At 39.3% G+C, this 144,179-nt stretch overlaps 7 protein-coding genes across 9 annotated transcripts; 1 reads left to right on the top strand and 6 right to left on the bottom strand.

Annotated features, from left to right (window-relative positions):
- Nucleotides 1-14,917: 14,917 nt before the first annotated feature.
- arcn1b (archain 1b) lies at nt 14,918-27,674 on the bottom strand. Its single transcript, XM_053320599.1, has 10 exons — nt 27,507-27,674; nt 26,050-26,313; nt 24,720-24,899; nt 23,360-23,565; nt 23,085-23,246; nt 21,409-21,574; nt 19,805-19,952; nt 18,627-18,735; nt 17,504-17,708; nt 14,918-16,697 (listed from the first exon to the last, which is right to left on the bottom strand). The coding sequence occupies exons 1-10, from the start codon at nt 27,507-27,509 to the stop codon at nt 16,608-16,610; spliced, it is 1,533 nt and encodes a 510-aa protein (XP_053176574.1). The 5' UTR covers nt 27,510-27,674; the 3' UTR covers nt 14,918-16,607.
- Nucleotides 27,675-30,869: 3,195 nt separating this feature from the next.
- LOC128360218 (porphobilinogen deaminase-like) lies at nt 30,870-38,084 on the top strand. 2 transcript variants are annotated; one of them, XM_053320602.1, is made up of 14 exons: nt 30,870-31,028; nt 32,951-33,004; nt 33,336-33,408; nt 33,861-33,910; nt 34,049-34,104; nt 34,416-34,493; nt 35,136-35,213; nt 35,302-35,377; nt 35,473-35,586; nt 35,668-35,706; nt 35,796-35,915; nt 36,035-36,088; nt 37,317-37,403; nt 37,524-38,084. In XM_053320602.1, the coding sequence occupies exons 1-14, from the start codon at nt 31,005-31,007 to the stop codon at nt 37,695-37,697; spliced, it is 1,077 nt and encodes a 358-aa protein (XP_053176577.1). In that variant the 5' UTR covers nt 30,870-31,004; the 3' UTR covers nt 37,698-38,084. The 2 variants fall into 2 exon arrangements, with proteins under 2 accessions (XP_053176577.1, XP_053176576.1); XM_053320601.1 differs by having other exon boundaries at nt 36,035-36,097.
- Nucleotides 38,085-59,249: 21,165 nt separating this feature from the next.
- On the bottom strand, nt 59,250-103,042 carry ubash3bb (ubiquitin associated and SH3 domain containing Bb). Its single transcript, XM_053320597.1, has 14 exons — nt 102,881-103,042; nt 67,906-67,959; nt 66,922-67,108; nt 66,621-66,819; nt 65,932-66,101; nt 65,566-65,774; nt 64,062-64,206; nt 63,846-63,972; nt 63,606-63,725; nt 63,399-63,491; nt 63,072-63,216; nt 61,419-61,525; nt 61,185-61,294; nt 59,250-60,172 (listed from the first exon to the last, which is right to left on the bottom strand). Exons 1-14 carry the CDS (start codon nt 103,006-103,008, stop codon nt 60,035-60,037), a joined length of 1,932 nt encoding a protein of 643 aa, XP_053176572.1. The 5' UTR covers nt 103,009-103,042; the 3' UTR covers nt 59,250-60,034.
- A 350-nt stretch (nt 103,043-103,392) lies between these two features.
- gkup (glucuronokinase with putative uridyl pyrophosphorylase) lies at nt 103,393-113,612 on the bottom strand. Its single transcript, XM_053320598.1, has 23 exons — nt 113,468-113,612; nt 112,526-112,632; nt 112,342-112,386; nt 112,099-112,252; nt 111,914-111,985; nt 111,648-111,736; nt 111,373-111,529; nt 110,626-110,703; nt 110,094-110,185; nt 109,824-109,929; nt 109,634-109,713; nt 109,477-109,545; nt 107,941-108,001; nt 107,827-107,843; nt 107,657-107,714; nt 107,354-107,446; nt 107,172-107,232; nt 106,970-107,083; nt 106,524-106,581; nt 106,228-106,296; nt 104,882-104,945; nt 104,677-104,748; nt 103,393-103,961 (listed from the first exon to the last, which is right to left on the bottom strand). The coding sequence occupies exons 1-23, from the start codon at nt 113,522-113,524 to the stop codon at nt 103,866-103,868; spliced, it is 1,869 nt and encodes a 622-aa protein (XP_053176573.1). The 5' UTR covers nt 113,525-113,612; the 3' UTR covers nt 103,393-103,865.
- Nucleotides 113,613-114,188: 576 nt separating this feature from the next.
- LOC128360219 (upstream stimulatory factor 1-like) lies at nt 114,189-121,463 on the bottom strand. Of its 2 annotated transcripts, none has more exons than XM_053320603.1 (11): nt 121,417-121,463; nt 120,718-120,779; nt 120,540-120,589; nt 120,164-120,276; nt 118,935-119,048; nt 116,604-116,757; nt 115,826-115,913; nt 115,658-115,716; nt 115,471-115,565; nt 115,214-115,342; nt 114,189-114,957 (listed from the first exon to the last, which is right to left on the bottom strand). In XM_053320603.1, exons 2-11 carry the CDS (start codon nt 120,723-120,725, stop codon nt 114,868-114,870), a joined length of 900 nt encoding a protein of 299 aa, XP_053176578.1. In that variant the 5' UTR covers nt 120,726-120,779; nt 121,417-121,463; the 3' UTR covers nt 114,189-114,867. The 2 variants fall into 2 exon arrangements, with proteins under 2 accessions (XP_053176578.1, XP_053176579.1); XM_053320604.1 differs by having other exon boundaries at nt 116,604-116,742.
- Nucleotides 121,464-122,682: 1,219 nt separating this feature from the next.
- On the bottom strand, nt 122,683-126,747 carry LOC128359794 (uncharacterized protein K02A2.6-like). The gene has a single exon (XM_053320117.1). The coding sequence runs from the start codon at nt 126,745-126,747 to the stop codon at nt 122,683-122,685; it is 4,065 nt and encodes a 1,354-aa protein (XP_053176092.1).
- Nucleotides 126,748-129,566: 2,819 nt separating this feature from the next.
- On the bottom strand, nt 129,567-140,501 carry LOC128360205 (myosin heavy chain, fast skeletal muscle-like). The gene is made up of 39 exons (XM_053320580.1): nt 140,295-140,501; nt 139,992-140,135; nt 139,745-139,901; nt 139,607-139,634; nt 139,415-139,526; nt 139,235-139,327; nt 139,091-139,154; nt 138,870-138,968; nt 138,683-138,786; nt 138,450-138,588; nt 138,225-138,343; nt 137,975-138,124; nt 137,730-137,900; nt 137,353-137,647; nt 136,868-136,944; nt 136,696-136,783; nt 136,492-136,609; nt 136,263-136,386; nt 136,030-136,166; nt 135,663-135,918; nt 135,263-135,505; nt 134,966-135,142; nt 134,700-134,845; nt 134,522-134,612; nt 134,014-134,403; nt 133,737-133,863; nt 133,535-133,653; nt 132,540-132,736; nt 132,248-132,431; nt 131,994-132,159; nt 131,710-131,834; nt 131,274-131,582; nt 130,990-131,193; nt 130,781-130,906; nt 130,537-130,707; nt 130,299-130,403; nt 130,111-130,206; nt 129,851-129,982; nt 129,567-129,697 (listed from the first exon to the last, which is right to left on the bottom strand). The coding sequence occupies exons 1-39, from the start codon at nt 140,499-140,501 to the stop codon at nt 129,680-129,682; spliced, it is 5,808 nt and encodes a 1,935-aa protein (XP_053176555.1). The 3' UTR covers nt 129,567-129,679.
- Between the last annotated feature and the right edge of the window lie 3,678 nt (nt 140,502-144,179).

Here is a 144,179-nt window from a genome sequence, read left to right as displayed (position 1 = left end):
TTCCTTTGTAATCAACATTTTGTAATCAACTAGGCTAACTCTAATTTAATTACACATTTTTTCTCAGCAACTGTAAATATTACAGTTACTCCCCAACACTACAGCCTATATTGCTGAGCCACTTTTCCAATTTTCCCAAGTAACTGTGAAAAGTACCACCAGGCAGAAGCAGGTACTGATTTTCATCTTGACATTTAAGCAGTAGAAGAATTAATTTCAAGCTCTCAATGCTAATTATTTACTCTTTCACATGATCATTCACTGATATGATCATTCACATTGTTTTCTGAGTTTTAGATCGTTTTTTAAAATATGTGTTTACACATTCACAACTCCCCACGCACATTTGGAAATGATAATGCAATAATATTGTTCTGAAGATATTGCAGCGCTGACAGGAAATGAAGAAAGAGAGATGAGGGATAGCATGCAACGAATGTCCCGGGCCGAATTAAAGTCCAACTGAAATCACATTGAGTCATCCCTCTTTCCAGTCAAAAATAATGTCAACATCCTTATTAAATATATTTTAATAGTCTAGTATTATTATGATGAAGAAAGAGGAGAAATATCAGGGCTGCAGTGGCATGTCTGTGTCTGTATTTGACTGGCATTAGCTGGCAGGGCATGGAGACAAGGTAAACAAACATCTGTAGCTACAAGTAATGGACAGAGTGGGTTGCTAACAGGGATTTTGAAGGGCAACGACCAAACTTGTACCTAACAGGCTCTCTAATGTGCAGGACAAGGCATGTGTTCATGTTTGTAAGTTAGATAAATGAGAGATTTTAGCAGGAAAGTTAATGTGGGTTGTTGTTCAGAGTCTGTGGCTCTTGTGTTGTGTATCAGGATACTGTCAGGCTCAGTGTGACTTTCTGCTCTGAATATGATAGAACACCATGTTATTGCATTATGCAGCATTTGATTATAAATTGATCTATGCAAGTGTTTAATCGAAATAAATGTAAATCTTGGGGACGTCATCATGAAATCAAAGAGTTTAACCTTCTTGTTGTCCTCGGGTCAATTTTGACCTGGGAGGACAACAGGCGTTAACTCAAAAATGAGGTATACTTTCATTTAAATTAGGTGTATTGACCATCATTTCCAAACATTATGGTAATAAGTTAGAATGAAGTTGGTTAAAAAGTTCTAACACGTGTGTTGAGGCTATAGTCCTCGCTGCAGGCGATCCCAGTTTGAATCCCGCGCCGAGCAGTCCTATCCTGCGTGTCATTCCCCCTCTCTCTGCCTCCTGTTTCCTGTCTATCTCTACTGTCCTGTACATTAAAGGCAAAAAAGCCTGAAAAAATATACTTAAAAAAAAAAAAAAAAGTTCTAACACAGGATTGAGTGGTAAATTATACCCTTATGCTTTATAAACAGTCAAACCAGACCTGGTCAATTTTGACAAAAGTTGCATGGTCGACAGGAAGACAACAGAAGGGTTAATATATAAATTTCATCCTTTTAGTTTCTGATTTTTTCCTCATAGAAATCAGAAAATTGATGAATTTCTGATTTCCATTGCAGATATGTATGCTATAGTAGACAAGAAAAGGCTATTTAATTTCAGTTGAACTTTAAAGAAGAGAACATTGCAGTAATATGATCAGTGCCTTTAACCCCTCGGCACTAAGATGCACCTCCTGGTTTGTAGTTGGAGTAAGTAAAGAGCAGTAAACTATATTTATTGTTTAATATTCAACGGGACCCTCACAGTGACTCCTTAGGTGTGTACTTATCTACAGGCCCTACAGAAGCTCCAACATTTCCAGGTTCAGTCATGCAGGTAAGATGGTCTTTACATCATTCACACATACAGATAAGTGGCATGTAAAAAGAAAAAAAAGTGTCTAAGTAAGGAGTTGCTCCACCACTAACCACCACCTCAATGCTTCTCCTCCCAGTCTGTGGAATTACAGCCACAGCGGAGCGCTAGCAGACATTTTACTGAGCAATACTCTTGAAAAAAATGGGTTCTGGTTCTTGTTTCCACATATCACTGACTGATAAAACTGCCATGACACTAGCTGTGTAGCTTTTAGATGTTGTTCTATTGGGTCCTGGCTGCCTTTCATGACAACATTAGCTCCAAGCTAGAGAGAATCAACAAAAACTGAATTCATATGTCCAGACTGAGTGGCAAACAAGACTGAGGTCACACAAACATGGACATGAACACCAAAAATGTATAACTAAACCACAATATATTCTACATCCCTAAGCCTGATTCATGTAGCTTAAATGAGAGTAAACATAATGTTGTGTTCTGTTTTTCTAACTGCAGTAATGTGCGTATCTGTGGAGAGCAGAGCCGCTGCAGGCTGTCATCAACCCGGTGTAGCTGGTGCGTCCTCTCTGACCAAACTAGTTATTTGGACCTCTCTGGCCTCTCCACAGTGATATAACCAAGCCCAGCTGGAACCACTGCACGCATTTATGTGTGTACTGCTCTGCACATTCACGGCCATCCTGATACGACAAACCACACATGCCTAACATTCCTTTAAGACTGAGTGTGATTTATCATGATTTATATGTAATACATTCATCTGTCTGCTTAAATCACACAGCTGGATTGTTAAAGAGAAAAACATCCCAACCAAACTAACTGAGATGCAACACATTCAACGTGTTGCATCTCAGTTAGTTTGGTTGGGATGTCTAACTGGAACTCTTGACAGTGGTTATGGCAGCTAGTGAGAAATCTTCTCTGCAGACATTTATATGACACACATATGACTGCTGTAATAGATCAACGTGGGGTTGATAGGATTATTAATCACTACGAAGATGGTTGGCTCTCTAAACTCAAAGCATGCCTCCTACCACGACCACCTACTCACATTTTTAAATATCCCATGACTGCCTATTCTCAAATTTGATTGCTGTTGTTCCTCCTGTAGAATGAGCTTGTGTTTGGTCTAGACATTTTTATATTGGTTGTTATTAGCTAGTTCAAACTTCTCTGTTGTGAAATATGATTTTTGTTTTTTACAGGTCTCTTTAAACTGTGGTAGTGCTTATGGAGTGTCATCTTTTTCACTCATAGATGTCACATGTGTTGTTTGGCCTCTGGGGATCAGTAGAGCTGCAATTAGTTGCTAAGTCAATTAGTTGACAACTATTCAATTAGTAACCAATCAATTACTTGTTTGCAGTCTACTTTTTTCTTCTTTTTTTTTTAAAGAAAATAATGTCCAAATTCCTCAGAATCTTGTGGTTTCTTTCTATTCTATGACAATAAACTGAATATCTTTGGGTTGTGGCCTGCTTGTTGGGACAAAACTAAAAATCTTAAGAATGAAACAATGAAAAATAGAATCATTAGGCTGTTCTAAAGTTCTCTAAACTTGAAAATCACACACTATTATGGGTCGTGTTACAGCTAATGTGCAAATAATTACCTTTTTTTATTTTTACACATTCAGTAACATTTGCGTTCACTTGGAGTCATGTTTTTATGTTGTCTCTCATTTTACTGTAGTTCTGTATTCCTACTGGAAGCAAGGTTGATATAAGAGACTGAACCATAACTACAGTAAATTTGCAGCCACTGAACCAAAACAATGAGCATAAAGGGCGTTAGAAAGTTAGCAGAACATAGTAGGTAATAATCATCTGTGGCATATTACATACGATAGACCTATATTAATTTAAATTGTGGTCTAAGTGAGACAGTCTAACTTTTGAAAGATACTGCTGTATTTCTTGTTCAATTCAATACACTGAATAGTTTTGCTGCTACAGTTTTATATTGTGTCTCAAATCACATACTTCTGTTAGTACACTGTGTACTTACTTGTGTAGTGCGGTTAGTCACAGACTGCTTAATTAACCCAATAAACCTACTGATGGCTTATATCTGACAACATTATAGTGGTGCTTAGTGCAAAAAACACATATATAATGCATTTGTATAGTTACTTACAATGCACCATTTCCTGTTTGAAAAGTGGTCCCTCCCCTTCTGCTATGTAGCCAAGATGGCAACCGTTGAGGGCGCAAAGTGTCCGTAGTTACACACTCAACTTTTGACTGTTTTAATTGTACCATCCAGGTACTTACAGTGCACTGCATTGTTCCATACTTTTCAGTGTGAACGCACTTATGCACTCAAAATATTAAGTTTAAGTACAGAAGTACAAGATTTGAGACACAGCATTAGTCTGTTATCATGAGGTAGCTTATGTTGGCTAATGTTAGCTAATGATAGCAATGTTTAGATTGGCGGTATACAGTGTAGGGTGTAATGCGTTACAGTGTCCACATTCAATCACATTACATTTACTAAACAAACAAATATGTCATTACATAAGTTCTTCAATTATTATGCTAATTATTAAGCTAATAACGAGACACTCCCGGACCCCGACCAAGCAGCCAAAGCTTGTACGTTGCTCATTTGTACAGTGCAATCTCCATCTTTCAGAAACAGCTCAGCAAAGTACCGATAATAGTAAACAGACTGTATGCTATAATATACAATATAATAGATAACAGTGAATGCAGGGCTGCCATCAGACAGGAAAACTTTGGTGAGCTATCTGGACCGGTGTAATGCCAGGATGGAAACGCCGTTTAGTGAGCCCATGTAGAGGCTCTTTAGCTCTGCCAGTCTTGTGCTGACTCCGAGGAGAAACAGGTTGTCTATATATTATTTTGAGGCTGTTATTATTTGTACAACATGGTGTTATGATGGTTAAGACTCATTTTATTTGATGATATATTATCTTTACATGACATTGCAGGCGTTGCTAAGGAGAAACGCAAAAGTAACGCAATGAGTAATTGATTACGAGTAATGAAGTAAAGTAACGCATTACCTTTTTTGAGTAACGACCCCAACACTGGTGGTAGAACAACCTAAATTACTCCTCAGTGCACCATATTTAATAATACCATTATTAAGTAATATTGAATTGAGACAACAGTGAATAGTGTACAGAAAAACTGAAATATTCTTACTTTTATGTAGGGAATATTGAGTAGTGGAGCTGGTGAACACAAGCATGGAAGCTACAGCGTACGGACATCCTATTATGGGATTTTGTAAAGACTGAAGCTCGGATTGAAAACAAAATACATTTCTCTTTCTCTGCCTGCCTTGAGCAGCTTTAAAATGAATGCAGTGACTAAACAAAGAGAAGCGACAGGTGATTTGTAAGACTGTAATTTGTCTTTTTACATTTCCCTTTTAGCGTCTGTCTGGATGAATAGATGCCAACATGACGTGGCACCGAGCCTCACACTCTCAATGCAGGAAAAAAAAGCATCCGATGAGCGGATGAGCCTCCAGGTAACCACAAATCACTGCAGGGGTCAAAGGTAAATTTCTCTTTTTAATTGTGTGCACATACACACACACACACACACACACACACACACACACACACACACACACACACTCGCACACTTAACATAAACAGACGGCTGAGACAGTAAAAAAGCTCCCTCTCCTTTCATCTTTAATGAAAAGCATATTTGGTTCTGCTCCCCTCCCCTCCCCCTCGCCACCGCACCACACCAGCACCCACGCACCCATTCAAATCCTAACGCCTTTATAGAAACATACAGTGCAGTGCTGCGGGGCTGAGCCGAGGGAAGCGCTCATTATGAACATCAAAGGCCTAGATGGGCGCTGACTTGATCCTTTGAGATGATTGGAGTATCTCACTCAGCGAACAAAAAGCTTGGACATCTCTGCGCGCCTCTGATACCGTCGACTGGGATGGAAATTCAATTATCAAGTGATTGAGGGCCCGGGCAGAGGAGGAGGAATGTAAAGATTTGAAGGAAATGGGTCATCATTTTTTTGCCAGGATGTGTTTGCAGTTGATGGGTAGTGGTTGGATCAGACTCCCACATGTTGCCCCTGCAGCCGGGGGCCATACTGCAGGAAGCGGGGAAGCAGGGAGCTGTGTTTGTGGGCCTACAATGTACCACCGGAGAAATGTTTTATTGAACACTATCGCTCACTGACTTAGTATTCCTACAATGACTCCCATGTCAATCTTCATGTCATGCTCCGTCTCTCAACTGTGAAATGTTGTTCCTGTTTTGTTTTGTTTTTGACAATGGCCGGCAGTGCTTTCATTTAGACAAACAGCTGGGAGTGCTGCTGTTCTGAAGGATTACTGACAGAGAAGCAGGGGAAACAGCAGCAGAGCACTACTGCCATCAGGTGGTGCTGATAGGAACTGCAGTATTGCTGCTGACAAGACAAATGAGTGTTTATAATAAGGGAAGACATTTACAGCTGTTATTATTAATGATGGATATGATGAAGTCTTTTGGTAAAATCAGGCTACTTGTTAAGAGACTTTCATTAAGTCACCCAATGTCAACTGAGATTGGTTCCAGCCTCCCATGACCATCAGAGGATTAGTAGTATAGAACATGGATGGACAGATGGATGGATGGATGGATGGATGGATGGATGGATCTTTTTCTTATATTCTCCTGGACTGATTGACTAAGACAGTGTACAATCTGTCAGTTACATGAAATCTTTGAGCACTGAGTGTGATGCAAAGCCAGGTACATTATGATCAAAATTAGAGCTCAACCAATAAATCAGCCATCCTGATATATTGGCCAGTTAGATTATCACAGAAATATGTTTCAGGTACAGTAGGTTAGAGACTCATCATCAGATTATTTTAAACTAACAAATATCAATATCTGTAGTGTTCTCAAAAAGTCCAGTATTGGTTAGGCTAATAGAATAGTGTAACATTTTAGGAAGTACACTTATTCACTTTGTCACCAAGAGTAGTATCGATCTTCTCATCTAACTCTCAACATATTTCCCTCTTCCTTTCTTTTTTAACCTAGTTTTAGTCCAGCGTTTATTAAACTTCATCCCTTACCTAGTTTTGACCTATTTTTAATAAACCCTTTCTCTTTTCTCTCTTATTTGACTTATTTATTTAAATATTTTATTTATCTATTTATTTTTTTACTTATTTTATTTAAATTTTTGGACATTTTTTGTCATTCTTATTTTCTCTTGCGTGCATTGGTCTTAATTTTTGTCTTTTAATTTGTTCTTTGTTTTTTATTCATTTTCTTTATGTCGTCACTTGTTCTGTCTTATTATCAGCTTGTCAATCATCTAACTGTAAAGCACACCAGTCTACTGTATATTAAAGGTGCTATATAAATAAAGTTGAATTGATTGATAGAAAAGAATAGTATTAGTTTTTACCCCTGAGTTGCAGGTTTAAAAGAAAACAGAATTTCCTTCTTGATGATTTAAAAATTGTCCTTAAAATATATATTTATGGCCTGCATTTCTTCTTTGGAAGGTGATGTTGTGTATTGTAAAGTGAAGAGCTGATGTAGTAGCAGAAGCACTGAATTCTACATTTTTATGACTTGAAAAAATATTTGCAGTAACTAAGTATATTTGCATAAAATGATTAAAAAACATTATTATTAGTGACACTAAGTAAAGAAGAGACAAAGACTGCACAGAATAGTGTCAACAAACTGACAGCAGTCAATCCCCTTCAACATGATCACCTGTTATGAAGTGAGGGGAGTGTGGATGTCAGAGAGGTGCAGATGTTCAGGAGATGGATGGCACACAGAATGTAGCAGCGTTGTGTGAGGACAGAGCCAAACACAAAGCTGCTGAGGACAGTGTGATGCTCAGCTGACCTGCTGCTGTTTGAACACTCACACTGAGGAAATTCCACATACACACACAACATTTAATATATACTGTCTGTGTATCCAGCAGGTCTATTTCTCTGGCATTCTTTTCTCTTCATACAAATAATGTTGAATGTACAACACAGTGGAGCCTTTCCAAAGAGGCTTTTTCAAATGTATGGATATACTACATGGGCATGCTGAGAAAGTGCCCAGAGGCCCTTGAGCAGAAAGGGGCCCTCAGTGTTTTGAAGTGCACCTTTTTTTGTCAGGCTCCACAGAAATATGACAAAAAGCTTGACCCATACTTTTAATATTGATAGTTATGGTCACTGTCAGAAACCTAGTATGTTCAAAATGAAATGTGGAGTTAAAAGGTTTCCACCTGACAGCAGCATTATCCAATCAGAAACAAATAAAAGTTGGTTCCATGAAAAAACTGCTCAGTAATTATAAGTTTATGTTCACTTGTAACTTCCTGAGACATTATACTGCTTTAAATGAGCCATTAAAGAAGCCTCCACTTCCTTCTGTTTACTTGGCCTGTTCCACTCTCACTCACAGAGTACCTGCCCCTCTTCCTCACGCTGCCGGGAAAAGTGTCACCTCTCAGTGGATGACAGGAACAGCTGGTAGTAACAGGTGAGAGTGTGAATGACATAAACTAACATGTTCTGTGTGTCCACTGCCTCCTGAGAACACTGAGCTCATCGCACACTGTAAAACTTACACTACATCTGTTGTTAACGTCCTTCTTTTAGTTGTGACGATGATGACATCATCACTAGATCATGATGGCTGCTGCTTTAACAATAATAAATCACTTTCAGTCACTCTCACACACCCCTGCTGTGCCCCCCTCCCCCTTGGGTTGTTCCTAAACCCAACTGCTGCCACACAAACCACACTGACTCACAGAATAATGCTTTCCCACTTCATCTTTTCTATCTGTGCAAAATATTAAATACATATACATTTCTTACACAGCAAAGAACAAGCTTGACAAGTTTTGGAAAATGTGCAATGTTTTCTGTAATTCCTTGTCTGTTCCTTGAGAACGACAATATTGAAGTAGACAGATGGGATGATGAGCTGAACTAAGCTGAACTGAGCTGCACCCCCCGCCCCCCTACTCCTCCTCCCTTTATTAGGGTACAGCTATGATGTTTGTAGTGTATACTAGGTGTTATAATATAAATATTTTCATTGCTGTATGTGTATTATACATATGAAAACGTATGTGTTTAAAGTGATATGATGACATCATTTTATGGTGTTAGAATGCTGACTATTTTTTCCATATGTGCCTTCTTGTTCTGTGTTGTTCGCAAATTTAATTTAAATTACTGTATATTTCGAAGTTCAAAGTCAACTTTATTGTCAATCCTGCTACATGTGCTCAATGCTCATTTCCTAACATTACGGATGACTAGTTACTCTATTTAAAATGTAATAAGCAATTTAACTATTTCAATGACTTTATCAAAGTAACATAAGTTATTACGTTTGATTGCTTTTTGATGACTTTTCTAATTTTGATGATGTGTATAATATTCAGTGTGTACCAAGCCGTGATGCATTCACTATCTTCACCTGTCTTATACTGTAAATCTATAAAGTTTGGTTCAGCCACATCTACTCCTGTTCCTGTTCCTGTTCCTGTCCCCTGAGCTGTAATTATCGCCTCAGTGTCACCACAGCTTCTCACTTTGAACTGCAGGCAAGCAGGCAGGGGCCAAGTAACGAAGAGCCAACAGAGGGCCGGCCCCGACACTGCTTTGTTCAGCCACATTCACAGGTTTACTGAAGACACACAGCTTGTGGATTACAGAGATAATTAGACTTTATGTAGATGTGATGTGGTGTTTTTCCTGCTACGCTCATTACAAATCTGAGTATGTTGTAGGTTTCTGTCTACTGCATTCTTTCTTTCTTTCATCTGTTCACTTGTGATGGTTCTGATACATTTACTGATCTGTTCTGTGTATCTGACACCTCTACATAACTCCTTCCTGTCTTAATCACAATAAAACCAGATTATAACCATAAAAACATGAGCTCTCCTACCTTGAATCGCACCTTCTTCAGCATCATCTTTGAATCCAGTGTGTGAGCGTAGAGTGACACAGATGGGATTTTTATAAAACTTCTCCAACTCCAACTGTCTCCATTCAGGTGAAACCCTCCTTCAGTCAAACTCCAGTCCAACAGCGCTGCGCCTGATCCTCTACTCAGTCAAAACATCCAGTGTGATTCAGCTGCCCCCTCCAGTCGCTGCTCTGAGAGTCTGAAGAGTCTGAAGAGTCTGACGCCAAAGACAACAGCGGCCCCCTGCTCTCCCCTCTCCCTCTCCCTCCTGCGAGACCCTTCCCTAAAAAGCTTATCAGTCTGCTCATTCATTCGTAAATACAGACACACCCTCTTTTTATGACTGGAAGGCTGCTATTAACACATACCCCTCCTCCTCCTCCTCCTCCTCCTCCTCCTCCTCCTCTAACAACACCCCACAGTCCAAATATGGGAGCTGGTAAGCTCTGTTGAACTCACCCCTTTGACCTTTTTAAAGCCTTGTCACCCCCCCCTCCCACCCCTCCTCCAGCCCCCTCACATTGCTCCTCATCTCCCAGCATTTACCCATCTGTTGGGTCACAGCGTCTCAGCTGAACATCTGACTCGGCTCGGCGTCTCAGCTCTTCATCTTCCTCTGTCATTCGGACCATCTGTATGTTGACAATGTGAACCCCTGCCTCCAGACAGACGCACGGGTTTCAAAATAAAAGTCACAGTTGTTTCCACTGGAGAATGTTTTTATATTCCTGTAAAAGACACACAAAAAAGATGATGACAACCTGGAGTTAAACTAAGTGTAGTGAACATGACATGACAGTCAATGTGAACTGATGCGACTAAAGAAACAAGAGAGGGATTGTTCAGACACTGAAAGAAGTGTTTGTTTGACCTTTGACCCCACGCTCTCCATGAACAAAAACCCATCAGTTCATCTATGGTATTCAAGTATTAGTCAAATAAAATTAAGAGAAAGAAACAAACACTTTTAGGTTAAACTGCTCACAACTCTTTGATATAACAACCGGTGACAATTAAGGGGAAGCAGATTTTAAGAGGATCCTCGACCAAAAAGGGAGCCACAGTTCAAAAGGACTTTATAGGTACAATAAAAACACAGCCATGAGTCACGCATGTGGAAGTCCAACCTGTAGCTGGCGGCTCTGTGTTTAGTCTGGCTTGTGTGGCCCTCTGTGTTCATGCTAATGAGTGAGGTCTAGCATGACGGACAGGATGAGTCATTGTGAGAGGAGCTTTAAAGTGACTGTGTTAGTCACACATGATGATGAGACAAAACAAACTGAAACCTCTCTCATTCACAGGAGTCAAATCAGAACATATATATTTTGTATAGGGCTTTAATGTTGAAATGAAGTCAGATTGACTTACTTTAGCTTTTATCTTACCACAGTGTATCAGAGATTCTTGATTTCATAAATCTTTCATTTAGAATCACTTAGCTCTGTTTGAATGTCTTTTTTATAAGACTCTTCCTTTCTCAGTGTGTTCTCTAGACACATGGAGGTATTTCAAGTCATTTAATGAGAAGTGCATGAATGACTTTTTCATTAGAACACTTGTGTGTATTTCTCTTCAGTCATTAATTGTTCATTCTCTTTCTAATCATTTCTATTTGGCTTTGGTTAGCCTCCTGTGCTGCAGTCAGTTAAGCTCTAAGTTCTCTCCTGTTCTGCAGAGCTCTGATTGTCTCATGCTGCTTTTTTCATTTCCATTTCAGTTTAATGGAGCTTAACCTATGTTAGACTGATCTTTCTCATTTTCTTTGCAATTCAAGAGCTTTTTTTATGTTCTTTGAATGTTTTTTTACATTTCTGATTTAAAAGTTTACTCTCCTCTTTCTCCGACTGATGGATCAATTTCTTTTTTTTCTCCTTAGACTGATATTAGTCTGTCTGTTCTTTAAATATCCTGTTTTTCTTGTCTTAATAAAGTCCCAATCTCTTGTGGAAGTTCACTGTCTTCAACCTGTTCAGTCAGTCCTTTGCTAGTTTTCTCATTGTGTTCCTATAAAACACCTGATTTGACTATTATCAGCCTATTGACTAGTCATTATCATCACAATTTTGTACCAGACATAAATAAAAAAAATACTGAGGTTTAATATTACTGTCCTTTTCTGAAAGCAGACAGCTCATATAAAACATGATGGAGCTGTCACTTTGACTGACAGGCCAACTAAATGTGAGTTTAACTACCAAAGCCCACGATTCAAATCAGAGTTCATATGATGATGATTTGTATTGAGTAAATCATGGCTTTCCGCTGTTATTTTAGTGGTAGTAGGTGCTAACAGGCTAAGCTAAAAGTGTCACCATATGTGTGGGTCTACTGTGCTGTGGATGTTCCGGCAGTTTTGGCTATAATATGTGAAATAAACCAACATTTTCAGCTTTTATTAACACATATCTACAAACAGTGTAATTAATGGTATGGCTGAACTAAATATTTGACACAGTCAGTTGCTATATCTTTTTACAACTCTATTTACAACCTTAAACTGGAAGAACTACAACTGTGCTGCTTGTATCAAGCTGCGTGACACAGCTCTGGGAATTGTAGTTTTTATCAAAAATTGTAAATACCGAATTGTAAGTACACCAGGAGTTTATTAAAATAACACTTACCTAATAGCTTGTACTCTGCTAATCCTGCTAATGCTGTAAACATCGTAGAAATCCCGCACTAATTTCTTCTGGCAATAAATGTGCTCTGTGCGGGATCTCGCGCGACCACATGGCATTTCAGTTATCCCGAGACTTCAAGCTTTAGCAGGATCAGCAGAGTAAAAGCCATCAGATAAGTGTTTATTTTAATAAACTCCTGGTGTACTTACAAACTTTCCAATGCATCAATTTATGAGTAAAGACCCTATTTGTACTACTGTAGAAGTTTGATAACAATCCAGGCATTATTAGTGGGGTCATTTATGAGATACACTGGTGGTTCCATTAGCGCCTGTACTAAGGCATTCGGGTGGTGGCTCTAACTCCCATAGACCATATAAAAGAACTAACTCCACTAATTTGCGACCAAGGGGAAAAAAAGGGTGAGGCGGTGTTTAGGTAAACGTAGTGGTGCATATGATGCTAGGTCGAAATTACGCCGAACCATCGCTTTTAGGGGATGGAAAGCACATTTATGTAATCAAACTTGAAATATCTAAACGGTAAAAGGGTGAATTTGAAGCATATTTAACCCATATTTGACAGTTGACTATACTTACATGATAGCTGAGGTCAAGAGCTCTCTAGAACAGTTGGTCCCATAGACATATATACGTAGACGATGCATTGACTGCGGAGAGGCGTGCCTAAAGTGCCGCCATCGTGGTACAGGGCTAGCAGAGGCAGTAGTGCATGTATATCTATGGAGGTAAGAGGTGCTCCACAGTCTCAAAGTAGAATTATTCACTGAAATCTCGACCAACTTCCAAACGGTTTGATTTGTTAAAAACGTGTCTATCTGTCTGTCTGTCTGTCTGTCTGACAAACAACCCGTGTGAATATATGTTGACAATTGAGCACTTTTATTTATTTATATATTTTTATTATAATTGAGCGTTGTATGATCACTTTTTAATAGTGCAAACATGTCATTCCTCTATAGACGTAATGCGCTGCAGGAGTGAGTGGCCCTGTACCAAGATGGCCGCTGTGTAGGCACGTCACTCCAATCTGCAGCAGCAGTCAATGCAGCGTCTACGTATATATGTCTATGGTTGGTCCCATGCACTGAGGTTAAGGGTCAAAGGTCTATGTAGAGTCTTCATACTGACATGTTGCCCTCCAGGTTGACATATTTGAATGTATTTGGTGTGAATGTTCTCATTGAATGGACAGAGAGCAGAGTTTCAGAGAGCACTTTGATGACCAAATATATCAAATGAAGGTTCTGTTTTTTGAAGAGGTCTAGGGACCAAAATGAGTCAATTTCACAGATACAATACTGCTGGAAAAAGCAACACCTTCTCATTCATGCATAGGCAACTATTTACACAAAGCTGGAGATTTTTTATTGATTTATTTTGTATGTAAGATGTTTGGCTTTGGGATTTTCTGTAGCACATTCAATCAGAATCTGTTTTCCTAGCTAAAGCAAGCATATAAAGAATGTATCTTGGTGTTTGCTCCCAAAAAATGCAACACAGAAGAATAAAAAAAGACAAAAGTGAGGTCATATTAATAATAATGAAATAAGTAATATTACAATCCAAGTGAACATTTTAAATCTATAGTACTCATAGTTTTGTGAGATATAAAACCTGAAATGAAATAAGGAAACAGACTGTGCTGTGGACTCATTAAATGAAGTGTAAACGAAAGTGATAAGAGCAACAATTAAATGTGACGTGTATAAATGAATACATTATGAAACAGCTGATGTTGAATGCAGTGCACCATGAATGAAGGTGACAAGTGCAGGGATTTAATGAAGGATGTGACATGTTGAGTCCAGTATGATAACCCTGGTTTCATCCATTTAGGAACATATGAAATAGTACATCACACACACACACACACACACACACACAATGTTGGAGTGCTTCATTAGATGAGGTTGCTCCATATTAATGGATTGGTCTCTTTTTAAGAAAAATAGAAGAGAATGATTTCATATTAAACATCCCAATAGTTTCCAACTACATCTGTTTAAAGTTGTACTGAGTGTCACAAAATAATTGAAAACTGGCGTCAATGTACATGAATCCAGATTCAGTTTCGTGATTAGGTCACAAGCTGCTGTGAGACTGAGCTAAACGTCCATAGCAAGCCTTGGTAGGAACTATAAAAGTAACTATAAAACTTATCATATATATGCACTTAATGCACTTAATTAAGATTATGAAAGTAAACATTTCCACTAAGAGTACAATGAATGTGCAGCTTGCAGAAAGAATCTTTACAGCATGTGCCTGATAACAGGTCTTCAGGGCTATATGAGTGATGATTACAGACTCCTAAACCTACTAGTAGACCCCTAAAGGTAGTTCCATATATTTGGGACAAATGTGTGATGATGACACCTGTTCAGTAAAATGATAACAGTCAAACATTAATCCAAACTCACTATTTAAATACTAATTCATTCAAGCTGATTAAGAGCGTAATCAACACAAAAACCCAAGTCAGACTTACATTTTCAATAATACATTTTATTCCATTAAAGATTCTTTTTTTTTTCTTTTCTAATTGTACACTGGAATGTTAAGATTCCCCCTTCAGTAATTTAGTTAAAAACGCTCAATCTAGTCATTTTCAACCCCACATCCACACAACCATTACTAAATAGAAATTTGGGGAGTACAAATGAAAAATAAAAATAAAACAAAATAAAACATGAAAGACAAATGTTATATATCTGAATAATGTTGGATGTAGTATGAGAATGTAAGTTAAAGGATGACTGGGTAGAGTTGAAGTGCGAGGGGCTTCGGAAGTTGCTCTGCTTACCTTCCTGCTTCCAGGATGTGGATCGAATATCAGGGTGGTAGTCTCTGATCCCTGCTCTCTGTGTGTGTGTGTGTGTGTGTGTGTGAGAGAGTGTGTGTGTGAATGGGTGTGTATTTCCACTATCATGCCAACATCCACCCACTCCCATCAGAGATCTAGAAAAGCTCTTATGGGATGTCACATTAGAGGCTCCAATGTTGTTTCTGGATTGCGATCAAAGTACGTTTTTTCCTTTTGCCGTTATCTTATCACGAGACATAAACGGACCAGAGTGAAACGTGGCGTCTCTTTTTTTTTTCTTTCTCTCGAAATAGTGAGGAGTGGTTGCAATGGTGTTACAACAAAAAACAAAATTAAAAAAAAGGTCGACAGATGCAATAGTCAAATGTGTTTACTAGTAGATTAGGTTTGCTCTGCGGCTGAGAATCCCTTACAAAGTCCTGCTCTTCACTGTCAAAATCCCATTATCCAGATTAGTGGTAAACAATGACAGAAATGATACAGCAAACAGTAAAAAATATTAAAAATAAAAAGGACACAATATTGCTGATGATAAACTGTAGACAGTAAAGACAATATATTGAGCACAGAGCCGTAATTGGCTTCTTTTTTTTTTACCTCTACAGAAAAAAAAAAAAACCTCAAACAAGTGTCCTTACAAGAAAGAAAGAAAAAAGAAAACCCAATCATCTGAAAGTGAGATATCAACAGAGCAAATCACAATAGTTTAACGATTAGAGTGACAGGCTTATAAATGATTGAGACAGCTACGACTCTGCAGTTATCACCGATGAGAAAAAAATGTGAAAAGAAAGCGAGGACCCCTCCGATCGAAAGCGGCTTAATCGAACCATTGTGTGAGGAAGCTAAAACTACCAGCGCTCACTCTCTAGTGGAGAATCAGTGGCCTCAGGTCTCTCTTTTCTTCTCTCCCCTCCTCCCTCTCTCTCTCTCTCTCTCTCTCTCTCTCCTCCCCACAGTCATCCTCTATTTAGTCTGAAGTCCTTACAGTTCTGCTGGGCCAACACGACAGCATCAGTGTAGTTTTTAAACTTCTTTTGTGTGTGTGTGTGTGTGTTTGTGTATATGCATGTGTTTGTTGGTTTTTTTCCTGTTCCATTAACTCTATATATAGATGATCCTCTCTCATACAAACATATAAATACACCACCGCTGCTCTGCTCCACCACAGGAAAGAGGCTTTGCCAGAGGGGCTGACGTAGTCCTGTCGATGTACACAGTCTCTGAAATAGTATACAGGGTGGGCAGGCAAGAAATCTTCAATTTCTTCAACTCTGAAGCATAGATTTGGACTTTTTTTTGTTTTTTTGTAGGTGATTTTTTTTGTTGATTTTGTTGTTTTCTTTGAATTTTTTTCTCTCTCTCTTTTTTCTTTTTTTTTTTTTTTTACAGGATTTCGTATTTGTCAACAACAAAGGAGGTTTCTGAAGAGAATCTAACAGGGCCGTCTCCGTCTACGTGAGTCGCTTTGGTAACCTGGAGGAAAGAAGAAAGAGAGATGATTACTCATTCTACTATAGATAGCATTTTTTCAGAGCATTCATTTCTTAGCACAGAAAGAAAACGTCCCTGACTACCTTCAACTGTTTTTAATCAGCAGTAAAGCAAATCTTTTTGCAAATGTGGCAGACGGAGCTTTTCTATTGTTTAAAACGCTAGCATTGAATTTGAATATGAACCACAACATCTCTGCTTCTCATCCAGTTGTGACTTTTGTTGCATTTCCTGTCATCTGTCTGCTATCTGATAAAAAGGCATAAACTGCCTCCAAAAAATATTATTAAAAAAAAATAAAAAACTACATTCAGTTTGTCACATATTGTATTTCTCTTCATTAAAGCTGTCAGTAATACAACTCAATGATGAGTTCAACAAGTTTAAATGAGATTTAAAAAATATTCATATTCACACACACTGTTTGAAAGGTCATTTTTTAGACTACATGTACCACAAAGACATCTACAAAATTAAATCCCGACTGATATATCGATCAGCTGATACTGGCCTATCACAGATATATCGGTATCAGTGACGCTGTCCTATATGTGCTGATATTTTTAATTCTTTAAATTTATATAGGCAACATGTTATGTATTTATGATCTTTTCTCTTAACTCAAGTTTAATATATATGTATAAGTGTTTTTTTGTTCTGTCTATTAATGATTTACTCTCATCATCTTCACAAATGAGGATCTTTGTCGCTAAACAGCTACTTTATGACTTTCTACTGAGGCTACACTAAAAAAGCCTGACAGGTGACCCTGGTGCTCATCAACCTACCTGGATGTCGCAGTAGTTGCGTTTGGACACAAAGGACACATTGACAGGGAAGAAGTCATTGGGCTGGCCGGCGATGCTGAACTCCAGGCTGCCCGTCTTGTTGTTGGCATCGATGACAGGTAGGCACCACTCCAGGATGTTTCGCCTGCTGTCGTGTTTGTACTCTCCGTCCAGGTCGCCGATCACGGGGGCGCCAACGCCAGACCTGGAGCACGACAACACAAACATGTCAGTCACTTAAGACACACGCTCATATTTAACTGCACCAGACAAGTTTCACTATTTATGACCCTTAATTATTCAGGGAACTGTGATTGTGATCATAACATCTGTTTCAGGAGGTTAAAGACCGTGTAAAGTGAATTCAGACATTTTCTTCTCAACACATTAAATAGGTCATAAATGTATTTCTAAAAACTGTTTAAAAAGCATTTCAACCATTTAGATTTGAATTGTGGAGCTAGGCTTCACAAACTGTGTTTCAACATTTCTGTGTTCAGGATTTAGTGATTAGCATAAACCCGCCCCTGCTGCTGTAGAGGTATAAATACATTCAGCACACACTACTACTACTACAGTCTACAGTTAGCCAGTTAGCTGAGTTAGCTGCCGAGCTAGCAGCCGAGTTAGCCACCAAGCTAGCAGCTGAGTTAGTAGCAGAAAGCTCTCAGACATAGCATCCATGTTTCTGGTAGATGTGGTGACTTTGATTGACAGGTGACACTTGGTAGGGGGCGGGGTTTCAGCGGACTTCGTGGACACGCCCACAGCATTTGGGAGCAGAGAAAGAGACTGATTTTTACACAACTTTGAAACCTATTTTCATATATTTGGCGATTTTTTTAATCATCCAAATTTGGCAGGGTGGTTAACAACACACTTTTCTGTGATATGTCAAACTCAGAACACATATTTATTCTGACTTTAAATACCTGATTTACATTACAGTCTTAGACTATTTCACACACTTTTCCACAAGAACAGTGTTGTGCAAATAATTTTGACATCATGTGTTTTGTTGTAAAAGATGAGCAGATGTTAGACCAGAGGACACTGAGTATATAAACTATTACCAGGTGTCACTATCAATACACAAACAGCCTTAGACACAAACTGTACTTACGGTACAGGGATGCTGATGACCACGTCGTTGAGCTCGAGGCTCTCCTCCTGCAGCTCGTATTCAATGTTGACATCACAGCCAGTTCCACTCTCAGAGGGCCAGCAGTTTACTGCAGGGGAGACAGACACACACACACACACACACACACACACACACACACACACACACACACACACACACACACACACACACACACACACACACACACACACACACACACACACACACACACACACACACACACACACACACACACACACACACACACACACACACAGACAGACACACACACAGGGAACTGAAACTCTGCTTTTGTAATGCATGCAGCATGAAAACCACTACACTGGATTGTGTTTAGAACAAACAAGTTTGCTGCAGTGTGTGTTGGTCAGCTGCTTCAATTAGTTCATGCTGGACTTCATCGCTCCACCCTGATATCATCAGGGCATTTCTGTGACTGTTTCTGCTTGTCTTATTTCCTCCCTGCATTATTTTTAGCTCAACAAAGAACTCCGATAAATATGTCAACCTGTTTTTTTAGGGCCACTAACCTGCTGATTTACTATGAATTCTTCACAACAAAAAGTCTTCCATTATTTAATCAACATGACTCTGATATGTCTGAAAGTTGAGTTGGAAATGAGGTGAAGCTTCTCTAGTGGAGTCCTAGAATAAAAATGTAGAGCTGGAAATGAGCACAAGTAGGTCTCCTTTGACTGGTTGCTATGACAATGTTGGCCACACTAACTTTTTTCAGATTTTGTCAAGTGTCAAACGGTGACAGTAAATTAGGGATGCATGATATTACAGATACTGATATATATGCACTTTCTGTACTAAGTATGACCACGACAGACTACATTAGAGGGAAGAATTGAAGAGGACTTGAGTTCAGGAGCTCAGCATTAAAACATGAATGAACCTGCCAGGTGGATGAAGCAGTACAGTTATCTTTGAGTGTGTCAGACAGCCAGGATTAATGTGTAGGATTTCATCTGTGATCCGTGCTTTGAAGCAGAGGGTGCTAGTAATCCAGCTAATACACTTTGTTGCCAGCTGCTGTTATAAAGCTAAAAAATAAGTCTTTTCAAACAGAGTGGTACATCTTTTCAGAAGAGGTCTTTCCTATCTCTTCCACGAGGTAGTCCTTATCTAATGAAATGACTATCAGGACTTACTGGTTAGAGGTATTAGGGACTCGTCTGTGGTCTGTAGTCTCCACTTCAGCACGCCCACATCGTTGTTGAGAGGGAAAGACTTCTCTGGGTTCTTCAGGCCAATCACTGAGTCAGCTGTGAACAACTTCTTGTCCACGTTGGGATGTGTCTGAGGAGAGAAGGTAGACGTTATTCATTAGTGACAGTCAGAGGAAGCCCTTAATGCATGCAAACATGTTAAATAGTGAAAATGGAAGGGCAAGCGGGGTAAGAAATTTAAAAAAAAAAGGGGCTCAGGACAAAAAGCCCCTCAAAAATGCCTCACAAAATAAACAATGGCATCATATGTTTCATGAAGCATGCCTGCCACACATCCAGCTGAGTCACAATCAGTAGGAAATGAAAGATTAGAAATGTGGACAGTTGTTGAGCCTCTCTCTGTCTGCACTGTGTCTAAAAAAGCTACTGAAACTGTCAAAGGATGTTCTATAAACCACAGAGTGTCACACATAACACACACAACCAGCAATGTTAAACTGTGACGCTATGTGATGGTGTGTATATCGTTTATACTTTGCACACTGAGTTGCCCCAAAATACTCACATATCTGTAAGTGGGATTATAACTCAAGTGTGAGCATTTTTACCTATTTAATGTTCTTGAATTATAAGTTCAGCTTCTCTTCACTAGTAGTGAAGTAGGTATTGGTACTAGAACTAAATGGATACCAAGTATTATGGAAACAACTTCAATCAAACAATACCAGCAATCCAACATATGACTATTTGTATGGACTTGCTCACAGCCAATCAACACAAGCATTAAATATTAATCATTTGAACGTGAGATTTTATCCAATGTAATGCTTCTATTCACATGATGAGTATCAAATGAAATACTCAGTTGGTATTAGTATCACTTAAAGGGAACTTGAATGGGTACTAGTATCATGACTTTTAAAACGATACCCAGCCCTACCATTTACTTTTAAATAAGAGTCATTGAATATTGTTTTGTCATGCAACACAGAACTTTGGTATTTCCCATCATTTGAAAAAGAATTCCTTGAAAATGATCCAAAATGCAGCTGAAATATAAGTCATGATGGTAAAAAGACAACCGTTTTTAAGGGTGGCTGATTATTTTATATGCTTCGTGTTGCTTTGTGAGAGAAAGAACACGCCACTTTCTACTCATGGTATTCTTCTTCTCCACCTTGTCTGGTTTTATTTGCCATTTACTTTAGTGTGATACATTGACGAGCTACACAATTCAAAACATCTTAATAAGAATTCATGACGATCAAAACAAAAATGTTCTGTTGAGTCAAACTGATGTTTGTGTTTAATTCATCCTGAAATTCATCAATCATTTGCAGAAAATATATCTTTAAGTTCTTCAGCTTTGGGTAAATTTAGGTAAAGATCCTGACTACGTTGTCTCATTAAAAGTATAGATAGAAAAAGTATGAAGAGATACTGAATGATAATACTGAATTATTTTACGACCCTAGTTCCAAAATGAGAAATATATACATATGCAAGAGATCTAAAAGCATTAAAGGTGATATACACCATGATAGAGTGTTCTGTGTCATAATGCTGAGGATGTGTGTCAGACGTACTTGCAGCTGCAGTCCTTTGTTGTCGTTGTTGTTGATGATGAGGCGGATGCGTCCGTTCTTGTCGTCTGAGACTCGCAGCGTCACCATGCCCAGCACCTCCATGTTCTGTAGGCCGCCGTCACGACCGCAAGTCAGCGAGATCTTCTCCTCCACGCGCAGGTGTACACTGCAGAGGAAACATCCAGAATAATCAGCTGATGGCACAGTGAAAACAGAAAATACTTGAGGAATATCAATGTGTGGTACATGTTGGGGGGAGATCACTGAGATGCTACATGCTACACACAGATCTATAAAGAGCTACTGCACAATCCAACCTGTTTTTTGAGCTGTGAACTAAATTATAAGACTGTACTATGATGACACACATCAATGCTGGTGCTAATATTATCACAAACATTTTAAAAATCAGCATCTTATTGGTTGGAAATGGCTCGATTTGGCATCAGCTGTTCAAAAATCAGCCCTGGAAAGGTGAAGCCATGTGGGATTTGTCTACATCATGACATTTACATAAATTATAGACTAACGCCCACCTCTCCCAGCCCCGCACTGCTGCTGACTGAGAGGCAGGTTTAGCTTCAGGTGCTAACAGCAGCTACAGTGGTGATCTCTACATCTGGGACTGTAGGAGGAAGAGCTGCTGGCACCAGAAATCCTCCTCACATCTCACCCTGCAGCTGTTGAACTCTGCCTGTCTCTTCCTGCAGTTATCAGCTGATTCAATCTTTTTTTTTTTTTTTTTTTTAAAACATAAGATCGCAGTGCAAGTCATCCACTCTGTCGAAACTGTCTGTTTAGATTGAGCCGTCCGTATGAAGTTGTGTGCGGCGGAGCGGAGCTGTGGTCAGACAGGTTCAGTAATGGCTCCTGTTACACCATGACTTAAAGTTTTAACAAGAGGTTTCACCAGCTGATAGCTGCAGGAACAGACAGCCAGAGAGAGAAGAAACACTCGATGACTTCTGGCCTGTTTAAATGTCTTCCTGTGGTTATTACAAGTCTCTGCTGAGCAACATCTGCCCTCTCTCCTCTCTTCTCCTCCACTTTTTTTTTTAACATTTATCATAATGATGCTGTGGGTGGAGTTAGGCTCAGACCTGGGGGTGCAGTTACACTTTAAATGGAAGAGCCAAGTGACATACTAAATTCAACCCATTTATTCTATGTTTCATCTTGTGAGAAGTGCACATAAATGCTAGCTACTACATTAGCCATGGAGTGGTGACAGTTTCCAGTTGGTCTGTAGATATCATGCTGATGTTTTGTCAAGCAACACAAACAGCAGCGGATCAATGATTGAACTGCTGCTGTTTGTGTAGAACTGCTTTATCTGTGCTGCTCCGACTGATTATTAAACTTGGAAGCTCCACTTAGCTGAAGTCACTAGTAATGACAGTCCACAGCTGTGTGTGGGATAAACTGTATTTTATGTATAATTATGGTTTTCACATTCTTACTCAACTGTGATGCTTCAATCCTGCATTTTGTTTGAGGGGGAAAAATCATGAATCAAGCTTTAAAAACAGACCAACAACAAAAAAAAGTAAGATTGTATGTTTTGGCCATACTGTTCAGCCCAGAGTCAGAGCTTCAAACCTTCAATCCTAAAATCTAATGATCCCAGAGGATAAAGACACTTAGAATAAAAGCAGATGTTGATGATGTGTCTCTACCTCTCCACGTTGACTGGTGGTGGTAGAGCTTTAGATACGTCTGAGCCTCTCTTTCCTGAGGTAGGCATGATGGTTTCACCCTCAGATTTGAGTTTGTCCACAAAGTTGTCCACCTCTTTCCCTTTAGCGCCCAGTTTCAGAGCCTTACTGGGTCCACTTGGTCTGGAAAGGAAAAAAAAAAACAAACACCATGAACCCTGCCATTCAAAACTGGCCAAAACCAGTAAAACAATGGTACCAAGCCATGTTCATTGGTGTGCTTCTCATCGCTGTACCTGACTGCAGCTGGTGTGATCTTGGGCTTCTCGGGCTCGACGATGGTGTCTGTGATGATGGACCCTGAGGAGACGCTGGTCATGCCGCCGCTGCCGAAGCCTCCGAAAGCTGGCACCTTCTTTCCGGAGCGTTCGGCGTCCCGTCTGGCCTGCTGAAGCTCCTTGGCCTTCCTCCTCATCTCTGCCTTAGCCTCCCTTTCCTGGGTCTGCACATCAACAACAACAACAAAAACACATGATTTAAAACACATTGTAATAACACACTGAGAGAATGACATCATATTCACTGAAGTTAATGAATAGCTGCAAACTAAAAACAGTCATAAGTCATTTTACACAATTACAGTTAATAGGATGAAAGTGTTGTACAGTTTATTTCTACACATCTGGATTTTTTTATGTAGATACAGTATATACAGTAAAGTAGCGTTATCTATCATGTGATACAATTATAAGATATGATAGGACTGTGATCCTGCCAGGAAAAACAAAACACAAAAACCCACAATCAAATTTGAATACATATTTTTAAATTATTATTATTATTATTATTATTATTATTGACTGAAAGGGAACATAGACAATGGAACAATTCTTTCTGAGCTCTTTTGGACTTTTACAAAGACTGATGAAAACTTGAGAGCTTGAGAGTACCAGTGACTGAATACACTACACATCCTCTCTATTATTGACTGTATTTCTCACTTCCATATATGTGAATTAGATTTATTTGTATGTTTATTTCTGATTATTGAATATTCCTCTTTTCCATACACCATGTTTCACAATGTCTATGCCAAAACCAGCATCTGTATCACAAATCCTGCATCCATGGAAGTTCCTGTTATCATTAAAAAAAAATCTATACAAATGTAAATGACCCAAAAACAATAAATATATATATGATTTTATTTTTACAATCAAATCTCTGTTTGTTCTGCAGTTCCATTATATAGTCAAATTTGGAGTATTTGTTGACAGGCTTAATATGAAGCTATTAAACCAGCTCCATATTACTGCAGAATTAATATTACTTCTTTACTTCAACTTGTGTAGGATTTTGAATTTAGGATTTAGTTACTTATAAATGAGTAGTTGTATATTGTAATAGTACTTTTACTCAAGTTGAGGATCTGAGTACTACTTCCATTATTGATAATTAGTAAATTCAAACATTTTTAGTAGTTTTTATTGCATTATTCTTTGTATCTGTGTGACCTGCTGCTCTTAACTCTGCACATTATCACAACACTACATCTCCTCTATAATATCCCATTATTTCCTAACAAAGATCAATAACATTATACTTACACTGCTGCTCTGTGTGTGTGTGTGTGTGTGTGTGTGTGTGTGTGTTCACCTCTCTGACGGCGCGGAACACCTTCTCCTCGTGAGAGTCCATCTCTGTGAAGGTTCGGATCTGAGCCAGGTTGACGTTCTCTCTGTAGCCCAGCGCCACGATCTCGTCGAAGGCGAAGATCAGGTCGAAACAATGCTCTGATATTTCACTCTCCTCCAGCACGCGACAGTATTCTGGGATCTGGACAGGCGGGGAGAAGGAGGAGACAAGAAAATTAATCGGAGCAAACATTTCAATAAAAGAAGGAAAAGGAAATAGAAAATAGATAGAAAAACGACTTCTACATGACAGTCAAAGATAAAAGCATGTGACCCAAGATAAAAATACTACTGAACACTGCTTGCTACTGTGGGATTATTTAGACAGCGGTTCATTTTGCTGAGCTTTATCAACACTGTTCGTTTACTGATCATTTTAAATGCACCTTTCACCCATTTACAACAAATATCGACTTAAGCGTAAAAAAAATGACAGAATTAAAATCAAAGTCATTTCTAATTACAACTTTTGGATGGTAGATGTAACCAGAGCCCATTTCAATGCTGGTATTTCTTCCAAAAAGTTAGCAGTTGGTTGAAGTAGCTGACTAAATGCGTTTTATGTTTTCAAACTGTCTCTGTCTAAAGGGGAAAAAAGAGAGAGAAGTGAAAGTCTTAGTAAAGCAGCATATGCCAACTTCATAGAGTTAAATACTAAATGTAGCCACACTGCTGTATCTGATGCTTCACTATGAGTTAATACGTTTGATTAAAAAAAGCTTCCAATTCAACATACTGTCACTTTTGATTTCCAGATATAAACAGTTAAATGTTGAGCATTGCTTTCCCTCCACACATGATCATAGTTTGTTTTAATTGTTCTTTTTCCTCCATGTTGACAGTTGAGATTGAGGATTACTTTGTCAGGGCAGGTATGGTTGTGTACACTGTGGGACGACGTCACGCTCAATAGATGTCAAGTGAAGAAACGTTACTCATAAATGGGTGTGTCTATTTCAGCAGCAGCATCTGTCTAGCCACTTTATGCTTAACATGCTCATCAATCCAACATTACATGATCATTACATTAATAAATGATCATTACATTAATACACCGCGTGATGCATCTTACAGTAACTCAAGGGAGACACCAAGAGTCTGGTAAAAGCTGTTGGCAGGTTATAGTAGCAAGTGGGAGACACATTGATCTTCCTGTACACTGATATGTAAGAGATAAGTATGGATGGCTTAAAAATGAGGAAGTGACCACAGCAGTTCCTGTGCAATGCGACAATGCCCATTCGCCATCATTCACACAAGCAGAAGAAGAAACAGCCTCCATGATGTCTTACCACACGAGAGAAGAGTCTGAGCGTCTCCAGGTCCTCCAGGATGTTGCTGTTCTTGGTGGTGATGAGGACCATGTAGAGTTTCTCCAGAGGCTGGTACACATAGCGTACACTGTCCGTTTCCACAAAGGTGTGCTGCTTGCCCGTGTTCATCAGTTTAGGGAACGCGGCCAGGAGACCCTCGATACGTGTCCGGGTCATTTCCACAAACTGCCGCGATACGATGGCCTTGCCGGCCTTGGTGCACACCGCCGCTGCCAACAGCACCTGAAGGAAAAGTGAGTTTATTATTGAGCCTTGGTATTGACACAGCATACGTTCATTATTTCTTCTAGCGGAAAAGTTATTAAAAGACAATTTGAAGCATTTGAATGGGCTAAATGAAGTTAACAATTTACAAATAGCATTGGCAGTTCCCCTTCATGTTTTAACGTTGGAGTCATTCTGGTGACAGCATGTGGTGCCAAGTTAAACATCATCCAGTTTAATATTGTTATAAGGCAACCTTGTGGAAATGTAACTTGAGGCCTTTACTAAATACTAACAGTGTTCACGTGTAGCTAGAAAACACATAACCAGCTAAGCTAGTATTATTAACTTGTATTATCAGTTCACACTGCACCACTCAGGTCACCTACTATGCTGACTTTAGATGAAGGGGACTGTAGGAGTATGAGGCAAAACAGTTATAAAAGTGATATGACTGAAAAAACTGATACATTTTAAAAGGGTAACATATATGCCGAATTTGACTACGGTGAAGAACAATTGAGAATATGTGTTTAAGTCATGTTTATGAGCTGTGTGTTTGTGGTAATAAGCGAAACCAACTCTGAATGACGAACATTTTGAATGGAGTTTGGTTGGACGGACCCCTCGTAGGTTTACATTACAGTAAAGCATAACTAGCATACAACTCTTAATTCCATTGAGACGTAGCTTATTAGTGTTTAGTGTATGGAAACGTGAATAACATTAATTCCACGTTGACAATGGCTGAAGTGAGCAATGAAAGACTGCAACGGCTATGAACTTGATACAGACACCATACACATTGACACTTCAGACTGTAAGTTGTCAGAGCTGGTTAATAACAGTTATGTAAAGGCTCTGTATGGTTACGTTGTATTAATGGAGCAACTTTGTATGCGGACGGTGTGACAGCAGGTAACGTTAGCTAGGATCCGGCTAGTGACAGGAGCTAAAGCTAACGCTAGCATGCAAAGCTAGCTGACCGTCTTGCACTCCCTTGCACCGCTTATTCACATGAAATGTCACTCTATATAATGAAACCTCCATTTATTTCTTAATTCATTTCCACCACTAAATATAACTTCAGCGCTGTCAGAACTCATGGAAATAAATGTTTGCTTTTCCGCTGCCATGTTAGCCAGTGTTATGATCATTGCTAGGCCCGATCAAAAGCAGGAATATATCTGGATTTTTTGACAGTCACTCACCATTTTTGGTCTCTCTCTATGCAACGACGATCTTCAGTCCCTCGTGTTTGTTGCTTTGGTGAATTGTAGTCACTGTGAAATAGCAAGATACAAGCGTCCAGCTGACCACAGGTTGTGTGATTGTTAGCTGGTTAGAGAGTTAATATGGCAGCGGTACAGAGCCACGTCTCCACCGGAAGAGCAGCGCCGGATCAGCCCACCGTCAAACCAGTGACGTGGGACCCGAAATGTTGGCTGTTTTCTTGCATAAGTTATAGTCGCAACACGAACTGATCGTACTTGACTTATAACTCATCCACACTTTCACTGGTGTTTTCTATCGTGTCTATTCATGTTAACTCTTATTTACACTTCTCAGCTGAGCTCCTGTTGTCTGTCTTTCATTTGACTTTCATGCGCTGAATAAGCGATGTCTGTCACAGGTGATGATGTGGCTGTAAATACCTCATCTGCAACATCTACCATTAGTGTGTCTGTCTGTTCTGTTAGAAATAACGCTTGTCAACACAAATGACATTTATTTTAAAGAGAACTTCCGCTTTATTCGATTTAATGGACATGAATAATAATAAATATTAATGTCTTTTCTTTGGCTTTAGACACCATGTACGTTGTTGATTGAATGTGTATACATGCATATTTGTATTATTTTATTGCCTTTGTCTTTCTATTGTGTACTTTATCTTTTTATTGTGCTTCTGTTGTTTTTATCTATTCATTGTGTTTTATCTTGTTGTGCAGCACTTTGGAAAACTTTGTGTTTGTTAAAATCGTGCTATATAAATAAAGTGGACTGGATTATAGAGTTTGACAAGAAGTTTAAGACGCCCCCCCCCCCCAACAAATAACAGTGAAGTTGATGTCTAGCCTACACTCAAAACTGTCATCTGTAAATATCATCTGACTTTATTCTGTTTTGGAATTCAGCACATTAACAGATTTTAAGGTAACTTGTTTTTTGTTTGGGTTTTTTTGTTGTTATTGTTTTGGGTTTTTATTTTATTTTATTTAACAAAGACAAACACAGAAAACTATGTTGGTAGCTATTCATTAGTTTGGAGCCAAATATAACTAAGGCTAAGCTGAAACTGCCAATTTAAGTAAACTTGACCTTCATTTTTTTTAAAGACAAGAAATCAATTAAAGAAAATGCTCTGGATGAGACAATTTCAAAGTCTGTATACTTAAAATCAAAATGACTCCACTGGGGTAAGACGCCTCTTTAGCTTATTTTTTTTGTATTTGCTATAATAACTATATTTTTAACAACATATTTATTAAGATCCCCCTCCACACACACACAAAAAAAGTGCAATACAATCAATCTAAACAGCATCAAACATCAGATCAACCCTCCCCCCTTCCAGAATGTCCAAAAGCCATATTTGCATACATGAAGGAGAACCAGTTTAACACAGACACCAGGATTTAAATATGTTACACAAGGTGAAAGTGAACATCAATTATAACGCTATGTTCCCTTATTATAGTTTATTTTTGTCATGCTGTAATAATTTCAGACTGTTTCCACTGACATACACTGTTACTCAGAAATAAACACCAGTTTTATAGTAAGATATATTTTGCAAAGACAAAAACCAATGCTCAGATTTACTCAGTTTCTGGGAACTACTGCATATTTCATTAATCCAAATGTTAAAAATTAAGAAATTGAACATTTGTCCTTTGTCCCAATAGTCTCCTGATGTGTCTTCATGTGACCTTGTGTCACCCTTATCAAGGCTGGATTACTACAAGAACTCAAACTGTGCTGTGTTAGAACTAGTTTGTGCTAACTTTACTGAAAGTTCATTTGGCAATATGAGCTTTTTATAAAGCACAACATCAACTGACCTGACTGACATAATGAAGGCCTATAGGCTGCTTAACGGCCTGATATGAGGCTCCGTCTTGGGTCTGTGAGTCCAAATCTAATTATAAGAGCTTTGTTATTTCAGTGTTGCATTCATATGTTGCACCTTCTTAAAATAATTTGTTCAATTAAATGACCCCACAATAAATTTGTGGACATTCAACTAAAATGTACAGTATATCACCATAACCATGAGAATTCATAGTGTTGTAATAACTTATTTTGGCCACTGGATGTCACCATTAGGTTGGAAGCACACTGACACTTATATTTACCTGCAAAGTGGAGCTTTTAACACATTGTCCAAAAACAAACCTATAATCTATAGAAACTGTTTGTTAGGATCCCCATTAGCTGTGACCTAAAGCACAACTCTTCCTGGCATCCTCATCTTAAAACATTACAGTAAGTCATTAAACATTATACAGTCAACACAATGGTATCAACTTTGTATCTCATTTGTTGATGATGGACATGTGCATAACTACAAACCATTTGTGATGACTTATAACTTCCCTGTCACATATAAAGAATTTGCTGTGTTGATAAGTCTATTCCATATGAACTGTCTCACTTAATGAAAAACCACATTATGTATGAAGAGATTAAAAAGCAACCATTTATCAGAGGTCCGAATGTCACAGATTCTGAATACAATAATCAACATTTTAGAAACAAAGAAATATCCAAGAGGAAAGTTCTTTTGGAATTACTTAACTGTGGATATTGAATGCTAAACTTGGGTATTACTGTATAACTGATGCATTTAATAAAACACTAAAGTTTTTCTTTCATGTTTTGCCAATGTTAACATTCTGTTGGTGTTGACCCATTTTTGATGGGATTTCCAACGTTATACACATCATTTACACTTAATGTTAAAGATGTAATAAATACTATATTTTGAATGTAAAGACCCAAGACAGATTTTATTGTAAATATCATGAATATACTGGGAATTTACTTTTATTTACAAATGGTTTTCTATTAGCTATATTTTTTCTATTCCTTCAATAAACATTCTTACATTTTTTCATTCTCAGTGAATAACATTTGGATTGTTTTGAAGTTTCCTGTTCATTTTCCTAATAAATCAAAAAGAAATACTCACACCTCCTCTATTGAGATTATATGAACCTTTCATATTGTAAACATTTTCTCATGGATGTAAGCTATAGCTACATATACAGTAAGTTAATACTGGTAGTATTTATTAAGGCCACATCATCAGGTCATATCTCAGGAGAGCAAACACTATAGAGCTCAAACTGTTGCCTCTAATGACAAAGTAATCAGGATTTTGACAGTAAATTGCTGCCAGTTACCTGCTACATTCTGACTCTTATCACTGCCAGACATTCATAAAATATGAAACACATATTAGACCCATGTTGCTATTTCAACACGACAGCGGTTGGCGGTTGGCGGACGGCAGCAGGCTTCCCGTAGGAGAGACGGAACAAGGAAACGACCTCTAGCCGGCGCACTGCTGTCAGAGGGAAGGTGTGTGTTATATGAGCGTCCGGACTATCTACTAGGACTCCATGTGTTTCTAAGGACTCTACGTGAACCAAACATGCGCTGCTGACTCGTGAAACATCGGCAGAGTGAACCGTATCACCGACATGTCTGAGGAAGCTACTTCTTCGGTAGGTTTTGAATGAATTGATTCTCACCGGCGGGGTCTGGACCACGCATGATATTCAGTACACGCCGTGGAGGGGCGAGCGCCATTTCTGTCCCTTCGGAGCGCAGTGATTGGCTAATGTTTTACGTCCGTCTTTGTATTCTGTTCTCCATTGGATGTCGAGAGGAGAGGGGGCGTTGACAGATATCAGCAAGAAAAAGCAATGGAGCCGGTTGATTTGTATAGTTTATACTATTTTCACCTTGGTGAATGACATGGTTGGCTAAAACTGGGATAATATACAGTAGCCAACTAACCTACACTGATAACATTAACCCTTAACATAATATCAAGTCAAAACAGCGTCTCTTTGTAACGCTTACACAAAATGTTAGTTAACGTCATCTCACAACATATCAACACTGATGATTTTAAAACGTCACGTTTGTCCTTCATTGATGCTGAAGGATGTCTGCTTACTACTAGCGTCAGTGTTTTTATAATGTAGTTATGACCATATTTAGAGAATACATTGGTACATATTGAGTCTATGTGGACACTAGAGAACTAATAAAAATTCAGCTTCAATGGCAGAATGTTGGTATTTACTTAAACGTAACATGGTTTAGTTTCTGTTTCATCAGAGCTCTTTGGTATGTTTGTCAGTGACACTTTTTTCTCATGTCAGTGTCACTTTTCAGGACAGTATAGTTGTCACCAGCTCCTGCCTTTAAGCTTAAGATTTAAAGGACCAGTGTGCACAATTTACAGTAACCAATGAACCTAAATTGCACATTGGTATGATTCTCAATATGAATGGTTGCCTCAGCTGTCTCTATAATCTCTAATATATGTTAGTCCTGTGATTGACTGGTGACCTGTCTCGAGTGTACCCGCCTCTCTCTCTCTCTGGCTCTGTCAGCTGAGATTGGCTCCAACTCCCCCACAACCCATGTGAAAGACCCTCTCTAGACCAAGTGTTCGGTTTGTCCTTTCTGGGCTACTGTAGAAACATGGCAGGCTCCCTCCATATTAAGATAAAAGGGCTCAGTCTAAAGTAACAAAAACACTATGATTCTTATTTTTTATTAGGCTATTCCATTTCTGCTGAGGCCGTTCTGCTAGATGCCACTTAATTCTACACACTGCACCTTTAAACTCATCACAATACACCTCTAACTTGGCCTAAATAGTGTCCATTGACATTTTTGATGGGTTTTTTTTTAATCTTATTTCAACAATATAGCTTGGAACATGGGGATAATACACAAAGTCTCAGTTTTTGAAGATTATGCATTTGTATCTGTTAGCTCAGTTTGCTCACAGTTAGATATGTTCTTTGATATTTCAGTGTGGTTTGCATTAAAGAAAGTGAGAAATATGCTTTAGTGTAAATGTCCATTTGTCATGTGTTATTCTGTCTTAATCTAACAGCTTCTTGGTAGCTGATGATTCAGAAACAAAGAGTTTCAGATGAGAAATGTTTCAAAAACCCTGTGACCACACCTCATACCAAAGACCCTCCTTAGTGTCCCGCCCTGCCTTTTATAACGGACTCAATGATTTGGCACACTTATCTTTTGGAACCAGAGATATCTTGGGGTGGAGGTCCTGAAAAGGAGGAGTGGGGGGGGGGGGGTGTCCGGTAAAAAAGACCACTGTTCAGTATCTTGAGGCTATATGACCTCAGCACAGCTCCTTACTAAGACACAGCAGCCAGTCTCAGACACACAGCGGACACAATAGCCTCTACAGAGTGAGGACACACAGGATTATGGAGGAAGGACCTTACAAGTACATCAGGGTGAGGCAAGCAGAGACAGTGGTACAAATGAGTTAGAAATGAGCTGGACAGACAGAAGGACATCAGTAAGAATATATTGAAGAGGTTTTGCAGAAAGTCAGTTTAAACTCTTTTGGCTGACTTCTTTTTTATCATTGCAGGATGGGAATGGCAAAGTCAGTCGGGTCATCCGGATTGGAACCCGCAAGAGCCAGGTACAGTACTACATCTACTGGATTGTAAATTATGCTTGTTAACTTTTTTAGCATTTCAGAGACTGAGGCCATTAAAATGTCTGTATTTTGTTAGCTTGAAGCTATATTGAAATGTGACAGAGTGTGTGTGCTAGCAAGTCAGTTGAATGAATCTTATCTGATACAGCAGAGCGAGATGTCTGGAGCTCTTCTCGTAGAGATAACTTAATCCTGTCTCAACGACGTCCTCGTACAATAACTGCTTCTTCCTTCAGTCTGCCATACTGATTTGATGGTTTTTAACTAACAATTACAATTGAACTAAAGTCTTTCTTGGTTTATTTTGTCCCAGCTGGCTCGCATTCAGACTGACAGCGTGGCGGCCAAGTTGAAAGACCTGTACCCCGAAATCAACGTGGAAATAAGTGAGAATCATCCCAGCTTTCATTTGCTGTCAGAGAGTCCTATAAAAGCATTACAGCTAATATATCCAATTAGCTGGCTCCTACATGGAAGTCTTTTAATTTGATTAATTGATTAACCAAGTGGACACTATGGTCAGAGACTCGGGACCTGTAAAATATGGTGGACTTCACCTTTAAACATGTCAGAAAATATCTACTATCTGATGTGAATGCTCATTGTAAAAAGAGATAGCCAGTAGTCTGATTTGGCACAAAGCCTGTGTTCAGGTTTAAATGCAGCATATTACTTACACTTATCTGACTTCAGAACCACTGGTTTTGTGAAGTCAGATAAGGTTGGTGTAAGAGGTTTCACTGCAGATCTGTGTCTTAAATATCATGTTATTGGTGTTTTTGCTATTTATTATTTACTAATCATATCAATAAAATGATATTTACTCGTTCTTTTCCAGTCGGCATGTCAACAACAGGAGACAAAATCCTTGACACAGCTTTATCAAAGGTGAGGCCAATTCACACTCTACTCATTGTAGGATTACTGTATGATGTTATGCTTGATGATATACAGTACACGCAGTTAGTATTGTGACTCTGTGACTTGTTGTAACAGAAAGTCTCCTTTTTTTTTTCTTGAACGCAGATCGGAGAGAAGAGTTTGTTCACCAAAGAGTTGGAGAATGCTCTGGAGAGGAATGAGTGAGTGTTACCGGTGTCGTCTGTGGCTGACACCACGCCGGCTTCACAGCTTTGTTTCACCAACCATTCACTTAAAAGGTTTCACTGACAGGAGAACACTGCTACTTCTGTGCTGTAGCTGTTGGTGACATATATTTGGAGGCGTTACTCAAACCCTTTCATCCCCCCCACAGTCTCAGATGTAGCAGGTGTCCATGTTCTGTCGCCACCTTTTTAAAGCTGTGAAACATACACACTACTGAATGGCTGTACTATAACAGGAGACATGAATAGAGCATGTATATGTGACTGTGTTTCTCTGTGACTTACAGGGTTGATCTGGTTGTCCATTCACTGAAAGACCTTCCCACCACTCTTCCTCCAGGATTCACCATCGGAGCTGTGCTGAAGTGAGTAGGGAGTCTGTATGAAGTGAACATGTTGAGGGTTTAAACAGTTAAACAGCTTTAGAAAATAGCTGCTCCTTTGATGTTAAAGTCAAAATTACAAGATGACATACATGAGATGAGAAATGAATGCTTAAAATTCTGTTATGTGCACCGCTACAATCTGCAGTTTGAATCAATTCACTTCCTTTCTGGGTCTTTTTTTAATACAATTCTGCAACTGTGGTATCAAGTTTTTTATGCTGAGTAATATCAGAGATATTAAAAGGAAAAATAGGAGTGAGAATTCAAAGTGGGAGAAAGTTAATGCCAAATGTTGGTGTAGTGGCAGCACTCTTTATTGCAGGATCATGTGAAAGATGCTGGCCCCAAAATCATTATAGAAGGAATGGCTGTAAAATGATGACTACATTATTCTGAGCATCACAAGCAACCTGAAATTACTGTGTTTAATTAGACTTTGTTCTGTTAAGTAAGGTATATATGCACTAAATGCAATTTTCTGCCACTAGGTGTCACTAAATCAAAATATAATCTATATAAAAAATATAAAGATCTCCGTAGTACTTACCATGTCATCTTTTGGCGGGAATCATCTAACCCATTGTTACCACTTCCTTTTCCTTTGCTTCCTGCTGCTTCCAGGAGAGAAAGCCCCCATGATGCAGTGGTCCTACATCCAAAACACGTAGGGAAGACTCTCGACACTCTGCCAGAAAACAGGTACGGCCCATAATTCCACTAGTTGTGTTTGCTTCTCACTCGTATCACAGCTGTAGATGATTTGACTTAACTCTGTGTGTTTGCACAGTGTGATCGGCACCAGCTCCCTGCGCCGCGCCGCTCAGCTGAAGAAGAGATTCCCCCACCTGGACTTCAAAGATATTGTATCCTTTTTAGAAGATGATCAGTGAGTTTTTAAGGTTTGAGGATCATTTTGTGAGATCGGATGTTTGTGTTTTTCCTGAGCTGTCGTCTTCAGCGTGGGAACTTGAACACACGGCTGAAGAAGCTGGATGAGAAGGACGACTTTGCCGCCATCATCCTGGCTGCTGCAGGCCTCAGGAGGATGGGCTGGGATAACCGCATCAGCCATGTACTGTATATGATCATATTCACATTGTGAAGTCCTGAAGGGTAATTTCTCTCATCTTACAGTTAATCTCTCTATTTGTAGATTCTGGGCCCTGAAGACTGCATGTATGCTGTTGGACAGGTGGGGAAATTATTCTAAAATCAGTTCATGTGAACTCTCTGCTTGTGTGTAAAGTTCCTGTAATAAAAAGTGAACATGTGTGTCATCAGGGAGCTCTGGCAGTAGAGGTTCGGGCCAGAGATACAGACATCCTGGAGATGGTGTCTGTCTTTCATGATCCTGACACTGTGCTGCGCTGCATAGCTGAGAGAGCCTTCCTCAGACAACTGGTACGCCACACACACACACACACACACACACACACACACATACATATATCCTTCAATTCATTTCTACATTGTATGAGCATTGAAATCCTGTCATGTTAAATTGAGCTCTTATTTTGTAGGAGGGTGGATGCAGCGTTCCAGTGGCTGTAAACACTGAAGTGAAAGATGCCCAGGTAAGAATGGTAGGTAGAGGCAGGCATATGATCAGTTTCACACTAATGTTTGAATCTTCATCCCTTTATCATGAATAATGACAAAAATAACTGCATTCTAACTTTTTTCAAAATGACACTGAGTGAGGCAACAGGAAGCTAAAATGTCATGTTATTAGGAAATATTTTAAACAACACTAAAAACCACAACCACAGTTTACATGCACTTTAATAACAAGGTTACAGTTGGCTTTCTGCAGGAACCTCATTTTTAAACACTTATACAAGAAACTGTTTCTGTAATTTGTATGGAAGTTTAAAATTCAGACATGTGTGCTGGAAGGAAAAGCTGTGCACACACAAACAGGAAGTTGTATTTTGCACCACTAACAAGTTAAATAAAGTTATAAGATCAGGAGAGATCTGCTGACTGACGTGCTGAATGTGTATGTGGATGTAAAATTACCTGGTTACTATAGTTACTTGTATAACATGAGTAAGCTGGTTTCTTGAGTGTAAACATTGAATGTGACATAGTGGTTTACATGTACAGATCTCACTCCCACTAAAATGTTATCCTCAATGTAAACCTAGTTTCAGTCTGTGCCTCATCATGACCGCTACATATGGCTGTTATAATAATAATTATAATTATTATTATTATTATTATCGTCATTAGAAATTGTTGATTTAGCAAGCCTGCTTATCATTTAGTTTTACTTCTTTCATTCAGCCTAAAATCATGTTCATGTTTGCCAAATTCTGTTTAGGAGGAGAGCTTACTTTAGTTTAGTTTTGGCTTAAACAATAAAAAAAAAGTAAAGTAGTTAACTTTGCTGTTTTTCACAATGAATGAAGAAATTAGATAGAATAGAGTTCATGAGTTGTTATTTCTGTAAGCTGTCTTACAGAAATAACAACCTGTACTTATTAGTTTTTTGCAGTTTTCTGACACAGCTAGGTATCTAACAAGCTGTGCAGGAAAATGAGGTTGAAGACTGTTTATCAAATCAAAAAAAACACTTTAGTGGTATTGATGTATATGGATATGGTGCCACCACTCAGCCTTCCTGCCAATTAGTGCCACTTGTGGCCACTAATGGTATTGCAACAAATAAAAAATCCCCTGCAGCCTAAAAAACATTGGAACATGGCTAACATGAAGCAGACAGGAAAGATGACATACATATTTATTTTCTCTATAAAAGTATAAAAAATGAAGGATGTGTTTGATGTCGTGTTTTCACAGCTTTACCTGACGGGGGCGGTGTACAGCCTGGATGGATCCGACAGTCTGAAAGAAACCATGCAGACGAGCATCGCTGATGTTGACAAGGTAACACTCATCACGTCAGCTACACTTAAAGATTATATTTGTTTGACTTTAGTGAGTGTGAAGTTGTGTTTTTCGTATGTGTTCGCCCACAAATCGTGATAATTTGTGTGTGTGTAATAGACCCTCGAAGAGGTGGATGAGCGGGTCCAACGAGTGGGAGTCACTGCCTGCAAGATCAGCGGCGGAGCCCAGGACAATGCTGAGAAGCTGGGCATCGACCTGGCCAACTTACTGCTGAGTAAAGGAGCCAAGGAGATCCTGACGGTGGCCAGGCAGCTCAACGACGCCAGATAATCCTGGGAGGGCAGGGCTCGGGAGGTGAACAGGTTCTTGAGTGCAGTCAGTCATGGCCTTGTGTCGATTAAAACTTGAATTTCTTTCCTTTTTTTTTTTAACCATTGAGCAATAATGCTTGGAACAAAGTTGTGGACAGTGTGGTGCAACGTCTTGGTTCCGGTTGCGGCCTGTTCTTACGTACCTCAAGGAACCAGCTCCTAAACTGTGTAGAAAACGCCTCACTGGTTGTTAGAAAGAAACACAAAATGGCCTTCAAACATTGTGATCATCACTTACAATAGCGCATGATTAAACCCTTCATTGTTTTTTAAAGTGTATTAGTATAATAAATGAAATGCAATTAAAATCTGTATCCATTATTGTTTCTCACGAGCAGGAAAAAGAAGTTCCACTCAAAACTCTGCTGCATAGACTTTTGATAGCACCAAAGATGAGTTTCCAAGTTCTGTATGTCAGCACATTTATTTCTATATATATTTCTATATATATTCAGCCAACACTGCAGTTATATGGAGCTCATTTAGGTGCAAAAGTTGAGAAAATGCTCATTCATACACATTCTTTATTGAACTTGTTAAATACTTGATCAGAGCTTCTGTATAACCATAGCACAACATTTCCAGCTGAGGTTTACTGCTTTTTAAGAGTGCTCGCTACCTCTGTTAATACACATAAGTTTGAGGAAGCATTGTGTTAGCTACTGGTGCTGAGGTGCACCTTTGTATTCAAGTACAGTTTCACTACATGACTGGAGCTCTAAGCCCACAGTAATCCCTACATTTGTTTTCAGTTTTCTGCTCTGATTTTAAAATATGCACTGGACTTTGTAACCTGTTTATACTTCATCTCCTTAGATCTTCTATTTATGACTTCTGTATTTCATGATTATAACACAGTCTCATAATTACAAGATTCAAAGTGCTTTATCTTGTAATTGCAAGGGCTCGTGTACTCTGAGACGAGATAGAGCAGAATCTCATAAATATTAAACCTTTTCATATAATTATGAGATCTGTATCTCACGAGATTTAGATGTCATAATAAAGAATTGATTTTGAGATATTTAATTATGAGATGCTAAGCCATAACTATGAGAATATATACTTTGGTGAATGCAATGCACATCTGCACAGTTCATCCATAGTTATTTAAAATTTTAGCAGGTTATGTGTTTTGTTTTTTGTATACATGAAGTGAATGAAATAACAGAAGATTTCTGTTCACTGTCATGTTATCCTGTAAGATGCTGTACTCCACACATCAAAACTGAAGCAATACATTTTCTGACTTCCTCAATGACAGCCATTGTTATCATTTGTAGAGTTTCTATCAAAGTGCCATCTCAGTAAATGCATCATTTCTGCCTCAGCAAGTTACATATCTGCCTTGCATACGTCTGTGTTTTCATTTATAAATCACACATTCAGCATCATTGTATCCACTGTACAGTTAGTGTGATACCATATTGTATTTCTATATTTTATAGCTCTATATTGAATTATATTAAGTTAAACCTCCTGAGATACACTGAGGTAGCATTAGCCATATTTTTTTTTTTTTTTTTCAGCTTTAATTTGTGTATTAATTCATGTAGAATGTTTCTGTATTTAGATTCTTTATCAAAGCATCAATTTGTTCATAGCAAAACTTTACAAGCCTCAAGTGTCTTTGTTTTTGCTACTGCTGTGAACATTACATCATCAAACCACTTATGTTGAGAAATAAATGCCTATACAGCTGTGTGTGTATTATACCTGTCTACTTGTATGTTTTTATTCATCATATATATGAGAAGACAGCTCAGACACTTATTGCAGATTTACACCTTAGACTAATGTGTTTGTTACAATGTTAGCTGTGTTGCAAAATAAAATGTCATTGAGTAGCATGTAATGTCAGGTATTTTTTAATAAACCAAATTATTGGACAAATTAAAAATTGGACGCGTGAGAATGAAGGTGTGTTAAATCTCATTGCAATCCCTCCAATAGTTGTAAGACATTTCACTTAAAGCCTTGAATGTGAACCTTGTCGTGGTCAGTTGGAGGAAAAGTCAGGAGATGAAATAAGTCAGTAGGATTCCTCACCTAGGAAGATTGTCAGTATGAAACTTAATCAGTGGTCCAAGTCATGAGGATACAATGTCTAAGAAGCATGCAGTATGTTTATGTCAATTATGTTTAAATATTTTACTAGACAATGGATAATCATGTCCTGTAGGTGGCAGTAAAGCTAAATCATTACATTACTATATAACATAACCATAATATAGACAGAAATAATGCATGGAAGCTTATTTTATTGTCCGACCGAATGACTCAACTCATCTGCACCTTTGTGAGCAGAATCCTTGGTCTGAACCGAGGACACCAAGAGCAGCTTTTCCTCCTCGTCTCCCCTCATCCAATCAAACTGCAGCTTTCCGTACTGAGCCTTTCCACAGGGTTTCAAGGTGAAGAAGTTGTGTTGGGAGGCCAGTGGGATCACGTGCTGGAAGTCGTGGGACTCCAGTTCTTGGGCGTCTGTCATTTGAATCTTCTGCAACACCCTCTGATGCACGGCTGCCAGGCTGGGCTGCAGCGTTGGGACGGCTTCCAGAGTTTGTGTGGCGTTGGAAGACTTGAGCGGATGTTCTGCCGTGGCCAACCTTGCTGCCCGCGGAGAGCGGAAACCTTGGAGAGAAATAAGTTTGTACAGGCTCTTTCTCCACTCTGGCACGGGTTTGTGGCCTCTTTGGTCTTTGATAGAATGGAGAGTTTGTTCAAATTGTGTGGCGTAATCAGGACTGAGTGGAGGGCTAGGACATTCAGGATGGGTAGACCTGGGTAGCTGAGTTTCAATAGTGGACTGTTTAGGCTTGAATGCAAGAGGATGCTTCTCACTGGCGGAGAGTTTTCCACGGTGTGACGAGTTCTTGTTACTGCCTTTTAACTTCTTATAGAACTCCAACACTTTTCTATCAAGGGGAACCTGTGTTTGCTGTTCAGCGGTGTTATATTTGGCTAAAGACAGGAGATCTTTGACTGGCGGGTCTTCAGGAGGACGGCAGACTGGTCGGGGCTGTGGATCCTTTGGGGTAGGAGGGGGTGGCCTCGGGGGATGAGGAGTAAAGATTTGAGGCTCTGTAGGTGGTAGGTGTGAAGTAATCGTGGGTTCTGCAAGCATGGAAAAGTACAGTTAAATATTAATTTTTCAAATCCTAACCTGCCAAAATAAACATTGAAACCGTTTTTCTTGCTGTAATCATTCCAAGCAAAATTCAGCAAATCCACAAACTTGTTGTAAATTGCTCACTACAACCTGATGAATGAAACGCCACCTGCTTATGCACGGATGTCCAAGTTACTATATAAATCTGTTTAGTTTAATTCACAAAAAATGACCCAAAAGTAAAAAGAACATTGAACTCTAAATCTAGCAGTGTCAGTAGTCATATTAGGGTAGCCAAAAAAAACTAGAATGTTACTATAGCTGTCAACATATGTACAAAAAGTCTGGACTACTTGTGAATTTCGGTCATACCTCTGGAGAAAACTGTAAATATGGTTAAATTGGTGACTAGAGCAGGCCCAGTTAATTCACTGCTACGTGTTTGTATGTCTTGTTCTTTCAGGCCAGTGTGTACATGTGCTTGATGAATATGTAGAGTGACATTAACCTTGCTTTGAGATGAAAGCATCAGCGGAAACCACTGGAGGCTTCTTCCACTCTACAGAGATAGAGAAAAGTGTAAGACAATGAAAAATACATTTTCACATGCACGCCATAATAACTCTCTCAAATAAGTGATATCTGGATTTTAGTTTAATTATTACACTTATTTGACATCTTCAGTTACTTTTCAGATGAAGATTTGACACAACGCTAACTAACAAGCTTTTAAAAGATGAAACCAGTGACGTCTTACAAAAAGCAGTATGTAGTCAGTTGTTAACAGTTCCACCAAATAGTGATTTTTACCTCTAAACTTCTCACATGGTTTCATTATAATACTTTAACTACATCAAACTGATAATACTAATGTACTTTTACTGTAATACGATTTTTCATGCATGTCATGTACTTGTAATGGAGTATTTGTGTCTAGTATAAATGGAGTATTTCTACATGCTTTTATTAAAGTTAATGGTTATCTGAATACAAAGTCTGCTGTGCTAATGTACCTTTAGGAACACAACTGAATGGGACTCCTCTCGGTGTATTGGACACAGAAACCTTCAGGTCTTCTTTCAGCTCTGTTTCAGGTTCTTCAGGAGGCAGGTCAGGAGGCAGGTCAGGAGGCAGGAGACGGGGGGCACGTCTAGAAAAAGAAGAAGAATTAATTCACTTTCATTTTGATTATGAAATTGTGAATAGCTGTTAATTATAATTTAGTTTGAACACTTACCGTAAACCAGCGTTTCTTGAACTATATTTTGAAAAGACTTCCTCCCTCTGAGGCTCCTCATTCATTTGTTCATCAGGTGATGGTTTCAGCTGCTCAGGCTGGATGTTACTGGACTGCTTCAAGAGGACAGGCCTTCCCACCTTCTCTTCTTCTGTGTCTTTCTTTACATAACTCCATAACCCCAATCTTTTCTCATTTTTCCCACCCCCCTTTTCCTCCTTGACGTCTGTTTCATCCTCCTCTTTTTTCTTTTCCTCATCTTTTTTTCCTATGGAATTGTCTGTCTTTTCATTCTCCTCCTCCTCATCTTGGAAAAGCCACAAAATTCTTTGGATCACATCCTCCTGATCTTCTGTGATGGTCTCATCCTTTTGATGGTTATTATGAAAGACGATGTCATCCCAACAGTTTGCTTTGGCGAGTCCCTTCCCTCCCTTACTCCAGCTTCGGATCACAGAGTTAGGGATGTAGCCGTCTGGAGCGATGGGCCATCTCAGAGGCTCAGTGTTCACATCAGCATCTGTGTGACATTCTGCCCTCTCACACAGTGCAGGCTCCAGACTCTCCTACCAGCAACATAAAACAGTTAGATGTTAGATTTGAATGCAGTGAAAAAAAATCACCACCTGCAACAAAAAAACTCCATATGATTCTAGTATTTCAAAAACTCACCAGGATGAGCTTCTTGTGTGCTTCTGACCTGCACTCCTATAAGTGAGTACTTCCTGCAGGGACCTGCTATGAGCCCTGCTGCTCAGGAGAGGCCCCCCCTCTGCTCTGCTGTCATGCATCTTTTTTGAATTTAAACATTTATATTTAAATGTTAACAACCAATTAAGAATATGGAACTCACATTAAGATAGTAAAAAGGCATTGTATACTAGTATATATACAAAAATAAAATTACAAATAAAATGTAATAATTAACTGATTGTATGCATTATCTCAGTATATTCAGGTAAGAGTATAAAGTTGGATTTCTGTTTGCTAATTTGAGTTGTATACTCTATATAGAACTTTGTGCCACCTAAAAAAGTGGGAGCATCCTGTTACAACAGTCATGGTGCTGGCTTTTGTCTTCATGGACTTGAATGATCCACTTGGCTGGACAAAGAGAAGGACTTGTGTCTTGCACCAACAGCAAGACCACAAAGAAACCTCCAGGGTCCAAAGGGTTTATAAGGAAGAGTCAAGATAGGAGCCGTTCCACACTAGTGAGTGAGATCTCCATCAATATACTATCTTTGGTCACAGTCAGTATCTAGCTTCCTCTGAGCAGCAACAGGGTCACTGCACATCCTGTAAACGTTAGCAAAGGGTTACTAAAAAAATCTTGATGATGGTTCCAATTGACTGACTGGTCTATTTTATAAAGTACATTTACTAGATCACCAAATACATTTTGCAATTACACTTTCATATTCATATTATTTAAAGCAGTTTTGTTTTTTTTTTGTTCACTCAGTGGCCTCTCCTGTTTTATTGTTAACAGTTGCGATTGTCTGTTTTATATGCACTATATAGAGTCTTAATAATCTTCTGATCCAGGGTTTGAGTTATGATCTTGTAGTACTTAATCTAATCAGGTTTACAGGTCTTAATAGCCAGGGATCCTTTTAAGCCACATGCATATAAATAACAGCCATCTTACGTCGCACACTCGGTACAAAATATTTTATACTACAGGACATATCACATTATTTCCCTCTAAATAATAAATTGGCTATGTGACGTTACTATGGTAGAGCACATAGCTCTTGTCCCTTCTTACACCAAAATAGGATGATGTAAACACTTGAAAGCTGTGAACAAACACCAGATACCGAGAGCACCTGCATAGCACAGCAAGTTATGCAGGTAACATCAGCTAACGTTTGGTTGCACGTTAGCACGCTGCTAACGTTAGCTACCGTGTTAACGTCCAGAGTCACACAGCTGTAGTAACAACTCTGCGGCTACTTTACAGCTAACATCACAATAACAGCATATCTTGACAAACTAGACAGTAAGCTGAATGTCCAGACACCGGTCCGTCAGCGGCGCGGAACGGCTGCGCTACGGTTTAGCTCCGTCCTCTGCCCAGCGTCAACTCACACCGGGAGCGTTACAGCAGCGGAGCGGAGTATGCTCTGGGAGAGAAATCTACCTTTTAAAATGAAGTTGCACTGTTAATACAGCAATAAGGGCAGCCCAATCAAATCTGAACGAGTGCCTTTAGTCTACCGTACTTACTATAGTAGCAGCACAACTAAATGGCCCGATTTCTCATGTGTCAGTAGGCTACGTAGCTATATTGTGTCTTTATCTGTCTGTTTTAATCGTGTTTGTTGCTGAAATAGAGGCTGCACGGGTTGTTTTATGTTGAAAGACGGAAGTTTTATTATGCCGATTCTGTGTCTGACTTCCTGTCTGGTGCGATCTGCTCTGTTGAGCTTGTCGCGAAACAGCTCCATCAAAAACAGAAATGTTGCGGGTTGATAGCGCTGTGGCGCGGAGAGCTGCTGCTGGGACGTTGCTCACACGCTGCTGAGACGCTCACGGTGGAAACACTCTCATTGATTATAGTGGTACCATCAGCTCCGGTGACCGCGGCGCAGCTGTAACGCGCCACTGACGAACCCGGTGGAAATGTGAAGCAAAGCTAATGTTACTCACCTGTCCGCTTTCACTCTCCGGTCCGTCCGTCTGTCCCTCCGCTGGTTAGAAAACCACTGATGTGTCCGCAGGTCTTTGTCTGGTCAAACTTCTTATATTTCATTTTTTGTCCATGTAACCTTCTCCTTTCTGGATATTTTTCGGTCATTCTCTCCTTCTCCACTTTAATTGTCCGTACCACACTCACAGTTTCTCGCTCTGGCCTCCATTTGACCCGCGCACAAGCATGAACGCTCCCTTTCTCTAATTGGTTTCATGGCTATCCTTCTTCCTGTATTACCCAATACCTGGACACCAGCTAAGAAGTCATGTGATATTGTTAAGGAAGTCCTGCCTTGATGAGAAAACTGACAGATTGCATTCTCAATTAGAATTTTGGTGCAGATAACGTATTTCATTGTGTTGTAATGACCTAAGAATTTATTTTCTCAATTAAGTTTTATTGAAAATTTTAACCTAAGAAAATACAAAGTGATGCGAGGATTGCATTACAGGTGTAGCGCCGAAAAGAGACCGAAAAACTGCCGAAAAACGACTGCCCTTGACGGGAACGCGCATCAGTTCAGAGGAAGTGAGCGTAGGTAGATATAGTGTACGGATAAGCTGGCAGTATGTTTTTTTTACTGTGTAATAGAAATGTCCTGTAGCCCAAGTGAAGAGGCTACGGAAAAAGAACGGCGCAGATAAAACAAAAAGTAACCTGATGTTTCCATAATGTAGGCTAGTTGTCTGTCAATCTGTCGCAGCAACTTCTCTTTGGGTCAACAATTGATGAGGGTAGATGTTTTACTTTGCCACTTTCATTGTTGTTGTTGTTATCGTTGTTGCAATGTGATTTTATGAAGATTAGGAATTAAATGCAGAAAAGGGTGCAGTTGTTGTGCCCTTAAACAGGGAAAATAGTGAGGGAAGAGGGATGAATGAACACACTCTGCTCTTGCCTTCACTCGTTTGTATTGAGTTTCAATTATATACAGAACTTGTTACAGTAATAAAACAACAATAGCATCTTACAGCAAATACCACAGTAACAAGCTCAAATATAGAAGATGACGGAACAGTCAGGCGCGAAAGCGGGACAATGACAGTAGCTAGCATACACAGTGACGGAGTTAGCCAGAAACTCTTTAAAAACATAAAAGTATAAAATTCACTTCTTCCTTTCACAATTAGCAACCATGACAACATAACAATTATTAACAACGTGTGTCACTACATTTACGGTGCTTTGTATAGGTAATTACCTTAAACAGGGAAAATAGTGAGGGAAGAGGGATGAATGAACACACTCTGCTCTTGCCTTCACTCGTTTGTATTGAGTGAGGAAGTAGCGCGAATCCCCCTACTGCAGCCCTGAGGCATTACTAGTAGATTGACGCATAATCAACCCAGACAAAGAACATACATTACCTATCTATTATTTACACTCTGGCTGCATTTTCTCCAAGAACCTTAGCAATTTAGTTGAAACAAACAATGAAATTATATGTGAAGAAAGTGGAACACTAGGCATAACGCTGAAAAGGAAATCAAATTATTTTTAAATTCTTAACTACCACATACTCCCCCTCAAAATAGATGTTGTCCCCAACATCCTGACATTTGACCTTTAGTGCATATAAGGGGTTAAACTACATATCATCTATAAACATTCACTGCAACATTACATACTATTACTGTTGCTACAACTTGTCTTATACTCTACACATGTCATTTTACAGGCTGCAACTCTTTTCATACATTCTTCCATATGGGTTAATACCGAGAGTCCATTTACTTACACACAGCTAATATAGTCCATTGCTGGCTTGTAACAGAGTCCTGCTATTGCAGCATGTCCAAAGCAACTACACTCTCCTTTGATAAAGGTCCATGAGAGTGATATGATTGACTGCAATCATGTGATGTACTTGAGATGTGTGTGGTGAGCTGTAATCACAGTTTATATGTGTACCAATTGTTCAACAGTCCCTTTTAATGAAAATTCTATGCTGAACAGTCCATTTGTTTTGTCTAGAGTGTAATGTTTATGCATTTACTCAGTTCAGTGATCTGTGGTGTGTGTGATCACAATGTTTCTACCGCCCATGTCCATAGAGTTGCTGGTAGTAGTATGGCTGCACAATGTGTGTCCATGGCACCTTAAGGTGTGTATGATGTGGTAGTGCTCTCAGATTGTAGCAAGCTGGTGAGCCAAGTCGATCATATGTGAAAACCTTAGGTCGCCTGTGCTGTCGTCTAGGCCGCTGAGACCTCTGCTCAATGGTCCTGTTGTGCTCGCTTGGGACAGGTGAAGGGACAGCCTCTTCCACAGGTAGGTGTTCGACATAACTGTCTTCTTGGTCCGGTAAGTGCTCAGGTTGGTTTATCACTCCATGTTCTGTCTCTGACTCAGGTGACGCATTTTCCTCCAACTGTATTTGTTCCGCAGGTTTATCTGTCCTCTCAGCATTCAATGTCTGAGGTCGACATGGCTGAAATGGCACTGGGTAGTATTCATCGTCCTCTTCTTCCTCTGACTGCTCCACTCCCTCAGTTGTCTCTACAGTTCTTTTCTTTGCTCGTGGCTGGACAGGCGTTTCGAGTGGCAGATGGTCACACGGTAGGAGAAGATTGCGGTGTAATATCCTTGATCTCCCTTTTTCCTTCTCAGGTCTGAGCTCGTAGACAGGGATGTTTTCACTGACTTGACGGACAACTGTATGGACCGCATCTTCCCAGTGGTTTCTCAGCTTGCCCGGACCACCACGAGGTGTCATATTCCTGATTAAAACACGATCACCGGGCTGTAATACTGAGCTTTTCACCTTACTGTCATAATGCCTTTTGCTCCTCATGGCTGCTTTGTGAGCATTCTCTCTTGTGATCTGGTATGCTTCTTCCATGCCCTGTTTCCACTTTTCCATGTAGTGATGATGATTACTGTCGCCTTGTTCTGGGGTCAAGTTGAACAGCATGTCAACTGGCAAGCGTGGAGAGCGCCCATGTAGCAAGTAAAAGGGAGAGAAACCAGTCACCTCGCTACGAGTACAATTGTACGCATAGATCAGTTTGTTCAGTGAGTCTTTCCAGTTGGTCTTTTGTCTTTCTGTGAGTGTCTTTAACATTTGGAGCAGTGTTCGATTAAAGCGCTCTACCTGTCCATTCCCTTGGGGGTGGTAGGGAGTAGTTCTCGACCCAGCAACTCCACAGTAGTTTTTCAGTTGCGCAAACAGCTGATTTTCAAATTCACCACCCTGATCATGGTGTATTCTGCTTGGGAAGCCGAATCGTAGAGCATAGTCATTAAAGATTTTCTCTGCAGCTGTTTTGCCTGATTTGGAAGTCGTGGCGTACGCCTGGGCGAAGCGTGTAAAATGGTCAATGATGACAAGAATATATTCATAACCACCCTTGCACCTATCAAGGTGGAGAAAATCAACAGCAACAAGCTCAAACGGGTGAGTCGTGACAATGTTAGTCAGTGGTGCTCTTGTCTCACGGCACGGCTTCTTGTGTTTAAGACACACACATCTCCTCATGACGTAATCCTCTATCTCCCGTTGCATATAGGGCCAGTAAAACCGGTCCCGTATCAGTGACGTCGTCCTATCCACACCTTGATGGCCCATTTTATCGTGGAGTTCCCTCAACACTGTACTTTTGTGTTTTTCTGGTAGGACCAGCTGTTTTCTGCTAGCTGTTTTCCTGTACAATACTCCAGTCTCACTAATCTCTAATTTGTCCCATTCTCTCAGAAGACAATTGATCTGTGAGCTAAGTTGTTTCAGTTGTGGACCTGATGGCTTTTGCTCTGATAGTTTATACTGAATCATAGGTCCAGTAGTCGGATCACTCCTCTGATCCTGTTTGATCTGTTCTGTTGTCAGGGGAATGATGGGTGTGTCTGTAGTTATGGTTGCACACTTGGCTGAGATACCCATGGACCAAGACACACTGGATTCATCCTGATTTTCCACTGCCTGTGAAGTTGCTCCAATCACATCGTATGACATTTCCTCTGAGCACCCTTTCATGAACATCTCCATATCTATAGGCATCCTAGACAGACTATCTGCGTCAATATTATCCTTACCAGGGCGATACTTGATCGTGAAATGGAAATCTGCCAATTCCGCTACCCATCGGCACCCTGTTGCATTCAATTTGGCAGTAGACAGTACATAGGTAAGTGGATTATTGTCACTATAGACTGTGAAGAAAGGCGCATAGTAGAGGTAATCACGAAACTTTTCTGTGATCGCCCACTTGAGGGCTAGAAACTCTAACTTGCCTGAATGCAAATGATAATTCTTCTCAGCTGCAGTCAAAGTACGAGAGCCATAAGCGATCACACGCAGTTTTCCATCCTGCTTTTGGTACAATACTGCACCTAGTCCCTGATTTGATGCATCAGTATGGAGAATAAATGGCTGTGAGAATTCTGGGAAGCCTAGAACAGGAGGCTGAGCTAGACAGTCGATCAATTGCTCTAATACTGACTGATGCATGTCGGTCCATTGAATAGGTGTACTCGATGGAACCCTACTGTTTTGTCTTGTTTGCCATTTTCTCCTTTTGTTTTGCAGGGTTTCAGTTTCCACAGGTCCTTTAAGCAGGTCATACAGAGGGCTGGCAATCCGTGAGAAATCCTTAATATACTGTCTGTAATAACTCAACAGTCCCAACACTGCTCTTAACTCACCAACAGTACCTGGCTGTTTGTTTTTCAGAGCTATTACTGCAGCAGTGTCGGCGGGGTCTATCCTGTTTCCCTCTGCAGACACAATCCTGCCAAGGTACCGTACTTCAGCTTTAAAGAGGTCACACTTCCTGGGTTTTAGTTTTATTCCATGCTCCCTCAGCCGTCGCCGGACCATCTTGACATCATTAACATGATCCTCAAATGTCCTGCTAAACACTAGGACATCGTCCAGATAAGGCACACATACTTTATCCCTTAATCCCTCTAAGCACTCTTCCATGCAGCGCTGGAATGCTGCAGGCGCGTTCATGAGTCCAAATGGGATTCGGACCCATTCATATAGGCCCCCGGGGGTCACGAAGGCTGTTAGATGTTTACTGTCCTTGCCCATGAACCCCTGGTGATATGCCTTACCCTGGTCCAGCAATGAAAACAGGGTGTTTCCACCAAGATTGTCCATGATGTCCTGTACTCTGGGGATGGGGTGGCGATCTGGGTGAGTTTTCTTGTTGAGCTCCCTGTAGTCGATACATAAGCGCAGAGTACCATCTTTTTTTCTCACACAGACTACTGGGGAGGAGTAGGACGAAGTGGATTTTTCCACCCACCCCTGTGCTATCAGATCCTGTAAGTAGTCTTTCATCTCCTGGTACAAGGGCTTTGGGACAGACAGATATGTCCGCGACACTGGTTCATTATCTTTTAGTGAAATGTTCATCTGCAGATTTTCCACACAGCCTATGTCATCATCAGACCTAGAGAATGACTGTGATTCTTCTCTTAACATCTGCCTTACAACTTGTCTTTGGTGTTCAGTCAGGTGTGTCAGGTCAACAGGAGGATCCCATTGCTCATCGGTGGGTGTGTCCTGGCTGGAACTCTTAGCCTGGACTTTGTGGACTGAGGCAGTAGGTAGGCGGTCTGACTTGAATATGTTGGCAGGATAAACTGATCTAACAGACTGCACTGTTCCAATAACAGTCCTTCCTGACAATGTGATGTCATGGCCGGTAGGATTTTGTACACTGACAATGATTTTTGGGGTCATGCCTGCCTTCACTGATACAAGAGTGTCGCAACACTCAAGTCCTTCAGGCCACTGTGGGTTCTCATGAGGCTCAAAAATAAGAGTCTTATCCTCCTTGAAGGGGGGAGCCTGCACCCGACATTCAATCTGGAGGGCGCTGCGTTTAGGCACACTGACTCTCTCATTTGCTGTTCTCACATTGTGCTCACATGGCTGCCCTACGCTCACTGCCTTAATAAAAGCTTTGGCTCTATTCTTCCTGAGGTGAGGGAAAGCTATCTTTACTGTTTTCAAGAGCTTTTCTTTGTCCCTGTGCTTTGTCTGATCCAGCACACTGTTCACCACTAGGTACTCAATAACGTTAAAGCCAATGATGGGACAAGGTTGTTGATTACCTTTTAGCACTAACATGGGTATCAGTAACTCTTCATCATTAGCAGTAAGTTTAAAGCTCACCTCAAGCCAACCAATGTATGGCATTTCCGTTCCATTGGCTGCTTCAATGTGCAACGGGTCAAGTGGGTCAACTAACTCTGCTACATCTCTTAATTTTACATCAGGTAAGTGAGTCTCTTTCCAGACCTCATCTATAGCACAAATTTGCGAGCCTGTGTCCCACAGTGCCTGGATTCTCTCTTTGTGCAGAAAACACCTGATAACACATTTCTTTCCTACCAACTCCCTTACGGTAGGTGTTTTAGCTGGGTCGCTAATTTTCCTACAATTGGACTTCTCATATGCCTGTGTTTCTTGTTTCTTAATGCCTGAACATGTGTACGGCTTACAGTGTCTTTTGTGAGCCTGCCAGTGGGTCTCTTGGCATTCTTTTGAACAGTACAGTGTTGTTTTACAAACAGAACAACGGTTTAGTTCCCCATTTTCTTTCTCTTTTCCACAGCTAGCACAACCGTGGGACTTATCTGTATTGCAGGTTGCCCCATGTCCCGTAGGAGCAACCCCTCTTAGTTTAAAGGGCTCTCTCTAGCTGGTTTTATCAGTCTCTGTGCCTTACATCCTGCACGAAAATGCTCACTACTTCCGCACCTAAAGCAGTGCTGACAGTATTCCTCACCTGACTGGATACAAGCAAAACACCTAGGGCGGGGGCGTGGTGCTGAGTAATATCGTTGTGGTGCAAATCTTTGTTGGAACTGTGCTGTTTCCCTCACATGTCCAGGTCCAAGTGCTGGTTGGTACTCCTGTACCGTTGCTGGTGGCTGCTGGTGGTAAAACTGCATACCCTTGTGTTCAGCCTGAAAGGAAGAGGGTTGTGGGGTTGCAGGTGCTGACTTTTGAATGGTTTCTATAATTTGGGAGACCTCAGCTCTCAGGCCTTTCAGTAGCACCATGTCAGACCGTATTTCTTTAATTTCTGAGAGGAGGTCGGGGGGTAGAATGGCTGTATTTTGTTGGGTGTTGTTCTTCTTTTCCACTGGGGATTCACTGGACTGGACAGTGTTTACATGAGTTACTCGTGATGGAGCTGAATGTTTCTTTTTGTCCTGTCTCTCCTTTTCATATGCACATGCAACGTTCACTTTCTCCAGCAGCAGCTCATCTGATGTACTTGTTTGCAGGAGGTAAGGCTGCAGGTCACTTTTAATATTGTCATTCTGCAGACCAGTCAGGACAGTGTGCATGAAGAGACTTTGGACTAGCGCTGGGTCGTATTTGAGACTTGATTCAACTTCCTGAGAAGCGAACAGAATTTTCTGTCTCAGATCCATTGCCCTTATCAGGAAATTTTGGGGTGTCTCCTTACTACTCTGGACCTCAGAGGTGAGTTGTTTATATAGCTCTGTGGCACTTCTTTCCTGATAATGGGACCTGAGGATTCTCCTCAGGGCAGGCAACGTGAGGTTTTCTTTTCCTTCAAGGTAACTCCTCAACTGCAGGCCTGGTGTGATGGCACGGATTACAGCATCAGTGACCTCTGACTCTGGGTAGCCCTTGCTGAGCCCACTTTCAATTTGCCTAGCCAGACTAGAAAAGGTGAGTCTATCTTTTTGTCCGGGCTCCCCTATTTGGCCTGATATCTTAAAATCTTTGTGCCACATAGAGCCATTTGGCAGTGCTGGAGCCATGTTTTTTATTGGGGTGCTGGCACTTAGAGGGAGTTTCATGCTATTTTTCATCAGATCATGCATTGCACTCTCTTTTTCACTTAATGACAGCCTTAATGCCTCTACCTCCTTCCTGAGGCTTTCCTGTTCCTCGATTTGATTTTGAAGTTCACTTGTACTCTGTACTTTGTCCATTTGTATTTTGTCTATGACATCCTGAGCATTAAGGAGGTCGGACATACCTTCATCCTCTAGGCTGGCCGATTCTTCCCGTTCGAGGTACCTTATGACATGTGCAATTAACTGACTGCGTGTCTTACCAGTCACATGCTCTTTTCCTGGTCCTGAGATTTGAAGTGCATCACATACTTTAATCAGCTGCTCTACAGACAGTTTATACAGTGTTCCTTTAATCTCCAGCTGCAGCTTCTCTAATTCAGATTCCATTGTATCAGAGGAGTTGGCATAGGCAGTCAAATGAGGGTTTATCTGGTTCAATTGGTTTTTCGCTGCTCCCTAGTGGTCACGTTGCTCACTTCAGGATACAAACCACCAATTTTTGTCTGAAAAACCACCTCCACTGCTTTGCTGAGCTCCTTTCTGATGCCTGGGTAGTTTGGGGGGATGATCGACGAGAGGATTTCTCTTACAGGTTAGGGATGGTCCTAAAGCCGAACATCCCAGCGGTGCCTCCAAATGTTGTGCCCTTAAACAGGGAAAATAGTGAGGGAAGAGGGATGAATGAACACACTCTGCTCTTGCCTTCACTCGTTTGTATTGAGTTTCAATTATATACAGAACTTGTTACAGTAATAAAACAACAATAGCATCTTACAGCAAATACCACAGTAACAAGCTCAAATATAGAAGATGACGGAACAGTCAGGCGCGAAAGCGGGACAATGACAGTAGCTAGCATACACAGTGACGGAGTTAGCCAGAAACTCTTTAAAAATATAAAAGTATAAAATTCACTTCTTCCTTTCACAATTAGCAACCATGACAACATAACAATTATTAACAACGTGTGTCACTACATTTACGGTGCTTTGTATAGGTAATTACCTTAAACAGGGAAAATAGTGAGGGAAGAGGGATGAATGAACACACTCTGCTCTTGCCTTCACTCGTTTGTATTGAGTGAGGAAGTAGCGCGAATCCCCCTACTGCAGCCCTGAGGCATTACTAGTAGATTGACGCATAATCAACCCAGACAAAGAACATACATTACCTATCTATTATTTACACTCTGGCTGCATTTTCTCCAAGAACCTTAGCAATTTAGTTGAAACAAACAATGAAATTATATGTGAAGAAAGTGGAACACTAGGCATAACGCTGAAAAGGAAATCAAATTATTTTTAAATTCTTAACTACCACACAGTCACTTTTCAGCAGGAGAAACCCTGCCGAAAAGTGACTACACCCTATAACTCTGGATTGGAAGGGGTTACATTCTCTGTCTTTTCAGCATGAATAGTAGAGGACACCAGGTGCACGTACAGTCAATTTGGTCAATATCACACTCTTTATTGCAAATAAAGAGTTATAGGGTGCAGTCACTTTTCGGCAGGGCCTCTCCTGCTCACTTTTCAGCTGTGAAAAAGTCAAATTCCACCCATAATTCATAACAATCTACACATCCTACAACACACCATTTCCTTTAGTGGATATTTTATAACTCCCTCCACTTATTTAAGACATTTTGCATTCTCCAAAATGTTGAGATTTTGGAATCAACATCCCTGTTTGCCTGGATGATGGATCAACTTTTCAACATGCTTGACTGTAACTGTAATTCTATGTTAAAACATTTATTGTAGATACACTCACAAAATTAAACAGGAATAGGGATGTAGACTTTTATTTGATGTGTACTCTTTTACAGCATTTGCAGCACATGTGCAAACCAAACAGATAAGCAGTAACTGTGCACACCTGCACTTATATAATGTTATTGCTATGGAGAAAATCTATGTTTTTATTTCATGTTTCGATCAGAACAAAACCAAACTGCAAATGACAAATGTCACCACATATTGAATAATACACGTTACTCTCCCTCTCGAGCCTGCAGAGTACTCCAAAATAGAAAATATTAGAACTGCTTAAAAACAACAGCTTCTTTCTATAACTCAATGCTATGAAAACAAAAGAACAGAAAACATTCAAAACTAAAATAAATGTCACATGAAGCCTCCAAACCATTTTAAATTATAAATCAATATATTTTTCAAAACAGACAACTTTAAATTAATTGTTATATATGTTTGGTGATACGTTCAGACAATAAATAAAGGATGTAGGAACAACATGGCTTCTTCTTCCTGTTTCTTTACACACACTTTTCATACACAAGGCTCTCTTCTTCTGGTGTTTCACTCTCTTTGTAGAAGCACACACTTTTTTATCAAACTCTGCTGTTCCAGTACATTCTGTGATGAAAATTTAATTTAATTTTAAAAAAGATATAGCCTTTCACATTTCTGTAGTAGCACTGCATTTCATTCCAACGCCTGCCTCATTGCCTCCATGTGTCAACAAAGTATTTACAACACAGATATGTCATTAGAGTCAACAATATAATGATGATGGCTTGTAGATCAAGGAAACAGTGGGATGTAAAAATAGTTGTTCTTGTTTAAATTGCTGTTTTCACTAGATGTATTACATTGACTTTAACCAAATTTGTAATGTCTCTGGACATCAAACGTAATTATTATGTTTTCATGAGGCATACATAGATTTTTTCCCCTGAAAAAAATCAAGTTCCTCAAAGGCAAGTGTTTACCGGTGAAGATTTAACAGTTAACGGAGTAAGAGTGTGTTCATGTGAAGTTTTTAATTTCCTGACAGCCAATCCTTCTTTAAAGGACCAGTGTGTATGATTTAATGGCATCTAGCAGTGAGGTTGCAGATTGCAACTAATTGAATACCCCTTCTCTACAAGCATGTTGGAGACCCTTTGGTGGCCACACACCAGAGCCAGGGTTTTGTTTGTCCATTCTGGGCTACTGTAGAAACATGGCAGTGTAACATGGTAGCCTCTGTGGAAGAGGACCTGCTCCTTATGTAGATATAAATTGTTAACTCTAAAGTAACAAAAACTCAACTATTCTTATTTTCAGACCTAATTAAAACCTACTCATTACTATTATATTCCATTTCTGCCATGTCCTTTCTGCTGGATATCCCTCAATGCTACACTCTGCACCTTTAACGTGAAAAAAAGTCTGATTTAAAAGTCATGTCTGTGTGTTATCTAATAAGTTAGAGCTGGGAGGCAGTCAGTCTAAAGACTGGGAACATGGGGAAACAGCTAGCCAAAACTACAATGCTCAAAAACGTGCCTACCTCCACCTCTAAATTACGCTTATCAATGCGTTGTACCTTGTTTGTTATCTTGGCCGATCAGTGTACAGATTAAAGAAACAATATACAATGTGTTGATTAGTAAAATTAAATAAAAAACTAGTTTTTGGTAGGCAGTTTTAGACTCTGGACAGAGCCAAGCTAGCTGTTTCCCACTGCTTCTAGTCTTTATGCTAAGCTAACCGCCTTCAAGCTCTAGCTCCATATTTAGCATGCAAATGACAGTGATATCGATCTTCTCTGCTAACTCAGTAGAAATAAATAATCACACACAAATGTCAAATTATTAATTCCCGTAAAATGATTGGAGTTTTTGGCAGGGCTGACCACCCACAGCAACAACAGCTGGGAAAATCCTCGGGAGAATAATTGTTGAGCAAAACTGAGCAGCCTGTTCCCATAAAACATTCCCCTGGCAGTTTCTCTAAGAAGAAAAAAGCTATGTGTAAACACAGCCTTAGCCTGACCCTGCCTCGCTCACTATGGGTTGATGCAAGTAGCAGATGCATAAAAGTTTTAACACAGAACAGTATGTGATTTATTATGGATTCACATACTGTTTGTTTCTCTCTAGCCTCTGTCTACTCATCATTTTATTTTAAAGCTGCATGAGTGTAATAGTTGAGCAAATGTGAAACACTGCAAGATTATGGATCTAATAGTCTGTGTGTCCAGGATAAAGCATTCAGTCAGTGCTATTTGGGAGATAGACGAGCTCTGTTCCATTCCTCGGGCTACCTCCTTCAAAGGATGCAACCTACAAGGAAAGCTGAATCTTTCAGAGGACTGAAGGCTCCTGGGCTGAACCTGGGTGCTGTATCCAGCATTTTAAAAATACTAAGATCATGAACTCAATTCTCTCCCAAAGTTAACCTCACTCGATATACCCAAAAGAAAAGAAAGTCTAAAAAAGTCTAAATTAAAACAAAATCTTGAGAGAAGTTGAGGTGGTTTAAACTTTTCAGCTTTCTTATGTACTCCACAGTATACCATAACATTAATGTTGAAGCTTTCTACCAGAGTGGCAGTGAAGTGCTACTTTTCAGTCTGGTATTAAGTTACTCTTTAAAGGTGCAATATACACAGTCAGCCCCACTAGATGTCGCACTAGAACTAGAATCTCACACCAAAACAAATGTGCACATTGTTTACTCGATAAAGCTCTGGAAAAAAAAGCGGCCCCTAAACCAACAGCTCACGAAACTCAGATTTAACTATCAAACTAGGCAGTGCTGATTAAATATGGATCACAATCCAAGTATTTTCAGAATAATATACTGTACCATTTAGCTGTATGATAAACTTTGTGACCCCAGCGGATGCAAGGATGATACAGGGGACTCACAGGCACTAACATGCAAGCTCACATGCACTAATATGCACATGCAGCCAGACCAGCTATTAAAACAAAGATTGGAGAAACTTGGATTACAACGCACACAGATGCAGTATGACTTCATTCACTGCTCAGGACGCCATTACTCCACTATATCTTAGCATAGGAAATAGTTGTTTGCTGATATCTAGTGGGGCTGAGTGTGGTATATTGTACCTTTGAATATCTGCCATGTGAAGTTTGTTAATGGTATAGTGTAAACGGATCATGTGTCACCATGAGATCTCAGGTCAAGCCTTACCTCATGACATATTTGGTCCTAGAATGTGTAGCTCCTAAGAGGTCAGCCATGAAATGGGACACAGCTTGTGTTTCATCATTTAGCTTTGATTTGTAACTTCTGTGAGTGAAGTGCTTTACCTAGAACAGAGAGATTCATGAATGAGGCTCTACTGGCTGAGAACTGCCTTACAATGAACAGATCAAAACGTGCAACTAGTATGATGTCTTAATAAATATGTGTGATGTGTGTCAAGTATCAGACTAAGCAAACTTTCCATTGTTGTTTCCACCTGATGAAGTTCACACCATGACATCTTCTTCTGTAGCTGTTACATAGTGGGCAGTCATTACAGTTATCATTATCAGGACATATCACTTTAATTTCTAAGAGGCACTCACAACAACACAGTAACCCCATCAATGGAACAGTTTCCAAATCTGCATATACGTATGTTTTAAATGCAGTTAACACCTGAGATACAGAGGATAAAATCTTGCATGCTGCTAAAAGTGATGATTCTCTTTTTTCAATATTTTTGCTTCTAACATCTGAAAGAAAGGTTTATAAATAAATATAAATGCAACCGGAAGACTTTTTTTCAAAATATGATTACTTAGAACTCTTAAACTACATACAACAAAAATGCACACAAAAAATGCTGCTGGACCGGAATCAATAAGCTACTGTGTGATTGTCAATAGTGCAGTTTGTGCTGTCATAGATGCGGCTGTTTCATTCTTAAATATAATAAATGAAAAGTAGAAGACACTGTAGTACTTAGTATGCTACATATGGGGGCCACATAATGTATTTAGTATTGGGAAAAGGCCCTGATGTGAAGACTTGATTCCCTCAGCCACTGAAGCAGGACAAGTGATGCCATTGCCTTTAAAACAATCATTTTTTTATCTGGTTATGAGCCCTGTGACTTAAGGTGAGCTCACAGTCAAACCTTGTCACCTGTATGATGAAGTGGAAATGCTGCTAGGTCTGTAACACTCTGTATAAATCCTCCTCAGTCTCAAAATATTTTGTGAAAGGAGCATGAATTCTCAAATGCAAATTAGATACTGTGATCACGAATTAGCTATGCAAAACATTTAGTCACACATGTTTAAAAGTAAGACTAATAATGCATGTAATGTGCATTATACACTAAAGAACCAACTTGTATAGATGAACAATATTTAGACAACTTGGTTATTAGATTTTTACCATTAGGACAGAGGCACCAGAGGAACAGTTAACATGATTTATCCATATTAACACGCTTACATGCTGAATGCTAACATTTAACATTTTAGCTTGTTATATAAGCTGAAAGCTCATAGCACTGAGCTTAAATCACTCTCTATTTACTGCCTATCCCACTATATTTACGTTTGTGCTAATGGTAGCATGTTAACACGTTTTGAATATTTGCATGCTGGCACACAAGCTAAACCAAACACAAACACTAGCATGGTTAGCTGCTAATGCTGCTAATGTAGACATGTTAGCATGTGTATATAACATCTAATGACTTAGCTGTAGCTACATCGCTAATGTAGCTTAAAACATTAGGGATTAAAAAGAAAAAAAAATTGTAACACTCAAAGGCTGTGACAGAAATCATGTTTAAGTACTTAACATATTTTTTTGGTTTTACAAATTCCTGCTCCATGGCTGGTACTGTACACAACCTGCTGCTAGCAGTTCCATTATTGAATACATGCCTAAACTGAAGTTGTGCGATACAACACCTGTTAGTGATGACACAACTCATGATGATTCATAAGTGTTGGAAAACTCAACTTACTGCTGATCATGATGAATGAGTGAATGAGTGATTTGCACACACAGCTAATGGTTAAAATGAGGTGAGTAAACCAACTTTTGTTTAGTTTTAAAATATATGTAGAACAAATATAAACTAGCTTTCTGTGTATTCAGGGAACTCAGACCTTCACTGACGAGCTAGAAACAGAACCTGAGTCATCCAAGCTGAAAGTAAAGACATCTCAACTCTACAACTTCCACACATTTGCTTTCAATGGCATTACGTCAGTGTCACGCTACTACTGTAGACCTGCTTATTCCATGAAATACTTGCATGTTGGGAAAAAATTTTTTCTTTTTTCTTACTAATCATTCACAGCAGCAGAGCAAACCATGCTAATTTCACAAAACTACCTGAGACTGGGGTGACAATAAATACACATGATCCATCTACTGGATTTCCAGTGAAAACTCTCATTGCACGAGTGAACTCCCTCACGCTTGCAAAAAAAAAGAAAAAGAAAAAAAGGTGGCTAAATTATTGTTGAAAGCAGCATCAGCGGGATGGAATCAGTTCACCAACCATTCACCAGCTCCTCAAGTTCAGACAGAGAGCTTCTTTGACTATCGCTGCGAGACAGTGAAAGGGAAAAGTTCCAGTATTTGGGGCCACTGGTCTGAAGCTTGTTACTGCAGTCTGTGGGGAGTACAGTATTATCAGGTCGGGGTAGGGGTGTGGGGGGGGGGGGGGGGGGCGGTCAGGCAGATGTCATTCTTGCAGAAGTGTCTCCCTCCAGTCAAAGGTGTGGTTTGGTCCATGTGTGAGGGGGAGGATGGGAGGGTCCACTAACTGCCACACCCCTGTGTCTCCCTGCTCCTCGCAGGAGCAGAAGCCCAGGTACGGGATCTGAGGACCAAACAGAGGAATTAATAAGAAAAAAAGGTTCAAGTTGAAGCTTTATAGTTATTGGACAGTATCTTTTGTAGAGCAGCTTTCATTTCCTGATGACATCATTGTGTTTTATATAGGTGAATGTAACTGTTGTTAAAAAAGTGTTTCAACATTTGAATATGATGATTGTTAAAGCTTTTATTTGTTGGGTTAATTTTTTTTTTTGTTGTTGTTTGTTTTGAAGAATATAGCTGAACTAGTTGGATTACAATATTAGTATCATTAATTTGAGTACTGGTTAATGCTTTTGTTTTGAAGATATTGGGCAGCTTGGAGCACAGAGGTGAGTCATTTTCTATAGTTAGGTAGGTATAGGACCAGCCTGCACTGGGAAGGGTTGATGTTTTTTTTTTACCAGGGTAAGAGAGGCAGCAGCCAGCATTGTTCTTTATCTGTTTGCTTGCAGTAAATGGTAAAATAAACCAAAAGAAACTTAATGCTTGCCTGGACAATGGACATTTTCCCCTGTGTCCTTATAGGTGCCTCTGTGGACATTTGATTTTCAGTTTATTTATTAATTTTCCTTCATTTTTTAATTTTCAAGTTAAGGACAAATCACCACTACAATGATAATTTACTACTTTTAAATATTGTCTAAGTCTAGGTTATTTATATTTGTTTGAATAGACAGATCATTTGGTCTTTTTAAAGCTGTAGGCAGGATCTGGAGCACACAGTTGTAGTGAGAACTAAAAAGCAGACTTCACTCAGCGTGTCACTCTATTGGTCAGGTGTCTAATAAAAAAACAAAAACCTTTTTTAACACTTGAACATCTTGGTTCTTCACTCTGTTCTTCAGTGTGTTTTTACATGTACGCAGAAGTTTTTTGTACCACAATGAGCATGAAGAGAGGGAGGGAGACCAGATGGAAGTAATGATGGACACACAGAGGAGTGGGATGTATGAAAAAAACAAAAAGCTAATCAGATGAACCACATCAAAAACACAGATATGCAGTGAGCAGACCTTTCGGACCACTTGGATGAAGTCCTTGGCGCTCTGTGGGCTGCGGCCCTGCAGCTGGCGTGTGCAGGCCTCTAAGGAAGAAGCGTGGGCTACAATCAGCACGTTGTTTCCTACAGAGAGTGGAAACCCAGGCAGGATGCAACATCAGCAGAAGATAAACACATGAGCACGTAAAAAAAACTTCACCTACGCAAACTCAACAACTTCTACCAGACTCCAAGGAGTGTCTCATACCAGTGTTTTTGCAGTCTGACATGATATCTTTGGTCACTTGGTAGCTCCGACTCATGTAGTTCTCATAGGATTCAGACACAGTGAGCTTGCTGATTGGGATCAGAGGTCTGTATGGAGATAAATGCCAGTTAGTGATGTTTAATGCCAGTTTGTCGCCACTTTTAGCTGTTCTTGATATCTCAGCAAAAAAGTTCAGTTCCCTTGTGTGCCATTGAAGGGTTCTGCGATTGTTTTTGTTTTATATCAGTGAATACGATCAAATTTGGCAGCACGCAACACAAGAACAACCACACAACCACAGCTGCAGGTAGTACATGTAAACTTTATACTCATATGTTCAAATTCCAACACAAGAAAACAAAACAGATAATGAGTTCAAAAAGCAAATATAATGAAAAAAACCTACAGTCAATGATCAGGGGCCTTGATCACAAAGTCAGATTAGTAGGTTAGGCCGCTTTTTCACCAAAACGTCCCAGGAATGATCGAACCAGAGGAACTTATCTGCTAGTAACTCAAAGTCCCTTTTCTGTTTCTTTAAGCAAACAACAAAGCCAGGCTTTACTTTTAATATTAACAAATAATTACAAATGTCTGCCCTTGTCTTAATATAAATACTAGCATACTGTTTAATGAATGATCAAGGCTAATGCAATCAACCAATCAGTGAGAGTCAGCCATGCAAACCCTGCCCCTAAATCTTCCTGTATCTTTGGAAAAAGATACTGATACAGTAAAACTTCCCTTGGACCGGGGACTTTTAGCATCAGGAACTACATTTCATTTACATGTTCCTCAAAATGCAGAGTTGGTGCCTTTAAGTTCCTAAAAAGGTTCTTAGTCGACTCTAAGAAATACTGTGGTGAAAATACCCTATTAGTCAGCTATATTTTGGATTACCATGGTAACCTGTTATACTGCTGACCTGCTCTGGAGCAGATTTACTTCAGAGGATCAGATCAATACCTGCCAACAGTCTAAATCACAGACCAATTGGATCACTGGAATAACTAAGTCATCAATCCTACAGGATCCTGGCAGGGACAAGACTTAACTATAAAGTAGCAAGTAATATAGAGCAATACTTTATAGATTAGTAGAATCACCTTGGCTGCCATGATAATAATGTCAGTTAATAATTGCCACACACTCTAGGTATAGAACTCGACCTGTTTAGGACAGATGAATAAATGACAATTATCTGCATTACTATCTGCACTCTGCTTTGGCAGAAGGATTAGCCTGACTTTAACAGTTATTAAGTGCATCACTTATTCATATTAGTTTGTGTGGGAGTATTTGTAGACTTGTTTTACCTTGCTGAATAGCACCCCAAATTAAGTTAAGTAAGCTTGGAGCTAGATAGAAAAATCCTGAAATAACCGAGCATGAGTAATACACAGGTCTGTAGTTCTGTAGTTAAATAATGCTTCCACTACTCCACTCAGCTTCCACTACTCCACAACAAATTTGAGCCATGACACAACATTCATGACACAGTCATTTTTAATAAAATAGTTTAAAATGTTTTTGTTTTTCATGTACTCAAACATCCAGGGATCACTGGTGATGAGACATTTTGCAGATGATAATTACATTTACATTACTAATTACTCATATTACATACAATCGATTGATGTGTGTTTGCATCACCTGTACGTTGTGTCCACACTAAAATGGGCTGCAGCCAAGTCAGCAGGAGGTATCCATGCAGGCAGGGAGCTCCCCGAAACCCATTTGGTCCATTCAAAGAGCCCCGGTTCCACTCGCACCTTCAGCTTACCTTCTTGCTGCATACCTGCTCTCACACACACACACACACACACACACACACACACACACACACACACACACACACACACAAAGCTGATTAGAGCTCACCTTAAAAGTCAAAGTCAAAGTACAGTATAATACATATTTATATATACATATACATACATATATATTTTGGTCATATTTTCCCAGAGAGACTGTTCTTACCTCTCAGTATGTTCTGTGCTGTCTGAACACATCGCAGAGAGGGAGAGCAGTACACAAAATCTAACACTGTGTTGCTTTCTGACAGGGCCTCACCTGGACAAACACATAAGTAGCACACATGTATTTCATGAACATAATACAGGGCTGTTCTTTAATTAGACACCAGTCCAAATGCATTATTTCAATCTAACGGCATTGGTGACATACCCACTAGTCGTGCCTGTGTGCATCCAGTCACAGTGATGGGAGCGTCCATGTCGTAATCTCTCTGTCCTCCCCACATCGGCAAACTGGGAGGCATGTTCAGATTGGAGCGTACATATCTACCTGTAAAAACATTTCCAAGAGAAGATTCTAGTCTAATCCCACCATACTCCATTCATTAAATTCATTTCGATAACCTTTTGATTTAAAACAAAGCTGACACGAGCTCGTCGCAGCGCTCACCTTTACTGTCTGAGCAGAGGGACAGCCAGTGTTTGCCAAAGACCACATCCATCCTCTCACCGTGCCGACACACAAAAAGCGTTCGCTTGGGCTGCCGAGAGTGACTGCCACTCATCCGCAGGACCTGCTGGAGATAAAAAAGCATCAGTAAGTCACAGGGCTTTTTGAAAAATGTGTGTATATGTTACATTTTCATTTAAAGATACACAAATCTACCTGCATTGGATGACAGATGAGACTGAGGGTAGGTGTGTCTCCAGGACTGGTGTTATCGGGGCGTCGGCTGTCCAGCAGGCCGTCAAACATCCCTCTCTCCTTGCTGGTCTTGTCAGAGGGTCCGCAGCTGAAGAATGAATGGGAGCTGTGGTGTCCAGGAGAACAGAGAGCAGGTATAAAGTACAAGTTACATAATTTCTTTCTCTTGGCAGTTGAGAAAAGCTGATTCATTGAGTAAAAACAATTTCCAGAAGTTACAAATTCTAGTTTGTCCAGGAGGTGGTGCTAGAGGGACAGTATCACCAAATTATACAATGTTGAATAAAATTAATTCATTGTGTAACTGGTTTATATCTAGTTCAAGGAAACAAGTTAGGGCTGCTTCATTATAACTAGATGATGAAGACTTCTGTTAAACTAAATACATATAATGAAAATATTTCTGGAGTCTCAAGGTTACTTTTCTTCCTTTAATGTGTGTTTGTTTCAAAAGTTTCTCAAGGTATTTAATGAGAACTTTTAATAAAATGCTTTTGTGTGAAATGTTTTTGTCTTATTGCCCTAAACTGAGAAAAATAATGATGTCCAGGCAAAAGGATACGCTGCATTGCACAGGCTTGAAATACATACAAACATTCACTTTGAGAGGTAAACTAAGTGTCCCAGAAGAAGACAGGAGAATGGAAACCATTTGATGAAAAAGATGTTTGGAATCTTTCCACATACACATGTCATGGTATTTCCCTTTTTCTCATCTTTATTTTTACATTTACATTTAAAATATGTTTAGTGCTTATTTTGTCATTTCTCTCCATGTCAGACAATGGAAGTCTTTCTTCATCTTGTTAAATGCTTGATGGACTGTGAAAACAGTAAGACCAGGAATTCATTACTCTATCTCTTAAAAAGTCTGATATGTTATATCTTTGAATATATGAATGTTGTAAATAAACCATACAACTGTGTCCTATTCTGAGAGCACTGACCTCTGCTTGTAGAGAGGCTGAAGCTCAAGAGATTCTCTCCACTCTGTTGTAAATAAACCTGAACCTAAAAATCTAAGGCAGGGGTTTGCCACATTTTGCTTGTTATATGCTGTTGGCATAGATGAGACAGAGGATGAGAGATGACATGTATGTTTGTTGATTGACATTCAACTCAAGACTGCCATCCTCTAAAAGGCATTACTGTGCTCCAAAAATCCTCATGACAATCCAATGACCTTCTGATATTTCTTGTGTACAAAGGCAAATTCTGGCCCAGTGGTTGCATTAAAAAAGGTCAAAGACACGAAAATGTTCTAAACTCAATTTCATAGTAATCTGCCCAGCATCTGTCCAACTCCAGACCAAAGTGTTGAACGCACTGACAACTGTGAAATAATGAACTGTGTATAACTGTCATGTCTCACTGACTCTTATTTATACATTTATTTATATTATATCTATATTTAGCATTTTTATCTGTTTGGGTCATCTTGTGCCAGTATGGGTGCTCTGCTCACCCGTGGAAGACCCAGGTGTCAGACTCATCAGCCAGGCTGACATAGTTCTCGGGCAGCAGGCCAGACAGCCCGGTGGCGAGCGAGGTCCCATTCACCCAGCCCTCACTGGTACTGCTCTGATCCATCGGAGACATGAAGACAAAATCACCAGGAACCAGCTCCAGCTCATCTTCATTTTGAGGCATGTAGGGGTACATCACCCGCAGAGTCTACATATGGGACACATACGGACACAGGCGTTGGCATTTAAAACAAAACTGTCAGCACCATCACTCACTAGCAAGTGTGTCGGCACGTTCTTATGCTGCTGGTAAAGAGATATATGTGACCTTGTAAGATGCAGTGTAAGCATGAATAATAGATTACCTCATGGTTTGCAAAACGAATGTCCCTGGAGAAGAGGACGGCCAGCCAATCACAGCCAAGCTTGACTTCAATGCCCTTGGCCAGTTTCTCCAGTGAGGGGAGGTGATCGGAGGGGAAGTTGTAGGCCAGAGTCACATGGAGCTGCTTCTTGTGAGGCTCAACGTGGACCTCTGGATGACACATGAGACAGAAAATTGAACACAGATTCTTCTAAAACTGCATTAAAAATATGTGCAACAAGTTGGACTGAGGTGGAGGTGGAGTAGGACTAAGGGTTCACTGAATGGACTGAGGTGAATCTACACAGGGCGAACTGAAGTCTAAAATTAAAAAACGACAAGCCTTGACATTCCACACATCACACATCACACATCACACACACTAATCGGCCTCTTAACCGTGAAGCAGACATACGACATAGCATTAGCACTGACAGCACGGCTCTAATCTGATTTGACACTCAGTTGCCCAACACACCGTTTGCCAGTCACACTCATTTTCCGCCTGCGTTTAAAAACAGTTACAGTGACAGGTTGAGTGAGCGCTTCAATAACCCGACATGACTGCCAATCAGTTACTACCACTGCTGGAAAAGAAAATTGGTCCCCACACATTTCATGGTGAATATGAGGCCACTGATGTGTATATAAGTCAGTCAAGATCCATATACAGTGTTTCCTTTATCCTACCTGCCTTCCTGGCGGCCTCTGTGGCGAAGTCGGCTGCAAACTGCTTGAGGACATCAGCCACCTGCTCCTCTACGAAAAGACCGATAAAGTTGGAGGATGTGTAGAGCTCCAGGGGCAGCGGTGTGGGAAAGCGACCCCGCCACTGCTGCACGCTGGCCTGGAGAGCCTCGCACAGAGCTTCCGCTTTGTGGTCTGCACACTGATTTAAGAAGGGTCAAAGAGTTAGACACTTTTGTAAACTTTAATCATGCCAGCCTTTATGAAAGTTCAGTCGCGGTACAGTTCAAGCCCTCCGACTCACCATGAAGAACTGGCAGAGGGTGATGTGCGGGAAAATGTTGTGGGCTTTGTTTTTGCCGCATGTGACCCGACTCTGTTGCCAGAAGTGGGAGAGCTGGTTCTGCAGCGGCCCGCTGGGTCGCAGGTAGAGAACAAACTCCCTGGGCAGAGGGTCATCCAGGAATGGGTCATCAACGTGGGAGAACAGCCTGAGGACCAATGTGAACAGAATGAAGCAAAAGTCACAGTTTACAATATTTGCTGAGCTTCATCTTCTTGTGTTTTCAACTCTTATTATACCAAATTCATGTTAATCCACTTATGGTATGAGTAAAACCTTAAGAGAGGAAATGGGTGAGACTTCAGTTGTATGATGGCAGCTCCTTTATAATTAATCATTTTAATACTTTAAAACTTTCTGGTTTGTCTGCTTGTTTGCCGATAACAGTTCTGCCTCCCGTTAATGACGGCAGCAATTCTGAATGAGCAAACTCCTGACTCTAAATTCAAAACATCTTATTTGGCCTGCAGTCATTTGGAGGAGCCACTGGTGGAAAATGCCTTCATTTACATCAGGCTTCATTTATGAGCAGTGATAAGCCTTACATTGTGTACAATTAGTGAACAGCACTGGTTTCTTGTACACACACATTTATAAATCTGAGCTTCCAATCTGATGAGAGGAGGAATTTTACATAAAAAATAAACATCCACACATTTCATCTCCAGGTTCTAAAGTATTTTTTTTTATTCACTTGGGATAATCATTTGCATTTGATCTAAGTTAAAAAACAAGCCTGATCCCAAAAAGGACAACTAATTAGGATGCTCTTCTTTTGCCAGCAGAGGGCAGTATAACATATTATCATCTCCCTGACTTGTGATGTGTGTGTGTGTGTGTGTGTGTGTGTGTGTGTGTGTGTGTGTATGTGTGTGTGTGTGTGTGTGTGTGTGTATGTGTGTGTGTGTGTGTGTACTGTAAACACATTTGTTGTTTTAAACTTACCAGTCACATGCTGCTTGCACACTCCGACCTCCTGTTGATACCAAAGCCTTCAGCCTGTAAAAGAGCAGGAGAAAGAAGAAGAAAAAAACGAATTAGGTCCCTCAACAACACAGAGAATGTTCATCACGTCGCTCATTCATACTGTGAAATGTGCACAGTTAAAAGTGTGTGAACAGTGAGCACAACACAGCGATGAGAAACCCAGAGAAGTTGGCCAAATGAGTTGAGCAGCCCTGGAAACACATTGATCTTGTTCTTCTATACAGTAGTTTTTATACTCAGGAGTTTTCTGGCAGCAGATGGGAAATAAAAGGAGAAGTGTTCTGGATCCATGCATATGTGGAAAGTGACACTCTAAAAGTTAAGAGATGCAAATAATGGCTTTAAAGCAAGAGAGGGGAGAAAACACGAAGAAGGCTAGAAGTTGTCGACTGAGCAGAGCTGCCAGTGGAGGTGACACTGGGAAAAAGGAAGACTGGTGAATTATTCAGATTTTTCCTGGTTTGACTGGCTGAAATGAATCTCTAAACAGAAATTCAGCAGCCATCGATTCAGACAGAAAAACATCACGATGTGAAATGGAAACAAGCTTCTTCTCTCACTAGTTAGAGCTAAGAGAACACTGCATCTGGCAGCGGTGCAAGAAACAAACTAGATTCGACCTCATTGCTACTGTAAGAAGCTTTTGGAATCTAAACATTTGTTGATATTAGTTATGCTTTTATTTTGATAAGTTTAGACTGATTACTTTTCTATTTTTTTTTTTACTTTGCTGGATTTCAATTTTTAATGCACAATTACATTTTACATTACATTTGTGAGAAGACTGCAAATGTAGGTAGAATTCATTTTAAAGCAGCATTAATTGATGATGGTTAATATAAGAATATTGACTTTGACGTTTTTCTATTTAAATTAAACTGAAAAAAACCCCAGAAGTTGTATGTTATTATTTTTTCAGTTTATTATCAAATTACTCTTAATACTAGAGTGGGTGATATGAGCCAAAAGCCTCAGATCTTTTAATAGTAGAAAAGCACAGACGTAATTAATAACATTAACCATAATTCCACTCCACTTTGCTGTCCCAGTTAACCAGTAAAAAAAAACAAACATATATATATACACATACAGTACACACCAAGAGCTGGAGCACACACATGTAAGTGGAGCAATTATTAATACTATGATTTTGACTTGTTTTTTAATATTTTATTTTATTTTTATTGAGTTTTCATTTCTCTTACAGCAATATATCTAAATATGGTCCATAAAAAACATCAAACTCAAGAAACAAATGCACATACACAAGCAAAAAAAAGAAAAACAACCCAAACTTTAACCCAATTACACTATTTAATCACTTTGAAAATGAGATAGATCAACAGTTAGATATATGATATATAACCAGTGATACGATTTCAACTATCTTTATGCAAATGTACTTATTTAAATTAACGTTAAAAAGAAAAAAAGAAAGTGAAAAATACACCTGTGTTAGACCAAGCATGGTGAAACATCTCAATGACTAACAGCTGGATTGCCACAATGTTTAATACTTCTTTACAGCGTGCGCCAGTTTCGTTTTCCAATAAAACGCACCTCGTTGGAGGTAACAGCACTTTCACCTAACTCTGATATATTTCAGAATTCTTTTCACCCCTGCTTTTTGATCTCAATAGTTGAGCGCAGCAGTGAGTAATTGTACGTCCATGTCACAACTGCCAGTTACCTCTAAGCCAACGTGGAAGATGATGATACTCAGCATGTGTGGGAAGACATTTAACATCAATTCCTTTCATAAGAGTAAGTGTGAACAAACCACAGAGGGGTGACTCCTTCTAACCATAACTATAGACTTCCAGTTACTTGTGAAGCAGTGAGTCATGTGTATGAATGTATATGCTGTGTTCTGCTGATCATCATCTGTTTACTATCTGCTTTTCTCCGACTGGATCGCTGAAGAAAGTGGTGGCACAGTCATGTACAGAAAGCCTAACAGGAATATTTTACAGAATACACCGACAGAGTGTGATATGAAAGCTGAAATAACTAGAGAAAGATATTCAGCTGCTGGTTTCACGGCACAAACAAGGTTTCCGCTCAATTTTATATTTACCACGGCCTTTACGCAAGTTTGAATCATCCACGGAGATCAAACACCAGTTTAAAAGAAACAAGCAAGAAAGAGAAGATGGAAATGTATCCATTCACGCCTCCGTCGTTTTCCTCAGCAACACCTGGAGGCTGGACTGATAAGAAGGAGAAGCAACGGCAGATCAGATGATTCATATTAGAGCGAAAGAATCTAATTAGCCGCCGCCCAGAAGATAAGAACGTGTGCATGTTAATGTGGTTTTCCATCTCTGGGGGTATAGCGAGCAGCCCCCTCAGCGAGCCATGAGATGAGTTGTTCCTGTGTGATGGGAGAGGTGATGGTGTTTGCGTACGCATTGACTGAATGGTGACTGTATTAGCATTTGAATACCACTGCTGATAAGCTACAGTATACTGGACTGAAGCAACGTCAGCTAATACTGTGTATTCATAGTCTATATTTATCATTTTAAAGGTGCAGTGTGTAGAATTTAGTGGCATCTAGTGGTGAGGCTGCACATTGCAACCAACTGAGTACACCTCCCACCATCCCTGACCTCCAAGCAAACTCGTAAAAAACATGACAGGAGCACATCAGGCTTGACTCATTCAATCAACTGATCTCAGTCTTCAGACAACTGATTGGTCGAATTGTGTGCTCTTGGTTGGTTGAAACAAAAACCTGCAGGCACACGGCCCTTTATAGTATAAATAGTTTAAACTATAAATAGTTTGTGATCTAAGGTAACAAAAACACATTGTTATTTTCATGGGATGACACACTGATTAAAACATACTTATGAATATTCTAAATTCATTTCTGCCAAGTACATTATACTAGATGCCACTAAACTGTCCACACTGCCCCTTTAACTATTGGCTATTTTTTATATATTCTCTTCTTTGATTTTATGTGACAATAATACTTTAAGACTCCACCTATATATATCTTTTATTTTAAAATGAGTCATGTGACCATTTCAAATGTATGAGGAGATCTACAGCCTAGTTTAGCCTCTTTTAGCTCATTGTTTTGGTTTCACAATACCCTAAATTTACTGTAATTGAGTCTCACGGCTCACAACAATCTATTTCTAGCAGAAGGCAGTTGTTTTCAGCTACTTGAGTATGTTGTGGACTCCTGTCTTATATATTCTTGTCATGTAAAAAAAATACAAACCCTAACTTTTAACACAACTCAGTAAGCAGCAGCAGTTCATCTGACCACAGCAGAGGCAGAGGCAGCCAGAGACATCAGTCAGTGTACGGCTGTCTCGGTGGCTGTTAGTATGAAGCTGCTTTGTCCCACAGGTGCAGACCTACATAAAGCCGTATACATATGTAAGAGAATCCGAAACAAGGAAGAGAGACCGAGACAAAGCGGCTGAAGGAAGCTGTTTAAGGAAGGGACTGAAACCACTTTAACATACGCCTACACACACACACATACACACACCATACACACACACACACACACACACACAAAGACATTTACAAGAGCATATCAGCAAACAGTAAACCAAGTCAAATATGAGGAACATAGAGGAAAGCTTTGCCGCATATTAACACCTGGGTTACATTTAATGTTAATGACAGTACTTTATCTGTGGCCTTTAACAACCATGACAAAGTGCTGGAAAGGAGAAGTGGGCTGTATGAGCCACACATCACTTAACTTGTCACTGCTTGTCATCAGTGTGTAAAGCAGTCGAATGTCAGATATTCTATTTAATACGACTATTTTAAACTGTTTAGATTCCAAATGAAATGAAAAATACAGACTGCCCTCCATACAGCTTAAGGGTGACTGCATGTGTTTCTTTCCTAAACTACAGTAAGAAATATTACTGCATTATGTAGATAATACGTATTAGACCCTACTAAAAAAAGGCATTGATAAATGTGGCCTTTGAAATATGCGTCACAATTCATTAGTCAACAGAGGAGAACAATTTTTTTCCCGGTTCCTTGTTTGTCATGACAAACATTCAGCTCAACAGGAAATGGGCTGCACAGGATGGGAAAAGTTATTGCGAAAGGAGTGACCTTAAAGGCCCTGAAAGCTTAGTTTCAAAGCATCAAGTCCCCTCTCCACTCAAAAATGTGTTGTTCTTGTTGTTTCACTGTGATGTTTGAGCGTGCAGAGTGTGCAGAGTTTGTCATTCATCTAAGGAAAGATGAGGAAAGTTTCACTGTGCTCAACTTAAATCCCAGTTTAACATGTATCTGCAACATCACACCTCATTTGAAGCCAGTCGTGCTCCAGTGTACAACCTTACATTTACAGTTAATAGATTCTGGAAATTTTCACTGAGGTATTTTAACAAGTTAATTGTTCTGTATTGTATTGTTATATATATTGAAACATGTCTGAAGTAAAGTTAAGTTTGGAAAAAAAACATTCTTACTTATTATTTGTTGAGATTCAAACACAAAAATTCGCTAATATATGGGTACAGATACCATTGGGGCGACAAGTCCCCCTCAACATCTGAGAAACATGAAGTTGTCCCTCCAATAAATGATTACTAAACAAATGATGTAATTGAGAATATATATTTAATAGAAATTGACTCCATTTTTGAAATAATAAACACATAAAAGGTTTTGTTCATGTTCCCCCTCTATATCCTGCTCATAGGTCTGAGCCGTTACATATAATAAACTGAGTGGGAATTTGGGAGATGAAGTTAAATGTTTGCTTCATCCTGATACATTATTTGTTATTGGATTTCCCAGGTTCCATCTCTGTAGCACATGACTTCAGTGAGTCCAGTGGCTGGTGACTGCTAAATCCATTAACTGTATACAAATATGGACGACATGACAGCTCCCCAAAAGTGAAGCCAAAATACTATGGATTGCCCCCTGGTGGCTGGCTGCAGTATAGGTCATAAATCCTGTATCTTCTAAGTTAGCAGATGGATCATGAGCCAAACTAAAAAATCCAAATGCATCAAATACATTTTTTCCAAAGATGGTCTATTTAGGTAGTCCTTATCACACTGATGTTTGTCCAATGCTCATTTTTGGGACTGAGCTTCTGCAGTGGAGTAAACAAACAAACACTCTACCAGCAGCTCTGTAAACTAGGAAAATAGGTAGAGTGATGGCCTAAAAGTGATTCATTAATATATATTTTAAACTACTATAACAGCAATGTGTTATGTAGCCTCGAAGATATCAACATGACAATGCTCATTTAAGGTGGACAGTGTTGGTGTGCTTTGGTCGGATTTGATAAACAGTGGACTGGTAATTCAAATGTTGCCAAACATTGATTGGTTGCACTTGATGTCACTTGATTCTAACAGAGCACTGCCCGCAAAAAGAAACCACAAATACAAAAATCTGTCATGTGATTCAACCAAAACTACAAACTCGGGCAGAAAACTCTCCCACAGTAAGAAACTAATAGAGAAAATAGGTTTCAGGGGCTTTAAGATACATATTTAAAGGCATTTTAAGCATCCTGTAAATCATTGACGATAATACATTTCTACTCATCTACATCTAGTCTGTTTTTTTATTCTTATGAAGCATTAGTGAGTCAACCTATTGCCATCTGGAACATTTGATGACATAAACACCCGCCGACTGCTTAATTGTTCTTAAGAAGAAGCGTCTGCCACACATGACGTCACATTGTTTCCATTTCTGGTTGGATCAGATGAACAACAAACAAATGAGACAGAGTCATCGGCGTATCATCTAACACAAATAATAACACAGTTCGTCAGACATTAGACAACCAATAGTATAATCATACCCACTGTGAACAGTTGCTTGTGTCTTATCATACCACGATCATAGGAAACTTCTCAAGAATACTTATATTCATACACATTAGTCTGAAAACAACTCCAAAACCAATACTAAAGCTCCAAGAAGTTACACAAATGTTGTCCAAAAGCAGAAGTCCATGTTTGTACAAGAGGCTCCATTTACATGTTTCCGAGAAAAATTGTGAGCAATCATCTGGGGAGACACAAGGAACTCCACCAAGAAGACTTCTCTCTCTAGCATTAATTTATGATTTCACTTTAAGAAAGACAACAATCAGCAGTAAGGCAGAAAGCATTGCTCTGTCAGACAAATATGAGGTCATATGGGTTAAAAAAAATCCACTTGATTTTCAGTATGATATTCAGTGAGATCTGGGACAATGCTTGATACATTGATGAGTCATAACTGGATTCTTGTGGCTTGCACAGCCCCTACCATGTCTGCTGTGAAAGCAAACACCGCATTCCACAGTAAGACCCTCACGTGTGGTGGTGGCAGCAATGGTGTCTTAGTGTGCAGATGCTTCTTTGCTTCAAGAACTGTATGACTGTCTATCATGTCAGAGTCTGCTGTGCGTGTTACAGAATTCTGCAGAATCGTATTGAGAGTTGTTTTGAGTTACAGCTGAAGCACAGGCTCATGTTGCAAGACAGTTCCCCTAAAATACAGAAGAAATTCTGTGTATGAGCAGCTGATGAAGGAGAAGATGTGTAAAGCTTCAAAATCCAGGCCATGTATGAGCAACAATGTCACTGAGCTGGAGTGTTTTTATATCGAGGTATGAGAGACTAAGCCTAGGCCTGTCACGATTACTACTTTTGTTGGACGATATATTTTCTCAGAAATAATCGCGATAAACAATATTATTGTCATTTGAACATCATTTTATACCACTAATATAATGATAATATAATTAGCATAATAGCTAATGTGAAGTGTGGCAATACTGATGTCAAAAAATGATCAAGGTCATGACCATGTATCATATGATAAGTCCATATATAGACCTGATGATGTTGAATATTATGTTATGGTACAATAAGTGGTAATTATTGTGAAAGGCCTAGACTAAATGTGGCATAAGCAGTTATTGAATATAATTAAATGTAGATTACTTTATCACACAGTGACATGAGAGATTGCATAACTTGCCTCAATTAATAATTCATCTAAGGATCAATGATGCAATTAATACATCACATTTTCACGTAGTTTCTTCATTCTCTGTGCCTTTTTGTGTTTGCTCAACTGAAGGTAGAAATGATGTAAATATACAGAAAACCACACAGGGGGAAATACTCTACTCAACGTGACACATTCAAGAACTGGGCTGCATTTATTTTAAGATTGTTGTTTTTCTGTAATACTTTTTTTAAACCTCATCTTGCTCCGGAAGACTATTAAAAATGATCTAATTAATAAAAATGAACTACAATTTGGTTCATTGTTACTCTCAGATATGATTCTGCTTTTTCTGATACAGAGACATGATTCATTGTATTCTTCTCTCCATGTTTCAATGGATTACATTGCTGCTTTATGTGATTTTAATCCAGTCTGAAGCACTTCTGTCTTTTTTTTAAACCTCCATCCCAGTAATAACAGTGTGTATTTCTCCTGTTGTTTCTCCTTGTATTGCAGTTGTTTTTCACATGAATAGCAGCTTGTCCTACATCTTTTCATCAGCTATAGTGTGTAAAATGTGACTAGTGAGAAAGCTATAAATGTTTTTTGTTAACCAACACAGAAACCACAGACACAAAAACAACTACCAAGAAAGTAGAGCTCCTGTGTGCAAATGTTCCACTGGATGTAAAGATAACTATTAGTGGACAACCGTGATAGTGAGTAGAGCTGCCATGATAAATTGATTAATCAATTAGTCAATCCCCAGAAAATGTACAATTTTGATAATGTAGTATTCTTTTTAGTCATTTTAAGTAAAAATGCAAAATATTGAATGGGTTTGAGGGTTTTCTGTCTTTTTTTCTTACATTTTTACACCAGAGATAATAATATGTTTACACTGAATATCAATATTTGTTCCATATCTATGTGTTAGATTACTGGTTAAAGTCCAGTCTGGAACAATGAGTTAAATGACCAACATGGAGCAAAGTGAACATTTCATTCTCTACCTCCCAAAGCAATGTCAATCCCATCCGAATGGGGCTTAAAACCTGGCTTCACACTTTGAATTATAGGAGTGGGGAAATTTCTCAGTTATACGATGCATCGTGATGCGGACGTGGACGACTCTGCATCGATTAACAAAAGTCAAGGATTGATTATTTAAACGTTAGTTAATAACTTGATGTTGACGGACGACAAAGGCGGAACCAAACAGTGAGAGCAGCGCAGCAGCTGGACAGTCTTGGGACTCACACGTGAGAGTTCATCTGTAGTTCATCTTATAAAAAAGAAGTGACTGCAGCATTTTTTTTATAGGAGAACTAAATAATGACTTCTGTGAGGCCATCGTGAAGTTTAACTTTCAACGCCATCTCTCAGCTAACACTAATATGCATGTTGAATATTGAGTACTTTCTAAATAAAAAACAGAGTTCATATTACTCTGACTTCTTGTATCAATTGATGAAAATTAGGCGTGCAGTAAGAAAGAAAATGAGGATGTAATGCATTGAGATGCATCAATAATCGTTTTAGAATTGATTCGTAGCCGTTTGAATCAGATTTTAATCGAATCCTGAGGTGCAGAGAGATTCCCATCCCTATTGGACTATATACAGACTTTTCTCTCTCTTTCTTTTTTGTACTGTGCAAGAGAAAAACATAAAGGACAAAACCTATGTATTTGGATTCCTTGTGACAGTCCACATGTCCTTCTTCCTCTGCTGCCTCTCCTTGCCTTTTCATAGCTGGGGTGATGTTGTTTCAGCAGGCGAGCCCCGAGCCGAGTCAAACAAGTCGATTAGAGGCTAGTTGGAACTCGAGGAGGATCCCGTGTAAACACAGACGAGGAGCTTTTTTTGGGTAGCGTGGAAATTTCAGTATGAAACATGAAAGAAATGAAGCCTAATGTGTTCAGAAAGATGATGGTAACACAGGCTGGCCTGAGGTTTGTTGATCAAAGCAGAGCAGCAAACAGTTAGGTCTGGTGGGAACAGAAAGCTGCCTCGCTAAAGCCTCAAAGGCCAGCTACTCACCACTCCCTGAGTCTTCATGATGACACTGCAACTTCTTTCACTTTCAGACCTCAATATGCTGGTGACTTTAATGTAAGCTGAGCAGTAGTCAGTGGATTAGATTTTGGTTGCTGTTCAGAACCTGCTCGGCAGACGTCTTTGATTGATACATTTTTTAGTTTGTTGTTAGACTGTTGGTCAAATGCTGTGTCTCAGTGGGGTTAAACTCATTTTAGTTCAAGGGCCACATACAGCCCAATGTGATCTCAAGTGGGCCGGACCAGAAAAAACATTGCACAGTAACCTACAAATAACAAGTAATATATTATAACTTTACTATAATAATAATAATAATATATACTGAAACCACTACTCTTGCTTGCCAATAATTTGTCGATACATGCAGTTGATCACAAGATCTGTTTGTAGCCTTCATGTTGGTGGACTGGCATTCTGTGTTAGTGTGACAAAGCCTCTTTAACACTGTTTAAAGTCTGTCACTCACTTGGGGGTTTAAACTAATTTGCCATCAAACCCACATTTAGATGAAAAGATCAATATCATATTGATGTGAGTTCAGTGTGAGATGTCACATGCTTAGCCTAGCTTAGCTCCTCCAAGAACTAAAAAACACTTTAAAACTTTATTTGTATCAGGGCCTTTTCCATGATTTTATAAGCTCCCTCAGTCAGTTGTTGAATTATATTGTATGTTAATAAAATGTTCAAACAGAAACGTTTAATTAAGCTTTAAAGTCTTCTCCCCACTGTCAGGGATACTCATGTGAAAGAGGAATACTAAATTATTTTATCTCTTATATTTTTTTTATATCATTTATTATGTATTCAATATATGTAGTCCAATTTAAACCGGAAAACTGGAATTTGCTAATTAAAGACCAACCATGTGAATTTTTAAATTTAAGAATGAACCATACACCATAAAAAATACCATCAAATCGATTGGAAGAAAAAATGTGCACCAGTTTTGATAATGATCAGTTTAAAGTCAAAAATGAAAACCTTTGTTTTTGAGGTTACAGCTTTTCAAATGTCTATAGTTTCTTCTTTTTCGTCTTCTATGATAGTGTAAACTGAATATCTTTGTTTTTCCGTTATTAGTTTAACAAATGAAAATGAAAATTGAAAATGTCATCATATTCAAATTATAATCTTGGAATTGTGCATTTTTCATAATTTGCTGAAATTTTGTAAACCCGACTACTAACTGAATACTCATTAAAGTAATGGGTGGATTCATCGCTTGTTCGTTGCAGCTTTAAACATCAGAATTGCACTTAAAAAAGCTCCACGCATTTTGACATTTGTCAAACTGTGATGGTTTCCACTCCTTGCTTCCCCATGATAAAACAACTGCTCCACAGCTGCTTCTCTGTCTGCTGACAGTCCCAACAACTCTTCATGAATCCACACCTGTGGCCTTCCAGAACAGTGTGGGCTGAGAGCTGACTGAATAAAAGCTCTTTTGTAGGAAAATGTCCCTTGATGATGAATTTTCCTCATCAGCACTCAAAGTAGACGCAAGAGAGGGAGAGAGAGAGAGAGGGGAGAGAGATAGAGAGAGAGAGAGAGAGAGAGAGAGGGAGAGAGAGAGAGAGAAAGAGAGAGGGAGAGGGAGAGAGAGAGAGAGAGAGAGAGAGAAACTGTTGAGAGCTGCACTGCTTTTTCTCAACTAAAAATAATAAAAAGCACCGGTTTAGGTTGTTTCTCTTGGAGCTGCTGCATCCGTTCACTGGTCGTAAAAAAAACCCCTCACACATCATTTTCATAATTTTCTACTTTAAAATCAACTTCTTCTTTACATTAGTTAACAGGGTGCGCTTATGTATACTGTGAATGTCAACAACAACCAACAATTTTTGTCACCTAATTAACACGTGAGCAGAGTCAATCTATCTCCCTTAAACGCATTTATTGTGAGAAAACCACATTTGCTTGTTCTCGCCCACGGAGATGTGAAAGCAGCAAAGTTTTCCAACCATAGAGAGGTCCTCTGATAACTGCTCGACTCACAGAGACAGGAAGAGAAACAGACAAGGCAGTGAGCAACACGCCCACGCAACACAACACTGCTGCGACCTATACATCACGCACCACACACACACACACACACACACACACACACACACACACACACACACACACACACACACACACACACACACACACACACACACACACACACACACACACAGTTTTTTTTACTTTATAACATAAACTAAGTGCATTGCAGCATGGCCTAAAAAAACACAATAGCAAATCATAACAAACACAATATTAATATGAACAATGGTGTGAGCTTTGAAGTGAAAGCCAAAGGAGGTGAAGACAGAGGTTAGACAGTCTACGTGATATGATTCAGTATTAAACTCGCATGTGGTTAAATGATTTCCAATCGTTTGCAATTAGACATAATTACACATAACACATTTTTGCGATGCATAATGACTGTGTTGCCCACAAACTGAGCCTGTATCTTACTGATAGACTCCCTACAGTATATGTTAAAGAGGAAAAATAGTGATTTGTGCAGTTACCTCACCTCTGTGCTGAGTTATGTGATGCATGAAACAGTGCTAAATTAAACTGGATTGAGTGATGGACCAATGGGTGCAGTCAAAATGTTTTATGAGCTATATAAAGTGGAAGTAATAGATTATTCTCAGCATCCATAAAAGATAGTATTTTGACCTTTTCATTTCCTTCTTGTTGCTAAACTGAACCACTAGACATGACCACAAAGTCTATCAGATGATTTCAGCATTTATTCTTTTTATGCACCTTGGAAATACTAGTTTGACAAGTATTGCTAATTAATAATTGATAATAAAATGATGGGAAACTAATCACTTAAATTATGTAATAGGTAAAATATTAAACATTTGCTGATGCAGCAAAGCTTCTCACACTCAGCTCTTTTTCATTTCATATAATTTGTAGATCTTTTTTTTTAGTTATTCAAAGTAAAACAAATAAAGTTAATATCTCCCTTTGAGCTTGTGTGTGACATTTTGAAAACTCAGATGATTAATCTTCTGCGATATGGAATGTTATTTCCATTGATTATTCAATCAGACATCCTGCATCTATTGTGCCATCACGGAGTAACGTGACTCATTATTCAGTGAGAACATAAACCTCCACCCTGCTATCAACAAAATAAAAGCCTGGGGTTACCTTTACTGACACCCACATCCTGAGTCTCCTTTTCCCCCCCACACACACCGCTTTCATTTACAGTAGCTCTCAAGAATTAAAACACCATTTAAATTCAGTTAAATTTCATATCTGTACTGCACTGTGCAGCAGAGATGTGAGGCTGGTGTGCATGTGTGTGTGTGTGTGTGTGTGTGTGTGTGCATAACGCAACAGCAGCAGCAGGTTGGAGGGGTGAAATGAAATAGTGCTTGGGGGGTCTAACAGTTCACTTCTTTGTGCACATGTACAAAACTTTATATCAAAGCAACATTTTAATAACCATGTAAATGATGCACATTTAAAAAGCGCTGTGGAACTATCGGGTTGACAGCGATGAAGCACGGCAATGGTAGTTTGAACTGGAGCAGTTGCCAGGACCAGTTGTCTTGACAGTGAGGCTGGAGGCTAATTTGGGATTCTCTGAGCCCCTCCTTGTATTGTCTGACAACTGCTGATCCTTCATTTGTTTCGCCTGCTCCCACAAACCTAAGCAACACATGTAGAAAGAGCACAACTGCACTGACACACACTGACACACACTGACACACACCGACACACACCGACAAACACTGCTCCAGCAGCTAAACTGGCACACGCCTTTTATTAAAAATGAGAAGCAGCCAGTTTAATGGGCAGGATGCAGAGTGATTGTTCATATTTTTAGTGCAAAATGTATTATATGTCACTATCTGCCTTTAACCTCTGGCATTTGATCAGATTCTACACATGAATACATTTCATTGGCTGTTGGTTGAATGCTGTGCTTTAGAACTGACATAGACCACACATGAGCCCAACTGTGTAAAAAGACACACACACACATACACACTCGCACTCGTATACACACACCATGCACTCGCGGGTAAGCCTCCTGCAGCTGAGCGGCTCTGTCACTGTGGGAAATCCCATTGCTCTGTGTCCTCTTGACTGCGTGCATCCTCACACTTCCTGTTTACAAATCTGACAACGCACACGTTTGCGAAAAAAAAGGACCACACACACACACACACACACACACACACACACACACACACACACACACACACACACACACACACAGAGACATAGGAAGATGAACACATAAACAGACACACATAGACCAGAAAGGGATCCGTGAGGCAGGTGACCGCAGTATCCACAGAGGTTGAACCACAGGATTCTGTTCCTCTCACTGAGTTTCATGCTGTTAAACAGAGGAAGGGACATAATGATCTAATACAGAGGTTCGAAACCTACTCTGGCCTGTATGCATGTATGAGCAGTTTAACCTAGGAGTTAGTCAGCTTTTTTCTTGTTTCCCACCATGTTAAGGATGCAACTAATGACTAATATTAAAAATTCAAATGATTTTTTTGGACAACACCAGTCCAAAAGCATAAAGATAGTCAGTATAACCTCACAGAAGACAATAAAGAACAGCAGAGAAGCTAGTATTTACCAAAAAGCTTATTATGACCTCAAATCTACAAATATAATTTAACCTTAACCCCAAAAACAGAGCTAAAAGTGAAAAACAGAAATATCTGTCTGGTGACATTTTTATAGTAAGCAAAACACACATTTATGATGGTAATGTTATGATAAGGAAACTGTGCCAAAGTGTTACCAGGTGTACGACACAAAACATGCACTCACTTCATGATAATGTGACGAATCTGCTGAATAACATAGGCTACATTTATAGAAAAGAAAACCCTCCTCTCTTTATGTTTTATATCATGAATTTATACTACAGAGCAGGCAGAAAGGTTAACTTGGCTCCAAATCAAAAGGTTGAAATGTGCTCAGAGATGCCTGGGAGTGGTCTGCGTGGTGCGTTCGACAGCGTGGCGAATGGCTGTTTTTTTTCATAGGTTTGGTCCTAAGCTGCTTTAGTAGCTCTGGCTGTATTGGCACAAGTGTGTGTGTTTGTTCTTCGAGACTTTGTTTCTATACTGAGCCAGCATTGTGCTGTGTGAGGCGGATGGGGGATACAAACTTCCGTCCTTGCAACAATAGAACTGATAATCTTTTTCCTGTGTTACTGTACATTGTTCCAAGGAGTCTCCTGCCACACAGAAACACACCAACACACCCCACTTGGGCTCGAATGGGTGACTTAAGATCAAATCCACCATACAGATATTTTTGGATTTAAAGCTGCTGATATGCTCTGCTCTGAACCGTGACCATTTCAAATATGCACATTCTTTCCCCGCAATTGTACTCTTCGTCCTCTAAGACAGCTTTTATTCAAACTACATGAAAACACACTCTGCCGATGGGTTGTAGCATCAGTTGCACTAAAACCAGAAAGCATTATGAACTAATGAAATCATGGATGCGTTCAAATGTCTGAGCATTTCTGCACGGATGGTTGAATTTAGCGTGCAGGGGAGGTGAATGGTTCACACTTTAAACTGACTGTCTGGTTTAATGATCCTACATGATGGGACATTTGCTTATAAACCAAACAGGTTACATGAATCACATACAGTCGCAGTTTGACTCCTGACCTTTTGAGAAATGAATCCATGTCTACTAGACTTGAACCTTACTGGCAAATTCTTAAAGGTGCAGTGTTTAGAATTTAATGGAATCTATCGTAGCGGACTCTGTAGAAATGAAATGTAATATTCAAAAGTATGTTAACATTGGTGTATAATCCCATTTAAATAAGAAATGTTTTTTCTTTCCCTTAGAATGGATCCTTTATACCTACATAGGGAGCGGGTCCTCTTCCACAGAGGCTGCCATGTTTCTACAGTAGCCTGGAACAGACAAACCAAATACAGGCACTAGAGAGGGCCTTTCACTTTTATCGCAAGTTTCGATGCCACGATGAGTTTTCCATGGTTGCAATCTACAACTTTACCAATAGATGCCACTAAATTCTACTCACTGGTTCACACTGAAATTCTCTTTTTTTTGGTGAGGAAAGAAGCAACATATTTTTCACAAGAGGATGAAACAATTTATGGATGTAGAAACTGTTGAGGCTTCAGGTCACTGGGTGGGTGGTTCCCATGGCAGCAGCTGAGTGACATCTGAGGGCGGGTGTTGACACATTGTTAATTTATAGCCCTTTATTTTCTGCAAATACACAATGGCTGTATCCCAAATCACCTGACTGACCTGTATTGACCCCTATTCACTCATTCACTCCTCCCTGTATAATAAACAATACATAGTTCACTCAACAATAATCGTCATTTTGTCTCGTCACCATCAGCTGTAGAGCCATGTGACGGTAGTTTTCACGTCTTTAAAATGTGCAGTATTGCATTCCAGACAGTACATGTACTGCCATGAACACTACTTTTTTCATTCCATGGTGGAACATTTGAGGGCAAAATATAGTGGAGATATTTATACACTCAGCATTCGGATCAATTTAGGATCAATTTAATGCACTATATAGTAAATAGCAAGTGATTTCAGACACAGCCATTTTTTTCCCCTATCGTCCCCTGTCCCTCAACAAAATCCAACATTTTTGTGCTGCTCAGTTTGCAGTCCATTCAGAAATAGCAGCTATAGCAATCTAGCCAAACTAGCTTCTACTTGTTATCCAACTAGCAAAGCCAGCTAATGTTAGTGCTCATTTCTGCTAATCACTCTTGTTATTGCAGCATCTATATAACATAGCTAACATTATAAAAAGGAGTCATGAGTCCAGATGTGGTGATGACAAATGATCAAACTGTCAAAACTCACAGCAGCAAGTACCTCTCTAACCTCAGCGCTTTGTCTGTTCCTCTGATTCAAATCATGACAGTGAGTAACTTACTGACACATGGAGAATGTAAAGAGTGCAAAAAAAAATCACAGATGAGCGCAACACACACGGGCAGCGTCAAAAACAGGGAGGACCACATGTCCACACACTGGTGATGTGTCACAGCTTGATGGCCATCAAAGCAGTTGACAGTTATATTTTCCAAGCATTAACATGTGTCAAGTCACTTGGACAGGTAAATTTATCACATTTTCCCCCCAGATTGACACCCCGGTTACTGTACCAGGGCTGCCCCCACCCGCACTCATGGACGGACAGGTGGGGAAACACCCACATATGACAGCTGTGTTGTTCTATTGGAAAATACTTAAACGTCAAGTTGTATCATTCATCAGAGGGAGATATGAGATTGTGTTGCGTGTGGATTAAACTTTGTGAAGTTTTGGAGATGTAACACTGCTGACCTTTTGGAAATCATTTGATCTCTTCGTCATCTGTTCCTCTCACATCAAGGCAAACCTGTGAGCTGGTTTAATTTAGCTGCAGCTAAATATCGTGTTATATCATTCTGACGGCAGAAGTTTTAAAGGACTTTAGGAAACCGAGAGGTTTTTTTCACAGTTTTTTGGCATTTTTGCATAAACTAAGAAAAGAATTGACAATGAATAATAAGAAAAATTGTTAGTTGCAGTCTTATAAACTTTTTTGTAGAACCCGCCCACACACACATTACACCAAATTACATTGCCAGCATTGTCAGCACATACCAAAGATTAATGTACACAAGTCAAAACAAACTCCAACATCGTTAGGTAGTAAATGTTTCCTTATGTTTGGTTGTTTGCTCTTTCTGGGTGTTCCAGCTACTGTTCACTGTCCTCTAAATGGTAAATTTGCAAGAAGCACATTTACTATTATTGTGAGGGTCAGGCTGAGGTCAAAAGTTCTTGTGATGCTTTCTTAGGACTGTTATCTTAAGAAGATCCTCACATCTGTTGGAGTCAAATGACGTGGACATAGAGATACACACATAGACACAGTATGTACACAGTCAGAACTGTATAAGGGTGAACTCTGCTTTGTTCATAGAGAAAGCTATCTAGTTAATTGTTTGTCCTATATGCATGTTTGTCTTTCATTCTTCATCTCTCTTTTTACTGATTCTTACTTCACAAAGGTAGTATCTATTGCAGGGGCTCCTGTATGTTAATGCGTCATACTGTATGAGTGTTGTAAGCACAATTTGTTCTTGATGGAGCAAGCCTGAACAGAGTTGAGCTTTTGGCTCTGCAGTGAAATGAGTCGTGCTTGTGGGCCAGCTCTGCCTCCAGGAAATGTTTGTAGAACTAAACCTCTAATCTGCTCAGTAATAAGAGGAAATTCAGCCAGTTTGTTATTCACGATAAACAAATGAACTGGGAGGTTTTAAAGCCTTTTGTGTTGGCTTCTTCGGGGGAAACAATAAGCATCCATCGCCACAGCTCGTTTCTCTGTTGTTTGTCCATCGCTCCTCATTAATCCTAATTGGTGCTTGTTGGGGAAAACACTACAGATGCCCCATTTGACCAAAAAAAAAAAATCCACAGACAGTGTTCAGTGTTCAGACAACTTATTCACTCGCTGATTCAACTCTAATTACTCACACACAATCGTCTACAGACAAACTGGTTCACACACGCAAGAAAAATAGATCCATGTCTACATATATTTGTGTCTAGATATAAAATCTAAATCTTTGAGTAGTCCAGTGTTTACGCCTCCAGCAGAAACAGAACATTAACATTCATTTGAAGTGTTTCCTTTGAGCTCTGTGTTGGTCTCCACCAGCGCCTGACGTTAGCTTCCAGTTTCATGAGCAACTAGCCGATAGCTTTGTCAACTGGTGCTGAGCTGGTGGTGAACAGTGGGTTGAGCTTTTTCTTCTTCTTTTTCTTCCACAGGAAACAGGGTAGTAGAGGTGTCGAGATCGAACGATATTGTATATTTTAGAACCATGAAACTAAAACTGTGTAAAACTATGTGCTAACGTAGATAAGCTAAATAATGTCCCAGAGCTAAAGAATTGGGTAATTCTCTTATGACTCATCTTTGTGTGTGACCTCATTCACATTGCATGTTTTCTTAGTATGTTAAATACCACTAACATGGTCAACACTCAGGTATTTTCACGGAAAAGGATTCACACCATGAGCAACAACTTAATTCACAGGTTTTTGTGTCACTGAACTCCATCGTGGTCTCACAACTCTAGTTCAAACACTGAAGAGGTCACGTACAGAGGAAAACTGGACTGTAGATTCATCTCATAACCAAAAACTGATTATAACTCAACTCTATGTACTGAAAGACAAGTCCTGCCCCTTCAATATATATTAATATACGCCACCTCAAACACAGTAATTAATGGTACAGTAATTCTTTGCTGCTCTTGCACAGTACATTTATCTGCCACACAACTCTTTTCCCTTGTTCAATATTTCACATCATTATAAAGTCTTTGACATCTCACTGTACAAGATTACACCATTAGACAGCGCTCCTATTAACTGGAGCACTAAACACAATCAGTTTCACTCCACGCAACAAGCACAAGCACCAACTATGACATGCTGCATGAGCTCAGTGAAAGATGTTAAGGTCAGGGCAGAATATGCTGTTTGTTCAATAATGAGAGATCCACCATTTGAAAGAGATGCATCCCACCAGATTATTAAATGTACAAAACTTTGACAGATTATTTAAAATTGACAGTTGCTCAGTTGACAATTAAGGAGAAAAACCCAAGCTAAAACTAAGATTCAGACTGTTTTTGGATTAAATGTGCGTTCCACATATTACGCAAATTCATCTTTTAGATTTTAGATTTTAAACAAAACATTTGAGGACGTAATCTTGGGACCTTTTTCATTATTTTCTGACATTTATAGATGAAATGGCTAATGGATTAATAAAAAAATTAAAAGATGAACAGATAACTTTCAGGAGGAATTAATCATGAAAACACATTGTTAGTTGCATCTCTATGTGGAAACAATAGAGATGCAACTATAGTTTTAAACTATAGTTTCCTATAGGGCGTGATTAGAATTTAAACTGATCAATATCTTTTGCATATTATTGGATACCTAACGGAGAAGGATTACCCATTCTTTAACTGTGAAGCAATTATTCTGTTCCAATCTCTCAGTATTGATGCTGTTCCTCATGGTCTGATAGAGAGATTGCATGAGTTCCTCTCCATGAAAGGCTGAGCTGGTTTATCTGTCAAGAAATAGCACTGTGCTTTATATGCAGCTATAGATTAGATATCATGTAACGTTAGAATTGAACTGCAGTCAAGTAGGAGCTGTTTTATCTTCCTATCAGCTCTTTTATCCTCATTACCAGGAAACAGCAGATACTTGTTTTTCTTCACACTTGCTGTATTTGGCCATGTCTTCTACAGAAAAACACGGGCAGGAGGAAGATGGAAAGGATTCACCGCAATGACGGAATAAATTGTGGTGGTTCGAAATACTCGGATGGTTACACAAAACACTCCTTAACACCAGCAGCATCCACATCCAATCAGGCCTGTATAATTAAACGTCTCATCAAATCTATTTTCCTCTCCAGTCATTTCTATCCAATCATCCAGCAGGATTACTGGAGCGCAGTGGGAGGGAGAACAGAGCACGGAGCCCGTCCAAGATGGAGGCGCTTCCTGTCGCGTCTCAGTGAAGTGAATGTAAGGGCAGACGGCAGGAGCTGGAGGACGCTGGCTGTTGGAGCCGGTCCAGTCACTGTATTGGCAAAGGTAGTCCAGGCACAGATGGCTCAGCCATCACTGAACACACGCACACACACAAACACACACACACACACACATGTAAAAGCCCCAACAGAAGATGACACATGAACACATGCAAATGGTGTAGTACTGAGCATATTAGTGCACACAGCCACCCACAGACTGAAATATGTGAATGAACACACACACACACACACACACACACACACACACACACACACAGTCCACATCAAATTGGGCAAGGGATTAAATGCCAAATCAAATCTACTTAAGTTCCTGATCCTTTCGACCCTGTAGTGCCCTCTTTTATAAAAACCCAAATAAAAACAGCAACTGTGTTCACAGATTAGTGGTGTGTGTGTGTACCTGTGTGTGTGTGTTACAGAGTGAGAGAGAGGCCCCCTGACAATGACAAAAGGACCTCGGGACAAGGACACATTCCTTTTTTCCAGTATGTGGCTGAACAGACTCAACAGTGCTGAAAAAGACAAAAAAAAGCGCTCTGAAGTGTGATTTTAGTCAGATGCTGAGTCTGCTCACTGCCCACCAGGCAGCTGCAGGCTTCTTGAAGTTGAGTTTCCACAGTTTGACTTTATAGAACTGAGAAAGAGAAAATATTTTTTTAAATACGAGAGCATGGAGAGTTGTTTCGTAAGTGGGGACACAGTCTGAATAATGATGAAGGTTTATATTGATATTTTCCACAGAGCAGTGGACTGCAGCTGCAGAGAGCTGCTGTTTTATGAATGTCAGGGTGGAAAGACGTGTTACACATCATTACCACTGACAGAATTCTACAGTAATATTTGATAAACTGCATCATATCCATCAGATCAGACCTGGATATGACCAAATTACTAATGAGCCATTTTAAATAAAAAGTTATTTACTGCACATATATATTGGAAGCTACATATGACAACAGAATCAGAGCAGTTTGAAGACGAGGTCAAGACAAGAAAAACAACTGTGTTCATACAATAGCATTCATACTGTTGTCTTATTTATAATGAGAGTCAAATGTGAAAGTGTGAAAGTCACATTTCTGGAGTTGCAACGATTAATCGTTGGCCTTTATGCCAACTACTTTCAAAAAAGGCAAAAATAACAAAAATAATAATATAGGCCAATATATAATTTTAAGATAAAAAAACAAACAACCAAATATCAATATCTGTACCAGTCTCAAAAATCCTGTATATAGCAGCAAGCTAATCCTCCTCCAAAGATGTAATATCATGTATATTTATGCTAACGTGACTTCCAGTTGATACAATTTTGTAAATACCAGTAAAAAATCCTTTCAATACACAAGCTACTATACCAATTTTTGTGTATTTCAGTAGAATTATCACAGAATTTTACATCATATCTTTTAAAGTTTGGCTCTGTGTCCCAGCAAAGACTAGCAAAGACCACATATTGTTTTAAAGAGACAGTAAAAATCATAATAAATATCATTACCTACTAATCAGTAGAGACATTTTTAAAATATAAACTCCTATAACAACAACTGATAGTGGTCAACAGTCAGTATATATGCTAGCAGATTAGCTCGTTGGCAGTTGTGCTAGCTAGGATATTCCCATCGGTCACATACCAGTCCTTCAACAGTTTCACATGGTGACGTTTAGGCAAACTGTAGGGAGAGCTCGATAGCAGCCAGTTTCTATGATAAGCATGTAAAACAAAAGAAGCAGTGATTACTGTTTGGAATTGGTTATTTATTTACCTGAAGAAAGTAAATGTCAAGCGCTCACGGGTAACCTCAGTGTTTGGCAGAACACCAGGCTAACCACATAAAGAAACCTCGTTTAGCTTGTTGTTTAACAGTATGGCTCAGGTTTTCCACGTTGAGTCTAGTTTGGCATAGCAGTTATATTCTCCTTTTATTTGTCTTTAATGTGTGTTCAGCTTGACTCAAACACTTGTTACACAGTTCACAAAGTCACATTTCACTATCATCATTTCATGAATTCTACATCTTTTGGCAGAAGCTCCACTTTTTGCTACAAAAGTCATAAATCAAGCCATCAAAATGTCAAATGTTCATACATATTATAACCAAGATAAGATGGTAACATGATCCTTCTTCCTGTTTGGAAGTTTTCCCTGAAAGGATGAAGAGCAACAATAATCCCATTAAGGAACAGATACAAAAACATCTGTGTTAAGACCTGCTCAGCAAAACAGAAACAAGACTGCACCACACTGAACCTTCTACGACTCAAGAGTGCCAATAAGTAACAATGCTGTGGTCTTTGACAGAAGACCACTGAATCACATTAAAAGCATTGTGGCCAGAAGAGCAACAGATAAAGCTGGTTTGATATGAACTATGACCAGTTTAACCTTTGCCTAATTTGGCGATAAAATGCAGGCAAGAAGTTATGAGAGTCTACATAGAACACAGCTGCTTATGTATTTCTGTACTTCTTATAACACCTGACATCTTTTTTTAAATGTTTTTAATTATTATTACAGTACATGGCAACTAAACTCATCTGAGCTGTTTTCATTACAACTAACTATAACTATACAAGAGAAAAAAAGATCCAGCCAGAGCCTAAAAAGAGGACACCTCAGGCTAAATCAGACATATTAACAATGACTCATTTACACACATGAAAAGTTATTTCATGACACATAGTGAGAATCTTTTATTACTGAGCACAGTAGACATTATTGTGTGAGTAGTTTGAAATGTAAAAGCTATACAGGAGAAAGGAACTCAGAGGTGATGTTATGTGTCATTGATCAGCTGGAGAGAAACCAAAGACTGCATTTGTACAAGTCCTCAAGTGAAACACTGTTGAAGAGTAATGTGCATTGAGATTTGGGGAAACCCCAGCAGATATGACTAGGCACTGAAAAATGGATAGAAATAATATTTTCATTAGCATAAATCAGATCTGGCTAAGGATCTCCTGCTGTTTATAAAAACATATATTACTTCTTTGTGTTAGTTTTTGTAATATTGAATACATATAAAACAATCTTACAATAAATACAAATATTCCTTTTTAAACCTAAATAATTTGGCATATGTCACATTATGTGGTAACAAAAATGTCATGATATCACCTTATTATTATGAGATAGTTTATGAACTGCAGCTGTGTGCTCTTGTCTCCTCTGATTTGAATGAAGACAAGGTAGGTCTTATTGCCATATCTGAACAGATAACTTGTGGCGCACCATTAAGAACAAGATATGTACATCACTGTGTCACAACGATATCAGCACAGCTCTGGTGACTAACATAACATAACATAAACTAAATGTCAAACACGAGTTAGCTTGTGACACTGAGAGTGACGTTAATGTAGTATTGTTGGCCTACAGATGATGTTGTTACCTGCCTGTTACCTTTCATACTATTTATAATGCACAATGAGCTGTTCAACAGAATATTTCACACTGCAGCCCGACTATCCAACTTCCCTTTTTACATTTTCAGAAACTATGACTGTTTAAAATACAAGGTATGCACATATAAGTAAAAAAAATGCAGTTCCTCTGTGACTCAATGAATAACACCAAGATAATAATCTCACAGGCAGATTGAGGAACTTTAGGTTAAATTAATATTTTTAATTTTTTTCCTAAATGTACTTGAAAAGAATATTTTTCAAGTTTTGAATACTCTTATTAACATGGGAGAGGATACATATGCTTGCCTAATGCAAATGTATTAAACATACATTTGCATTAGGCAAGCATATGTATTATTATTATTGAAACAATCCAAAACAATAAAAAACTGCATGCTCCAAAAATCTGCTGTTAGTTATGATATTGGTTAGGAACTAGTAACATTCAGGCACCTAGTGTCGTCTGCCTTTGACGAGCTGGAGGAGGTCTCTCTATATCAGCTGCTTGGTCAGCGACTTTTATTTGAGACTCGATGTAACCCGTAATGTAAATAACTCTGGTCTTGTATGGAACATCTGGCAGGGCTTTGGAGCTGAATTTGCCATTCATAAGACTCTTTTCTCTTAACCCTAACCCTTCCTTATTTCCAAACTACAGGCCGGGACAAGGGTCAAATTCAAATGTTCTCCTGGACCAGAAAACAGTGATTGTGAATGTCTTTTTTCCATCAAACTAATTTTGTTCATGACTGATGGGCAACTTATGAATTGTGTAGAGACTAATTATGAGTCAGAATATGAATATTATGTGAGGGTTAAGGAAATAAACTGTTATAAACTTTACTACAACTTGTTAACAAAAAAAGGTAGAGAATAAAAGCTATCCTCCTCCTGTTTTTACAACTGAAAGAGCAATGTTATTGGATATATTAGTTTCACAGTTGTGATTAACTGACAGTTAAACTTTATGGTTATGGTCCTTTAAACTGCATATCAGCGCTATGCATGGTGGTTTTATAGTGGTTTCATATGATTAAACTACACTTACAGATGCTGCTTTTGGTACAGCTGTTAACTTACTTGAGTTGAGGCTTTTCCCTCTCTCAAATCCAGCCTATTCAAAAGGTTGTGGCTATTCAAAGGTTTTCAAAACACTACAGTTTCCCCCTAATCATCTCTGCTTACCCTACTGTTGACCTGACCTTCTTCTCACCTGCCAGCAATAAGCTTCATTTCACAGGGAGGGGATCCCCCAACTGTGCAAACGCCCCCCAACCAGGAAGAAAACCAGCAGTGACAAGGATGACATCCCTCACTGGCTTCCCACCCACGAGCACAGCCATTTGTTTTTCTTGGAACACATGACTACTGCTACCGGATACCAAACTCAGGGTCTTATTTCTTGTTGTGTGATAGATCTATATTCTGTACATCCTAACGTACAGAAGCTTTACTTCTACTGACACAAATATTATATTCCAAGAACTTAGAAACAAAGAGGTTTCTTTTTGTGAAGACAAATTAGCACATTATCTGATTTGCAATTTAATATGATTTTACGGGATGCTGAAATTATTAGGAAAATTTGTTGATTGCAAAAATTGGATACGTTTTTGTCAACCTTTTTTTTGTAAGTCATTCATAAAATAAATTTACTTTCCAAAATGTCCTTCTAGTAACTTTTAATGGTCATGTGTTGCTAATATTACAATTTGAGATTGATGTCATTTTGATAACCATGCCATCAAAGTAGACAGAAAGAAGCAGTGTGAGGCTGATGGAGGAGTGTCGTGGTTGGAGTGGAGGTGTGAAGAGGGAGGCAGAGGACAGCTGTCAATCCTAGCAGCCTCTAGGCTAAAATGAAACCTGCTGCTGGCTCAGCAACTGCAGGCAGACAGCTGTCCTGAGAGCAGCTTACTGAGGTTAGACAAATACATGAGGCTGATATCGGCTATGTATTAAAAATCCGACAGCAGCCAGTCAGCCTCAGCAAACTGTGTTATTAGAACCACTGCTAGTGGAGCTACTGTATTTTTGACCAAATATCTCAGTGCTGCAATGGTCATGTATTTTGGATTAGGGGGTGACATACAGTGGCACTGAAGTAAAACACCCAATGCACGCCTCTTCTCATTGTGAGCAACTTTGAGGGGTTAATATCCATTAATAACCAATTTAACCAGCACATTTTTACATGAGGTTACTCTGAACTCTAAAACCACTACACTGTTTGAACGTTAGGCACTTTTGATGTTAGTGGCTGTATCTTGGATTTCACATATTTCCCTTTACAGTCAGAAATATGTGTAATTAAATCTGCCTTCAGAAGCTAGATCCCAGTATGATCTAAATGTTATTTCAAAGGTTTTAACACAACTAAGAATCATTGAAATGTTTTGGGGATGTGAAAATGATTAAACACTTGTATATCTAAGATTTTACAATACTAAATACCCACACAAAATAGTGGCATCTATACAAAAACCTGCCAACAATCCTCCGAGAGCTGAAAAACCCACACAGACAGTACCACTAAAAAGCTTGCTGCTGACCGACTGGTACACTGGTATCTTTGTGTCCCTGCATCTTCGCCCTAAAGCCACACACACAAGCTGATACTGAAAAAAAAAGCTTCTGGATCCAGGAGTAACATCATAAATGACTGTGTGATAGTGTGGGTCACTACCAACCTCTAAGAATGTATGTGACATGAATCAAACACAAAATAAGACTCACTGTTTAAAATTAGCTGAAATCCTTTTTTGAGGTGTAACAAGCTGTTAGGGTTAGTGTGTGGGTAATTTGTAATGCAAACCTGGCTGCACCCCGGCTGTTACGGTACCTTGAATTTCATACAACCGTGGTGAGACATTTGAGTGGAGACAATGGCCTCATAATCTGATAGCGCTGTCTGTTTCCCTGCTTCCGGACAGAGCTTCAAATGAACCATGATATGATCAACCAAGCTGCAGTGGAAGTGGACCAGTGAACAACGGCAGCTATATCTAGACAGTGATGCACCTCTCCTATTTCAGGAAGGAGACTAATGACATTTCTATGACCTTGTTAGAGGCTTCCCATTGAGGCAGACATATGATGATGGCAAATCAAATGAAATCATAGGTGCATCCTTTTGACTTCCGCAATCATCTTCAAGTAGTCCCAAAGAGCTAAAAGTAATTTGTGAAGGCAGCTTAGAAGAAAACCTTCCCAATTTGCTCTTTTCCATCTGCATTTCAAAGATACTGGGCTTAAAAAACAAGGGAATGACTCAATTATTCATGAGAGATACCAAGTCCACAGCATTTCCCATAGCCGGTTTATACTATACTCATAGATGTAGCTGCAGGAGAGGAACACTTGAACCTTTGTACTGTATGTAGACCTTTCCCTTCCCTCCTTCAAATCAGCACATATGCAACCCTTGAGCTGAGCTACATAAAATACATTTCCTATGTTGACAGCTGTTGTGAAACTTGGGGAAAAAAAGCCTATATCAGCATTGAGAAAGTATAGTGCACTGTAGATGTGAATCTATTGGATGCTGATCGTTCACACTGTTTTAAATGGTACATCTGGAGCCCGAAGGGTAGAGAAGCTCTCAGTGTGAGAGTATATCTGTTTTATAACCAGTATAGTAATTGTAAAATGAAAACCACAGAATCTACACAGGAAGTGAGTGGGCGTCCATCTGATGAAACATAAGAACTTTATTTTTTCTGCATAAACTGACAACAACTCTAAGTCCACCTAACATCTAAAGTTTGCATCAGTTAGTGACTACACACTCAATTGGGACATCATTTTGAAACACTGCAAAGCAAATTCAGTCCAACTGTGTCTACTTTAAAAATGCTATAAGGCACTTCTTGTGAAGTATTACGAAACACGCTCTGTATTTTGTCTCCTCTAGTGGGGATACAAGAAAAGTTGACGGTTTCAAACACATAAAACTAACTTTAATTGTTATTCTCAGACGTAACAATATCTCAAGATACTGATCCCTTCACACTAATGAGACAGCTGTGCAGTGTGGAGATACTGTGGGGAAAGCAAAGAAAAGCTTTTGGGCCTTTATCTTTCTGTTTCTACAGTGCCTATAATGCTATCTGCTGACACACTACAAGACTAAAAAAAAGACTGCTTGTGTTGTTTAACCATTTAACATTTCAAATTTGCACAGATATACATAGAACATTTGTGATTACATTAAGGACTGTTGGGAGGGATCACAACTTTTAGTTTGCTCCTTTATATTGTTTCATTTTTTCAGATGAGAGCAAAGCTATTCAACTACAGAGCCCTGAAACAGTACATTTTGTAAAAGGCTATCAGACATGTCAAAAATATAGCTGACGACATTTAATATTAATTGTATAATAAAATGGAGTGTAAAATGAAATTTAACAATTTAGAGTTTTTTTTCCTTTATGTTTTGCCGGTTGACTAAATTAAAATAAAATTTTATCTATTCTAGTCATCTTTTACTTGCTTAATTTATTTTTCAACTTCTTAGCTTTCCTTTTTGTTGGTTTTGGAACAAGTTTAATCATTTAATCATTCATCATTTTACTTATTTTCAGTACAAATCTAAATCTTCTAAATATAATTTCTAAATCTTTGAATACGTAAATGTCCTGTGTGTGTGTGTGTGTGTGTGTGTGTGTGTGTGTGTGTGTGTGTGTGTGTGTGTGTGTATGTGTGTGTTATGTATTGGAAGTGAGAGAGCTGTGTGGTAACCTGGCTTTGCTGAAAATATGAATAACTAAAAACATGGAGGACCCGCCTTTTCAGCTAGCTACGTAGCTGCAGCTAACATTCCTTAAAATGAAACCAGCCAGTGTATGTAATATGAATCATCTATATAGGCTACTGAATACAGATGTAGCATCATTGTGTACATTCTGGTAACAGTAGCTAAAGCATTTTAGCTGGCAAGCTAACATTAACACAGTGGCTAAAGATCCCATCATTGTCCACAGTAGAAAGAAGATTTCTTCTTGTAAAAAGAATGTGTTCATGTAGAATCAGTCACACTAAGAAGCTGATGAGAAAGTAGGTTTTCATGGCCTTTAAGAGTGAGAACATGAATCATACCGACTCACAAACAATAGCAAAAAACCAAAGGTTTCTGTGTACAAGGACATGAATATTAGCATCCTTTAGCCAGGATTACTCTTACACAGACTGAGAATATGTCTGAGCAAGTTCTGAGGACTCATAATGAAATATCTTATGTCTTCATCTTTAGCTCCCAATGATACTCCCTTTTTCCTCATTCTGTGCCAACATGCAGAAATATTTAGGCCATAATTGCACAAACAAGCATGACTCTGCTTGTTTCATGTATAATTGATCATTACATTAAGACTTAGCTGACATGCACACAAGGCTGTCATTTATAAAGTCTGAGAAATGCATCCTGTGACTTGCTGGAAGCTTTTTCTCTCCAGAGAGAACAATAATGTGTGCAATCGATTTTGTTTTGGGAGTGATTTAAACTGGAATGGATGTACAGCAGAGCCACAGCCATTTCCTCACTGCAAAATGAAAGAAATGTCAGAAATGTCAAAAGGCTTTCAGTACTATATAACTAACAGTGGTCCTTTCATGTAACATGGTTCACATCTGACTTTTAATTAAGATTTTACAGAAAGACAACTAAAGGTTTAATCTGAGATAGAGACATGAATTATTCAGTCTTTCCTGAAATGCTATTCTTGTCTGGGTAGAAAAACTTTATTTTCCCTCTTTTTAAATTGAAATATATTTAATCAAGGACTAATCAATATTAGTCCATCCATATATTGGTATTGTTTTGTTCGAGTTTTGGTATCAGTACCAACACTACATCAATATGTGAGAAACCTGTTTTAGGTTTATAATAAATGACATTAATGTAATTCTGTTGTACTGTGCCACCTCACCTACTTTAGTTTTCTTTGAAGACATTATTTTCCTATGTGGTACCTTACTTTATCTTTCATGAGGTCTTCTTTTAAATTACATATTTTTTGGATATAATTTTATATTAATTGTAACTTTCTTTATACCATAGAATCCACTCTTCTTAGAAACTGTGGATAAATGTGGGGTTGTACGGATTTTGTAAAATTCAACTTTTACAGTAACATTATCTTGCCTCAAATGGCAGTTGGTGCACCCCAAATGAACGGAAAGTTTATTCCACAATAGCTCAAGTGTAGACTGTGTGGGTTGCCTAAAATAATTCAGATAAACTTTAGTATTTCAAAAAAAAGACAACAATTTTCCCAACATGATGCCTTTTGAATTACATATTGTTGAATTGCAATTTTAAGCAATTAGCCTGTGTCCTACGTGATACTATATAATGTATGTGGAGCTTGTGCTAACATGACTTGAGTACCATATATAATACCTATGATTTGTTCATTTAATACAAACAAGTCTGATAAAAGATAAGTAAAACCAGTAGCGGTCCGTGAGGTTTTTTTAATGGGCCACATATTCACTCTCACATGCACATACAGCGGACTCATCATCAGTAACTCATTGGCTTAATCTCCACTAAAATCAAAACCATATGGAAACTATGTCAATACATTCACATAAAAAAGAACCCATGAGAAAATAACCTTCCAACATCCTGAAACTACGCAAACTTAATTTTGTCTCTCGGCCACCGTAGAAATCTCTGCGCCATAACAGCACCTCACTTCATCAATGAACCCACAGCACACCCTCATACTATCAAATTACAACACAAGAGTATAATATGCATTATAAGCCATTAACATTACAGCAATAGTGGAAATATTTTAAAGATAGAAATGAGGCTGTATATGTTATAGTAGCAAATTCAAGCATTGCCAACAACGATCTTACATAATATCACAAGACTCACTAGTCACTTGTAGACAAAATGTATCCTTTGTCAGCAGTAGCGGTCATTGTTAGCCTCCCTAAAGTACCTCACGAAGCTTCTTGGCCTCTCCCTTTCTTTTTTATCCTAAAAACTTCACCTTGAAAATGGATTTCAAAGCAAACCAGTTTCAATGTCAACGTCTGCATTAACTGTCATTCTTTTTAGTATCCAGCAGTAGCAACAAGGCGCGTTACATACCCTACACACGACCAAATACAGAAACAGCTGTATGAAGAAGCAGACAGCTTCAAATAGTGGGTTTATTGTTATGACAATAACTGAAATCGAAACCACCAATGATCTTCAAGCATCAAATAAATAATTTTGACAAATTATAAATTATTCTAACAATAGCGTTATAAATATATTTTATCAACTTTCACTCACAAAAAACTGTTTCCTATTTTAACCATCTCTCTACTAAAGGAAGGAATTTCTGTCTTTTTGTATGTGTGTATGTCCTTCGCATATCTTGTGAACCATTCATCTGATCAACCTCACACTTGGTGGGTGTACTGCTGAGGACCCAAGGAAGGGCAGTGATGAGTATTTAATTGTTTGGATGAGGGATTCTCTAGAAATATATAAAAATACCTCTGCTTGCTTGAGCCAGCATAGTCAATGAGTTCTAATATGGACAGCGCCCGTCTAGTCATAAGAACTACTATACAGAATTAAGTTGTACTATTCCAATTTCGCACACTAACATAGTGCATTATATCTCAGGATCATTTAGAACTGCAGGTCATCCAATCAACTTCAGCTCAGTAAAAAATTGTAGTCTCCCAATAACCTGCATGTGAGGCATTCAGGGAACATTGACGAATTGTGGTATAAACCAACATTGTTCTCTCTACATATTGAGAAATTGGCCCGTTGAGAACAGGCACATTTTGAATGGGCACTGCACTCGTTCAATAAAATAATCCCAACACCTCAATGCTTCAGTGTTGAATAAAGAGCGTTGCCAAAATAAAATATAGTCTCAAGTGAAAACATCTGATTGAAAGCAAGTCAAAAAGCCTCACCAAGCATGCCAACTTTCGCCAGTTGGCACTTTTTTCCAACATTTTGGTCAATACTCAGAAATAATTCATGTTCAATAATACTAATATATTTTTCTAAATTTGCTAAACTGTGTTAAATATTTATGCCACAGTCATATTATCTATCATACTTTCCTGCACTGATATCCCTGTAGCTATACTCTTTATTGTGTGAACATTGGTAGCAATACAGGGATGCCTCTAACATAAACAATAACCTGACTAGCAGCAGCAGATAATTGCAATCTTTCTGCACAGAAGTAATCCTATTATAGCAGAACCAGGACACCTGAAGTTGGTCATGAAATTTAGTGGGTCAACCTCTTCAAATGGAAAAAAAGAGGGAGAGAGACAGACAGACAGACAGAGAGACAGACAGAGAAAGAGAATTAATAAGTGGCTGTGTCAAGGCCAAGCAGTCATGGGCTGATATAAAAGAGGTTGTGGCTTCCCTAAGGGAGTGTGTTCTAGGCCGACGCTGGCCTGCCTGGGGGCCTATCATCGTCTGCTGTGTCCATTCAGCAAACCCCACACCACACTTCCTCTGACATACACACTCCCAAACACACACACACACACACACACACACTCTTGACGTGTGACATCTGTCTGGGTGAAAGGGGTGGAGAGATTCCCAACACGAAGAAGAAAAAAAGTACTGCAACATTTCCCATTGACTTCCAAATAGTACGGACAAAAATAGATTTAGCTCCTTTCATTAATTAGTATAACACGAGACTATTTCTATCATAGATGTGACATAAAAGCTTTTCCATCTGCACTTCGAAACAGCTGGTGTCAAAAAGGTCTTTTCCTTGGAAAATCCTGTGTTAGACAGGATGATGTTTTTCATGTTTAAGGTTTGTTAAGAATAAAGAGAAAATGTTGTGAGTAGACAGTCAGCATTGACAGACACAGCATCATTCATGGAAAACTATGTGACAGTAATCAGCACACCATTTGAATAGCAAATGCTCTCTGAGAAGTAAAGTATAGTATATCAACCTGCCCATATCAGTTATATATTGTGTCAATATTCTTACATGTGACTCAATAAGTACCAAGAAATTGCAGTACAGACAAGTGGTTATGTAGAAACAGGAACAGAACAGCGCAGAGAGGGATTCAGTTCATTTTTCAACTATGAAATGTCTGCTACACATGTAGGTCACAAAACATAAAGTCTTTAAAAAACAAACATAAGGGACTCATATGAAAAAATGCTGTCAGCAAAATATTAAGTTATTAAAATTAAAAGTACTCATTTGAAAATTATATATATGTCATAACGATTTGTATTACTTATTATTACAAATGTAAGCATAGGTTAAAATGAGCAAGTGTAGTCTTTCTTTCTATAGACGTTGCTCTGCAGCCTTTCTTTAAAGCTGCACTAATCAATATTATTTATATTAACAGTGGATCAAATACCTGTGTGAAAGGGATCACACATAGTTACCATCTCAGAGAATTGTATCCAGACTCTGCAGCATCTCTCTCAGCTTTTCAGTCAACTTTAGATAATATTTTGGTTCCCAGTCTCTCGTCAACCTTGTTCCCAGACACAGCAGCCAGCTGTTTTCAGCTCTAAGAAACCCACTGTGTGCAACCTGTTCCAAGAACCAAACAGCAGACAATGTCATAGCTGGTGAATTTAGACCAGCATTTAGCTAGAGACCAGGATAGTATACTCAGGAGTTAGTGGAGACCAAAACAGAGATATACGGCAAGATTCAGCTGTAGGTCAGAAAGTACTCATGTCTGCCAGATGTTTGAATATGCAACTGTATTTATCAGGTACAAAGCCCAGGAGTGGAAAATTGTTAAATGCTCTTCATTTAATAATTTGTGCTCTCTATTAAAGCCCGACAAATACTACATTTTCGGAGCCAATGCCAATATTTATGAGTAAAATAAATTAGCTGATAATCATGTACAGAATATATACATAAACACACATTTTTTGCAATGATCCCTTAAATGTATTAAACACTTGTGACAAAATATGTAATGAAAGCATAATGTTTTACAGTTAATACAATAAACTTCATTGTATAAAATGACAGCAGTGCACTGACACAGTAAACTACACTGTGAATTTAATCATTATAAATAACTACAACTAAACAAAATAACAAAAAATTCTATAAAAAAGCACTTCAATATTAAACTTGAATTAAGAAAATCAAATATACATAAAATACCTTAATATACCTTAAAAAACAACAACATCAGCATATATCAGATATCGTATTTGCCAATATATATCTGTGATAGGCCAATATCGACCGATAATATTGGCTGACTGATATAGCAGTCGAGCTCTACTCTCCATTGAACTATTTTGTCTGTTTCTCTCAGACACCAAACTCATCCAATCTGCTGGAGGTTTGAAGAAAGCATGAAGAAAACATTTTCCCTTTATTGACAGTTACTGATCCAAAGTTAATCCAAAGCAGTCAGGATTAGGTGTACCTTCTCCTTTCTGACAAGAAGACTATGTTCTTTGCACTTACTGTGCCTCTATCTATAACTATGAAGCACTGCAGAGCCCTGAAGCTAGATGACATCCGCAGGAGCATGAGAGAGTTTATGGCCAAAACGTCTGTGATATATTATAATCCCTGTTATATTATAATCTCAGATAACACTAATCACGACTCCAAATATATCCACTTATCATATCTTAGTCCAATAAACAAAACAGAAAAGAAAACCTTATTGTATCCCACTGATCAACAGTGAGGATGACAGAAAGGCATGAAGGGGAATCCCGTTAAATCCAGAGCATGAATTACTTATTAATTTCTCTACTGTATATTATTACTATTTGCAGCCTTGGAATCATGCTGCACACAGCTGACTCAGTATCTCAGTGTCCATTCAATCGTTAACCTATAAGCAGTGCCAGAAATACATTACACTGTATGTGTATACTGATTCACAAGGGTGCAGGTCTGACATCGTAAAGCTCAGCCTATTAGTACGACTAATGCTCTTTTAAAAAATAACAATCAAAATTGGCATAATATTAAAATAGTAAATCCTACCACTTATATCCCAGTATTTATGAGTGAGTGCGTGTACACTGCTGCTGTCCTGGCTGATGACACACACACACACACACACACACACACACACACACACACACACACACACACAACACACACACACACACACACACAGTATACAGTAGTGTTGTGTTAACAGTGAGAGCCTGTAGCTGACTGGACAGATGTGAACTCACTGATCTGGCCAAGTCAAAGACAGTCCCTCCATTCAGCAACAGCAGAGACAGATCTTTATGACCCCCCACCACACACACACACACACACACACACACACACACAGAGTCATGACTTCATGACTCCTGACTCCAGTTTTCTGAATAGTTTACATATGACAGCTCCTCAGGAACAAGGCTGAAACATGACATAAGTTTCCCAGTTAAGGTGGAATGAAGTCAACTAAAAAACAACTAAAAGAACTTTTTCAAAGAAGCATGTTAGCCTCAGCATATTATTTTTCACTAACTAAAAACTGAAGTAGAGGAAAAAACAATAACATTCAGGGACTATTTTGTGTTGTTTTGGTATTTTTGCTGATTCCTCTCGACTCATCTCTTCACTTTTTGAACTACATTCAATTACACTCAGCTTTATTCTTAATCCATATACATCATACTCATGTACTCTTCAGTTGTGTGTAATTGTATAAACAGAGCGGCTATCTGCGCACAATGACAACAATGCTGGTTAACGGCGAGTGTGGAGTGATGCTGCGTTTGACCTGTCTGTTAACTGCCATAACACACATACATACAAACATACATGTATACATAAATATACACAAACAAATACACATAAACACGGTGTTGAGGAAAGGCTACTCACGCCCTTGGTCTCGGGAAGCCCATGGACAACAGTACGTCCAGGTTGGAGCCACATTTGACGGAGCCCGAGCGGTTCTGCCGGAGCCTCCGCGGGATGATTTTACTGTATAGGTCCTCTTTGGCTGCCATGGTCCACTACAAAAGCCCAACACAGTCCACAAAGCAGTCCTCTCTCCGGCTAGTCCATGAGCTGCTTCAACTGAGTCCGCATGAGTGGAGAGGTAAGAGCAACAACACGGAGCGGAGCTGAGAGCAGCGTTGTGCGGACACACTGAGCGCTGCTACTCCGCCCACCGGAGGAAGCTACACATTAGCCCTGCTCACTGGATTACACTGCACTGTTACACACTGCAGGCTGGGATACAACATGATCCCATGAACTACATGTTAATACTATGAGTTTCAGTGGTGGTTTAATACGGGTTGAACATAAGAGAAGGTTCAATGATGACACTTTTTTAAATAGTGGGACATGACTATCACATGCTGCACAGTAATGACAAAACACTCACATCTGTCTCTACAAGTTTTTAATTTGTGTACTAAAATTACATTTATTATACAAAGATAATGGTTTAAGACTATACAATTGATGTATGTAGAAAAATATTTCAGTCATTTTTACATTATTGTGGACGATGAATGTAACACAGAATAACAATCTTTTCATTAAACTCTGAAAATCTGCAGCAAAATCTGGACACCTGCAGATCCTAGAAATAAAGTGACACAATGCATGATGCATGATTAAACATGATCTTTTTGTCCTTCTGCTATATTAATTTCCTGATTGCAACCCTGATTTTTTTTTTTAAATAAATGGCTTTCACATCATTTCATCAGCATGATCTTTGCTATGTAATAATAAATCATATGAAATGACATAAGGTCTTGGAAGACATGTTGAGGGCCACACTGTACCATCTCCAACCGATGGACATGAGTTGGCCTTGAGCAGCCTGACTGAGCCCCGGTGAGGTATGAGGTTAGTGTTGGCTGCTGACACTGCTGGCAGATGGGTTGTATGGTGCGATGACACAGAAGACACAGCCTGCCTCCTGGAAAGCTTGCCTCATCTCCACCTAGTGGTTTAAACGCGCACTACATCAGACGGCAGGATATTGGGACAGTTTTTTCTTCATTTTCTGTTGTTGCAGCAATCATTTTTAAGGTTTCCCCATGAGCTTGATCTCAACACATTTTCTCATAAATCATGGACTTGTATTAGTCCCAGCTGTGAGGCACTGCATGTTGATCCATTTACAATTCTCATCAACTGGAAAAGGATAAGTTCTCATTTGTCTAGGTTGGGTGCACATATGTACACAGTTACAGGTTTGTCTTGCTGTAATATTTCCTCCTATTCCTATTCATACTGACCATTTAAAGACCCCTAACTAATGTTTCAATATAATTTATGGGGGATACAATCCACAAACGTCCTTATGTGCTGTTGTGTAATTGTCCCTCCTGTTCATACTGCCTACAAAGGATCCCTATCTAAAGCAATGTCAGTGATGGAGGACAAAATCAACAGTTGAGTCTGTGGGGGAGTATGGATTTTGTCCCCCCATCACTTCCATTGAATCTGCTCTTATTGTTCTTTGTGGCGAGTCTGAGCAGATTGTAATGACCACAGTTACAGAGCAGTGGTTTTTATAGACTCTCCATAGGGTCACAGCCAGAAATTGAGCAACTGTCCATGCATTGAGTGAGGTTAACAAGACATGGAAAGATCAACATGAATATGCATGCAGCAGCTCCAAACCCATTCCGCATACAGCAGGGCAGTCTTACCAGTCTAGTCTGGTCCACACACAGACCCACCACAGCCCCTCCACTGCCTGGTAACTTCACCGCCGAGCCAAACTGCAAGAAGCAGCAGAAATGTTATGAGCGAATAAAGAGAGAAACACTCCTGCAGGTGCACACGGGTGGAAAATGAGAAAAGTGAGGGTGAATACTGATCAATGTGCAGGTGGTGGAAAACTTGAGCACCCACCTGCCTTGCCAACTGAACCATCTTGAGGTTGCCAGGACCCAAGCAGTCATCAGAGTAGATAGACCTGAGGGAAGTCTTGTTATTTTTTTAAGTATATTTTTTTGCCTTTATTGTACAGGTTAGTAGAGATAGACAGGAAACAGGGGGCAGAGAGGGGGGCAATGACACGCAGGATAGGACCGCTCGGTGCGGGATTCGAACCGGGGTCGCCTGCAGCGAGGACTACAGCCTCAACACATGTGGCGGGCGCTTCTCCCACTGAGCTAAACTCCGCCACAAGTCTTGTTATTTTTAATGGAACTTTTTTTGCTGCCTTTGTTTGATTTTGGGAATGTGTTGCTAATGAACGCATCATCTCAGCTCTGGAGTATCACTGCTAGACAGCAGCACTGGCACACATTTATACTGTAGATAAAGCTATTCTTTCTTACAACCACAAAATCGATATATAAAGAATAAGACTCAGCTTTGCTCTGGTTTTCTAGGATTCGTTTTTATCAGCAGTTCCCAAAGTCCACAGTGAACTGGGTGAAAGAGCTTTCATGTGAGCTGCTTCTTCTGCCTCGATCATTTTGCTGTTACATCCAAAATGGAAAATCTGCCTCTGTAAATTGAAATTTTTGCTGCAGAGGCTTTTTACTCTGCTGGCTGCTGATGCTTTGGGGTATTTCAGAATCTCAATGTGCTTGTTTCATTAAGTGATTGGTATTAGGCTTGTCACAATAATTATATTATCCACTCATTGTACAATAACGTAATTATCAAGATCATCACGTATATACAGAACCAGTCAAAAGTTTGGACACACTTTCCCATTCACATCAATAAGAAAGTGTGTCCAAACTTTTGACTGATACTGTACATGATATATGGACATGACCTTAAAGGTAAAACTCCAATCTCAACCCCCCAACCCCCCTTACATTATTATGCTATTGGTATATTATTATTATATCAGTGGTATAAAATGATCTTCAAATGACAATAATATCGTTTATCGCGATTATTTCTGAGACAATATATCGTTCAACGAAAGTAGTAAACGTGACAGGTCGACTTGGTTATTTTATGGTTTTAGACAGCCTGTGGCTTGTTTTAAAAACCCAATTAGGTTGTTTTCTCAGGTAAAATCTTAAACATGATTGTGTTTGATTTTTTTTAAATTATGATTTTATGAATGCATTTCTCACTAATCTAATTCTGATTTTGTGTCACATTTTGAGTTTTCTCACTCACATTGCTTGTCTACAAAAAATTCATTTAATTAGTTTCAGCACAGCTTTCCTTGAGGAATTATAGTAAAAAAAAAAAAAAAAGCCTCAAATTAAAATATTCAAATGAATTACCTCCTCAGCTCGAAGTTCTGGTCCATCAGTTGTGCCAGACGGTTCCAGTCTTGGTCCTGTAGAGCCACCCTGAGAGGAGAACATTCGAAAATCCTTCAGTCAGTCAAAGCTCATCTCAAATATTAAGAGCATGTTAGGACAAAAAAAATGGGTCATAGAAATTAAAATGCAAGATATAATTAATCCAATGATTATGTCTAACGTTTATTTTCATTCATATGACAATAGCTCCACTTCTGATTATGATGTTTATTACTGCGCTTTCTTCTTGAGGAAGTCTACTAACTTTAACCAACCTTGCTTGATCAGTCAGCTCAGCAAAAGTCTTCATGGCCTCAACTACTTGAGGCTCCCCTGTGGAAACACAGAGCAACATAAACGCAGTTCAACACATGACCCAGTGTGTATTCTCATTTAAGACTCCTTAAAAGAGAACAGAAATATGTTGGAATTGGAACATTTATTTCCTAGCCTGTCCACACACACTTGCAGGGTTAGGGTTAGGGTTATGGCTGACACGTTAGTCCAAAAAACGTCCACTCATAGAAAACTTGAACTTCTTGTTTTCCATATCATGTGCTTCTGTTACTATATAAGTATTTTGTGGTATCATCAAATATCGGAATCCAAACCTCATATTGGTTAACCTATAGTTCCTTGTTTTGGAACCTTTTAGCAGTAATTGTTGAGCTTATGAATTCCAGGAATCCCACAATGATTAAAATGATGAGCAGCAGTTTACCACTCAGCCATCGCTGGCGGACGTTGCTATGGATGCGCCCAGAGTCACTGGGGTCGCTCAGGTAGGCCAGCCAGAAGGATGGAAGGTCATTCATGTCCATAGAAATATAGTTCCCTGAGAATAGAAAACACACATTAAAAAAGAAAAGTATATCATCAACATAGCGTAACACATCTAAAGTGAAGTAAATACTAGTAAATACCGTAGCCCTGCTCCTCCATCAGCTTCTTGCTGAAATCCATGTAGACCAACCCTTCATAGACCTGCAAAGACAAAAGAATCCCTTAGCTGCTGCTACTGCAGGTGTAAAACAATTGATTATTGGTTATTGAGCAGTGGTGACGGAGTCCAGTGTATTTATATAGTGCTGATTCTGTCACTGACCTGCACCACTCTGTCTTGCAGGCCAGCAGTAATAAACAGCTCATCAGTCTCCACGTTGAGGATGAAGTTGGCTCGTATGGGCTTCGGGAGATCCTGGAGTTCACGTAAACAGCACAGTTTGTCACTTTTTATTTATTCTGTTTTTGTCTTTAACATTCAACGCTTTGTCTTGTGTGCATGTAATTCTGTTTCTTGTTGTGCGTTTTAGGGTCAAATGTTAGAAGATGAAAGAAACACTTCCGAGAGTTTAACCTGAAGGCTTCAATGAAAAACCGTAACATGACAAATCTCTAAGATCCTCACATTGTCTGTGATGTTGTAGAATTTCATAAGACACTTCAGGGTGGCTGAGACGATGGCGCTGCACAGGCGAAGATTGTAAGACAAGAAGATTAATAAATGGAGAAGTGTGTAAAAGATATTTTCATATTAAGTTGGGCTACTCAGGTAAGAAATCCACAAAATGTAATTACCTGCTTCCAGCGAGGCCCTTCAAGAAACAGAGACATAACAATGGAAATATTAGTGTGTTAATATGTTGGGTTTTTCACACTTTACACTATACGTTGAGTCGAGTAGATCCTCACCACTTGCCGAGGAATGTTGGTGTCGTACTTCAATGTGAAGTTCTGCTTTGTCAAAGCGATGCTGCAGTGAAGAATACATGGAAGGTTCATCAGCAGTGGAAGTGCAGCACATTATAAGAAGAATCAATGTTAACTGTCAGGTATCAGGTAAAAAAGGTTTTATTATGGAAAAAACTACAGCAAGACTACAACTGAAAGTAGAAGAATTTGAGAGAAGATGGAGAACAATAACACATAACAAAAGTGATATCTATCTGTGTGGAATAAATAAAAAGTTCCACAAAAAACAACCATGGAGACATTCATGGTTCCCAGGAGATGACTACTGCTGACTTCAGTAATCCCTTTGACTTTTCTTCTAGCGCCACCATGAGGTTGACTGTTTAGTTCTGTTAAAATAACTCCCAGCTGCAATATGGCAAAAGAAAACGGTTATAAATAAGTTATAACAAGCTACAAAGTCCCCAAAAATTGGTCTAAATCTAAAACTACCTTATTTGGAAAATGATTATTGAGCAGCACAACTTAAAACAAATGTGTAATGGATAAAAGATGCACGTAGATTGAATGTGGGAGGGAGTGGAACAGAACTGTCAGGTGCCTTTAGTTTCTGAACCATTGATGAGTTGGAAAGAATGGAAAAACCTCATAAGAAAGACTGAATGGGTTGAGAAAAGATGGAAAGTATGGTCTAAAATAAAGAAAAAGCTAAAAATAATTTAACTCACATTCATTTCCTGGACTTATCCTTATCCTTAACCTAACCTTTACCCTAAACTTAACATAACCTTAAATTACCTTAACTTTTAACCAAGTCTTCACCCTAAAATTAATGATTTACATTAAGGGGACTTGCTTTTTGTCCCCATAAGGGCAGCGAGTCCTTGCAACATTACTGTGTAAACAGATCTATGTGACCACAACACACACAGCCTCATTTAGGGGGGGGGGGTTTCATTCTTCAATTGAAGCTCTGCTGATTTGCTCAGAGCAAATCAATCCAGAATTTCCTCCATCCATCACTGGCAGGACAGAGGGCTGATGTATCGTGATCAATTATTTGATGGACAAATACTAAAATCATTTCAACATCTCATTCAAGAATGTACCTCACTAGCCAGGATTATTATACATTTCTACAAATCAGATATTATCTCCAGAAAGAAAAACACATTACCGAAACCTTCTGATGTAAAGAAAAACGCAGATTGATTTGTATGTTCATGGTCCCCAGAGGATGGACTGTATCATCTTTTATCTCCTGAATTTTCATTCAAACATCATCATATTTTAGTTTATGTCCAAATACCTGCAAAAAAACTCACTCCCATTAGCCTAAGCTGATTAACATGCTAAAATAACACTGTGAACATGCTACACATCAACACTGCCATTGTCATTGTGAGCGTGTTAGCATGGCCATGTTACTGCCTCACACAGCTGCTAGCATGGCTGTAGAGTCTTTGCATGCTTATCAACAGGAAGCTGGGTGTGGAGTTAGCCTGAGAAGCTATCATCTGAGTTTGAGTATCTCACCCTTGCTTGGAGCAGAACTGGTAGAACTTCTTACAGGTAGCCTGCAGCAGCCGGAGGCCTCCAAGGTACCTGCAGTGGATGATGAACATAGAAATGAAAAAGCAGATAATGATCAACACTATCATGTATTTAAGGTCATGACATCATGTGTACACACCCTTCCTTCCTGCTGATGCAGAACAGATCTTGCAAGCTTCCAAATTCAGTGGGGTCATTGAGTGGGTGAGGGACTAAAACCTGGAATATCACAGAAGCACACATGATGTTTTCACAGTTTATCCTTGATGAAAGTGTTTTGGCTTATATATGTGTGTGTGTGTGTGTGTGTGTGTGTGTGTGTGTGTTACCAAAGTTTGGCTTTCCACTAGAGTGACCTCAGCCCAGAAGTTAGAGATAGTCATAGCAATGGTCTTCCCGTTGAAGCCATCTGATGGATTCCCCATTAATCCAACCCTGTGAATCATTGTTCAGTTGGAAATCAATCCTTACAGAGCTTATCAGGGTTTGATCCAACATTTAAGCACTCTTTGTTGTGAATGAGGAAAGAAAGCAGGCTTGTTTCTGAAAAACTGAATTCAAATTAAAGTCGAAGATCAAGCAAGTCTGTGTTTTCTAACCTGGCGTGTGACCGGCATGTGATTGGTTTAGCAGGATTGTCTTGTTGCTTGGTAGAGTAGTGGGTCAGCCACTTGGTGTAGTCTGACAGACCCTGTGACATCAAGAGAAAACATGTCAAAACTAAACCACTATTCAACTTTTAGCTGCTATAGAAAACAGTATCTAGTCTCTGTGAGGGGACAGTGTAGTCACCCAACTTGCCCTACATAGTCACAGTAATATGACCAATTTCAAGTAGTCAGGTTCACAGAGTGTAGAGTTAAGTCTAATGTAATGGGAGATAAGTTGGGGACATTTAGGTACAAGTGTCCAGTGTGCAGCTCATGTCACATTACATGATTTCTGGGTAAAGAAGCCTTTTAAATGTTCAAATATTTAAGCTGACATCTTTTTCTACACACTGCAATACACTTTCACTTTATAGGATGTGGTCCCAGATATACAGTATTTCTTGTTTGTGTAAATTGTCAGAGTTCACATCAGTTAATGTTCTGTGAGGGAAAAAAATATATACAAGATTTAAGTACAAACCACTTGTCCAATGAGCTGGAAGCCGGTGGGAAGCTTCATCCCAAACACATGGAGCTGCTTCTCATTGATGAGCCACTCCTGAAGAAGAAGAAGAAGAAGGAAGAAGGAGCCATAAACGTAACTGCATGGTCATTTTGATTCATCATCATAATGAAAAGCAAAGACAAAGCATAAAATGACATTAACTTATTAAAGTTATATAAACAAAAATATAATTTCATCATGGCTTTAATTCTATTTCCCTCACTAAACACAACTGTTGTTAAAACTCACTGAGGTAACTACAAGTCACGATACGTAGACGTAGTATTTTCCAAAAAAATTTGAAAATGAGTACAATGAGATTCTAACATAACTGATGTGATTAAAGATTATTCAAGTCTGAATGAGGTAAACCTGAGCAATCTAATTCCATCCAATACAACAGTTCTGCTATAAGTTATTGTTGACATTGTCTACAAAAAGTGATAATTCTACTTTATGTCTATTACTGAGGTTGTACTTAGAGGTGGTGGCATACTGGGGTGCATTATATTGACTGGTGTTCCTAATATTTTGCCCCCTAATACACCACCATCACTCAATAATAAACATAAAGTAGAATTATCACCTTCCTAAAAATGTCAACAAAAACTGAAAATGTATAAACTTCATAAATGTAGAATTTATAGCAGAGCTGTTGTATTAGATTGAATTAGATTGGACAGGTTTAACTAAGTGTATGTTATTTTCTGTCACTTTACGAACCCAGAATCTTCCAAAGGACCTGTGTGTGGCTTGAGGCAGCAGAGTGATGAAGTCAGACAGGTAGGACAGCGTGTCTCTCCGGATGCAGTAAAACACCACGCTGGCCAGGCGGGATGCCGTCAGCCCCTCCTGCGGTTTCTCCAAGAAGCGAGTAATCCTGATTCATACAATAACGACATCAATCTGTAAATCTTTCATCGATGAACCTTCAGTATAGTAACATATTTCTTGTGCGTTGCGGGACTGAGAAAATAAAACAACTTCTTTATTCTTACCTATGGTTTTCAGGGCAGACCTCCACGATACCCCTGGAGCTGCTTCTCTCCCCTTCCTCCAGCTCGTAGTATATGATCAGCTCTCCAGGCTGCAACATATACACACACACACACACACACACACACACACACACACATGCAGAAGACAGGGATAGCACATATTCCTCAACTCTTCTTACTTCATTCTGGATATTTTCACTTTTTATGGATGGAAGCTACTTTTTAAACTTTGGATTGTACCATTTTATATCCACACAATGTCTCACCTTTGACCTGAAGAAGCGGATAACTTGAGCAATGTCGAAGTTCTGGTCTGCACACAGCATGTCCCCCGCAATCTGCTTACACAGAAAATAAATCCTTAGTGTGAATCAGACACTGATCCGCTCGCAACATTTATTCAGCTCTACAAACACAGTCAAATGTAACTGAGGAGCTACATCCATCGTACCACCATGATGTCGTCCTGCAGTTTACGGCTGCGTATGGCCAGCTCCAGATCAGCCACAGCTCCGAGGCGGTCCTCCAATGTGGTGCTGCCATCATTGATCACATTTTCCACCGGGAAGTCATTAGCTGTTGCCCAGCGCTCATAGTGCTTATACCTTACCCAGGAAAAGAGTAAAACAACCATATAACAACCATATAATCAATGTCAGTAGTATAATTAAGTTAATATTCTTGGCATACTCACTTGTCTGCATTAGTGACAAGATACACTTCTGTGAACAACTGTCGCCTGGGGAGAAATCAGATGTGCAATTAGCAGAACACCACCAGTGCATGCAGTGATTTGAGATACAAAACATCTTTAATAATGAGACATTAAGATATTATGAGACATGTTAATGTGTGGGTCATTTGCCACTTTTACGCACATTTTGACTGTTTCCCACCAAAAGTCAAGGATCTTCTTTCCTCTGATGCCGGGCAGCAAGGCCTTTGGTACTCCAGTGAGGTGGCTGTACAAGCCTGTGTCATCATTCTGTGTGAGGAGAGATGGAGAATACACAATATGTGAAAATACCCTTGTTTTGCACATTTTTATTAACACATCACACATGTTAAATGATTCATGTGGCTACTAGCAGCAATGTGTTTCATTGTAAACAGTCAACTCATAATTCATCATGATTCATAAATGATACACCACGCCAAATTTAATGAGAGAATCGTTATTTTCGGTTATGGTGAACACAATATCTAAGCTTCAAAAGCCATTTAATAATAAAAAAAAAAATACATCATCTTCAATAACATGTCGTGTATATAAATCAACAACTGGCATCAGTTTTAGTAAATATTCAACTTTCATGACGTGTCCAACTATTCATGTGATTAGATCAGGATTAGATTTGGTCAGAATACACAACCAGGGGCTTTTTCTTTATTGATAGGATGGTGACGTTATGACCCGCCCTACTCAGCCTCTGATTGGTTGGTACACGTTGTCTTGGTTGATTGGGTTGGTTAGGTTTAGATGTGAGGAATGAGATTGGTTAGAGTTATTGTAAAAAAATATATATATATATTACGGTAATCCAATAGGAGGCGGAGTAGGGCGGGTCATGACTTAAACATCCTAGGAAAAAAAATATCTCTAGCTGCAGGCGGTAAAAATCAGCTGGAATTCAAACGTGTTATTTTATATCAAATACATGTAACCAGGGAACATCAGCTGATCCTTACTGTTCCATAAATGTCTGAACAGTGGGTTTAACAGTAAAACTAGCCAGCGCTACAGTAAACAGGCAGCTCTCTGAACTTTGCACTGCAGCCATTTATCTTCTCCTGCTGCAACACAGCGACATCATGCTTACCTTAATCTGAGCCTCTAACACGGTTCCGTGACCCGCAACCAGCAGTATACAGATCATTGCATCAACTCCACTGTGTGCTGCCCACAACCTTTCTATACACAGTAAAACACAGTCCTAACAGTCCTGTCACAGCTCCATTCAACACCCGTCAATGACTATAACTACTTCCGACAAGAAACTACAAAATAAAACTCAGTCACGACCACGTTAGTTCATGTTAAAGCTGCAGACCTACACACTGTATTAATGAACTATTGTATATAAAAATACACACATAATATATACATGCACACGCTGTATAATACACGTACTGTATGTGTATTGTACATTTTGATGATGGTGGTGGAGAGCGCTGTCTAATATGTTGGTCCAAAATCTCCTGTAAGTGTTCAACTGGGTTAAAGATATGTTGACTGTGACAATGCTGATGATATAAAAATGATGTGAATCATATGCTGGCCATCATCAAAACACGAAATGAGAGAATATTTCTATGAAGAACAGTGTTCATCCCTCCAGAAGAGTTCACACACTGTAGAATCAATAACAAGGAACATTGAAGCATACACCCTTTGTTACCTGTTTGTATATAATAATGTGTGTAATATGGTATATTAATACATTATATACACTCATGTAAAAGCTATTCTATATATTTTAACCAATTTACCAACTTTAATAAATCCAACATAAAGTGAATTAGGACATACAAGTAGATGATTTGATTTTTTTTATTATAAAGACATACTACATAGCCTACCTACCACACAATGCTTACTCAACCCAGTTTATTTAGTTAGTTACATTGTTGCAATGTAATTATTGTCCCCAGTGAGGCTTAATGTAACGACATACAAAAATACAAATCAAAAATAAGCTGAATTATGAACTGGATGACGAACTTGGTATCATCAGGTCAAAGTGATATTGAAAAGAGATGAAAACAAGTCAAAGCATGAATACAACGGTGTTTGGAGACATAAACAAGAGTGCATTTGATACAGAGAAGCAGAGTACTGCCGAAGTTAGGAAAAGAAACTGACATTAGAAGTGTTTTTAGAGCTTACTCTACTGGATGTTGATGAAATAATCGTATAATAATGTTTGCGAGGAGGAAGACGTTCTTTCAGCGCTTTGCTAAACTGATTGGACTACTTCCTCTCTTTCAAAACTTCTTGTTATTATGATGATTGGGTTGCATTCTCCAGAGCAAATGATTTTTTTTACAAAACCTTCAAAAAGCAAATACGTGTCATTTTAGTAAAGACACTGGAGTTGAATATTTAGGACAATATTCAATTGTTTCTTCCTATTTCATGCACACTCGATCACAAATGAAGTATCTCAAAGCGTTTTCAAGTACTCTTTTGGCCCATATGTGGTTGTCGCCTGCAGGCTTCTCACTGGGGGTCTGTGCTGGATGATCCCACAATGCCGTGCTGTCGAAGAAGGTTCCTCAGGATCTGATTCTTAGACTTCCAGTCTTCTACCTGAGTAATAGTACCACAGATAACATCAGCTGTCAGCTCACACATGACTTTCATGATTAACTGTGGATGTATGACTGCTACATTAGGCTGATTATTGATCTTTTATTCTAATGTAGTGATCACTGACATACTTTATTGGTTATAAGGCATTCAATAGACAACAACTCTGGGAAACCTTTATATTGTTGCTGTTTCTCTGTATTGTTTTCTCTTGAGCAGATGAGTCCTTAAAAGCCCTAAACAGACTCTGACATACCTCCTGTCTGAGCAGCTGGTTGTCAATCCTGAGACGATCAAGCGTGCTGATATCATCTCCCAGTTTCAGGTTGCTCTGTCGCAGTTCCTTGATGTATTCGCAAGCTTTGGACAAAATGCCTCCTTTACTCTGAAAAGAGTTTTAAAAGTGTAAAAAGGTTTGGAGAAAAATGAATGTAATGATGCCTCTGTGACTTTGAGTAATTCAGTAATTTGAGTGTGAAGAATAAGCTTTTATGACTGGAATGATCTCCTCACCTGTCCTGTCTTGGTGTAGTCCACGTTACAATCTGGTATGGCCTTGGACAACTGTACGATCCAGTTGTTGATCTTGTCCCTGCGCCGACGCTCAACTGTCGGTGACAAAATCTCTCCATTTCAAACACATTTTCTCTCAAACAGACAAAAACATTCAAACGTTTGCTTTAGATAAACCTTCACTTACCTTCGTTGTGCTGAGCTCGCCGTTTCTCGTCTCTGGAAGCCCGAGGAGCCTCTTGCTTTCTACAAAAATACATTACCAATGAGTGGATTGGTGAAGTTTGTTTGCTATTTTTTTGTATCTGCAGTAGTGTGTTGATTCTGTTAAATATGATGATAATGATGGATTTACGCTATGTATGGCTGAGTGCGAGGTGCGATTGTCCTTTGATTGGATCCCGTCAAAACTTCCTGGGGTGACATCATCACGTAGAGCTGCCCTTTAACAAAAAAAGAAAACAAAAAGTCTTAAATATAAAAGAGAGCCATCACACATTATACGTGTTAGTGACAAAGAAGGGTCTGCAAGATGAGTAATTCAAAAATATGTTAAAAAATAGTTTTAAAAGCAGCATCAGGTTTGTTAAAATGTATATATGTATTTTTGTTGGTTTTATATCATTTGAAATGACATTTGCACCATTTATTACCAAAAGTAAGACTGAATGCTCCTGAAAATGTCAAATGGTGTAACCACAAAAGAATGATGTATATTCACTATTTGTCTACCTACAGTGTATTTAAGTGAACTTATACTAATAATTACTTCATTTTAAACATCAAATGAAAGGAAACATGTTGGAGTATTTCTACATTTAAATATGAAAGCATTTTATCAATATTGAGCAGGACGTATCATAAAAACAACCATTTTTTCTAAATAATTTGTGACAAATGATGTGAACCTTGTTAAAAAACATAGTGTTGTGTTGCAAAAGTGGATGATATTTATTCCATATTCTAGTTCACAATTATGTTCCTGTATATAATCAAATTTTTATGAAAAAAATACTGGTTACACCAACTGACACTGGGTTGCATCATGTCATTGACCCTTATATAGTACAACATATAGTCTATTACATCATAGGTTTAAGCCTATGCACTCCATGTTATACAGCTGTCAGCACCTGTGGGTGTGGTCTGTCCCAGCAGCGTATCAGATGCCTGCACTGTGGTCACCATGGTGCCAGTTGTGGCGTCTGCGATGGTGGCGGGATAGTAGGTGTACTGTGTCTCAGCGCCGCTGTCTCCCTCCAACCCCTCCGACTGAGAGAACACAGCCTGAAGTCAGAGAGACAGTTACTCCACTGTTAAGTCTTTTGTTGCTCTGTTCCAGTCTCAGACATAAGAAAAGAATACATGAGGTATTAAATAGTTTATAAAGAAGCCGAAGCTGAGAGTAAACATCTTTAAATAGGATAGAATCTGTATTTTTATGTTAGTAATGAATCACATGGCGCTCACAGTAACACACACATAGAGGATTATCACCTGACTCTGTGGCTCTCTTTAGCTCTACACTGTTTTTATTGTCTTTCCGTTCTTGTTTTGTTGGTATAGAACCTTATTTTATGGTCTTAGATAAATGTTACACAATGTAGGGATGTCCCGATCCAGCTTTTTGCACTTCCGATCCGATACCGATATTGTAGCTTTTAGCATTGGCCTATACCGATACCGGCCGATCCAAGCATGTATTAAAGATTAAAGATATTTACTTATTTTGTTGTTCTACTCATGTTGAAAAGGGTTTTACTCTTAAGAACAACTAGCCAAATTAATTAGGTTAGTTTGAATAATCCACAATAGTTGGTAATGAGAAGCTGACCTGTTTATTCTTAACAGCGTTAAATAAACACAAAATAATAAATAGTCAATTAACCACACAAACTGAATTGGCATCAGTGCTCTGCTCAAGAGTGTAAACCAAGGCTTAAAAAAGCCACCAGTAAACAATATTGTAAACAATATAAAATTATATATAAAAGCAACACACACAAAACCTGAGTAGAAAATAGTCAAATTACCACACACACACTAACTTTAAATTCTTAGTGGGACATGCACAGACAAGTGGGATGCTGGACAGGTCGCTAGGTGTGCGCTAGTTGTGCTGAAAAACGCGGATCGGATTTAGGGGGAAAGGCTGAAAAAAACTGGAATGGATTACCAACATCGGTGCGCCGGAGTTTTGAAAACAAACTGGATCGGGAGTCCGGATCGGGATTTTCCCGTGCAGGCCGATCCTATATTGATATGCATTTTTTGCTAATATCGGCGGCCGATCCGATCCAAATATCGGATTGCGACATCCCTAACACAATGTTTACCTGCTAACAAAGCGAGACTAGACTGTCCTTTTGGGTGTGTTGAGACGTTGTGGTGAACATTTTCATCATTCATTTCACATTCTAAGAACCAAACAATTAATCAAGAAAAACTGCTTTCACTGAATTGAGTGGCAATATGTTTCTTCTGCCTCTAAGCAGACAGAATATCAGTTACTGCAGGTCTATGAAACCACTTCCACATTTGATGTTATTTTTACCAGGAAAACGTGTTCTAGTCTTGTGTTGATGATTAGGCTTCTTAAACCACATTATCACACTAAATAAGATGAAATCAGATGAACCTCAAGGATAACTACATATCAGACTGAATGTCACTGGCCTAACTGACACTTATTCTATATCTGAGCTGCAGATAAGTTCATCAACAGAGGTCAATCAGTAGATGACCTCTTTATTTTGGTTGGTGATTGGTGATGAACGCACTTAAAGGAGCAGTGTGAATATTCAATACCTATCAAACACTCACCTACAGTTTGCTTGAAACACTTGATAGTTTTGTCTTTTACAGAGCTCAACAGCAGTCAGTTTCAATTCATGTCAGTTATAGTGAAAAGGGGTGCGGGTACCACTGTACATCCACAGTGTCAGTCAGTTTAGCTGTAATCTGACACTTTTTGGGTAAAAACATTAGGGTTGGGAGATGCATGCAAAGGAAAATTATTTCCCACCATGATTGTTTTAGATTTATTTAATTTGACTGAATTTTAAACAGTCGACTGTGCAGCTGTGTTCAAACACCAGATACACTTTAAACACTTTAAATGAAAACAGGTTGGTTCTTAAAAGTTTGGGACAGGTGATGGGAAATGTTTTTGAATGCAGCTTACTGTCTGTGTCTCTTAGATTTTAGGAACCCATTAACATTTTCATACATGTTCTGATCTCTTTGGGGTGTTAATAGACAATATCATGAGGGCAGAGCATTAATAAATAATGATGTGCTCTCTTTCTTACTTAACATTTCAACTCAGTGACCGTAGCCACAGTAGCTAGAGCAGGACACAGAGGAGCAGAGTAGAGTGGATCAGTGATCTCTCTCTCTGTACTAAGGCGCTCCCTTGTGGCTACGTGGCAGAAGGTTAGGATTAGGCTCAGTGTTGTTCTCACCTGCGTGACAGTCTGAGTGGTTGCAGGGAAACCTGTGACCAGGCTGACCGCCGCAGCTCCATCTGTCTGACCCTCCAGCTGACCATCCGACACCTGGATCACCCTGTAGGTCACCTGGGACAGCACACATTCCACCCATTGGTCAATATTTTATTACTACTAAAACACACACACACACACACACACACACACACACACACACACACACAGAATCTAACTTCTACTTTTAGGTCTTCATTAAGTGAAGTGGGTCACGAGTACTGAGACCGGGAACTGATGTTAGTGACATGCTGGCTCAATTATTAAGAAATGTGATGTTACATTTCACAAGATCAGCACATCTAACACTCTGATATCACTGCAGCTACAGAAAAACAGGAATATATATTTCTGTTCATGTCTTTTCAGCATAAACTCAAGTCAACTTCCAAGCTAGTCCATTGCCGGGTTCCAAATGCAGGGTTCAAGATGAACTTACTTGTCCACTGGCCCAATGGGGAGTGAACGTTCAAATGTATCCAACCACTCAATACATGATCTTGTTTCGGGGGAAGTAAGTGAAGAAAAACCATCCACCCACATAATTTAGCAGCATTTGGCTGGTGCTTATTCTCCACCCTGCTCGGATTAAAAACAACACATTTTGTTCGCTCTCATTTAGCCATGGAGGCTGCATGGGACTGTAGCTAACATGTTCTGAGAGACCTGAACAGACCTCAAACAGCACAGCCTGAGGGGGGGGGGGGGGGCTGTGATAACTGTTTGGCCAATTAAAGCAACTCCTTTTAGCTCTTATTTTTGGTTTGTTTGTTAAGCTGAGTGAGCAGGAGAGGAGAGAAGAGGAGAGGGAGGGGGTTGTTAGTCATGTGACCCAGACAATAATGAATGAAAGGTAGTAACAACAAATGTGTTTTTGTGTTATGAATATGTTCATAGAGCAACGCCAATAAACAGTTTTAAACAAGTGTTGTCCTTGAGCTCAGGAGTGGACACTTCATGCTTAATATGATTTTTTATTTAAATTCTATTTCACAAATGTGTTAAATTTCACTCCAGAAGCTTCAATGTTAACCCTAATCTCTTTTCAGTGTACTGTCATGCAGCTCTGTGGCTACTACAAAGTTTTTATGCATTTATTTGTGATGATGTGTAATCAAGCATCTCATGTCATACTGATAAATGATGTTAACTCAAATAATTGTTTTTCTTAAGTCAACACTCCTTCCTACCTGTCCGCCTGCTCCTTCTGTCTTGAAGAGATATTTGATGGGTTGATCAGTGAAGGTGGCAGCAGACTGAATGGTGGCAATAGCAGCCGGGTCCTCTGCGGTGGCTACGGACCCTGACGGAGCACAGGACCATAATATAATCAAAGTATCATCAATACCACATGGGGGGAAAAAGAGCTTCAGATTAGACACAAACACATAGACACTCATAAGACTCAACCTTCACCAATAGCATAGGTTGAAACTTTCAAAAGGCAGAGCTTGAACATGTGTTTGTGCATGAAAGCATACACTTATGTAACACAATGGAACACTTCATATTTGAATATAATAACACAAGACTAATATTTGTAAGGTTGGGTTTTTTTCCTGTTACCTTCCTCGTTGACAGTAACACTCCCATCTGGTTCAGGGCTTTTCTGTTGGCTGCACGTGTAGAAAATACAAGAGACAGCTGATTAACACCATAGCAGATAGTAGACGAGCTTTGTTAGTATAAAATGTATTTGTTGTTATTAATAAATAGCAATGGCGCATGTTTAACTCCCACTCACCTCTTCATTTCTGCCGACAGTCTTGAACGAGGAGACCGTCTTCACTCTCTCCCGCAGCCTGACTGTGAAACAAGTTCATAAGTTTGACACACAGACGGAAGAAAGTATGCACACAACTACACAACACTGACTAACTTCTCCACACAGGGCCCCAAGCACAAAACAAGCCCTGAAACGACGTTAGAGAAGCGGGTTGTGGCAGCTTTGTGTAGGAGCTGAGTCAGATCGAACGTTACTATTGGTGATGCCGGAAACCGGATGTTTTTACCTTCACAATTAAAGCAAGGAACTGCAGAGTACCAAATAAAACATGCCTTGACCTTCATTATGTGCTCTGAACATCAATGTTACAGAAGCGCGTTATAATATAGCTACTTTAAATAGTTTGCTACGTTCGGTGTGGATTTTGACTCATTTGCTTTGTAAATCGGAAAAGTGTAAATGTGTGTGTGAACAGGTGTTTTAATTCAAGAGCTCTGAACGGAAACCACAAGTTTCATTGTGGCTAGCTCGACGCGGATCCTACCTTTCGGCCCCAGCGGTTTTTACAGATGTTTAGACACAAGCACTTTCCTGTCTGCTGGCTGAATGGAGGCAGAAGCTGACCAACACTATCTCAATCATATTCAGGTGGATACATTATGCACAGGATGCTACATTATGATGAATATAATCCAATGTGAACAAAGATCTACTTACGCCGCAGTGGTCCCTCCCCCGATATTTGTCAACAGAACAGCTTCACTGTTGGCTCAGTGTACGCATGCGCAACGGGAAATTCCCAAATACATATTTTACTTCACCAAAATAAAATACATTCCTCTCTCTCTCTCTCTATATATATATATATAATTCAAATAGGAGAAGAGTTCTCTATAATACCGCACTTTGCACTATTGTGCTGCCCAAATGCGAAATACGTGATTTTGACTTAGCCGGAAACCTTGTATACAATGTTGCAAGCTTGACGGAAGTGAAAGGCTTCGTCCTAACCCATGTACAACTCTGTTACGGTTGTTAATGATGTGAAATAATTCCATATGTAGTTGTGGCACCCTGTCAAGGGTATCAAGTCAACAACACTGACAAGTCAACATCAGGATGAGGTCATGTCAAATCCTAACACAACAGTGAATTTGTGCAAGGAAGGAGGAATGGATGAGTTCCCTCTGAATGAAGAAACCAGATTTCCCAGTGGCTTGCCATCCACTTTGTCAGGGAGAAAGTCCACTTACCAGTTTCCAGGATGCAAGGAAGTTTCCAGTAGTATCAAAGACATAGCCTGCATAATAATATAAAATCCTTATTCTTTATAGTCATAACATTTCAATCACTTAGGGCCATATCTCAGATTAAATCTAATTTCTCAAAAAAGATTAGATACAATCTTTATCTTATTGTTCTGTGATAGCAATAGCTTTAACTCACATCATTTTATGGATTGTTTTTAAACCATATTAAATCAGTTATGAATTGTTGTTGCAGGGCAGCTGTGATATCGTCGGATATCAATTAATAGAAGTGCAACATATACTTCGTTGAGCTGACTTTATTTGCAGGACCCATCACGGGATAGTACATGACCAACGTGTTATAGTAGCGTCTTCTCTTGCATACACACAGACTGCCTAATCAGGAGATACTCTAGCCAGGTGCGCCCCCTATAGGTATTCAACTGCAACCGAACAATAGTCACTCTACAACATCCCTCCCCTCTTAAATTCAAACTACACCACAGTTTGTATGTAATCCAACACCACATAACTATAATAAATCACTGTATGCCTAAGCACAGCAACAAACATTCTCTTATGACTTTTCTTCTAATCCTGTAAGAGAATAAAATACAGCATGTCCCAACAATATGCATGTACAAATCAGATAACAAATATATCCTGTTTTTTTTTTGTTTTTTTTTTCTCAGCCCAAAATATGACAATTGTGTGTTTAACATTACTACTGTAATCAACTTAAAGAAAACACAATCTTGTCTCTGCATCTTAAACATGCCTTTTCACTTAACAACAAAGTCTTTGAAATGAGCTGGTGGTCTCTTGTGTCTTTTTCCTTAGTGGGCGAACCACCAGGTGTACTGTCCTCCTTGTTTTGCTTCACAGTAAGGGAAGCTTTGTCATCCACTGGTGTAGTGTTTGTGTCCTCTGGTCCTAAGTTGGTTACTGTTGGAGGTACCACATGCTCCTCAGGTGTCATATCCGGTATCAGAATTGGCAGATCTTGCTCCTGTCTGCTGAACAGTTGATCCACGTGTCTCCTGACAACTTTACCATTTCCCAGCAGCACTGTATAAGACACTGGTCCCGTGATCTCCTGTATCAGTCCTGGTATCCATTTAGGTCCACATCCATAGTTTTTGGTATAGATAGAGTCTCCTGTTGCAAAGTTGCGCTCTTTTGCGTGTTTGTCATGGTGGGTTTTTTGGCTTGCTTGTTTTGACTCCACCTTTTTTTTTAAGTCAGGATGTATGAGATCCAATGTACACCTCAACTTCCGACTCATCATCATCTCAGCAGGTGAAAGTCCAGTAGTTGACTGTGGAGTTATGCGATAGCTAAACAGAGCCCTATTTAACCTTGTCTCCAGTGTATCACCGCTGCTCTTTTTCATGAGTTCTTTAAAAGTCTGTACAGCCCTTTCTGCTAAGCCGTTAGATGAAGGGTGGTACGGTGCTGATGTGACATGTGTGATTCCATTCCGTGTCATGAACTCTTTGGTTTGTTCACTGACAAAACACTGTGCATTGTCAGACACAATCATTTCTGGAATACCATGTGTGCTGAAACTGTTTCTCAAGCAATTTAGTGTGTTTGCTGATGTAGCTGATGCTACTGGATACACATCTAACCACTTTGAGTGCGCATCCACAATGACTAAGAACATTTTATCCATAAAGGGACCTGCATAATCTATGTGGAGCCTCCTCCACGGCTTCTCAGGCCACTCCCAGGGGTGGAGTGGTGCACAAGCAGGTGCCTTTCTGTGTTCTTGGCATGTGGAGCATAACTTTACCTTATTCTCTATGTCATTGTCCATGTGTGGCCACCACATGTAACTTCGTGCCAGGCCTTTCATGCGGCTCATTCCCGGGTGTGACTGGTGTAACTGTTCCAACATAGGAGCTCGTCCCCTCTCCGGTATCACTATGCGGGCTCCCCACAACACACAGCCATCTTGTACACTCAGCTCATGTTGTCTTTGTCGATAATGTACAAAGTCTCTGTCCTGATTCTTTGGCCATCCTCTCAGTACATACTCACGTACTCGGGAGAGTATAGGATCCTTATCTGTCCATTTTTTTAGTTGCTCTGAAGTCATCAGTGGTGGATGCTCCTGATCCAACATTAACACATGTTCCTCTGGTGCTGGAACACTTGGTGTATCAGGTAGTGGGAGACGGCTAAGAGCGTCAGCGTTACCATTATTTTTACCTGCTCTATACATGATAACATACTCATATGCTCTTAACAGCACAGCCCATCTCATTATCCTCTGGGATGCCATCTGTGGCACCGCTTTCATCTCATGGAATAAGCCTAGCAAGGGCTTGTGATCTGTATAAATCACAAATTTCCTTCCATATAGATACTTGTGAAAGTACTGTACTCCAAAAATGACAGCTAGTCCCTCTTTATCGAGCTGGGAGTAATTCTTTTCTGCCGCTGAAAGTGTGCGTGATGCAAACCCTATAGGTTTCTCTGCTCCATCTGACATGCGGTGAGCCAGCACTGCTCCAACTCCATATGGAGAAGCGTCACAGCACAGTATCAGTTCTTTTTGTTCATCATAGTGCACTAACACACTGCTCGATTGCAAAAGCTCTTTTGACTGCTTGAAAGCTTTATTTTGCTCGAGTCCCCAAGACCACAGTTCATCCTTCCTCAACAGTTTGTGCATAGGTGCCAGTAATGTTGACAGATTTGGCAGGAATTTATTGTAGAAGTTCAACAGTCCCAAATAAGCTTTTAGCTCCGTTACTGATGTAGGAGTGGGAGCTTCCTGAACTGCTTTCACTTTTGCTGGCAATGGATGCAACCCTGTCTTGTCCACTCGATGTCCTAAGAATGTCACTTCTTTCTCCATAAACTCACACTTGCTCCTTTTTAAGCGAAGTCCTGCATCCTCCAGTCGCTGTAGTACTTGATCCAGTGTTTGCAGGTGATCTTTACTATCTTTTCCTGTCAGAATGATGTCGTCCAAATACACTGCCACATTTGCCAATCCCTGCAGCACACCCTCCATAGTACGCTGAAAGATGGCTGGACTGGAGCTCACCCCAAAAGGTAACCTTGTATATGTGAACAGTCCCTTATGTGTGTTCACTGTGACATATTTTCGTGATTCCTCATCCAGTACTATTTGCTGATATGCATGGCTCATGTCTAACTTGGTATATGTCTCTCCTCCAGTTAAACAGGCTATCATGTCCTCCATTCTTGGAATGGGGTACTGCTCAATAGGTGACACTTTGTTTACGGTGAGTTTATAGTCACCACAAATTCTCGCTCTGGCATCTGGTTTTAAGACTGGTACAATGGGTGCAGCCCATTCTGAGAACTTCACTGGCTCTATGATTTTCTCATGTAAGAGCCTCTCTATCTCTTGCTCGACTTTCTTTTTCATTGCAAAAGGTACTGACCTTGGCTTGTAGAAACAGGGTGTGGCATCACTAGCTACATGTATTTTTGCAGTGAAGCCTTTTAACATCCCTAGCTCTGCTTTGAACACTGCTTCATGCCTTGAAAGTACTTCCTGTAGATTGTTTTCTCTGTCCTCTATCTTGTGTACAGGTTGCCAGTCCACTTTGAGAGCTTTAAGCCAACCTCGTCCCAGTAGACTTGTCCCTGAACCTTTGACAACCACCACTGCTAACATCTTAGCAATGCCTTCGTGTTCAACTTTGACCTTTGTCGCTCCTAATACGGGCACTTTATGGCCACCGTATGTTCTCAGTTTTATCCTGCACTTGGCTAGTCTAGGTTTGTCACCCTCACTGAATAGTTTGTATAATGCTCCCTTCGACATAATGGTGTACCCACAGCCAGTATCTACCTCATAGGTTACATTTTTCCCGTTTACTTGTAATACTTTTTTTATGGGCTCTTCTCTGGGGATGATTATCTCTTCATTTATGTTGTACATGGTCAATGCCCTATCCTTAATGTGATATATAGTGGAAACATCCTCACTATCACTATCACTTCCTTCCTCTTGCATGAAATTAGCCCTTTTTCCTTGCCTGCCTTTATCCCCTTTAAAGTGCTTAGCCTTTTCCTTTCCCCCTATTGTCATCCTGCAGGCCCTCTTTATGTGTCCCACTTTACCACAACCGTGGCACTTTTCATTGGCAAACCTGCAGTCCTTAGCCAGATGGTTGTCCCCTCCACATCTGTAGCACTTCTTCATGTCCTGCTGACGTTTTGAACGCGTGTCATTCACTTTGTTGACAGAGCCCGCCGCACGGCTCCATTTGCCCTGCTCCTTCATGCCATGTAAATCCACAATGTCTCTGTTTGCCGCCTCCATGGCCTGCGCAAACTTGAGGGCTTTGTCAAAAGTCAAACCATCCTCCGACAGCAGCCTCCGCTGAATCCTGTCGTCATTTATGCCGCACACAAGACGGTCTCTCAGCATCACCGTCAAAGATTCCCCATAGTTACAGTCCTGCGCTAGCTTCCTTAGCTCTGCCACATAGTCACCCACAGTCTCGTCAGACTTTCTGTTTCGTGTATTAAACTTCCATCGTTGCATAATTTCACTAGGTTTAGGGTGAAAATGATTTCTCAACAGCCTTACCAGGTCACTGTAAGACTTATCTCCGGGTTTGTCGGGGCTGAGCAGGTTTCTCATCAGTGCATATGTCTGCGCGCCTACTCCACTCAGCAGCACAGCTCGTTTCTTTTCTGCATTGTCGATGTCATTTGCCACGAAGAAATGGTCCAGAATCTCACAGTACTCTTCCCAAGTCTGTGACTTGCAATCAAAAGGTGACACCGACCCCACCGTGGCAGCCATGTTTTTTTCGTACAGAGAGCGCCCAGCTTTCTTCACGCCGTCGGCACAACGTCTGTAGTTCACGGTCGGACTGTTAGCACTAGCCTAGCTTCAGGTCACTTGCTAACTCAGCCAGCACCGCGCCCATAGTCTTAACTCGCCGTTTCACTTCAGGCTTTTATCCTCGTCGCCATATGTGATATCGTCGGATATCAATTAATAGAAGTGCAACATATACTTCGTTGAGCTGACTTTATTTGCAGGACCCATCACGGGATAGTACATGACCAACGTGTTAGTAGCGTCTTCTCTTGCATACACACAGACTGCCTAATCAGGAGATACTCTAGCCAGGTGCGCCCCCTATAGGTATTCAACTGCAACCGAACAATAGTCACTCTACAACAGCAGCATTAAACTAAAAATACTGTAGTTTCACTACAGGGATGTCTGTAGAAGAAAAATGTTCTCAGAAACTTCAACTTAAAAACATGTAAAATTACATTTATAAATTATTGAACTTTACAGAACTTTACATTTTGGCATGTTTTTGATATCACTTTGTTGGTTGTTTGCATATGATGTCACAACAACGTGACAACAATTTTAAGTTGTATCATGTCTTAATAATTGTGTACTGTATTGTTACCCTCAGATGAGAGCTTCATGAGATGGGTCAGAGTGAGGAGTTGTGCTCAACACCAAAGCTATCCTGTGATGCCCAATCACAGTGGTCAGACCCAGGAATGGAGGACCACACTCCATCCTCACAATTGCCACCCCAGTATTTTAAAGAGTGATGCAGACTCCATATACAGGGATTTTACACTGTATTTATCAACCTGATATGCTAGATGTAAGATGTTTTATTTGTTTTCATTATACACTCTGTCCGCTGGTATGTATATCAGTGGGCTGAACATCATGTCTTTCCCTGGGTATAACTGCTAACTTTTCAGAGTGTTTATGTACAGCAATGTGTTTAGTGCAGGTTGGTTACTTTTTCAGCTGTGTACGGCTGAGGACAGCCTTATTATCATCAGGGGGGTGAGGAACCCCCTGCTGTGGTGTAGCACATTCCAAATGTGTTGTAGCAGCAATGACAGCCTTATTTGATTTTGATGCATTATTCATATTTGTACAGTGTCAGTTTAAAACAAAATAAAGAAACAAAAGAAGGAAAGAAAAACTTACTTTGGGATCCTTAGGGACAAACATGTCCCCATTAAAACTACATTTCTTAATCCCCCTTCCAAAATATGAGTTTATTCCCCCACCAGATAACATAATTTAACTGTGGGTATGGGTGTCACAGTGTGGTGTGTATTGAAAAATAAATGTGTGTGTGTGTGTGTGTGTGTGTGTGTGTGTGTGTATGTGTGTGTACGTAAATGTGTGGATAATTTATATTGTCTTGCAGGTCTGTATTTACAGCATTATGTCTTAATATGTCTCTCTATCTCCCTCTCTCACACACACAAACACACTCACACGCACACACACTTTCACTAACAGACAATTCTATAAAATGCACACATGCAAGACAATACAAATTTAAACTTTAATAAACTCCATTTGTTCCTGCATATACACACATTTACATATACACACTCACACACACATTTATTTTTCAATGCACGTAGACAAACCACACTCCCACTCCCATAACCAGGTCATTTTAGATGCAACCACATTTTTCACTGGTCTGCTGTGTTTCATAATACAGCACATATTTTGGCAGGGAGGTCAAAAATGTAGTTTTAATGGGGACATTTTTGTCCTTAAGAGTCTTAAGCCCGAGAGCCCCCACCGGCAGGGGCAGCAGCACCTCCTATTTAATGAAAAGCGTCTCAGGCACAAATAGTCATATGACACACCGTTTTGTTCAGAAGAAGCTCAGCTTCAGATTTAAAGTTCAACAAAACACAAGTCAAACAAACAGAAACTGATTGCTTCATTTTCAAAAACTCTCCTCTATCTAAGCACTGCGCGTGCCCGCAGTCACCACGGTCCTCCGATCTTTAATTTCACGATTTCCACAAACTACACATCAAATAAAAGCTGATTCCAGCAGTGTGACTCCCATTACTGTCCGATCAAAACTCGCAGAATAAACCGTCAAAGAAAAATCCAAACAAGCTTCTCATTGTGAATTTACAACTACAAATTATGTCATAGCTTCGCTGTTTTTATGGTTAAAAGTTGTGTCTGGTCGCATAATATTCCTAGTAACAGCTACACCAATGTCTCTGGATCATTTTGAGCCGATTCAAGCCAGTTTCCATTTATTTACATGGCATGGGGGATGAATTGCTGCCTCGTCGTCCTCAATGCAAACACACGGTCTTCTTTGTCTCCATCTAGTGGTTGAACTGTGCTATTGTGACAGATTAAAATTAAATATTTAATTTATGCTGCGTTCAATCTTCATTTAGTCTGGCCCAGTAACGTATATGCTGACGCTTTCACCTCTGCAGGTATCTCACAAGTGTTACCTTTACTATGATGCCAATATTATTCATATAGACCTTGTAGTTACAGAGATATACTATATTCATGTTGGGTCATGTCATTTTCGAGCAGGACCCTGAACGAGAGGCCTAGGGAGGAAGAGGTTTTAAAAGGAACAGTTATGTCTATATAGTGTAGCATAGAACTATTATAAGTGACCGTTTGAAATAAAAAATGAATAAATTAAAAATAATATCCTTGGAGAATGTGATGCCATGTGCATAAACACAGCCCAAATGATCAAGGAAATAAAAAACAAAAAGCCAAAAATGTCCTTAGTGAGGCACAAGGGTTGAAGAGAAACTAGAGAGTAAATAATACAGTGTAAATATTGTTACATTTTGAGGAAAAATGTTTATTGAATAAACACAGTGTAAGAAGACAATTAAACAGCTAGTTCATATTTTATGAACTTTGTCCAAAGTCTCCGAAAGGATGTCTCTTATTCAGCATGTTCAGCCTAGAAAGAAAACAAGAAAGAAGATTTAGTAGTCAGCAGTATCTATTCTTAAAACAAAAAGTAAATTAAAATGGAATGAAAACATGTGGCTTGTAAACAATTAAACTAAGGTGCCCACATATTAATCTTTGTAAAATATTATCACATGGTTACCTTTCCATGATCACGGCTTTTGGCTCTCAGCTTGTTGACCTGGGATTCAGCAATGTCAGCACGCTCCTGAGCTTCCTCCATCTCATGCTGGACCTTCCTGAACCTGGACAAGTGTGTATTGGCTTGCTCCTCCTGCAAAGGGTTTGGAGTTGAAGTATGTTGTATTTTTTTATTTTACATCATATAAGTATGTTTTCTTTTTGTAATTTTTGATTGGTGTGACATTCCTGTATAAAAAAATAACAACAAATGTGACTCACAGCCTCCTCTGCCTGTCTCTTGTAAGCCTTGACTTTGAGCTGCAGCTTATCCACCAGATCCTGAAGTCTGTGCACATTCTTCTTGTCCTCCTCAGTCTATACAAAAGAAGCAATGTTACTGCGCTATATAGAGAGAACATTTCAAAACCAAGAAATCATGATAGTTTTTTAGTTAAATCCCAACTTACCTGGTAGGTCAGCTCCTTCACTCTCCTCTCATATTTGCGGACGCCCTTAACAGCATCAACTCCACGTCTCTGCTCAGCTTCAACCTCAGTTTCCAGTTCACGAACCTGTAATGTGATGATGTATAGTATATCAAAACCTTGTAAAGGAATTTTTGCAGTGAGAAAAGTGAATTAATTCTACATATTGAAAGTATGAAAGTGTGATTAACACCATGAAGCAGATGTATTAAGAGCATACCCTTGACTCCAGTTTCTGGAGCTGCTTCTTGCCACCCTTCATGGCCAGGTTCTCAGCCTCATCCAGACGGTGCTGCAGGTCCTTGACTGTGACTTCCAGGTTCTTCTTCATCCTCTCCAGGTGAGCACTGGTGTCTTGCTCCTTCTTTAGCTCCTCAGCCATCATGGCAGCCTGAAATGATGGGCATCATGCATAAACAAGTGTGTTGTGAAGTGAAGTTGAATTTTCTAAAAAGAAGACTCACATCAGTGATAGCCTTTTTGGCTTTCTCCTCAGCATTTCTTGATTCCTGAATTGAATCGTCCACTTCACCCTGAACCTGTACAAGGTCAGACTCCAGCTTCTTCTTGGTGTTCAACAGGCTGGTGTTCTGAAAATTAAAAAAATATATATGTTATGTATACAAAAGCTGGTATGTATACTATATTTTCTTGTTAATTATTGAATATAAACCTGAGAGTGAAGCAGTCCAACACGCTCACTAGCATCAACCAACTCCTGCTCAGCCACTTTGCGTCCCCTCTCTGTCTGCTCAAGAGCAGCTCTGAGCTCCTCAATCTCAGCCAACATTAGGCCATTTCTGCGCTCCACCATGGCAACCTGCTCCTTCATGTCTTCCTGTCCTCTGACAGCATCATCAAGGTGCAGTTGGGCATCCTGATAACACGTGCAAGGGTAAAGACTTAACTTTCTTTGCTCTGTAAGATTTGTTTATTCATTGATCAGACAAAGCTCACCTTGAGCTGTCCCTGGACATTCCTCAGTTGTTTCTGGGACTCAGCAGCCTGCCTATTAGCATGACTCAGCTGAATCTCCATCTCATTCAGATCTCCCTCCATCTTCTTCTTGACCCTCAGGGCATCATTCCTGCTCCTGACCTCAGAATCGAGAGTGCTCTGCATGGAGTCAATGACTCTCTGGCTGTTCCTCTTGATCTGCTCCATCTCCTCGTCCTTTTCTGCCAGCTTCCTGTCTACTTCACCTTTGATCTGGTTAAGTTCAAGCTGAACACGGAGAATCTTGGCTTCCTCATGCTCCAGTGTACCCTTAAAGAAAAAGTTGAACATACACCTTAAAGGTTATTTTCTCAAAAAATCAAGAAAAATTTCAAATGAACACTATTAACTCTTTTGTATTTTATCACAATATATTATATATATAATGTATTTTTACCTCTGCTTCCTCCAGTGCTGACTGAATTTCAGTTTTCTCAGTCTCCACGGTCTTCTTGGATTTCTCTAGCTCATGGATGCTCTTTCCACTCTCACCAATCTGTTCAGTCAGGTCTGAGATCTCCTCTGCAGCATATTAAAAGCCAAAATCCATTGCAATTAGGTATATACACATTTTCCCAACACAAACTTTCATGACCTACAGCTACAGAAGTCAAGGAAGAAGCTGTATAATAACTACAATCAGGAATTAATATTACTTTAAATATTGTGGGATTGACTTACGCTGCAGGTTCTTGTTCTCTCTCTTTATGGTCTCCAGATGATCCAGAGCTTCCTCATAAGAGTTCTTCATCTTGAACAGTTCAGTGCTGAGAGAGCGAGCCTCCTTCTGGGCTCCTTCCAGCTCTGCCTGGCCCTCCTCATATTTCTGTTTCCATTCTGAAAGGACCTAGAATTATATAGATTAATAACAATGATTAATTACCAAGATCATTTTGTGTTTCATTCAAACCAGTGTGGTTTTGATTTCCTGTAACCTTATCAAAGTTCCTCTGCTTCTTGTCAAGGTTGGCGGCCAGAGAATTAGCTCTCTCTACATCAATCATGAGATCCTCCACCTCAGCCTGTAACCTCTGCTTGGTCTTCTCCAGAGAGGCGCACTTTGAGTTCACAGCCTCAATGGACTCCTCAGCATCCTGCAGACGCTGGGCAAGCTTTTTCCTGTTGTGAAGAATTGTTTACACTTAATTGCATGTTGATAGTAAAATATGTGGAATGTTTTCTGGAAAAGCAAGCAATTGAATTGAAGACTAATTTAAAATGACTTACTTGGACTCCTCCAGCTCCTCAGTGCGCTGGATAGCATCAGTCTCATATTTGGTTCTCCACTGAGCCACTTCACTGTTTGCCTTGGACATTCCTCGTTGCAGCTCAGCTTTAGCCTCTTGCTCCTCCTCAAACTGCTCTCTGAGCAGATCACAGTCATGGCGGGCTGATTGAACACCATGGGCCAGGGCATTCTTGGCCTGATGAAAAATTTAAGACATATTTTACTGACCAGACTAATTCTAACCCTAATCCTGTTTACAATGCCAAGGATAAAAGTATTTTGGTAAATGGTCTTCATAATGTTTATGGTCATGATGATTTTATTTATGTTACTGTGACACACACTGTGTGTGTTTCACTAAAAGAGTGGACTTTCCAACAATATTTTTTTCTCTACCTACAACTATCATTCAACCCCTTTAACTGTCCTATGTCTGTCTCCGTAATATCTAACCCTTTAACAAAGTATTTCCTCAGTAGGTATTACTGGGACATAAAGAAATAAAGTTGAAAAAAAGGGTGCATTAATATTATGAGGCAAATTTTAGGTAAAAAAATAAATGAATTAACTTCAATTTACTCTCTATTGTGGTTGAGTATATGCAACACATTTTTTTTAAAACAAATTGGCCCCAACTTATTTGGAAAAAATGATTGTTTTTAGAATATGTGTCATGTATCATTCTCTGCTCTCTTTTATGGTTACACCATGGGACATTTTCAGGAGCACTAAGTCTTACTTTTGATTTAAAAAATGTTGCAAACACAAAATCTACATATTGATAAACCTGATGCATGCTTTTAAAACTATTTGAATTTCTCATCTTGCCAACCCTTATTGCCTACAATTGTCTGTCATTATTTTCTGTTCATGATTTTCTGAAGTTTTCAGATTTTCATTGTTTGCAATGATAATGACTGACAATTACTTCAAATGAAATGGAGTACCCAGTTCCACCAGTAGGCGAATAATAGGAGATTAAAGTGCTTTATACCTTCACTTCCTCCTCAATGTGTCTCTTCAACTCCTCAATCTGCTGAGTGTAAGCCTGTTTGCCCCTGGTCAGCTGGGAAACAAGAGCATCTTTCTCCTCAAGCTGGCGAGAAAACTCACCTGAATGACAAAATGTTAATGAGTCATTTATCAAAATGATCATATGTGGGTTTTTTTACTAGTTTTCATCACAGGTGACTCACCATTCTCTGTTTGCAGTCTTGCCCTCTGTGCATTAATGTCATTCAGCTGGCGCACATTCTCATCATTTTTGGCCTTAAGCTCACTCAGCTGGTCCTCAACAGTTCTGCACATTTTTTCCAAGTTACCCTATGAAAACAAAACATTTAGAAATATTAACATGAACAAAGCAAGTGTCTTGCATTTGTCTAAGTTGGAGACTACTTCATAATTATCCTATACTGTATAATCCATATTTATAACCATTAATGACAGCCAATATTTCAGTTATAAACTTACTTTGGATTTAGCTACAGCCTCCATGTTGCTGGAGAGATCATCAATCTCCATCTTGTACTCGCTCTTCTCCTTCTCCAGCTTCTGCTTGACACGCTGGAGGTTATCAATCTGCTCTCCCAGCTCTGCAACGCTGTCGGCCTGCTTCTTGCGGAGAGCTGCTGCGGTAGCTTCATGCTGGAGGGTTGACTCTTCAAGATCACGGCGCAGCTTCTGGAACTCAGCCTCACGCTTCTTGTTCATCTCAATCTGAGCGGCTGTTGCTCCACCAGCTTCCTCAAGCCTCTCACTGATCTCCTCAAGTTCCCTGGAGAGGTCAGCCCTCTGTTTCTCCACCTTTGCCCGAGCAGCCCGTTCAGCCTCAATTTCTTCTTCCAGCTCCTCAACACGTGCCTAGGTTGGATGATCCCAATATAAAGAAGGCTTGTTAACTGAACACACTATGAGCAGTGATTTTTCAGTCACAGAGTATAACATTCATATGAGTATAACATTCATTTCAAATACTAACCTGGAGCTCCTTGATTTTCTTCTGAAGCTGAGCACCAAGAGACTGTTCATCCTCAATCTTGCTGAGCAACTGGCTGGTCTCAAACTCCTTCCTGGAATAGGAAAAAAAGATATTACTGTTGTATTGCATTATGGCAATGAATCATTGTAAGGATTAAACATAAAAACAGAAAACGTACTTCTTGATTTTCTCGTCAGCTTGCTGTTTGTCATTCTCCAGATCCATTATGGATTCCTGGGCCAGTTTCAGATCTCCCTCAAGCTTCCTCTTGGCTCTCTCAAGGTCCATACGGAGCTTCTTCTCTTGCTCCAGTGATCCCTCAAGCTTTTGAGATGATATTATAACATTGACATTAAATAATGTTTTGAATTTTTATCATGGAATGTCAATTCTCACACACAAATTAACAATACAGATATGTTATCAAAAACAATGTTTTCTCACATCGTCCACTTGTTGTTCCAGCTTAGTCTTGGCCTTGGTCAGAGTGTTGACTTTGTCTTCCTCTGCCTGGAGATCATCCAGTGTTTGTTGGTGAGCCTCTTGGAGGGCTTTCTTCTCCTTGGTCAACTTGGCAAGAGATTCATCTTGAGATGCCATCTCCTCTGTCAAGTTTTTCACCTGAAAATGTCGGGAAAGGGGCATTATTTCCATCACTTTATACCCATATGTTTGAAAGCTAACATCAAATACATTGCCTTTTAAAAAAATAAATAAATACAGGATTAAAATGATTCCAACCTTGTTTTCTGTGGCATGTTTCTCCTTCTCCACTTTAGCCAAGGTGAGCTCCAAGTCATCAATATCTTTCTTCAGCTCAGAGCATTCATCCTCCAGCTTCCTCTTCTTGCCAGTCAGCTCAGCATTGATTTCCTCTTCATCTTCCAGTCTCTCGGTTGTCTCTTTGAGTTTGGCCTCAAGTTGGATCTTGCTCTTAATCAGGCCTTCACACCTTTCCTCAGCATCTGAGAGGTTCTCAACTTCCTACAGTATATTTTAACATACAGTAAATTAATGGACAATGTATTCTCCACATGTACATAAATAGTTTAAGGGTTAATAAAAATGTGAAAATGTTAACTACAATATTCAATTAATGGAGTGTGGATATGACAGAGTCACGCTTTCGTATCCTACTTACTGAAGCCACTTGCAATTGCAGGTCATTCTTTTCCTGCAGCAGGGAAACCATCTTCTCCTCCAGCTCCTTCTTCTTGGCTAGAGCAGTAGCCAGGTCTGTCTCCATCTTCCCATAGTTCTCCTTCATCGCAGACAGCTCCTTCTCAGTCTCAGCACTCTTCAGAAGAGGCTTGATCTTGAAGTACAGATTCATCCATGGCCAGTTTTTCACATTCATGAATGAACGGATATTGTACTGAATGGAGAAGATGGCCTCCCTGGAAAATTAATACGAATAAAGTGTAACTTTTCTGTAATGCTATTTCATTAAAAACAAAACAACAGCTGTTATGAATAGAACAGTTCGGTGTACTGTATGATAATCCTACCTCCTCTCCATCATCTTTACAAACTCTTTCCTCATGAGGTATCCTCTGCTGAGAGCTTGAGTCATGGTCACCAGAATAAACAGTTTTTCATCTCTCATCTCCTCCAGAGCACCCAGCAGACCAGCTTTGAAGAACACCTGTGTGGTTGGTTGAAGGGACTCAGTAATCAGCACTCTCTGATACAAAAGGATGTATGTACATACCATATCTTGACATTGTTCATAGAGATTAACCTTTGTGTGTCCAAACATGTATTGAGTGTGATCCACGTCAATAGAGCCTAGCAGCTTCTCACTAGCTTTCTTGTTGTCAATGAACTGTCCCTCAGGGATGACGCTGGCATTCAATACTTTGTATCTACAAGAAAATATTGTATTGTTACTTACAATGACCCCACATCTTGGTGGGCTGTTTTTAACTCAACTGAAATCAACTTGATTTGCTTATATTAAATGATATCACCTTTGCTTGAAGTCACCATAGAGGATTCTGCTGGGGAAGCCCTTTCTGCAGATTCTGATGCCTTCCAGCACACCGTTACACCTCAGCTGATGGATGACCAAGAAGTTCTCCATAAGACCTGAAAGTTCCAAAATCATATTCAAAATGTTTGTTTTCATCAATGTGTCACATTCAGTGTGCAAGATTAGGCCAGGTGCTTCATACCTGGGGTCTTTGATTCATTAGGAATGAGGCAACGGACAAAATGAGGGTGAGTGCTCCTCAAGTTGGTCATCAGCTTGCCCAAGTTCTCCTGTGGATCAGCAACATAAGAAAAATGGTCAACAGTATTTCAAAATTATGGTTTAATTAGTTTAAAATATGAAACAATACATACCCTGAAAAGAGCAGACACAGTCTGGAAGGAACCACCCTTCTTCTTCTTTCCACCCTTGCCACCACCACCAGCAGGCTCTGTTTTCACAAACATTAAATTTAATTAATGGCACTGAATAAGTAACTGATCTTTTTAAAGTTTTCTCTGTGTCAATTAATTGTGCATTATACATGCATGTATATATTAATACACAATAGTCAGCAGCTATATTCAAGGCCTGAACCAAGTGTAACAGACACATGGTTTCTTACTCCTCACTACAAACATAGTAAATGCCGTATAACATCATAAATTGCAACTGATTAAGCTGCTAATAGCTAATGTAAATCTCATTGTTGATCACTTTCTTGTACAGGCAGTAATAGAAAATAGTTTTTAAAATTGTGGTTAAAGAAATGTAACGTGTTTATGATAGAACATATCAGCTGTACTGTTACTCAGAGTTCCTGATCACTCTACTCAATCTTATTTCGCACCTTCTCCACCATGTTTTGCATACAGGAAGCACAGAAGTTTGTTGGAGGCCTTCTGGTAGAGCTGAATAACTGAGTCATTCAGGGGATCCTTGTTCTTTTCCAACCAGCCAGTGATATTGTAGTCAACTGTACCAGCATAGTGAACCAGGGAGAAGTGAGCCTCAGGCACACCCTTTTTAGGCTTTGGCTTCTCAAAGGCCTTGGTCTTGCCAAGATGCTGATCATGCAACTTGTTCTTGAAAGAAGTGTCAGAGGCCTTGGGGAACATGCACTCCTCTTCAAGGATGGAGAAGATGCCCATTGGCTGAGAAAAAAAATCACATCGAAGGTTTAACAGTGGAAGCAAACATGATTAAAAAATCACTTTGACTTGATTGACTACTGACCTTCTCAATAAGCTCAATGCAGGCAGCCAAGTCCATACCAAAGTCAATGAACTCCCAGACAATGCCTTCTTTCTTGTACTCCTCTTGCTCCAGGACAAACATGTGGTGGTTGAAGAACTGTTGCAGTTTCTCATTGGTGAAGTTGATGCAGAGTTGCTCCAGGCTGTTGAACTGTAATTATGGTGACATAATGAGTCATAGAAAAACATTTTTGACATGACTCAAATATTCTTCAGATCACTCACATCGAAGATCTCAAATCCTGCGATATCCAACACTCCAATGAAGAACTGTCTTGCTTGCTTTGTGTCCAGCATCTCATTGATACGGATGACCATCCACAAGAACATTTTCTCATAGATAGACTTGCACAGAGCACTGACAGAATTGTGGACCTAGAAATAAAGATTTTAGAATGATCGCAATCATATTTTCTTGTTAAAATGGAAATATTGCCACTTTATATGTTCATATATTGGACTTTCTTTATCTTACCTGTGGCACAGTCTGACCTTTGGTTACCATCTCATTTCCGACCTTGACTCTTGGGTAGCACAGAGCTTTCAACATATCCGCTGAGTTCAGGCCCAGGAGGTAGGCGATTTTATCAGCCACTGATGGAAAACCAAACTGTTAACCATCTGTGAACTGGGATATGTTTACAAATACATGTTATTAATCAATGGTAGATTTTCTATAAGATATCATTATCCGAGTTACCCTCAGTGCCATCAGGTTCAGCCTGCTCCTCACGCTGCTTCTGCTTGAATTTCATGTTGCCATGATGCATCACAGCACCAGTCAACTTGTAGATGCCCTGCTTCTCCTCACCGGTGAAGCCCAAAATGTCAATAGCAGTCTATATTGAACATGAAGAAGAGTTATTGGTATTTGAAAAAACTTCCCGGTTGCATTTAGCATACAAGATATACTTAACTAAAATGTTTTCTTACATCTGTTGCAATGAACTCCTCCACATCATCAATGCTCTTCACAGTGATTTCACCCTGACTGACCATTGGGAAGTCATAGGGGTTGGTGGTGATCAGAAGACCCTCTATAGGAGCACAGTAAAAATACACATCATGGCTTGGTCTTGTCTCTGGCATTATTTAAGTTTCAGTGTACAAAGTAACATACCCAGGAGCGCAGGTTGGTGGCCAGTCATCAGCTGATAGAAGATGTGGTAGCTCCTTTCAGCAGACAACTGGAAGGTTACACGGGACTTCTCCAGCAGATCTAAGAAAAACAAATTTAACCAGACACTGTGTGATCACTCTATTACAGTTTAAAACTGTTACTTTATCAAAACGATATGACACTCCAGATTAATCTTGATTCACATCATGGTTGAAACTTACAAGTTTCAATATCAGCTGAAGCCAGTTTCCCAGAAGAGCCAAAGTGGATTCTGATGAATTTACCCTAGGAAGCCAGATCATTGATAACATCAGCTTTTGTAATTAAGCGACAATATGTCTTGAGATGTTCCCTGGATTACTTACAAAACGAGAGGAGTTGTCATTCCTCACAGTCTTGGCATTACCATAGGACTCCAGCAGAGGGTTGGCTGCAACAATTTGGTCCTCAAGGGAGCCCTGCAAGAGAGGATTTGAGTTACATGAGCTAAACATTCACATTAACTTTCCTCTGACAAACAATTTTATATTAAACAACAAATTTACCTGCATCTTTCCAGGAGTTGGCTCAGCCTTCTTGGCTCCAATAGCTGCAATTGTTGCAAAGTACTGGATGACACGTTTGGTGTTGACAGTCTTTCCTGCACCGGATTCTCCACTGGGGTATAAGAGACACATGTCAAGATACTGCTTTATTATCATCATATGATTTAGCATTACAGTTTCTGTTATACTTACGTGATCAGGATAGACTGGTTTTCACGATCTGAAATACAAACATAGACATTTCACATGAATTTCTTTTTATAATTCCCTCAATAAACGTATGTGTAAGCTTAATTCTACATGATTTAACACTGCTAACTTTAATTTTACCTGTGTGCATGAACTGATAGGCATTATCAGAGATGGAGAAGATGTGAGGTGGTGCCTCAATCCTCTTCTTGCCTCTGTATCCTCCAACAACTACAGCATCATACACAGGAAGCCACTTGTAGGGATTCACAACAACACAAAACAGCCCAGAATAGGTCTGTAATAGAACAAATAGAAAATAAACACAGTATTAACATTTAGATTCTCAGATATAAATACTCATTGCATTAGTTAAGTGGAAACTTACGTAGATCATCCATGATGCAAAACGCTCTTTGAGGTTATACAACACAGTAGGCTCGTTGAGGTGGGTCATCATGACCATGTCCTCAATTTTATCATACTTTGGAGGGTTCCTGGGAAAGATTTCATCTTCTTTTACAGTAAGTGTCTGGAAAAAGAGAAACAGTAAAAGTGGTTTTCCTAAGATGTCTTTTTCAAGTTTAGAGTTCATCAGATGGATGTCCTTGTCAACCACTGTGTTAGTATGAACTTAAAGCCACTACAAAACACCCACATAGAAAAGTGTCTTCATTGGAAATACACCTACCTCTTTTCCTTCCAGAGTCTCAATAGTGGCTTTGCCACCTTCTCTCTTCAGAAGTGTACCCTTGACATACATTTCTTCCTTATGCACCACAAAGAAGGAAGTTTTGGCATCAAAAGGAGCGGCTTGAGCCTCAATCCTTTCCTTCTCTGGCTTCCGGAGGTAGATGGCCGCCGGGCCATAGCACTCCATCTCTGCGTCTGTGCTCATGGTGGCACCTTAGTGGAGACTGAAAAGATCACAGAAATATCAGCATAATGTAGAAATGTAAATCTTGTATCCATCTGACGTTGGAGATTTGACATGTTTTACCTCAACTGACTCCAAAAAAAGATGACTGGTACAGTATTTGGTGGAGTGTCAAGATGCTATGAAGAAGATGGTGAAACATGAGTACAATATTTTTTTTCAGTTTGTTTTTCTCATTTTAAATCTTACTTGCAGAATGTCAGTTTGAGAGCAGTCAAGTTCAATTATCAATTTTCAAAACTGACTTCCACAACCAGAGAAATAGTGCTCCTCTTAATGGTCACTTAGTATACAGTATGTGTTGAGACAGGGTATGTACTGGATATAACTAAGTGTGTGAGTATTTCAAAAAATTGCTTTGAAATAATGTTGATATGCCATGAAATTCCATCTGAATGTCGCCTGATACAAAGATAAATCAAACAAAAAAATATGGACAAAATACATTTGTAATTACTTTAACTTTACTGACTGATCAAAAGGAGTTAAAACTGAGATCATAGTCGATACACTCACCTATGTTGGGTGCCTACCAGTTCAGGAGAAGTCCAGGGCTGCTGCTTTTATAGAGGGTGAGAATGCTTGGTCAGCTGCAGTCTCTGACTCAATTTGGTCATGGCCTTATCCTGTTACTTATTTTGTAGCAGTGATGTTTATGCAGCTGGTAAACAATTTTATTTGTAACTATTATTTTAAAACTATATAATGCATTAAAATTTGATCACAAATGTGAATGTGACATACACAATGTGGTTCTAAGAATATTGAATAAAATGTAATATAAAACTGTTGTTTAGTGAGAAAGTGGAATATTTACAGTAGAATGGACTACATTACTAATAAATTCTATGTACATTATACTGAAGACAAATACCTTACTCACTACTAAAACATTTTAATTTACTTTCAACATGCTTGCTTTCAATGTTGACTGTGAACACATTCTCTTAAAAAACAAAAGAGAAATTATATATAGGTATATACATGCACAGATACTCCAGTAAGACAAACAAACTAAATCAAGGTCTACCTCAGTAATCATAAATATAAAAGTATTTAGAGTGAAAGAAGGAGGAGCATATACATTTCTCCCCTAAATTAATCATCAGTGATTTATAACGTTGCTATTATAAATGTAGGTCCACTACTGCCTCCAAGTACAGTCATGGGGTGATGGCCAAATTTTATCATTCATCAAATAGTGCAGAATATGGTTTGTGTACAATTCCAACAAATATAGTGCTTGATTTAAAGGGCATGGAAGTTGAATCGTGTAGTTAATATCAACAGTATTTTACATAAACAGACAACTTTGGGGGCTGATTTTGGAAATTCTATTATTTTAACCTTTAATATAAACTATATATATGTATCAGGGGAAATTATTTCCAATTCTTCATAATGCTGGACAACATTAATGCAATATTTACCAAAACTTTAAATGTGTTCACAAAAGTCTATGTGTTCCTGTGTATGTGTCAGTAATACCAAAATAATACTGTCAAAATAATTCATCGCTGTATTAATCTTAAAAATCCTATAAATGTAAACTTGTTAATTTGGAAATGATAGCACTTCATTAGTTATGATCCCATCACATTAATATTTTTAAAGAGCAATGTCAGCTACATGAATGGAGCTTGATTTTGTAAATATGCCAAAATATTTGTTGTCTACAGTTACGGAACTTTGGCACATCTAGTAATCCTGTAATAAAACTGAAGATGAAGTACCATCCATAAAAGCTCATTCACCTGTTATATATCTCCTTAAATGGACATGAGCACAGTTGCCAACTGTATTGAGGTTTTGGCCAAAATAAGTTCCACATGCAAAATGGACTTCACCCAGTTCCTTTGATGCTAAAGAAAATATCAAAGAAATATGATACAAGTGTCCTAGAAAAATTGATAAAAATAGACACGCTTAGCCCATATAATGAAATGAAATAACAGATGTAATGTCTTTCTGCATTTTAGGACATATAGTGATTAATTTATGCAATTGTTTAGAGAATTATGTTTTGTATTCTCCTATAATGAAAGAAATCCACTTTGGTGTATCGGTGGTGTTCATTTCTTTTGCTGCTCATGTGAAATGGATATTTTTAACCTGTGATCATATTCCCTTTAGGAGGGTATTCAAGCAATAAAAAAGTGATCCAGACCAAACCAAAAAGCCCTCGTGGCTAGCAGATGAAGGTTTGCCAAATGTCTGACTAGAGATGACTCGGGCTTTGATTTCTTCCAGGAGACTTTGTGCAAAGAGTTGCATGACTTTCAATGCGCACCTATTTGCCGTCTGTGACATCCCAATTAGAATATTTCATGGATGCATGGAAGGCCTGAGTCTGAGTTTAATTTGATTTGATAATTATATTAATTTGAGGGGGGAAAAAACATTTTTGTTCTTTATTGAAATTTAAAAATGTTTTCGCATGGGGACACGTGATGACGGCCTAGTAGACGGTCGGTTTTACGGGAGTTATGTGAACACTCGCCATACAGGCACGTGCACACATAGGGCCCTAGGGGTGCTTGAGCCCCTGCCCCTTTTGCCTCGTATTAAAAAGTGCCCTCTGTGTGTGTGTGTGTGTGTGTGTTTATTTGTTTGTTTTAAATAACATTAATAAATTCCTGTTAGGGATGTACAAAAACTGTACCCATTTTCTTGTAATACGGGATTGTTGTGTGTTGAGCCGCTGCTTCTTTATCCATTGCGGCTCCGCTAGGTCACAGAGAGAGAGAGAGAGACAGAGACAGAGAGAGAGAGAGAGAGACAGAGAGAGAGAGAAAGAGAGAGAGAGACAGAGAGAGAGACGGAGAGAGAGAGAAAGAGAGAGAGAGAGAGAGGTGGGGGGGGGGGGGGATAATTGAGAAGATGTGACAGTGGAGTAACGTGAACCTGTGAGTTATGGTCTATCTAGTCTCCGTCCACTTATTCAACGTGTTTAAATATGTTCAATATTTCAGAAAAACGCTCTATTTTAGTCAATGTGTCAAGTTCTATTTTTGCCGGACGTGGGAGCACGGCGCATCAAATCACCACAGAGCAGATCGTGCGGGACAGGAAATCGTGTACAAAATACAAAATAAAACACTGGGTTAATTTTCAAAATAGAATGCACCGTGTTTACGGCGGATCATATTTCCTTCACTACAGGTCTGAAATACAGGTCCGAGGTTTAGATAGCCTATAAAGTTTATTGTGACTTTTCTACTACTGTATGGGCTAATAAAATAATAATCATAATAATAATAATAATAATAATGATAATAATAATAACATAGTAATTTCAGCATTCTGGGGATATACGCTGTATTATTACTCATGTTGTAATCATTTGTTGACACAAAATAAATGGCAATTACATATCACTTTCACCTACAGGACACACAGCTAAGTAGTTCGCTTTCTATGAGCACTTTATTTTTTAATTTTACATTAATTTCCATATTGTGTAAAGGACCGAAAAGAAAAAAAAATCTGCACGCACATGCTGCCCTTTTCTGACTTTGAGCCCTGGCCTCTCTGTAATCACGTGCACGTCCCTGCCGCCATATATTTAACATTCTCATTTGAACCAAGCTATTACTTTGTTATGCCAGCGCAGTAGTATGACGCTTGAACAGTTCTGGA

The sequence above is a fragment of the Scomber japonicus genome, chromosome 6, assembly GCF_027409825.1.
Source record: "Scomber japonicus isolate fScoJap1 chromosome 6, fScoJap1.pri, whole genome shotgun sequence".
NCBI classification, from domain to species: Eukaryota; Metazoa; Chordata; class Actinopteri; order Scombriformes; family Scombridae; genus Scomber; species Scomber japonicus.
The sequence above is the reverse complement of the archived record's forward strand: the minus strand, read 5'-3'. Positions and strand labels throughout refer to the sequence as shown.

Coding starts and splice junctions, on each gene's coding strand:
- gkup (XM_053320598.1), bottom strand. CDS start 113,524: ATGATCTGTATACTGCTGGTTGCGGGTCACGGAACCGTGTTAGAGGCT. Junction 112,633..113,467: donor TGTTAGAGGCTCAGATTAAG/GTAAGCATGATG, acceptor CTCCTCACACAG/AATGATGACACAGGCTTGTA. Junction 111,530..111,647: donor GTCTGCCCTGAAAACCATAG/GTAAGAATAAAG, acceptor TGTATGAATCAG/GATTACTCGCTTCTTGGAGA.
- LOC128359794 (XM_053320117.1), bottom strand. CDS start 126,747: ATGGCTGCCACGGTGGGGTCGGTGTCACCTTTTGATTGCAAGTCACAG.
- LOC128360205 (XM_053320580.1), bottom strand. CDS start 140,501: ATGAGCACAGACGCAGAGATGGAGTGCTATGGCCCGGCGGCCATCTAC. Junction 138,125..138,224: donor AAGGTCAGACTGTGCCACAG/GTAAGATAAAGA, acceptor CTTTATTTCTAG/GTCCACAATTCTGTCAGTGC. Junction 131,194..131,273: donor ATGTCCAGGGACAGCTCAAG/GTGAGCTTTGTC, acceptor ACGTGTTATCAG/GATGCCCAACTGCACCTTGA.
- ubash3bb (XM_053320597.1), bottom strand. CDS start 103,008: ATGGCAGCCAAAGAGGACCTATACAGTAAAATCATCCCGCGGAGGCTC. Junction 66,102..66,620: donor AGAGGCCGCCAGGAAGGCAG/GTAGGATAAAGG, acceptor TGTGTCATCCAG/AGGTCCACGTTGAGCCTCAC. Junction 63,217..63,398: donor AGCACAGAACATACTGAGAG/GTAAGAACAGTC, acceptor GTGTGAGAGCAG/GTATGCAGCAAGAAGGTAAG.
- arcn1b (XM_053320599.1), bottom strand. Junction 21,575..23,084: donor CCACCAGTCAACGTGGAGAG/GTAGAGACACAT, acceptor TTTCCTCTGCAG/TGTACACCTGCGCGTGGAGG. Junction 16,698..17,503: donor GCAACTACTGCGACATCCAG/GTAGGTTGATGA, acceptor TCTTTCCTCCAG/GTTACCAAAGCGACTCACGT.
- LOC128360219 (XM_053320603.1), bottom strand. Junction 115,343..115,470: donor ACTACACCAAGACAGGACAG/GTGAGGAGATCA, acceptor AACTCTTTTCAG/AGTAAAGGAGGCATTTTGTC. Junction 114,958..115,213: donor ACCAGCTGCTCAGACAGGAG/GTATGTCAGAGT, acceptor ACTATTACTCAG/GTAGAAGACTGGAAGTCTAA.
- LOC128360218 (XM_053320601.1), top strand. CDS start 31,005: ATGTCTGAGGAAGCTACTTCTTCG. Junction 35,214..35,301: donor GACACTCTGCCAGAAAACAG/GTACGGCCCATA, acceptor GTGTTTGCACAG/TGTGATCGGCACCAGCTCCC. Junction 35,707..35,795: donor GCATGTATGCTGTTGGACAG/GTGGGGAAATTA, acceptor GTGTGTCATCAG/GGAGCTCTGGCAGTAGAGGT.